Source organism: Acinonyx jubatus, chromosome C1 (assembly GCF_027475565.1).
Source record: "Acinonyx jubatus isolate Ajub_Pintada_27869175 chromosome C1, VMU_Ajub_asm_v1.0, whole genome shotgun sequence".
NCBI lineage: Eukaryota > Metazoa > Chordata > Mammalia > Carnivora > Felidae > Acinonyx > Acinonyx jubatus.
Window position 1 is genome coordinate 28,590,866 of NC_069381.1, and position 103,124 is coordinate 28,693,989.

General features: G+C 50.7%; 4 protein-coding genes across 8 annotated transcripts; 1 reads left to right on the top strand and 3 right to left on the bottom strand.

Moving 5' to 3' along the window:
* Positions 1-5,900: 5,900 nt before the first annotated feature.
* SNIP1 (Smad nuclear interacting protein 1) lies at positions 5,901-16,986 on the bottom strand. The gene is made up of 4 exons (XM_015070315.3): positions 16,675-16,986; positions 15,304-15,406; positions 8,326-8,924; positions 5,901-7,390 (listed from the first exon to the last, which is right to left on the bottom strand). The coding sequence occupies exons 1-4, from the start codon at positions 16,902-16,904 to the stop codon at positions 7,126-7,128; spliced, it is 1,197 nt and encodes a 398-aa protein (XP_014925801.3). The 5' UTR covers positions 16,905-16,986; the 3' UTR covers positions 5,901-7,125.
* A 1,269-nt stretch (positions 16,987-18,255) lies between these two features.
* Positions 18,256-25,222, top strand: DNALI1 (dynein axonemal light intermediate chain 1). Its single transcript, XM_015070317.3, has 6 exons — positions 18,256-18,445; positions 18,996-19,141; positions 21,206-21,375; positions 22,560-22,738; positions 23,077-23,241; positions 25,108-25,222. Exons 1-6 carry the CDS (start codon positions 18,365-18,367, stop codon positions 25,141-25,143), a joined length of 777 nt encoding a protein of 258 aa, XP_014925803.1. The 5' UTR covers positions 18,256-18,364; the 3' UTR covers positions 25,144-25,222.
* A 1,595-nt stretch (positions 25,223-26,817) lies between these two features.
* Positions 26,818-52,329, bottom strand: GNL2 (G protein nucleolar 2). The gene is made up of 16 exons (XM_015070316.3): positions 52,130-52,329; positions 50,212-50,296; positions 49,133-49,227; positions 47,242-47,381; positions 44,476-44,660; positions 40,650-40,716; positions 39,631-39,789; positions 38,747-38,860; positions 34,737-34,865; positions 33,885-33,989; positions 32,940-33,098; positions 32,613-32,726; positions 28,987-29,435; positions 28,583-28,659; positions 27,687-27,772; positions 26,818-27,008 (listed from the first exon to the last, which is right to left on the bottom strand). Exons 1-16 carry the CDS (start codon positions 52,191-52,193, stop codon positions 26,856-26,858), a joined length of 2,181 nt encoding a protein of 726 aa, XP_014925802.1. The 5' UTR covers positions 52,194-52,329; the 3' UTR covers positions 26,818-26,855.
* A 12,425-nt stretch (positions 52,330-64,754) lies between these two features.
* On the bottom strand, positions 64,755-87,719 carry RSPO1 (R-spondin 1). Of its 5 annotated transcripts, XM_053211628.1 has the most exons (9): positions 82,285-82,617; positions 79,479-79,635; positions 78,897-79,024; positions 78,162-78,249; positions 77,638-78,020; positions 70,111-70,302; positions 67,963-68,112; positions 67,493-67,681; positions 64,755-66,778 (listed from the first exon to the last, which is right to left on the bottom strand). In XM_053211628.1, the coding sequence occupies exons 5-9, from the start codon at positions 77,729-77,731 to the stop codon at positions 66,612-66,614; spliced, it is 792 nt and encodes a 263-aa protein (XP_053067603.1). In that variant the 5' UTR covers positions 77,732-78,020; positions 78,162-78,249; positions 78,897-79,024; positions 79,479-79,635; positions 82,285-82,617; the 3' UTR covers positions 64,755-66,611. The 5 variants fall into 5 exon arrangements, with proteins under 5 accessions (XP_053067603.1, XP_053067607.1, XP_053067618.1 ...); XM_053211632.1 differs by lacking the exon at positions 78,162-78,249; XM_053211643.1 differs by lacking the exons at positions 78,897-79,024; positions 79,479-79,635.
* Between the last annotated feature and the right edge of the window lie 15,405 nt (positions 87,720-103,124).

Genomic DNA, 103,124 nt, shown 5'->3' on the forward strand with positions numbered 1-103,124 from the left:
GGGATCAGCGTTGGGAAAGCAGGTGTGGTGTCACTCCCCTGGTTAGAATCTTTCAATGGCTTCCCGTTGCCCTTTAGAGAGACCAGTTTGTGTAGTGGTTAAGATCACAAGCCAAAGCCAGAACTACCTCGTTCAGAATCCTGCCTCTACCATTGACAAGCTGTGCCATTTGGGGCAAGTAACTACATTTCGCTAGTCAAAATCCCTCATCTGTAAAATGGAGGTAATAATAGTACGTACCCAGTACCCTGGCCGGGAGAAGTAAATCCCTTCACGTAGGGGCTTGGCAAGTAACAACGATTATGCAAATACCCGTTTTTATCATTAATTCCAGTATCGTTAACTTTGTTTTCCTTTGGCCCTTGCTTACTTCACCAGCCTCCACTCTCCCCATTTTTCAAGGTTCTGCAATTTCACTACCATGAATGGGATTTTTGGGGGGTGGGGGTGGGGGGAGTCTTTGGGTTTCTACAGTCTGTGTGGATTGGTATCTTCCACTAGTTCTGGGAAATTCTCAGCTCGTTTTCTTCAGATATTTCTCTGCCTCATTTTCCTCTCCTTCTGGAACTCGGATTAAACCTAATAATCCTTTATTTTTGTTAACCCACTGTGTTTTTCCCCATCTTTTTTCTCTGCTGCATTATGCATAATTTCTTTTGTGTGTTGATCTTGTAACCTGAAATCTTGCCAGACTCCCCTATTAATTCTAGGAGGGTTTTATTGTAGAATCCTTAGGATTTTTTACATAGACAATCATTTCATCAGCAAATAAGGGCTTTTATTTTTCCCTTCCCAATTTGTATGCTTTTTCTTTCTTTTTCTTGTCTTACTGTGCTAGGTAGGACTTCCAGTTTTAAGAATGGTCATAGTGGACATCCTTGACTCATTCCCTATTTTAGGAGGAAAGTATTCAGTCTTTCACCATTAAGTACATTAGCTGTAGGATTTTTGTAGAAGCTCTTTATTAAATTGAGACAGTTCCCCCTCTACTCCTGGTTTACTGATAGTTTTATCACGAACGGGTATTGAATTTTGTCAAATGCTTTTTTCTACGTCCAATTGACATGATCATGATTTTTTTTCCTCTAGCCTCTTGGGATAGTGGATTATATAGATTTATTTCTGTATGTTGAACCCATCTTGCATACGTGGAATAAACCTCACTTGGCCATGTTGTATAGTTCTTTTTATGTATGCTGGATTCAATTTGCTAATAGAATATCCAGGATTTTTATGGCTAAATTTATGGGATAATAGTCTGTAGGGTTTTTTTTTCTTTTTCTTTTTCTCTGCCTCTCTCTCTTCCTTTTTGGTATCTCCTATCTGGCTTCAATAGCAAAGTAATACTGTCCTCATTAAATGAGTTAAGAAGGTATTGCCTGATATTCTAATTTCTGGCAGAGATGGTATAGAATGGTGCTAATTCTTCTTAAAATTTGGTAGATGTCTTCAGTGAAACCATCACCATCTAGGCCTGGATTTTTCTTTGGAAACTTTTTAAATTATAAATTCAGTTTCTTAAATAGTTATAGGACTATTCAGATGTTCTATTTCTGAAATTTTTTTTTTAACGTTTATTTTTGAGACAGAGAGAGACAGAGCATGAGCAGGGGAGGGGCAGAGACAGAGGGAGACACAGAATCTGAAACAGGCTCCAGGCTCTGAGCCATCAGCACAGAGCCCGACGCGGGGCTTGAACTCACGGACCGCGAGATCATGACCTGAGCCGAAGTCGGCGGCTTAACCGACTGAGCCACCCAGGCGCCCCTCAGATGCTCTATTTCATATCAGGTGAATTTTGGTCATTTACAGTTTTTGAGATATTGGCCCATGTGATTTGTTAAATTTATATGCCTGGATAATTTCTATCTTCCAGTTCACTAATTCTCCCTGAAGCTTCTGTTAAAGCCATCCACTGATGGGTTTCCAGATTGTATTTCTCATTTCTAAAAGTTTTGGTTGGTCTTTCAAAAATTTTCCACTTCACTTTTTGCCATTTCTTATTCCCTGAATTTGCAAGTTACCATTTGTTTCTTTGAAAACAGTAACCATGAACATTTTATAGTATCTTAAATCAAGTATCTAACATCTTTTGAGAACCAGTTTGTTATTCCTGTTGGTTCTCACCTACAGTACCTTTTCTTTTATGCTTTAAAAAAGTAATTCTATCTCCGCAGGAAAAGAGTGTGGAAAGAACGGGAGGGGAGATAAAGAAAAAAGTCCCTTCCTCCAAAAAGTAATTTCATTTCTTCTATCATACACCGGAAGGCATCAATAGTACAGGGTCATCTTAAACCAAGTTCAAGGCTTGAATTTTTCTGAGCTCTCAGGCTGCAAGTCCCTGGGAGGATTTGATTTCTGATCACCTCTTTTACTGTGACAAGGATAGCCCTTTGGCATACCAGCTTTTTGGGGGAAACATCTTCTAACAGTCTATCCATTGTATGTGGGCTCTGGATTTTGATTCTGTCCCATTCAACCTAGGGTAAGGTCTGATTTGCTGAAATCAAATGTGGTTTGCCTTTAGATCAAATGTGGTTTCCAGGCACCTGTGCTCCATTTTTCCCTGGACTCTTGTTTTTCTTCACTTTCGGCCTGAAAACATTTTTACTAATTTGTCCGTTCCTGGATGCTTTCAGAAATTTTTTTGCTTATATTTTATCCAGAGGTTTCGGCTTCTTGCAGCAGGAGAGTTAAAAAACAAACAACTTAGTTCATCATGAACAGACACCAGAAATCTGTTTCCCCTATTGAACTTCGAATGCTTCCAAAACCTCATTAGTTTATCACCTCAGGCAGTTCTAAGTGCCAGTCTGTCTGCCTAGAAATATTCCTTTCTCTCCTCAACCCCACTGACCTCTTCTGGCTAACTGCTCATACCTCCCTGACTCCCAGGGCTTTGTTAAATCCCATTCCACTATGCTTCCACAATCCCCAATTTTCTCCTATCTAGTAGCCTGTAGCTGCTGGTTATGCTGCTCTGCAATGGCCAGACTTTATACATTTCACAACTATTCAAAAGGCAGTGTATCACAGTGGCTAAGAGTGTGGCACCTGGAACCAGATTGGGTTTGAATCCCAGTGCGACCTTAACCTCTTTGTGCTTCAGTTTTTGCATCTGCAAAATAGGATAACACAAGCCTGCATCACAGGGTTATAGGATGTCAGTGTATGTGTTAATGCTTATGAAAATGGTTAAAATTGTGCCTTGTACATAGAAAGTGCTCCTTATTGAAGTATCGGCTCATGGCACTTGTTAGGCACCTGATTATTGAATGTCTGTATATTTTTATGAATGAACATGATGATTTCTGAGCAGCTCTGACGTGGTGAGATTAAGATTTTCCTGAGCCACTCTCTACCCCTGAAAGGCTCATCCACTGTGGTATCTTTGAACCCACTACGAATCAAGCAGCCTAATAAACCAGTTATCTTTTCCAAATCCATCTACTAAGCACTGTTAGGGAGGCAGGAGGAACAGTCTAGAGAAAATGACCACTGAACCAGGACGGAGGTGATTTCTTATCCTAGCTCTACCCCTGCCTGCCTGGCTGTGGGACTTCAGGTAAACACGTTCATTTTACAGGACTCCTTCTACATACTCCGCTCCAGTCCTGCTGTCCCCTGGACTGCTCAGTCTGAAACAATGCCACCTCTACTACTGGGTTCCAAATCAACCTGTGCTCTAAGGCACACCTCAAATGCCAAGTCTCACACAAGGTACAGCCCACCTCCAAATGACTGCCGTTTCTAACACAATTGTAAACCAACTGTTAGCATAGTATGCTTATGCAATTGTTTGTTGGATTAACTCACTTCAACTTTGGAGTAAATGTGAGCAAATCAAGGGTCTTTTTCAATTGTTTCCCATTTGACAAATGGAAACTTTACCCGAGACCAGATGAAGCTTTACCTTGCAAAGCTTTAATTTAAGTCCAGCAGGCTTCTCACCCGTACAAACGCACAAACGCAGGAATGTTGTGGGCTCAGAACGCCATCACACAAGCAGGCACTGCTGGCGTGCTGTATGTGTGCCCCGCTTAGGCTTTCACTAACATGCCATCATCTCATCGCATTCCCCACATCCACACCACAACTAATTTCCACAAAGGGGAGGATGTTAAAAAATATAACCATCTGTGCACCGTATCAAATAATTATCAACCTGAAATCTGTATTTCAGTTGTAAGCCTTTTAAAATCAAGCTCTATTGTATACCGGCATACTCCATACAAGAATACAACTCCAGTTATCTGAATTGATTACTCTTTTACTTATCACCAGGTTACAATCAAAGTATTTGAAAGCTACATCACCAGGTGCACTCAACGAGCGAGGGGTCCTTTGTCCATGTACTAATAGGGAACTAGGGGCCTAGGGAGAGGCTTGATGGGGAAAATCTGCAGATTCTGTCCTACACCACAGCAGAACTGTAGATCATCAGAGAGGATTTAGGGGAGGGGCTCAGAAACAAAGGGCTGTTTTGCAGATGGCTTGATTTTGACAGCGATGATTTGCAGCCAAGGTGGAGACTAGGTGGAGAATAAAGAAGTTGCAAGAGGAAAGCTTTAGGATTATGTCAACTTCAAATGAGAAGTCTGCTGGTGATATCTGGTTTTAGAGATGGGCCGGGTCTCTTGAGAGAGACAGAGAGAGAGAGAGAGGGGGAGATAAAAAATATACATGTATATTTTTAGAGAGGGAAGAGAGCACGCTGGGGAGAGGGGCAGTGGGAGAGAGAGAGAGAGATTGAGAGAGAAAATCCCAGGCAGGCTCCACGCTGAGTGTGGAGCCTGACGTGGGGCTCAAGCCCATGACCCTGGGATCATGATCAGAGCCAAAATCAAGAGTCAGACAACCAACTAAGCCACCCAGGCTTAAAGGAATTAAAATTCAAAAGGATGCCCAGATATTTGGCATCAAGAATCTCTGAATGCAGAAAGTTATTCCTCTGCTAAAGCAAGTTTACTTCACAATTGGGACCCCTTCTTGAAGAACATAGGCAAAGTGGCCATCTATCATGTTGCCCAGCACGATGGTGTTTCCAGCGAAGCCCAAGGCTACCTAGAAGCAGTAGTAGGAGCACAAACTGAACAGGAGGCCCTGGAAGCCAGGTTATTGCCTAATCCCAGCAAGAGAAAGCCATCAGTTTGGATCCATCAAAACAAAACCTACCTTTGAGACGGGCACAGGTGCAATTAGGGGTCTATGGCAGATAGGAAAGTTGGGAAGGTAGCAGTTACCGTGGCCAGGGGCCAGGGTGGAGCACATGGCAGAGGGAATGCTAACTGCTCTTTGGTTGTTAGAGCTTCCCTACATCTAACTGACCTCCTTTCGTATTCACTCCTTAAAGGGAACATCTCCTTTCTTTTGCATAAATGTTAGTCAGCTGTCCCTCCTCCACACTAGTCAGCACTGAGCCCCAAGTCCACATGGGTAGGTGGGACCTCAACGGAAAAACAACGGTGAAGAAGACAATCTAACAACATCATACTTTTCAAAGAGGAAGGCAGACGGCAGCACCAAGTTGCATTGCCGCTCCTTTCTCCCGCCAGGTGACCACCTGAGGGCAACAGAGCAGGGACAGGGGTCAACTGGGGCAAGACCTGCTATGTATAACCTGCCCCGACAGACTGTTCTGGAAAGGAAAACCCCTTCACTGCCAATTCAGAAAACACTGCTGCTTCAACAGGACTAGCACTCACTCGCTGACATGTGAGGGTCTGGCTTGCAGAGCTGCTGCTGGTCCCAAGTTCACTCTTGCTGGTGTCACCCCTGCCCCTCCCAAGTCAGCCCCTGCAACTAGCTATTTTTACCTCACAAATACTAAGATTCCCGTAGCTGCAAATGGCCCTATAAACACAAGGCCCTCTATGCTAGGAAAGGATAACCTTTTGAAATGGGGCTGTATTTACAAATTTTATTATTATTATTTTTTTATCCCAAAAATACATATAAATGAAAACCTGCTCTTCAAATGCAGGGAGGCCTTTGCCTATAATGTAGTATTACATTTACGTCACAAAACATTCCCATATGAAAATCAATATGCAGCTCTTTCACACGCAATGTTATATATACACACATACGCACAAACACACGATATATGCAAGTAGTTAGGACTCTGCTACTTACACATATTCCTCTGGTGGAAAATTAGGAAACAGGGCAATTCCCTTGCTTTCTGGCCTTGGGAAGATAAATACAACCTCTCTGAACAGTTTTTGAAAAGATGAAATGTGTAAACTACACAACCTCCTTTAGACATATACGTATGTTGTTAGAATAAAGCAAGGACCCTGCTACAAAACTGACACTGTTTTGCAAAGAAGGAAGGAGATAACATTTGAATGAAAATGCAAAGTTGAACAGATGATCAAAATTGTTCTGTACATGCTCTATGGAGAAATCAGAACTCTTCACAAGAAACAGATCTATGCTCCAGTTCAGCTTCTTGTGACATTACATCCACACCCACTGGCAGAAGCCAGGACCTTCCTATACAGTCCATGCTGAAGCAGGTTCCATAAAGCATCTGTTCAAGTCCAATAATCAATAATGAGGTCATGTGGTACGTTCCCACCCCTCCCCCCCAAAATGAAGTGCAAAAATCAACCTCTGTGACTCAAGAGCTCAACCAGGTCAAAGCTTTGGTATATACTGGAGGCTGTTTTGGTGACAACCAAAGCTTAGTAAGATTCTCTGTTCAGGGGTTGCCCCAAAACAAAAACAAACCCAGTCCACGAAGCTTAACGGCTATATAAATAAAGTAACTGTACAAAGAGAACAAGCCACAGTTCCCCTTTATCCAAGGGTTTATAGTCTCCTAGGCAGCAGTTCTGGAAGCACCAACTAAAGCCACAATGCTTCTACTGAAACACGATGTGTTGGTGAGACTGTTCTGAAAACAAATGCCCACAGGCGAGTGGCTGATGTGCCACAGGAAAAAGTTCAACCAAACATAGGTCAGTTTTCTTATACTAGAACATACGCTGGTCAGCAACAAAGGAAAGACTTAAGGCAACAAGAGGCATTACAGAGAGCACCCTTGTACTCTCTGAGTCAATCCCAAAACCTTCAAAGAAAGAAGAGGTCTCTCCAGAGTTTGGGTTGGTTCTTAGTTTGCTAGCTGTCAGATACTTCCTCCTCCTCCTCGTCATCCTCATCTTCTTTCCTGTCTACTTCGGAGGTGTCAGAGGACTCGTGAAGCAGGACATACTCTCTGCTGCTGAACCCAAATTTAAGTACGTCCTTTTCCTTTAGTTCATAGTATCTCTGTGGCTCAATGCGCTTGTTATTCAAGAATGTTCCATTGCCTGAGCCAAGGTCAATGATGTAGGGCCTCACCCTTCGGCCAACTGTACCATCAGCACGGGTATATTCCACAAGCCTAGCAGAGATAAAAGAGAGAAACCTGTGAGCAAAATCCTGTCTCGAGGCCCTCCCGTTATTTTCCTAACACAGCCTACACACAGGATGTCAATTACCTGGCTTGAACACAGTTCGAGTCAACACCAGGAAATCAAGGGGATGGTATGGCCCTGGATTTTGAAATTACGAGCAAGTTAATAAATATACTTAGTAGAAAAGGTGGGAACTGGTTGCTGAGGGAGTGGACCGGGAAATTCATGGCAGATCAAAAGTTTAACATCAGAATCCAAGACCTCTTGTTGTGATTAAGAAAAAATACTTTTAGGGGCACCTGGGTGGCTCAGTCAGTTGGGCATCCGACTTTGGCTCCGGTCATGATCTCATGGTCCATGGGTTCAAGCCCTGTGTCAGGCTCTGTGCCAATAGCTCAGAGCCTGGAGCCTGCTTCGGTTTCTGTGTCTCCCTCTCTGCCCCTCCCCTGCTTGTTTTCTCTCTCTCTCAAAAATAAATAAATGTTAAAAAATTAAAAAAGAACAAGAAAAAGAAGAAACACTTTTGTGCTGTTTATAATCAACACGATGCTTCTTTCACTCATGTTTCAACCTATCTTATCTCCTGTCCCAACGGGAATAAAGCAGTGCATTTTGACTCCAGCGTCAAGGGCACTAACTCTGAAGCTGACCTTCAGTCTTCACACCTGTCAAATGGGGATATTGATGTGTGACCTGTCCTCCTCACAGGATTGTCACGAGCACCAAACGGTAACAGACGCACTCCACAAACTGCCAAATACAGACGCGGCTAACACAGATGCCACACACATTCTCATAATCTAAGACAAAGATCAGATCCGAGGAGTGTGGCATTCTGCCGCAAGCACGTGTACACAAATGTTAGTAATCCTCACACTGTCGGCGTCTACCCACACTCCTGGTTCTTCCTACAAACACTCACCGATACTGAAAGACCGCGTGCTGCTTTGAGCAGGAGGGATGATCGATTGGGATGTCCGCTATGCGGCGGTGCCGGCCCAGGAGGTAGGCGCTCTGCCGATGGATGTACATGACGGGAAGCACCTCATCATTTTTAAAGGGGTAGAGGCGCCACCGTTTTTTGGGGATCCGTGCTTCTGGGGGCTCACTGTATTTAATGACGACACCCCGGAAAGTGTTGGTATCCTCAAGAAGTGCCCCAGAAAGTTCAAAGCTTGGCTTTTCTTTAGCGGGCGCCTCTTTGTCCTTACTGTTGCCACCAGGTCGGGGAGCCAACTCCTGAGGCTCATTACCGCCGGCACTAACTTCGTTCTTCTGGCGATTCTCCCGTCGTCGGGCATTGTAAAACTCCCGCTCTGCGTCCTGAGCCTGGAGGTTCTGAATGTCTCGGTCCCGTCCCTGAGCCTGCCCACTCCCAGGCCTCTCATTAGAGCTTCTCCTCTGGTGGGAATGGCCCCTGTGTCTGTCACGGTCGCTATTCCTAGCTCGCCTGTGTTCCTGGCCTGATGGTTCCCTGTGCTGCCGATCTTCCCGTCCTCTCCGGGGATGATCCTCGCGTTCCTGAAATTCAAAAAGATCCAGTAAATTAAAGGCAGCCCACAACCTGTGAACAAGCTGCATTCAAAAAGCCATTTGTGATTTGGACTTTGGCACTCAGAGCAAAATGTCCCACAGAAATAAGGTGGGCAGCGGTGGTTATGTTCCCTTGCAAGGCTACACAGACTATTTCCATGCTGTCACCAACTACAGCTCTAACACTGCAAGCCCAAGTTCAGAGCCCTAGAAATAAATGGAGCTGTTGGCAAACTTGTAAGGAAGCACATACAGAAAATACAACTAACAGAGACAGTTAAGTAGTCACGTACAAGATAAACATGTGAAGAAAGAAAGCCAGTTTCCTCTTGTGTCAAAAATGAGAAAAAATTATAATTTTAAAAGATCTCATTTCAACAATAATAAAAAATATTCAATACTCAGGAATACATTTAAGAAATATGCAAGGCATGTAAAAAGAAACCTATAAAGATTTACTGATAGATGGTTTTTAAAAACCTGAAAAAATGAAGAAACATACCACGGTTTCTTGAAAAAGACTCAGTATTGAAAATCAGCCTGATATAAACTGTTTGAAACATATAACATCTATTAATATATCATTAAAAAAATAAATCAGTAACACAAATAATTCAACAGAACAAAATAGGCGAAAGATATTAACACGTAATTTTCATAACAAATAAGCATCTAATGAACACGTGAATATAACGAGCTTATCCTTACTAATAACCAAAGCATCAGAGTTCAAGACAGAGCCCCGCACACTATAAGCAAGGCTACCCCACCCGGAAAGGGTAAAAAGGTACACCTGAGCACTGAGTTCTCACTGCCTCCCGGGCTCCCAAGGCCTTCTCCTGGCCGCCCACTCTCAAGAGTGGGCCTGCTTACTCCGAGCAGGACTCTGGTTTTTGAGACTTTTTAGCCTCCAAGACAAGCATCAAGAGGGGGTTTCCAATGCCTATCCCTCCTACCTTAAGATATTCACAAGCTTGCCACCACCACTTACCTTGAGTACATTTGCCAGGACTAATCTCATTATGTCCTTTATCCCTGATTAAATGAGTCACAACAAGCAACAGACTCTGGGTCATCACCCCCACCTCCTGTGAATTCTAATTCCCATAAGGCTGTATACATGCACTATTCCAATGACTAATTCTCAGTCTTCATTTCAAATACGTGTGGACCAAGCAAAATTAGCAAAAACTAAAGAAAAAAGTATGACAAATTACATAACCAGATAATACAAAATAACTAAAATTTCAATTATTGATAAGCAGTATAGTATATATAATATGGTTCCATTTTTTAATTAAAAATTCTGCGGGGTGTCTGGGTGGCTCAGTCAGTTCATGATCCAACTTTGTCCCACTTGGGGTCAGGTCATGAACTTGCAGTCCATGGGTTTGAGCCCCGCACTGGGCTCTATGCTGAGAGCTCAGAGCTTGGAGCCTGCTTCGGGTTCTGTGTCTCCCTCTTTCTCTGCCCCTCTCCCGCTCAAACACACACACACACACACACACACACACACACACACACACACACACTCTCTCTCTCTCTCTCTCTCTCTCTCTCTCAAAAATAAACATTAAAACAAAAAACAAAAAAACTCTATGGGAGCACCTGGGTGGCTCAGTCAGCTGAGTGTCTGACTTCAGCTTAAGTCATGATCTCGTGGTTCATGAGTTCAAGCCCCCATGTCAGGTTCTCTGCTGTCTGTACAGAACCCACTTCGGATCCTCTATGCCCCTCCCTCTGCCCCTCCCCCAAACAACTGCATGTTAAGACACATACTAAAACATAAAAGAAAAAAGTAATGGAGTCTTGAAGACTAAATATCAAACTATTAAAACGGTTGCCTCTGGGGCACCTGGGTAGCTCAGTCAGTTAAGCATCCAACTTTGGCTCAGGTCATGATCTCACAGTTCGGGAGTTTGAGCCCCATGTCGGGCTCTGTGCTAACAGCTCACAGCCTTGAATCTGCTTCCAATTCTGTGTCTCCCCCCCCCCCCCCCACTCTCTGCCCCTCCCCAGCTGACACTCTGTCTCTCTCTCTCTCTCTCTCCCTCAAAACTAAATAAACATTTAAAAAGTTAAAAAATGAAAATAAAATAAGTAAGAAATAAAATGGTTGCCTCTGGGGACTCAGGTGATTTTTCTGTTGGGGGCTGCAATTGGGGATAACAGAAGTAACCACACATTACATATGCCATACTCTCACCTTTCATTTTACATACTTGGGTGTTCTTACAATGAGCATGCAATCGATAAATTTATTTATTAAATGGTCGTTCAGTGGTGGAGAAAAGAATACCTGCAAGCACAAGTCATGCCTAAGTCACAGGCCGTGTGCGTTCCTCCTTAGGATTAACCCATGTGAAAGTCACTTAGTTTCAACTGTCAAGCCCTTTTGCTTGAAAGTCACTTCCAAGTTTCCAGCTGATTAATACACAGAAATTAGCTTTTAAAGAGACAATTTAAGGTCAGGAGGGAAATTAGCACAGATAAGCAAATAAAGATACTTCAAAAACAATAAGCACAGAAAAGTTCCATTCTAAATGTTTTTATGTATTTTTGAGAGGGAGAGAGAGAGAGAATGAGCAGGGGAGGGGCAGAGAGAGATGGAGACACAGAATCAGAAGCAGGCTCCAGCTCTGAGCTGTCAGCACAGAGCCCTACACGGGCCCAAACTCATGAGCTGTGAGATCGTGACAGGAGCCAAAGTCGGACGCTTAACTGGCTGAGCCACCCAGGTGCCCCAGCAAAGTTCCATTCTAAAAGTCTCAGGATTTGGGGAACCTGGGTGGCTCAGTCGGTTGAGTGTCCTACTTCAGCTCAGGTCATGATCTCATGGTTCATGGGTTCAAGCCCCACGTCAGGATCTGTGCTGACAGCTCAGAGCCTGGAGCCTGCTTTGGATTCTGTCTCCCTCTCTCTCTCCAGCCCTTCCCCCCTCATGTTCTTTCTCTCAAAAATAAATAAAAAACATTAAAACAATAAAAAATAAATCAAAGTCTCAGGATTTATTGTAAAATGTTCATTTAGAAACCACAGGTAAAGGGCTGCCAGTTGTGCACTGAAAAAAAACAAAAACCTGAAAAAGTACAAGCGGTTTGACAGGCCTAGTATGGGTGGTGTGGTTCTCGTGGCTGTATCCTGAGACAGCTAGGGCAGGGCCTGATCAATTTATATGCAGACCATCAAGGCTGCCCGGCTTTATATCTTTAAGGTAGCAGAAAGCTGACCCATAGCCTGTCAAATTAACACGAAAATACATTTTCTTAATGCCTGTTTGCATGCTGTTAACAGAATTTCTTTAAAAAGACTGAATGCTTCTCTCTCAAGATTGAGGGCAAAGCAAGGGTGTCTGCTCTCACTACTCTCATTCGACATAGTGCTGGAAGTCCTAGCTAATGCAATAAGGCAAGACAAGGAAATAAAACACATACAGATTGTAAAGGAACAAATAAAACTGCCTCTATATGAAGATATGATGGTCTATATAAAAAAAAACCCCAAGAATCTACAAAAAAGTCCTTCTGGAATAAAGAAGTTGAGTTCAGTGAGGTCACAGGATATAACAAAAACACAAAAATCAATTATACATACATGTTTTTCAAGTTTATTTTGAGAAAGAGAGAGAATGCTAGAGCACAATGTGAGCAGGGGGCGGGGCAGAGAGAGAGAATCCCAAACAGGCACCCCAAAAACTCATTATATTTCTATATATTAGCAACGAACAGAACATGTGGACTGCAGTTTAAAGTATCACTCACCATCACTCCACCAAAAAAAAAAACTTTGCGTAATCTAACAAAATTTACGTAGAACTTGAATGCTGAAAATTATAAACGTGGAAGAAATAAATCAAAGATCTAAATAGGGGCACCTGGGTGGCTCAGTCCATTGAGCACATGACTCTTGGTTTCGGCCCAGGTCACGATCTCACAGTTTGTGAGATTGAGCCCTGAGTCGGGCTCCGTGCTGAGCGTGGGGCCTGCTTGGGATTCTCTCCCGTACCCTCTCTCCCCTACCCCCACTCGTGCATGTGCACGTGCATGCATGCGCTCTCTCTCAAAATAAATACATATATACATACTTTAAAAGAATTAAAAAAAAAATCCAAACAAAGGACACGTACAGTGTTCATGGATTGGAAGAGTCAATCTAGTAAAAAGCCAATTCTTCCCAAAATACAGCTTCATGTGATTTCTATCCAAATCCTAGCAAGATTTTTTTTTTAGACACAGACAAGATTGTTCTAAAATTTATACGGAAAGACAAAGGAACTAGTAAAGCTAAGCCATTTTTAAGAAGAAGAAACAAAGAGGAATCCATCTACCCAATTTCAAAACTTACTATATAGTGACAATAATCAAGACTGTGTGGTATTGGCAGAATGAGAGAGATCAGTGGAACAGAACACAGAATCAGAAATAAACCGATGCACATACCCCCAACTGATTAAGGAACAAAAGCAATTCAAGGAAGGCAAGACAAAAAATGAACCTCAACCCAGGCCTTGCACCTTATATCAAAACAAACTCAAATCATGAACTTAAATGTAAAACTTGTAGGGAAAAAAACACGTCTTCGGGATCCAGAGCGAGGCATAAAGTTCTTAGACATGACGCCAAAAGCACGATCCATAAAACATAAAAAGTAAAAGCTGACAAGCTGAACTTCATGACAATTTAACATTTTTGCTGAGAAAAACCCTGCTGTGTGAAGAAAAAGACAAGATACAAGACTGAAGGGAAGTATTTGCCAATCACATACCCAAAAAGGCCTAGTAACTAGAATATACAAAGAAGTCTACAAACTTACCAGTAAGGAAGCAAATATACCAACTAGAAAACAGGCAAAAGCCACGAAGGGACATTTCACCAGACAGGATATACAGATGACAAATGAACACATGAAACGATGTTCAGCATCGTTAGCCATCAAGGAAATGCAAATTAAAATCGCAATGAGATATCGTTATACGGCTGCTGGAATGGCTGAAACAAAAACACCGTCAACACCACGTGCTGAGAATGCAGCAGGGAGGATGCAGAGAAAGTGGGTCACGCACAGTACCGGTGGGACGTGAAGCAGCACGGCCACGGTCATGGACTGAATCGTGTACCCCCAAGATGCATCATGTCGAGTCCCAACCCCATCCTCTGAATGTAACCATTTTTGTGGAATTTCTTGTTTGTTTTCTTCCTTCCTTCCTTCCTTCCTTCCTTCCTTCCTTCCTTCCTTCCTTCCTTCCTTTCTTTCTTTCTCTCCTTCTCTCTCTCTCTCTCTCTTTTTTTGAGATAAGGTTTTTAAAGACATGGTTAAGTTAATGCCAGCAAAGCCCTAATCCAATATGACTGCTATGCTTACACGAAGAGAGACACCAGGGATGAGCCGACGGCGGAAAGCCCATGTGAGGACACAGCCAAGAAGGCAGCCATTTGCAAGCCAAGGAAAGAGGCCTCCGGAGAAAGCAAACCTGCTGACACCTTGAACTTGGACTTTTAGCCTCCAGAGCTATGAGAAAATTCACTTCTGTTGCTTCAAGCATCCAGTCTGCGGTGTTTTGTTATGGGAGCCCCAGCAAACTAATGCAGCCAGACACTCCGGAACACAGTCTGGCAACGACCTTACAATCTAACGACTGCACTCGTGGGCATTGATCCCAGAGAAATGAAGACATGTCCACACAAAAACCCGTACACAAACGTGCCATCACGACCTTCTATGTAATAGCCCCAAACTGCAAACAACCCCGATGTTCTTTAGTGGGCAAATGGTTAAACCCACACCACTGAGTGTCACTCAGCAATAAAGAGGAACGAACTACCGACAGATACAACAACCTGAACGGATCTCCGAAGAAGAACCGTGCTGAGTGAAAAGCGCCAATCCCTAAAGGTGATGCGTATGACTCCATTTACATAACGCTCTTGAGGTGACAACACTACAGAACTGGGGAACAGATGAGAAGTTGCCAGGACTTGAGGGCTAAGGGTGGGAGGGATGTGGGCGGGACTATAAAAGGACAACAGGATGGGTCGTTGTGGTGACGGAAATGTTTCGCGTCTGGACCACAGCGACGTCAACATTCTCCTTGAGATACTGTACCAGAATTCCGTAAGACGGTGCCAGCGGGAGTAACAAGGTAAAGAGAGCACCTCTGCGTTTCCTTTTTTACAACTGAATGTGAATCAACAAGGATCTTAAAACAAAAAAGTTTAGCTTAATAAACCAGCAGAAAACAAGCACAAAAACCCAGTTTCTAGAAAAGCCCATCACAGGTACAGGTAAAACACATACAAAGCACTCTGTAGTTATGATGGGAAGAGGCTCTAGATTTGCACCTAGTAGCAAAACATCTCAGCGCACTTACCTGCTTCACTTTGACTGTCGAGTGGTGAGGGCTTCGGCTTCTCTTACTTCGTGGAGACTTGCTTCTTCTCCCTGAGGACTTGTTTTTCTTTTTGGCTGGGGACCTTTTCAGAGCATGGCACACACAGGGTTTTATCTCAATTTCCCTTCCCCCATACAAATTCACTTCAAGTATCAAGCTTACCTACTAACACAAACAGCACATTTGTGAACGCCTCTGCTTTTCACACTAAAGGAGGCAGGGGCTCCACTCTCCAAGCCTTGACGTCTTCCTGGCGTTCCAGACCCACATACACAGCTGCCTGCTGAACGTCCTCACAGAGCATAATCCTTGCGTCCCAACCCCTCGACACCCTTTCCTCCCTCGGTCTCTGCCATCTCAGTAACTGGCACCACCATGCACCCTGCTCCTCAAGCCAAACACCCAGAAGACACCCTTGACTCTCTTTACTGTCACCACCAGCGGCTCCCTACCCACCCCCCCACCCCCAACCCCCAACAATCACCTCCACCCGTCAGCAAGTCCCTGGCTCTATCTCCTCCCCCTCCCACCTCACTCCTACCACACTCTCCTTGATCACTAGACGGTTTGTGCTCTTTTTTTCTATTTCTAGAACAGTCACGTTCATTCTGCTTCAGGTTCTTGGCACGTAGGGTCTCCTCAGCCTGGATCTTTACAAGGCTAGATTATTCTTATTTGGGTCTCAACTCAAATGTCACCTTTTCAGAGAGGCCTTCTCTCACTTGCCTTCAAGCTCTATCCCATTCCTGTTTTAACCTCTTCCTAACACTGGTTACTAACTGACACTATTGTCTGTTACTTTGTCTCAAGGCGACAGCACATCAATTTTGCGAGGGCAGACACGGCCCATCTCCTTCGCCTTTGAGGCCCCAGTACCCAGGGCAGTCTTTAGCAGGCAGTAAAAACTATGTTGAAGGAACAAATCAACGGGTCTATCAAGAGACCATTTTTCTTCTAAACCTCTACCAGGTAGGTCGCTTAGGCTCTCGACGGGAAACATCTGGAGGCAGATCAGTGGAAAGCCAACGACAGCACTCCATTTGTAGACAGATGGGGCAAATCTTTTATTTCAACTTGATCAATGCTATCTGCTGGGCCGTACTCGGACACGTGCTGGGCACAGGGATGAAGGACGGGGCGGGGATCCTGCCCATTAGGCATCAGGCGCTTAACGCAAGTGACACGTACCGGAGTAAACATTCTTTAGCACAAGCACGACCGGGTCACTTCCACCACTTTAGGATTAAATCCAAGCTGCTGCGCTCAGCATTCAAGGTGTGTTTCTCACGCTAGCCCTGTCCTTTCTCAATGAGCCCGACCCAAGTCCGTCCCGGGCGCTTTCCCACTTACCGGCTACCTCCTCGGGCTCGGTTCCCTCGGTGACCAGGGCGGCCCGGCTCGCCGGCCGGCGGGGACGCGCTACCGCCAGAGGAATCTGGGCGGCGGTGGGCGGGAGGCGCGGCTTCCGGGCTGAGGCGCTCCTGCTTCACCTTCACCACCACCGCCGCCGCCGCCACCATGTCCCCGTCGCGGTGCCTCCGTCGGCTCCCTCGCTCCCGCTCGCTCTTTACCTCCTTCATGCTGAGATATCAGCCGAGCGAAGGAAAAAGAGAGCCGTTGCGCTCCTCTCACTAAAGGAAATGACGGGTGACCCCTGGACTTCCGCTTCCGGGTCCGTGTTCTCCCAGAAACCCTCGCGGCGGAGAGCTAAGCACGTGATCGCGACTCTTCCGCGCAGGGCGGGGCTGTACAGGCCCGGTCCCGTTGGCGGGAGTTTTAAGGTGTCAAAAGCAAACTTCTGGAGAAAAACTACTCTCGAAGCTGTTTGTGGCGGCATTATTAGTAATTACTAAACACGGAGGCAATCTGAATGCCCACCAGGAGGAAACTGTTTAGCCAGCCGATCGGTGGTCTGTCGCCATTCGCAATGCTATTTACACACTGTGACAGAGGAATCCCTGACTTGTTCAACGAATGAAGCGGGATAAAAAATTGTGCGCAAACTGTGATTACGTTTATCTTTGGAAACACAAATTTAAAAAGAGACGGAAATATAGTCGCAGCTGGCAGCCAGTGGGCAAATCATTAGTATTTACCCCTCTGTTCTTGAACTTTCTGTTATGTTGTCATTTCTCTATTTAGTTAAAAACAAATACTTAAAAATTTTTTTCAAGTAATCTCTACACCCAATGGTGGGGCTCGAACTCAACCCCGCGATCAAAAGTCACACGCTCCACCCCACTCACTGAGCCATCCAGGGGTCCCCGCAAAACAAATACTTTTTTATTTATTTTTTTATTATATTTTTTTAGTTTTTTTAATATGAAATTTATTGTCAAATTGGTTTCCATACAACACCCAGAGCTCATCCCAAAAGATGCCCTCCTCAATACCCATCACCCACCCCCCATCAATCCTCTGTTCTGTTTTTAAGAGTCTCTTAAACTTGGCCCCACTAGGGGCGCCTGGGTGGCTCAGGTCATGATCTCACGGTTTGTGAGTTCGAGCCCTGCGTGGGGCTCTGTGCTGACAGCTCAGAGCCTGGAGCCTGCTTCGGATTCTGTGTCTCCCTCTCTCTCTGCCCCTTCCCCACTCATGCTCTGTGTCTCAGAAATAAATAAACATTAAAAAAAATAAGCTAAATAAATAAAACTTGGGCCCACTAGATGGCTTCCTCTGGAAATCTCCTGAACCCTTCACTCAGGAGTCACATGACTCCCATTTTGCAGGTGACAAAATTGGGGGGCTGAGAGGGTGACCTGCCACCTCATTCAACTTGCGAGCAAGATGAAGCGCAGGAACTTGAACTCCTGTTTTGCCTGCTTCCAAGAGTATCAAGGAGACTCGCTGAACAGGAGGCCTGACAAACTAAGCGCAAGAATTCTTCCTTAAGGCTGCTCGGAAACTCGCGCGCTGCTGGCCCCGCCCCACTCCGAGGCCCCGCCCAGGCCGTGAGGCCGGGAGAGGAGGTTTCCGTGGAGACGGCAAACAAGGCGCATATTTGAGGGGCTGCCGCTGGACTACTACCCCCGTCGCTGCCATGATCCCCCCTGCGGACTCTCTGCTCAAGTATGACACCCCGGTGTTGGTGAGCCGAAACACGGAGAAGCGGAGCCCCAAAGTAAGGAGGGGTCTCAGGGGGCGTCTCAGGGGGCGGGGGAGCCTGGAAGCTCGGATACAGAAAGGTCCCGGCGTTGAGGAGGGGGAATCCCGAGGGATAAGGTTTGCAGCAACTGGAAGAGAAGGGAATTGGGGTGGGGGAAGGAGGATGGGAGAGCGGAACAAGAAACCCAGATGGGGGACCCCAGAGGGCAGATTTAGGATGAGAAAGGAAGTCAAAGAGATGGATGGGGCTCACCCTTTTTCATAAGTAGCCTGGTCCAAGAACGGATCTGGTGGTGACTACTCCATCACTAGAGGCGTGAAAGCAGAGGGCTGAGCACCCTTGCCAGAAACGTCGTTCCAGGAGATACAAGCCTTGGGTCAGGGTGGGACCAAAGACTCTTCATGGCTTCCTTCAGCTAAGACACAACTTCTGACCAGAGGAGAGATGGGAGAAGTGAGCTGGGAAGAGGGGAGGGGTATTGAGTAGACCTGGAGCAACCCCAAGGGCTTGGATGTGTGGATTTCAGTGCCTGAATGACCTCCTGCCCTATCTTGTCTCTTCTCAGGCACGGCCGCTGAAAGTCAGCCCCCAGCAGCCTGGACCCTCGGGTCCGGTCCCACAGCCACCAAAGACCAAGCTTCCCTCAACATCCTGTGTCCCAGATCCTACGAAGCAGGCAGAAGAAATCTTGAATGCCATTCTGCCCCCAAGGTAAAAAACAAAAAAAGTGGGAGTGGTGGCTGACAGAAAGCCCAGGTTTTGCATTCCAGTGCTCCGCAACTTAGGAAGAGGCACCCTGTCTCTGTTCCTGGCCAGGATTTCCTCCCAGCATCCCAGAACTCCTAGAGCTTGCAGATGGCTGGATCCTGGGAGGATGGGGGGGACCTATTTGCCATCCTCATTTCTCAAGTGCTCTAACCCAAGCCTGCGGCTTTAAATACCATCTATATGCTGATGGCTCCCAAATGTGTTATCCCCAGCCCTGTCCTTTCCTCGAAACTCCAGACCCATATGTTCTACTGCTTTCTCATGATCTTCATGAAGGTGCCTCATAGACATCTCACCCTTCAGCATGTCCAAACGAAATCACAAGGCATCCCTCTCCCCACCTACTCATCCCCAGTCTTCTCCTTTCTACTAGTAGCTCAGGCCACCCTGCGTTCCTTTTGGTCCCTCACATCACGCGTCCTATCCTTCATCAACTTGTTTTGGTTCCGCCTTCAAACGGACATCCCCAATCCAACCACTTCCCACCGCCTCTGCTTCCACCATCTTGTTCCTCGTCACTGTTTGTCACCTACAGTGGCCTCCTGTCTGAAAACCTTGCTTCTGCTCTTTGCCCCTACGATGTATCCTCCGAACAGCCCCGAAATCACAAGCCAGATCATGCCAGTCTTCTACCAGGAACTCTTTACTGGTTTCCCATGTGACTCAGGCTAAAATCCAAAGTCTTTAGAATGACCCGGAAGCCCTGGCATGATCTCGTCCCTCACATATCCATGATCTCGTCCCCTGTTATTCTCCTTCTTGTTCAGTGTACGAATGCCATAGGGGTATCTGCTCACTGCTTCTGAAACACCTTCCATCACCCTCAGGGCCTTGACGGTTGCTGTTCTTACTGCTAAGGATACTCTTCCCCTGACGTCCACCTCATTCCCTTTGTCTCTTTCCTCGGGTCTTGCTCAAATGTGATTTCCTCAAGGGGGCCTTCCTTGCGGATCCTTGTAAAAGAGCACCTTCTGCCTTCTTCACCATCCCCTTACCCTGCTTCTTCCTCCTGCAGCCGCATTGATCACTATCTGACATGCTTTGTTGATGACTCTTATGGAATCGGTTGACAGTACGGTTTCGAAGGCTGTGATGTAAAGAGAGACTGCAGTCTCATCTGAGATGGAAGTCAAAGAAGGGAGGGGTGATTTTTCAGGTGGTTCTTTCCCATCAATAAAATGGAAATCCTCGGGGTGCCTGGGTGGCTCAGTCGGTTAAGTGTCCGACTTCAGCCAGGGTCATGGTCTCACGGTTCATGAGTTCGAGCCCCACTTCGGGCTCTGTGCCGCCAGCTCAGAGCCTGGAGCCTGCTTCGGATTCTGTGTCTCCCTCTCTCTCTGCCCCTCCCCCACGCGCGCGTGTGTGCGCTCGTGCGCTCTCTCTCTCTCTCTCTCTCTCTCAAAAATAAACATTTAAAAACATTTTTTAAATAAATAAGTAAATGGAAATCCTTCCCTCACAGTGATTCTACCCTCAGGCTCCCTCCTCGTGGTTCTGGAACCTGGCCATGCCTCTGACACGAGGTCTACTATAGTGGGGGCTGGGGGCGGGGGCCACATAGGCACACACCTTCAGGCACACACCTCCCCACTGCACACATCTGCCCCATTCTGGCTGGCAAGGTTCATGGCGCCCTGTGCCTCCCACCCCGCAAGTCAGTGGGGGAATTCTCACTGGGCCTTCTGTTCCAACCAAGCAACAATGCCCATGAATCTGTCCTCAACCCGCTAGATTAAGATCTGGAACACAGGTGATGTTTTCACGGGGACACGTAGGAAGGTAGAGTTGGCCCACAGCTAGGGGCCCCGTGGAGGTGGCTTAGTGGGTGTGGCTCTGGAGCCATAGGCTCCTCAAGGAAGAGAGGGGGGTAGAGGATTGCGGCCGGCTGGGGACCGAGCTGCCCCCTCGCTCCCGCTCAGCCAGAGAGCTCAAAGGGCCACCTCTGCTCGTGTCCCCAAGACCCTGTGGTCGATGGGCCTGCTCAGCCTCGCCGTGTCTGTGCCACAGGGAGTGGGTGGAAGACACGCAGCTATGGATCCAGCAGGTGTCCAGCGCTCCCAGCACCAGGATGGATGTAGTGCACCTGCAGGAGCAGCTGGACCGGAAGCTGCAGCAGCGACAGGCCAGGGAGACGGGCATCTGCCCCGTGCGCAGGGAGCTGTACTCGCAGTGCTTCGGTGAGTGGCGCGGCGTGCGCGGTGGAGGTCGGGGTGGGGGGGGATCCAACGCACATCTGCCGCCCCCTCCCCTTCCCTTCGAGCACAACCCCCAGCCCTGAGCGTCCCTGAGCTGCAAGCCCACCCCATCCCGGAGTCGTCTTGTGTCCCCCTACCTGCCCCACACCCAGGAACTGCCAAACGCGCCTCCTTCCCGCTCTTTGCCCGCCGACCTGACAACCCGGTTCCTAACCTCTCGGCAAATGTTCGGAGGTAAGATGAGAACTTCCGTTCTGAGTCTTTTTCTTTTCAAAGATTTTTATAATAAGCATATGCTGATTTTTTTAAATCGGAACAATTAACGTGCTAGATTCATATCCATCGACCAATATTCCAGCCCTTGGGCCGGGGAAATATTTCAGGGTAACTTACTGTTAACTGACAGTCACGAACGATTTAAGTGATCGTGTCAAATGGCTGTCCCCCAGCCAAACTCACTGGCCCCTGTGGACTCTGACGTTCAGACTGCCTTCAAACCCTGAGGCAGCTGCAGGGGCTGGCAGGCTCCCTTCAGTGTGAGTATGATTAGGGTCTGCTCTCCAGGTCGGCATTTACGGAAGAGATGGGTGGGCAGGCTCTAAATCCTACTGTTTCCAGCCCCACGCCCGTGCAGCTAGAGGGCACACAGGATTTCCCTGCTGCTTTAAAGCAGACGTCACGGGGCGCCTGGGTGATTCAGTCGTTTGAGTGCCCGAGTCTTGAGGTCCAACTCATGAGGTCATGATCTCACAGGTCGTGGGATCAAGCCCCATGGCAGGCTCCGCACGGTCAGTGTGGGATCCTCTCTGCCTCTCTCTGTCCCCCTCCCAAAATAAACTTTAAAAAAAATAAAAATAAAGCAGTCATCACCTTCAAACTGAAAAGTCCAATTTCCATGACTAGTACCCTGGAGGTTTTGCCTGAGGGTGGAAGAGAGGGGCCTCACGGCCGCAAACAAACCTGGGGGCACCTGTCTCCCTCTGTCCCGGGCCCCCAAGTGCCAAGTTCAGAGCAGTGGCTGTATGGCAGGGCTCCTGGGGCCTCTGTCTCCAGGTGAGGAGGACATACGCTAGCACCCTCCCCAGGAGGGAGGGTGGTTAGCCGGAGACGTGGTGTACTTCCCTCCTGCCTGCCCTCCTGACCTTGGTGTGTGTGTGCCTTGGAAGATGAGCTGATCCGGGAGGTGACCATCAACTGTGCGGAGAGGGGACTGCTGTTGCTACGAGTCCGGGACGAGATCCGCATGACCATCGCCGCCTACCAGACCTTGTACGAGAGCAGCGTGGCCTTTGGCATGAGGAAGGCGCTACAGGCTGAACAGGGGAAGTCAGACATGGAGAGGAAAGTGAGTGGGGTTGACCCTGGAGCTTCAGCCCTCTGTGACTCTTCTGTCAACCTCAGGGTCACATGCTTGTTGTTCCAGATGACATTCTGACGACCGAGGGTGCCATCCCCTCAGAGGGCACCACCCCCCCCTTCCCCCGGCGTTCAGCCTGGTCCTGGCAGAGCTGGCTCCTCTTGGCTGTGCCATGCCAGTCACTGACCTCCCACTGGGTGGCAGTACAGACCCGGGCCACGTCTCAGGTTGGACAGCTGTGTCCCAGGTCCCCTCTGAGGCCCAGGCACTCACACTGCCCCATCCTCTTGGCAACGTCCCAGGATGACGGGAGGTTCTGTCCTCAGATTGCAGAATTGGAAACGGAAAAGAAAGATCTGGAGAGGCAAGTGAACGAGCAGAAGGCCAAATGCGAGGCCACCGAGAAGCGGGAAAGCGAGAGGAGACAGGTGGAGGAGAAGAAGCACAATGAGGAGATTCAGTTCCTCAAGCGGACGAATCAGCAGCTGAAGGTGAGCCCCGTGCAGGCCCGGGTGGAGGGGCTCCTGCCCGCCCCCTCCCCCAAACTCCCCCCACCCTGGCCCCACGGCTCCGTTTCCTGCAGGGGACTCCGAATACTTGTCCACATGTACTGCCAAGGACTAAAGGAAGCTGGGGGGGGGGTGCGGGGGGATGCAGGGTGAGGGGTCATTACACAGATTCTCCACCCTTCTGTCTCTGGAGGGGGGCTCTGAATTTCCACGACCCCTCAGCCTGGCTCCTCAGCCCCTCCAAGTGGATGGTTTTGTTGCCCTTGGAAAAGTTGCCCAGCATCCAGGAGAGGTGGATATGGCAGAGTGGAACTTCTCTCCCGTTACGGCTGGCATTCTGGAGCCTTCCTGGAGTGGGCGGGATGTCTTCAGCAGGCTTTCGTGGGGGTGCCGTCCCGCCTGCAGCCCCCTCTGAGGCACAGCATTTGGGGCTGGCAGGGAAGGAGAAGAACCATTTGAAGTCAGAAACCCTGCCCGGGTGTGTGGTCAGAGGAACTCAACTGTGGGTATTTTTCCTCCAAGCCCCTTTGCCGGTGGTTTACTTTTATCCAGCTGAGCTGAGATGGGGGCCGGGCCTCCCAAACTCCAGGCTCTCCGTGGGATCTAAAGGTTCTCAAAGGCTGTGCCCCCAGAGCAGCGGCAGCATCACCCGGCAACTTGGAGAAATACCAATTATTGGGCCCATTCCGGATCTACTGAATGAGAGACTTTGGGGTTCGGGCCCAACAACCTAGCCAGGTCTGCAGGTGATTCTGGTGCTTGCCTAAGTTTGCGAACCACTGTTCTAGATAGGGGACCTGTTGTTGAGTGGCCGTCTCCCACGGCCCTGGCCACAGGGGCCCCTGGGTGGATCTCCCTCCCCTCCCTAGTCTCATGGAAAGCTTACATTCTTGGATTGGCAGGCCTCTTGGGGCTACACCAAGGACAGGCATCTGAGATAAAGAGGGCTTGTATTAACTGCTAGTGCAGGATGACAGATTCTCTCGTTGCTGAGTTTCACGAAGAAAAGCTAGACACTTCACAGCCGGCCACGAATCTGTTGACTTAGCAGCCTCTGAAGCTGCGTGCCTTATCTGCCATGTTCCTTGATCACCAGCCCGAGTTCTTCAGTTCCCCCTACGGTACCCGCAGCCAGAGCAGAGCAGAGCAGAATATCTTGGCATCTTTCTAACATTTACAAGCAACCTTGTCATCCCCTGGGTGAAGGACTCTTTAGAAGTGAGTTATTTTTATTGGCTCCAAGCTGCACTGCAAATAAAGCAGTGTTTGCAGTCCCCAGGATAGACCTACTTAAAGATCTGTCCACACACCATGATAGTAAATTATGTTACCGGCTGCTGGAGGAGCAGAGTATATAACTCCCAAGGGCCTTGAGCTTTACATACAAGATGGGCAGCTCCCTACTTACTGGTAGCAATTCTAATTGGGTGTCAAGTTGTCTCGGTGGCTGAAAAATTGCTGTTTCCCAAACCTCTTGTCCCAGCACAAGAGCTCCCAGGATCCCAAACCAGAGAGCCAAATGTTTAACTTAGCATTTCAGGCCTGAAATCTGAGCCACGAGAAGCCACTATTTCAACAACTTTTATTCAATTTCCTTTTCAATGCTTTATGTTCTACACTGAGCCATTATTGTATGGAAACCAGGACAGCTCCGGTTTCTCCTAATGTAGCAAGACCGTGTACCAAGCCAGACATCAGCTAATCTAGAAAATATGGAATTGGGAATGAAGGGAAAAACACTCGGAGGGGCCACGTCGGATTCTTCTTCCCAGAGCCTTTTATCACCTCTCAGCTATTTGTTAGGCTGCAAACTTCAAATAATTAACGGAGTTTGTTTTTGTTTTTCAGGCCCAACTGGAAGGCATTATCGCACCAAAGAAGTGATAATTTCCATATGGGTCTCAGCAAGCACTGGTACCCCGTCATAAGCCCGTTGTAATAAAAAAAAAAGCTAGTCTCCTGAGTGAACAAGCCATACCCTCCCCTGATCACCACCCACACGTTTGTCAGAAGTCACACGTGGCCCCAGTGTCATGAACACCTAGGTCTGGCAGCCAGGCTCTCGGCCGGGCAGCGGAAGGTGGCACAGTCTCTGTACGTGGCCAACCTTGGGATTCACCAACCCGAGCAGTCAGGCTTTCTGCCCCATCCCCCGCAGGTGAGGCAACGGCCCTCCCGCCACTGCTCCACGCTGGCACTTATTTCTAGCTAAATGAAGCTGCCTCCCTGCCCTGGTCCTGGTCCACGATTCATCTTAGACCTGAACTTGGGCTTCTGGGGCCTGTCTTTCCCTTACTTGGTGTCTTTCACCATCCCTACCCCAGTGCAGCTCTAGTGGCTCATTTTGGAGATTTGGGTTTATATGATGTTGTTTTATCCCTGCCCACCTAGCCCACCACGCCTACTTTCCCAGTTTGCCCAGTTGAGGAGGCGCCAAAGGTGGAGTCAAACCCGCCTTGAGAAAGTAAATGTTTGCTGGGAAGAAATACAAGTCACAAGGTCCCCGGTGAGCTGCCTGCACCTCGGCCCCTGCCCGCCGATTTGGTTTGTTCATCTTATTCTGCAGAAAACCAACCCCTGACCCTACACCCCTAACTGGCTGGGGTTTCACAACTGGAGAGGTACCCAGACCTCACATGCAGCTCTAATTATTAATGGTTAGGCTATGGCCTGTAGACTGCACTTTAGTATTCCTTGTAAGTTAAATCCAAAGTTTGGAGGCCCGTAAACCCAGAAGAGGAAGTTAGCGAAGCAAAGCTTTAATTTAGGGCAATCCGGGTGGGCCAGTGCAGCAAGATGACTCCATCATTCATTTAAATTTCACAAGGAACACACCTAAGGAGGCACTGATGTGTCCACTCGGTTGGAATGCCTCAAGCTGCATTCCCAAGGAGCCAAGGAGGACTCTCCTTAGTGGAGCTTTGACCCGACATCATCCCAGTGAAGGCTCCAAGGCTCCCTGGAAGAATCGCATTCCTACAGGAAGAGCTGTGTTCCCAAACATGCCCCACGCAGCTCTAATCTCAGATCTGAAGTCACAGCTTTCACCCTCCTCCGGGTGCCCTGAGGGGACTCTAAGACCCCACCATAAGAGCCTGGCTGGGCTGTCACCGTCACGAGACAGAACTCTGCTGAGGTGTGCTGGTTCCAGGACTCCTTGGATGTCAAGCACCTACGTCCTGTGGCCAGCTAACAGACACAGTGACAGACAACTGAAGATGCTGTCACTTCTTCGTATTTTAAAGCTTAGGCCGTGTACATTACATCCTTGAGATTTTCTCGTTTTTACGCTTCTGTTTCAAACTGCTAATTGCCAGTGTAAGAGAAATGCCGCTCTCCGTTCTGTAGACCTCATCTGTTTCCGTCAGACGCGCAGGACATGGCTACGCTCTGGAGGAACCAAGAAGTGCCAGCGGACCCCATCACGGAAAGCCCTGGGGGCGGACAGACTGTTTTCACCAGCACTGGTGAATGGTTTCAACTGTCAAACCTCAGAACAAAAGCATCATGGCCTTAGAAATGCCAACCGGGCATGAAGAAAATGAACACAGTTTCTAATTGCCTATTTCTGTATAATTTAATAAACTTTTAAAATGTTACTGCTTATGTTTGAATTTTTTGTGTCTGTGTTTCTGTCCCTCTGAGTCATTGGTCTTCTTTTTGTTCCTGTTCCTGTTTTTCACGTTGTGTGTTTCATAGTAGCGGACGCCAACTTTCCTGGATTGCTGCTGCCGCGCTGCTCGCCTCCGCTGTAAAAAAAAATGGCAAAGAAGACAAACCGATCAATCTCGGAAGTCACAGAACAGGCCCCTCTGTTCCTCTGTGCCCCATTCCTATGCTGCTCTCCCAACCAGTGGAAGCAGCACTCACAAGGGAGGGCTCCCCTCCCAGACCCAAGTGTGCCCTCCCACTGTAACCCGCGACAGCTCTACAGACTGTCGTCGGGTCATCCACGCTGGAATCTTTCCTACTGCGCTCCCGACCAGTGGCCCTCTGGTCTAAGGGTAAACACTTCCAGGAACAAGCTCTTCCCTTCCCAAGAAGGCCCACTCCAGCTCTGAAGAGCCAGTTACTACACTGAACTTCACAGAGGGCAGGGATCTGTCGGCCTGAACGGCTCTGCTCATCACAGAAAACCAAGGGGCCACATAAAACCAGAGGACTTTCTAGAGGACAGTCTACATGTTTGAGGGCAGCGATGAGAACTCCTAAAGCGTAAGACATGAACTCAAGGACCTTCATCCAGTGGGCCAACTCTTGATCCTGTCTAACTAACCTCAACTAGGTCACTTAGGACTGGGGTTCCTAGAATTCAGCTCCAGACCATCACTTTTAGAGAGCGTCGTCTCTTAGGAAATGGATTTCTCCTCTCTACTTTCTAGACCTGGGTGAAGTTTAAGACCAAAACCAAGACCAAAACCACGTACTTCCTTAGATGTAAGCATCCTGCGAGTTTTATCTGAACGGTCCTCTTCCCTCTGTGCCTTCCGCTTCCTTCCCTTTTTGGTAGGTGCTGGAAACAATACATGAGCACAAAGAAAACAAACAGGAATTCTCTATTCAAAATGTGTCTGTGAATCCTAGGGTGGGAATGAGCTTGACGTGCTGGAAGACCAGTGTGCATGGAGCGTGGGTGGGCACAGCACAAAGCGGGGTGAGACAGGGCGCCTGGGTGGTTCAGTCAGTTGAGCATCGACTTCGGCTCAGGTCATGATCTCGCGGCCCATGAGTTCGAGCCCCGCATTGGGCTCTGTGCTGACGGCTCAGAGCCTGGAGCCTGCTTTGGATTCTGTATCTCGCCCTCTCTCTCTCTGCCCCTAACCCACTCGCATTCTGTCTCTCTCTCAAAAATAAATAAATATTTAAAAAAAAAAAAAAAAAAAAAAAACTATTCTGGAAAAAAACATAAAAAGAACAAAGTGGGGTGAGGCCGGGAGGGTGCCAGGCTAGGAGGATCCTGGGGGGCCATGGCAGGATTGGCATTTATGTCATAGAAACGCACTCCTGATGTAGAAGCTGTGAGTCCCAACGGAGTAAAGAATAAATACCTGATCCACCCCCCTTCCCCCGAGAAAATCTGCTGACCCACCCCTAGATTATAAGGTTACTAAAGTACTCTTCTTACAGGAAGCTTCCTGAATTAATCCCAAGAAACATGCAGAATAAAAAGTGAATAATCCAGCCTGTATCATGAACAGTACATGCTGCCAGTTACGATAAATATCTGTGTGGATGACGGCACGAGAGAGGACAGAAAGATTAAAGTTCGATTCCCCATAGTTCTGAAGACGCAAATCGCATGCCAGTGGTTGCACTATTTTACCTGTATCTTCCACTTCTTCAGCTGCTCCTTGCTCTTCAGATTTTGCAAAAACCTTCTCACTTAGTCCCTTGGATATTCTGAAACAGAAAAGCCAGGTAACAAAGCTGCCCGCCAGCCCCCTCGACTGCCCAAATCACGTGCCCACCCGGGGGCTGTGACCACCTGGCGGACCACCTTCTGCGCACGGTTGCCACCCCCAGCCCGCCCAAAGCCGCTGGGCCTCTGCCGAAGACTGAACTAAAGCTTCTCACACTTCACGGAGCTGCACCTTAAAAACCTACAGATCACTTTTTAAAAATGGCAATAACTCCCTTTCATGCCCCATAGAGCCGTGGCTCCAGTACGCATGGCAAGTATTTGAGAAAAGAACGAGCAAACCGCAATTGGCGAGATGAGGCTGCTACCTGACTGCTGAAAACTTCTTAGCTTTGGCTTTGTTTAAAAATCTCTGATATTTAGCGATCTTCTCATCCAGGGCTTTAATAACCGCCTTGGTGTCATTCTCCGTGTGTTCTTCCTGGGACTCCGGGCAAGACTCCTCCTCTTCATCTCCTGGTAGCTCCTGTGCCTCCTCCTCCCCTTCGGAAAAGCTCTCAAGCTCTTCGTCAATATCCGACATCTCCAAAGGGACCAGGTCATCCCCCGAAAACTGAGGCACGACATTGATTTTGCCAAAGTTCTGCCGAACTCGTGCCAGGATCTGCTGCATTTCCGAGTCAGCGTCACAGCGACTGTTCTCTTTTTCCTTCTCAGTGACGGGCTCCGATGCTTCACCTACAGCTGCCGTGATTTCCTCTTCTGGGTTCTTCTGGCTTGTTTCTGTGGGGACTTCCAACGACGAGGAGGATGGGAGCTGCTGAGGCCAAACAACGGGGTGCAGGTGGGGGAGAGAGACGGGATCAGAAAATGCAAACCGTTTCTGGCCTCACACCTGGCTCTCAAACGAGGGAGTCCTCTCCCCGGGACTAAGGAAAGTACTGAAAACCCCACACTGGAGTCGTGTCGTTCATCTCCCGGGAGCCACGGTGCGTCAAGCCCAGAAGCCGGCACTAAAGGATCAGAGGGACTCGGCTGCAGGGCCCAAGGAAGAGCCAACTGTGGGTGTTTAACCAGTCACACTATCAGCCATTCCCCACAGTGTGCGACTCCCTCCGCCCCACCTGAGGAGGGCAAGGGACGGCAGTGCTGAGGTAAGCACGCACAAGAGGGGCGCACATAACCGCCCGAGAGCGAAAGCAGAGCACTGCTCGGGGCGCAGGGACAGGCCCCGGGAGGAAAGGTGTGACCAGGAGGGGCCGAGCCGGGGGACACGCCTGTCTGAGGTAATTAAAGGTGAAGGAGAAGCTCGTGCCAGGCTTTATCCCGGCGCTTCGTGCTTGTAGCATCGTTTTAACCTTGCGGCGGAGACTCCTGGAACTTTAGTGATTTTTCCGAAGGCAAGGGTGGCTACACAAAGCGCTAAATGAGTCAGGAATTCAGAAAATTCAGGAAGTTGCATACAAAATTCGCAGGTATGTTTTTATACCCTTTTCCTCGGCTAAGCGTATAGCGTTTGCGTTCTGAAGGAGTGTCAGCCACTACCAAGAAGAATAAAAGAAGAAAACTGCAGACTGGGGGAACTAATGATCCGACACACTCAACGACCAGACACGAAGAATCCAAGATCGCCCCACCGTGTGCACACAGGGCCACAGCAGACCCTGCCAACATCTTCCTCCCTCACGTCCAGCAGCTGGCGAACTCACGACCGTCCAGCGGCTTCCCACCACGTCGCCCTGCCCTCGCCCACGTGGGTCCGGGTCCGGGTCCAGCCCCACGACCTCTCCACACTGCGACCGCAGCACACTTGCTCCCACTCAGGTGCTCCGGGTGGGGGGCAGCCTCTGCCCGCACCCCTCTCCCCTCAAGATACCCGCAGGGCTTCTGCCTCCTACCATTAAGGGCTCCACCAAAACGCCACTTCCTCAGAGGCCACCCCCAGCCACCCCACGTATAAGAACACTCTCCCATCTCCCAAACCCACTTCCCTGGTCCTGTCCTCCTCACAGTCACTGGTACCTCCCGACGGAACATATTTATCTCTTTACTATCTGTCCCTGTAGCATAATAACGTATGTTTGGTCTTCGCACCAGAACTGTAAAACCCTCTGCATCTCCTGGGTAGAGAAGGGTGTCTTTTGTTATTCATAACGAGTCCCTCTCCACCACCCCAGAGTTTATCTGATGAGATGCTCATGGTGGGGCCTTGCTTCAGAATGGGGGCTGGTCACCAGACGGACCAAGCACTTGATGAGAGGACTACAGATGGAGTTTGATCACCGATGGCCACTACTTTAGTTAATCAGGCCTACGTAGGGGTGCCAGGGTGGTTCGGTCAGTTGAGCGTCCGACTTCGGCTCAGGTCACGATCTCACAGCTTGTGAGTTCGAGCCCCACGTCGGGCTCTGTGCTGAGAGCTCGGAGCCTGGAGCCTGCTTCGGATACTATGTCTCCCTCTCTCTCTGCCCCTCTCCTGCTCATGCTCTGTCTCAAAAATAAAACATTTAAAAAAAAAAAAAAATCAGGCCTACGTAATAGAACCTCCACAAAACACCCTGAAGGATGGGGTCTGGGGAGCTTCTGGGCTGAATGGATTGATATGCTGGGAGGGCACCATGCCCAGAAAGGCCACGGGAACTCCATGCCACCCACAACCCCACTCCTGGCCCTACACATCTCCTCCATTTGCCTGTTCCTGAGCTGTGTCCTCTACAATAAACTGGCTATCGTAAGCAAACCCTTTTCTGAGTTCTGTGAGTTGTTTCAGCACATTACCAAACCTGAGAACCCCTGAATTTGTAGCTGGCTGGACAGAAGTGTGGGTGGCTGGGGAAGCCCATCTGCAGCTGGCCTCTGAAGCGGGGACCATCCTGTGGGGCCGGACCCTAGACCTGTGGGCCTGTGCTAACTCTCGGAGATAGTGCCAGAACTGAATTACTGGACACCCAGCGGGTGTCAGAGCATTGCAGAATTGGTGCGGACAAACGAAATGCATCTGGTATCAGAAAAAAACACAAGCTCCTCTGCCGCCATCCGTATACACAGAAGTGCGATAGGCAGGGACTCCTCTAGTTTCACCGCAATACCGCCAGTGCCCAGCAGAGTGCCCAGCACACGGGAGATCCTCAGGATGCTTTTGCTGAATGAACCAATCAATGAGTGAACCAGGAACTGGGTATTTTTGGCTGTTTGGTGGCTTTAGGGGGAGAGGAAGAAAGAACACCAGTTTCAGGTATGGTGATGCTGAAATGCTGGAGAAAGTATTCAACTGGAAGTTTCTAGCTAATAACTGAAACGCGGAACGGATTTCAGGTAAGAGGGAACGAACCAAAGCTACACAAACCCGAAAGATCAGCATGGAAGTGGAACTTAAAGCCCCCTCTTCAAAAGACTCGGCAGAGCTCTGAAAAAGAGCCTAGAAACAGAAAAGCAAAGGGCCATGGTTGGAGCCTTGTGGTGGTCCACTGCCAGGGGGAGGGAAATCCAACAGGAAGGAAGCTTCTCAATTCAGCCCAGAGGGCCCCAAATCTAAGACTTCTTTCCCGGACTATAAACTGTACCACTCTCCTTTTCCCCCTAATTACCAGCTTCTTGAGGACAAAAAAGTTATTTATTCCTATATTCCCTGGGCCTGGCATATTGTTGGACCTCACAAATGTTGAGTCAATCTTGGAAATGTTCCTGTTCCTCAAGCATAAGGACAGACCCAGTATTGGAAAAGCACTTATAGTTACAGCCCTCTTTGTTCGAGGCCCCAAAGGCTGGTATTTAACCTCGGACTTCCACCACACATCTGCTTCCTGGTCTCCAAATGCCACCCCCACCCCCACCGCCACCCCCCACAAGGCCATAGCCACGGCTCTATGGAAGGGGAGACACTGGCATGGACAGACCACACAGGAAAAAGGCGCTCCACAAAGGGAGGCAATCAAGGCACCACGCCTAGGGCAGGAAGCGTGCTCTCCAAAAGGCAGGTCTGCCCCATTCTTACCTGGGAGGCTTCAGGGGGCTCTGCGTTGGGCGGCTTGACAAAGAAAGGAATCCGGCCCCTCTGCCAGTCATTGAGAACCATCTTACCCACAGTCTGCAAGTCTGGCTCTCCACCCTGAAATGCCACAGAAAGACTCCCCATTAAATTCACAGGGCTAAAGCACCTCCTAGTGTGGGGGCACGTCAGCCGCCCCAGGTGCTTGTCACCACCGGCCTGCCAAGTTTCGGACCGCTCCCACCACACATACCCACAAAAAAGGTCCTCGCCACATACACACGTCTGCCGTGTGACCTGCCCTGGTCTCAAGTCTCACAAACCCTCACTCACCTTCAGTAACTTCCCAGTCCGGAAAGCTAGCTTCTCGAGAAAGTCCTCAGCATTCTCCCAAGAATCAATCTTGTATGTCTTGCTAATATATTCTGGCTTTGCCCGTTCAAGTACAGCACCAATGTGGTCTTCGGGAGTCTTAATTTTTTCAACTTGAACCTAGATGTTCAGAGGAAATTTCTGGCTTACGAGCTTTATATAGAAGCAGTGAAGTTCACATCTGTAACAGTATCTGAAAATAGATTTCAACACCACGATGCAAGAGGAGCCTGGCAGGGGCCGGTCTCCGAGGTGGCCAGACGTGGTCAGGGGAAAGGAACACCACCACACAGCGTCCAGCCAGGGAGCCCGGCACTCAGCTGTAATCCCAGCTCACCACAAACTAACTGTGTGGTTCCTTCCGCAAGCAGCTCAAAGTTGGACTGTTTCATGCTAGTCGCGTACAGAAATGGTTAAAAGCCTGCCAATCCCAGGACACAAAGAGAATTCGATAGTTTAAGCAAAGAGGGGAGGAATGCGCGCAGGACGTATAGCCAGCAGCACTGGTTAAGGTCAAGTGGAACCATTTAAAGTTTTTGGTCATATTCAGAAACAAGTGAGGAAATGCCTGCCTGAGTTCCAAAATGACTCAACCCATAAACCCTCGAAGATGAATTATCACTAAACATAAACAGGCCCTGCTTCCCTTTGGATCCTGTGTGTAAACTACAAACTCTTTTGTGGGATGACATTGACCAGATATGCCCGTGGCTCCACCGACTCCTCAAACAGGCTTTAGCGGAATGGAGAGGCCACCCTGCGGAGCATCACGTTCCTCAAGTTTGGTCAGACAGGCTGACCCCAAACCGCCTTCCAAATGAGTGAAACGCGAAGGTATCCAGTGTTCCCCACAGAATGCTTCCCCCAAAAGGCAAACAAAGAGCCCGTCAGGACCAAAATACTCACCACTCCTTTTAGCACAATGTCTGTCTCTGAGTCTTCGGAGGGATAAACCACACCCGGACAGTCGATAAGGAATATCCGACGCATCAAGGTGATATACTGCCAGACCTGAAGTCGGTAAAAAGCCAGAGACTTCCCTGGGTCAAAACTTAAGAGCCCGATTTCACAAATCTCTGATGCTCACCAAGCTAGAAAGGGGTGGGGTCAGGGCTCAAAGAGAAGCAACCTGCTGAGTGATGAAGCAATAAAGCGTCTCCTCTACTTGGGCCACGCACAAGGTGCTTCCTCTAAGTACAGACTACAGCTTCCACCAGCCAAGAGTCTAAAATGAAGGCAGAGGCGGGAGCTCTGTGTGGTATCGCGTGATAATAATCCAGTAAACCTTCTCTGGTTTTTCAAGGTACTCTTGGGAGTCTAATACTGTCCGGCCCCTCCTCCTTTCGGGAGAACCACGTTGATCCTCACTCTGTATCTCAGGGTATGTCCCCCCAACTGCCAGAATCTACCATAACATCTGAGTTTTCTTTCATAACGCTTGCACCAAATATTCTTGGGTTAGTTTTGTTTATCAAAGAAAAAGGCTGGAGTGACCATTTAAAAGAGACTTAAATGTGAACGGCACTTCCCACATCGTGCCAAAGGCACACAGTGCCATACGAACCAGAAACTACTCTCACTCTTACCAAAATGGGCAGAGACAACTCTGGTAACACTCCAAACTATTATATGGAGACCAAACTCCCAATGGTAGCCTTTACTCAAGAGAAGTAGGTAGAAATCTCCATGCTCTAAACAATCACCCTCGAGGGAAATACAATATGGAGAAGTAAATAAGGCACTTAAAGCCAGACGTACCTTTGTTTCACCTGCAATGGGGGCCACACTGCAGACTTTCTTGGAGCGCAATGTGTTTATCACGGAGCTCTTGCCAACATTTGGGTAGCCAATGAACCCGACACTGATCTGCTTCTTGTCAGTGTGCAACTGTTCAAAAAGAGAATACACCACACACACACACACACACACACGGTCATGAACATCCCTTGAGAAAAACAAGTTGTGTTACTTTGCTAATATAAAGAAAATAAGGCAGAAGGGTTACTAGAACTTGATCTAAAACCTAGACACATGCCACCTACATTGCCTGAGTGGGCTGCACACATACACTTATTAATAAATCAGACATGACTCATTTCCTCAAGTTGTCCATGTGCAATTGTTCTTGAATGTTTTAAGGTTAAAAGTATGTAGGTCGAGAAGCAAAGGAAGAAAGAACTTGTTAGTCATCAATTTAGAACATCATCCACGGATAAAATGTCTTAAGGGAAGAGAACCTCGGCAGATGGCACCAACTGGCAATCCCATGACCCACCCCTCCTTTGCTCTGCACATTTTGCATTCGCATTGCCAAAAATAAATGACAGAAGTTAAAAAAAAAAACAAAAAAAACCAACCTCAGAAGTTAGACCACTGGGTGAAAGTCTCAAGGAGACAGAACTCAACAACTGCCTAAGGCTAGTTGAGGACTTCTAATTCAAGATGGCGGACCCAACGTCCACACTGGCCTCGCTCCTGCCACAACCTCCACTAGGATGACAGCAGTGGGAATGAGCACATACAGGAACTTACAGAACCAGGCATATAAAACAAAAGAATGAGCTGGAGATGAGACAATAAAAACAAACCTACAGGGGCACCCGGGTGGCTCAGTCAGTTGAGCGTCCGACTTCGGCTCAGGTCGTGATCTCGCAGTTCGTGAGTTCAAGCCCCGCATCAGGCTCTGTGCTGACTGCTCAGAGCCTGGAGCCTGCTTCAGATTCTGTCTCCCTCTCTCTGCCCCTTCCCCACTCATGTTATGTCTCTATCTCTCAAAAATGAATAAACTAAAAAAAAATAAAAAAATAAGTAAATAAATAAATAAAAACCTACAATGTTAATAAATCACTACCAGCTAAGTAGTACCCAACCTGGCTCACTACAAAGATGAAAGCTAAGTGACAAAGTTAGGAAAATTTACAACCCAGCAAAAATATTGCCAAAGAATCACAAAATGGGGAATGGGCAGGACAGCTACCACTGAGGGGGTCTGAAGTCAAGACTAGTGAGAAGTCTGCAGAGCAGTGACACCACCCCACCCCGGCCTCCCCCACCAGGGGCACCTAGGTTCTCTGCCCCAGAACTTTACCAGATACTAATTTTTTGGAAATCCTACATCTCTGAAAACATTGCATTCTTAGACCTAAAAGGGAACCTGGACTTGTGGATAACAGTAGCTGAAGGCAAGTGTTCCCAATGTGATTAAATGAAAGTCTAAATAAATAAATATATGTTTTTAATGTTTATTTTTGGGAGAGACAACACGAGCGAGGGAGGGGCACAGAGACAGGGGGGAACAGAGGCTCTGAAGCGGGCTCTGTGCTGACAGCACAAGCTTGGGGCTCAAACCCACAAACTGAGAGATCACAAATTGAGCTGAAGTCGACACTCAACTGACTGAGTCACCAAGGCACCCCATGAAAGTCTAAATATTGATGAGACCCCCAGGTCCCTACTCCCACTGAGCTCCCGAACCCTGCAGCCAAGGGATTATATACATCCCCGAGCTGGAGACTGGAAGATTCCTTTACGGGGAAACTTACACTGACATCTAGAGTGCCCTCTGACAAAATACTGGCTTTTAACCTAGTCACCTGACAGGGAAGTCCAGTATTCAATAGTCTACCCCCTGCATAAAACTTCTATTGGTTGTTTTTTGTTTTTGTTTTTTTTTTTGAGAGCGAGAGAGAGCAGGCGAGCAAGCAGGGGAGGGGCAGATGGAAAGGAAGAGAATCCCAAGCAGGCTCTGCGCTGTCAGCACAGAGTCCGACACAGGGCTAGACTGCACGAACCGTGAGATCATGACTTGAGCCGAGATCAAGAGTCAGATACTAACTAACTGAACCATCCAGGAACCCCTACGAGACTTTTCTTCAGTGGTTCACCCTTAGATATGAAGACAGGCGAAAATAACCAGACATTTGAAGTGTGACTCTAGTACTACAGACAGAAAAACACAAACTGGCAGGAAACAGAGTTAATATAGGGAGAGAGGAAAATTTCAAAATACCACCATCGTTACCATTCTCAGAAACAGAAAAGAGTTCATCTGTGAAACAAAAATGGGGCAGGGCATTCTTAAAAGTGAGAGGCAAAATAAATTTTGCGACAGAACAGCTAGATCATCAAGTCAAAGAAACTTCCCATAAAATAGAGCAAAACATCACAAAGGCACTGACATAAAGAAAAAGATTCAAGAATTAAACCAAGAGAGCACACCCAATTCCTGAACCAGAGAAGAGCTGATGGGGTAGAGGGCGGGAGAATTTCCAAGAAGTAATACCGGACAACATTAGGCAAAGTCCCATCCAACGCCTAACTCACTGAACAGTAGAAGACCCACCTTAAAACACATCAATGTGCAATTTTAAAACAGGAGTTTCTTTTTTAAGAGCTCCCAGCCACAAAGGACCAAGAGTTGGAATGGTCCCATTACTCAACAGCACAACAGAAGCCACCAGAAGACGATGCGCTGGTGCCCTCGGCATTCGGAGGAGAAACAGTGTGAGGACAGAATAAAGGTATTTCTGAAATGCAAGGTCTCAAAAAATGTTCCTTCTAAGCACTCCTTCTCCGGAAGCTTTTGGAAAATATGTTCTATTTAAAGGAAAGAGTAAACCAGGAAAGACGAAAAACCAAGAAAGAAGATCCTGTGTGGGATCCCTTGATCCCAACGAAATGCTCAGGGTGGCAGTGAAAGGGAACTCCAGGAAGAAGGCTCCGTAGCCGGTCCCGATGGGAAGGGAGGGGCCGAACACTCTCCAAGTTCCCACTCTAGCAGAGGATCTGGTGACACATTAGTGACAAATGACACAGAGCTAATTAATGCCAGAGAAAACAGAAGGTTCCATCAGAGAGGAATTACATTCAGAGTGCTGTGTGGATCAGTGGCGACTGACATCGTACAGTCACGACCACGTAAACGCTGAAGGAAAGAACAATCTGGCCAGATGATGTAGAGCGATGCAGGGAGAATGGAGAGAGGGGAGTACGTGTGGGGACAGAACAGCCATAAGAAACTTAGTCCTCATTTTCCACAGCAGAGACTTAACATATAAATATCTAAAACGGCAGGTGGAAGGGCAGGAGGAGATGAGAAACAGAATCATAATAAGCATGTATAAAAAATATGGAAGAACTACTAAAGGTAACTAACAGCCACGGGCCGGACATGTTCACTCCTGGGAAGCGGGGAAGGGTGGGACAAAGGACACATGTACTTTGTCAGAAGCCAAGGTAGAATGAACTAAACACACGAACATCAAATTGAAGGTACAGAACGTGAAGCTTTGAGAATACCTACTAGGGCGACCTGGCTGCGGGGCTTCCCAGAGAACAACACGGGAGCAGGGACGGGCAGGATGCCCCGCAGGCAGAGGGGACAGAAACTGCACAGGCCTGAGGGCAGAGGTGGCATGGTAGGCTCACAAACCCAGGATGGGGAACACAGCATGGGGAGGGGGTCTGTTCTCAAGCAGAAGACGGACCATCGGGTGCCAGGGACACGGCAGAAAGGGAGGCAATGCTGGTCAAAGACAGGGGCGATGGTTGAGCCAGAAAACATTTTCCAAAATCCCTTATAACCCCGAGGCTCTAGGAATTTTTACGTTGGAACACACACGTTAGGAACACATACGTCTAGGAACACACACTTCTCATGGGCATGATGGGGGAGGTGAGGTGGGTACCCCTCTGCCACATGCTGGCAAGACAAATGCTTTAATAGCCCCGCAGCTGCATGTTCCCAGAGATGGGTCAGGTCCCAGTACCTTTCCAAACTGCCGGAGAAGCTGAATGAATGCTCCTTTGCCGAAGGGGTTGGTAAGACTTGCATGGAAGGCAAGTGTCGGATAATCCTGGGAGAGGACAGCAACCCAACGTTTCTAAAGTGGGGAGAGAAGATGCTGGTGAGTTGTAACCTGTTTATTCACAATACAGGAAGAGTCGGAGCTTGAATAACAGGCTGCATTTCAAATACACAGCTGTCCTAGGAAATGGTAGCTGTAATTCTTTAAAATGTGTGTGTGTGTTTTTTAATGTTTATATTAGAGACAGACAGAGCGTGAGCAGAGGAGGGGCTGAGCGAGAGAGGGAGACACGGAATCAGAAGCAGGTTCCAGGCTCTGAGCTGTCAGTACAGAGCCCAATGCGGGGCTGGAACTCACGAACCACCAGATCATGACCGAGCCGAAATCGAAGGCTTAACCGACAGAGCCACCCAGGTGCCTCAAATGTTTTTTGGTTTTTTTTTAAATGAAAGTTAACACTTTGTCTTTTGTCTACGAACACGGACAGAACAATTACAAAAATGCCTTCGTTGCGACTAAATGCAATTGATGTGACAAAATATGGGACAGGCCAGTGGCTGTGGCAGCTGTCTCCATGCGAAGGGGCCTCATCATCCGTCCAGGGGATACTGGCAACTGTGCCTTCACCAACCATCAGGGGATAAGAGATAACTCTGCCCCCTGTCAGTGAAGCACATTTTACTTCTGTTTTCAGTGAAAACACTTCCGTGGCTACTATGCGAGAAGTGTGATACTTTACTGTCTCAAATCCTAAAAACCGTGAAACTGACTCATTTACAGAGAACTCAGCCTACGAGGAGCTGAGCGGCCTGGCAGTCCGGCAGTGGATAAGCAGCCGTACTTACTGTTGCCCAGGTTGGAACAAGGTCACATTTGTTAAGAACAAAAATAAGGTGCTTCCAGGGTTTTTCCTTCTTCAAGTAAGTCTCAATGTGAGGGGAACGGGTACCCATCGGATCTCTAGCATCAAGAACTTGAACTACAACATCTGAGGAATCTATCACCTGCAATTCAAAGAGGCAAAAGTGATTTGCTTTAGTGAAATGAGAAATGGGAGAGGGATGACATCTAAGGGAACCCAGGGAAAAGAAAGCAATAGTGAGGACTTCAAAACAGGAGTAGCCAATCCTGATGCCCAGTGATCAGAATTCAAAACTTTCTCCATCCTGTGAGTGTCAGAAACTTGTTGAATTTCAAACAGGAAAACGGACTTAGGTGAAACCCACCTTACTTCGTGACTACTTATCGATTATTGAATGGAACCATTCACTTCTTAGATTTCTAAAAGTTTCTGCTGCCACAGCTTTTGTGTATTGTACAAAAACCTAAAAAACTTAGTTTGCCTTCAGGGTGCTGCTTTCCGGTTATGTTACTGTTGGATTATGGGACTGTGCTTGAAAGCCTCTGTCACCAAGGTTGATCTCTAGCATGTGGACATAAAACTCAGCCAGCTGAAGAATGCTGGACCAGGACTCAGGACACAGAATCTCCCACTAACCAGCTGAGTGAGCTGGGTGAGGAATTCAATCTTTCTAGACCTGTGTTCTCGCCTGTAAACGAGACGGCTGGACTACGAACCTTAAAAATCCCCACACGGCTCCACCACATACGATAAATGTAAGGTCTGCGTATGGCAGCTGTTACTATTACGTGAGCAATAAAAAGAAATCGAATGCAGTTATAGAGAACAATGGCAGTACATACGTGGGCACACCTATCCCATCTTTGTGAGGGAATGAGGACAGAATGGGCAGCGGAGTTTGTGCTTTATTTGACAGATCTTTGATACGTCAAGGTTACTTCTCTCATAGAAAATCACGAAAGCCAAGGGGAACGCTCAACGAGAAAGAACTGCAAGTCTTACCTTATAGAGCTCACCCCATATTCTCTTGGACTGTCCCTTTTTATAGATCTCTTCTTGGGCTTCGTTTCTAAATAAGAAAACACTCAAAGTGAGCAAGTGAAGCCCTACAAAGGGTAAGAGGATGTTTAGGGAAGAGCCGGCCATGTGCCACGGGAAAGGGGCACTAAAACCACTTGGAGACGGACCAAGAGCAAATTTAATTTAAAAAGTGACTATATCCAATCCAAATGTCCATCAATGGATGAATGGACTTAAAAATGTGTGGCAAACATAACGGAATATTATTCAGGAACGAAAAAGAATAAAGTACTAACACAGGCTACAACATGAATGACCCTGGAGACATTCTGGTAATGAAACAAGCCAGACACGAAAGGACACACACCGTAGGACTGCACTTACTATCAAGTACCCCTCACAAGGGTAGTCAGACTCCTAAGAGACAGAGGTAGAATGGTGGCCACTAAGCACTGGGGAGAGCAGGGGAGGGGACGTTACTGTTTAATGGGTAAAGACTTTCAGTTTGGGATGATGTAAAGGATTCTGGCAGTAGACCCGGAGCAGGGACGGCTGCATAACCACGTGAACGTACTTAATGCCACTGACTTGCAGGCTTAAAAATGCCTGAAAAGATAAAATTGTATGTCCAGTTTACCACAGTAAAAAATGTAAAATTTAAAATAAAGTGACTCAAGAAATAACAGGTGTTGGCAGGGATGCGGATAAAAAGGAACCTTCACGTACTGCTGGAGGGAATGCAAACTGGTGCAGCCACTTTGGAAAACACTATGGAGGGCGCGCCCGGGTGGCTCAGTTGGTTAAGCATCTGACTCCTGATTTCAGCTCAGGTCACGTTCTCATGGTTCATGAGTCTGAGCCCTGGTCAGTCTCCATACCAACAGTGCAGAGTCTGCTTGGGATTCTCTCACTTTCCCTCTCTCTCTGCCCTCCCATAACTGCGCTCTCTTTGCTCTCAAAATAAACCTAAAACCAAAAAAACAGTATGGAGTTTCCTCAAAAAATTAAAAATGGAGCTAGAGAGTGTAATGCTAAGTGAAATGAGTCGGTCAGAGAAAGACAAATACCATGTGATCTCACTCATATGTGGAATTTAAAAAACAAAACAAACTAGCAAAAAAAAAAAAAGAGAGAGAGAAACCAACAAACAGACTTTTAACTAAAGAGAACCGATGGTTACCCAAAGGGGAGGTGAGGTGGGGGGGCGGGGGATGGGAAAAATAGGTGAAAGGGATTAAAGAGTACACTTACCATGATAAATAAATTTAAAACATTTAAAAATTTATGGGGCGCCTAGGTGGCTCAGTCAGTTGAGCATCTGATTTCAGCTCAGGTCATGATCTCACCACTCATGAGTTTGAGCCCCGCGTCAGGCTCTCTGTGCTGACAGCTCCGAGCCTGGAGCCTGCTTCAGATTTTGTGTCTCCCTCTCTCTCTGCCCCTCTCCCTCTCATGCTCTCTCAAAAATAAACATTAAAAAAATTTTTTAAAAGAGAATGGTATATCAATTAAAAACAAAATTAAAAAATTTTAAACCATACATCATACATAAAAAATATGGAAAAATTAAAACAAATATTTTAAAAAGCAACTGTAATTAGGCAACATGTCATAGAAGATTATGAAAAGGATTTGGCAAGACCTGAACCATAATCTACACTCCCATATGAAGTGAAATTTTTCTGATAAGGCTGAGAATCTGTTTATCCACTAGCCTCACAGATATTTACCCAGTGTCTTGGAAACAAAACCAGTTTTCTTCTCCCCTCCCCACCCCCCATTATATACTGCACCTTTGGGAGGGGGAAAAATTCACATCAGCAGAGGCACACAAAGTCCAAATACTTATTTTTATTTTAATGTTTATTTATTTTTGAGAGAGAGACAGCACCAGTGGGGGAGGGCAGGGAGAGGGGGGAGACACAGAATCCGAAGCAGGCTCCAGGCTCTGAGCTGTCAGCACAGAGCCTGACGTGGAGCTCGAACTCACGAACCGTGAGATCACGACCTGAGCCGAAGTTGGATGCTTAACCTAAGGAGCCACCTAGGCGCCCTCCAAATACGTCTAAGAAGAAATGAACTTGCTACCTCTTTTGCTTGGCCTCAGATGGCCTGACTTGCTCTCCAGGAGACGCACAGTTAGAAAACAGGCCGCCGACAGCATTGGGGCAGCCCTACTGCAGGTGAGCAACAGCACCTCTTTGCTGAGGCATCTGGGACACTCACGAGTGGTGAAGAGGGGACACGGCAACGCTTTCTGGAGGGCACCGGGCAGCTGCCTCTCAAAAACACGCATGCTCTCTGACACAGCCATTTCCCCCATAAGAATGTATCTTAGGGGAATAATTAAGGAGAAAGATTTAGTCACACGGATGCTTTACCCTGGCCTTATTTACCACAGGGCAAAACTACAAACGGCATAAATGTTCCATAGCGGGACTGTCAATGAGTACTACCACGGAAATCTATTTTTTTAATGGATATTTATTCTTAATAATTTAGAAAAATATATTAAAATAAAAAGTAAGATCAGGGCACCTGGGTGGCTCAGTCAGTTGAGTGTCTGACTTTGGCTCGGATCATGATCCCACGGTTCGTGAGTTCGAGCCTCGTGTCGGGCTCTGTGCTGACAGCTCAGAGCCTGGAGCCTGCTTCAGATTCTGTGTCTCCCTCTCTCTCTGCCCCTCCCCTGCTTGCACTCCGTCTCTCTCTCAGAAGTAAAAAAACATTTAAACATTAAGAAAAAAAAGGGGGGGTGGGCAAATTAAAATACACTCTTAAGGGGGTGCCTGGGTGGCTCAGTCGGTTAAGTGTCCAACGTCGGCTCAGGTCATGATCTCACGGTCCATGCGTTCGAGCCCCAAGTTGGGCTCTGTGTCGACGGCTCTGAGCCTGGAGCCCGCTTCAGATCTGTGTCTTCCTCTCTCTCTCTCTGCCCCTCCCCCGCTCACACTCTGTCTCCCCCCGCAAAAATAAACATTAAAAATTAAAAACAACAACAACACTCTTAAGGTATTATAAATGAAAACTGAGTGTAAAAAAGATCCAGAATAATACATCTAACAGTGACTAATTCTTGACACTTTTTGGGCATGAACTCTATGAGAATATGATATGACAAAAGGTGTCAATCCTTCTCTTCCCCCTCCGCAGCAAACATAAAAATGACAAAACACTGCAGGTGTTTATCTTCAGAAGGTCACAGGAAATTCAAAGACCATCCATGAGCCCCCAGTGGTCCAGAGTCTCTGATTAAGGAAGCCCTGATATTGATGATTTTAACAATTTAATAACATGGTCGGTGGGACTAGGAGTTCTTAGTTTTTGTTGCATTTCTAATTTAACTGTATATTCTAAATTGTCTACGACAGAATCTACTGCTATTATTATGAAGAAAAAAACAATCATGAAAAAAAGAGACCCAGAGAAAACAAGCCACCTCAGAAATTATTTTCCATCTGGCCCCAACGTCACAAATTTTTCTAGCGTAAGGGAAGAAGATCACTATCTAGGAGGTAAGCACCAAGCTTCATATAGGTAAAATAAAGGTACAAAAATATTTTGTTGCAGGGCACCTGGGTGGTCTGTTGAGTGTCCAACTCTTGATTTTGGCTCAGGCCAGATCTCAGTTTGTGAGTTGGAGCCCCAGTCCGCCTCTGCGCTGACAACGCGGAGCCTGCTAGGGATTCTCTCCCTCCCTCTCTCTCTCTGCCCCTCCCCTGGCGCATCTTCTGCCTCCAAATAAACTCAAAAAAAAGTTTTGTTGCACAAGAGCAAATGATGAGAGCAGATGACACCCAAACCGTACCTCACCCCAGGGTCTTCGGTGACCAGGTCACGATCCTTGCCCTGGTCGTAGCTCTCGCTGGACATTTCTGCATTTTCTAGAAGAGACTGCATATCACTCGCAAATAAGTTTGGTCGCTTCCTCTGTGACTTAGGGCCGAATGTAGTTTCAAAGCTTTCGGTGTCAAGAATGTGCACCTTGGAGTTCTAAAGAGAAAACAGAGTTTCACGTAAAGCTAAGGAAAGCACTGAGCAAAAACAGACAGTTTAAAACCTACCCAGGAAGGCTTTCCGCTTTTGTTTTTTCAAAGCTCAACCCGTACCAAAAACTACAACAAGGATGCAGCCTGGTTTCAAATTTGAAATGCTTAAATAGCAAAAGCACTTGTTCCCCAATCCTAAAGTTCTATAAGCCTCCTTGGAGAAATACAAAAGTAATACATAGAGTCAAAGCAAATATGAATAGTTGTGTAAGACTTGCCAAAAACTCTGCTTTATTTCATTTATCATAAACTTTAGTCATATGTAATTACGGCCACAATGATAAAAATTAACTTATCTTTTCTTTTCTGAGTTTTCAAACAAGTGCATAAAATTCACCAAATTCACAGATTTTGTCAAGGACAATTATACTCAAATTTGTGTTCTTTTTTAAACCAACTGTAAATGCCAACTTTTTCTTGGAAGTTCACTTCTTTCATGGCCAAAAGGAATTGCTTGTTTTGTAAGATGCATTTTAGTTTCAGATAACATTTTTCCTAATTTAGGTAACGTTTTTATTAAATGCACATGGAAAGCCTTCGGATGAAAAACATCTAGCAGAAGTCCAAAGTAATAGTTTAGATGTGATAAAAGGAACCTGATACTAACTAGAACTTGATGTGCCTGTAAAGGAGTTACGGGCATAGGAATTTTTGAAGTAGGATAAAAGTCGAAGTCTGAGTTAGGATCTAACACGTAACAGAACGTTAACAGACGGCAGAGTATGGCCTCAAAAAAAAAAATCACCCTCTGCCCCTCAGTACAAAGCTCCTCTGTGAGCACCAGCCACTAAACACGGATGATGGACCAGCCCCTATGGCTTCTGACCTTGATCGCCCCCTCCAATTCCTAAAGATCCTTAAGCTGTTGTCATTTTTTTTAGATTCTCTAACCCCTCTCTTAGTTCAGTTTTACAGGGGAACCAGGTACTGATGTCAGTGGGAAAACTGTGACCAAAGTTATTCTTGGAAAGCTCATAAATAACCTATCAAGTACAGTATACACACAGATGTGTGTGTGTGTGTGTGTGTGTGTGTGTGTGTGTGTGTGAGCCCATACGTTAATGAGCATCATGCAGCTATAGCAGTATTTAACAAAGCACACAAATAAGTGACAGTATTTTTGCTGGACTGCTACAGAATTATAGTAATTATAACGCACATGTAGCTGACGACAGTGTAAAAGTTAAAGCATATATGATTGGACTCCCCTGTGCAGGGATCTAGGATTAAACTTTATAAGGAGCAGTAGATACCACACTAAAATAAAACAGGGAAGGTTTTTCAAGGCCAAAGCAGTAAAGGCATCCCGTACTCTTGAGTATTATCTGCATCAAAATACCAGCTGACTGGTGCAGCTGTCCATCCTTCACTCTATAGATCAGATACTTGGCACTGAGTTTTAGAAGCACTGAACAACTGGAATGAGCAACAAAGCAATAAATCCATAATAAGCCCTCTCTGTTCTCCTCGTAAACAAGATTCAATAGTTTGTTAAAAGATGGCTTTAGGGAGAACAGACCAAGAGAACAAGGGAAATGAGCAACTTGTCTGTGGTTCGTGAATTACACTCATGTGTTTCCCTGAAAGAAAACAGTCATTCCACTAATAGGTGCCATTCTTCTAGTCCGTCATAAAACAAAGCATAATTGACAAAACCTGAGGCAATAACCAGGCCTTGGTTTTTATTTTGTTCTGCGAGTAAACAATTTGCTTTGAACTGTTTAATCCATGCATGCATGTCAATGTTTCCTTCCCCTCCTTACATTTGAACTGAGGCTTACGTACTGGCTACATTTCTGAGGATTAATATTCGATGCAAGTAAAAGTGTGCAAACATGAGGCCATTTCTTTGGTTCTGTGTGAAACTCATTCCACTCAAGCAGGATTCAGTCTTCACTGTCCTTCAACCACAGTGGTTAAGAACCAATCTGCCCAGCACCCTTTCCTTCACTAGAAAGAATTCCAAGGGTCTCACAGAAGCCCAAAGTACACAGCACCAAAGGCCTCCCTCCTACCCACCCAGTCCTAACTCTACATTTCCCCAAAGTTTGAAGGAGTTACCACTTAAACCAGTTTGCCTACCCAAAAAAACCCAAGATACAACTGGTATTAGTAACAGCCATGATCTAGTCAGCTCTAATTAACGGCAGTGGGCTATGACCTCACTGTATGCCAAATGCTTCATCTGGTCACCCAAGGAAGTCGGTTTTCTTGACTTTATAGCTGGGAAGTGAAAGCCCATGGAGATACCTAAGGCTCTAGGAAGGGGGAGAGCAAAGGCTAAGTGGGACCTGACTCCCAAGCCTGTGCTCTGATCCACTAGGTAATGCGCCCTCCTGACACAACGCAATTCATACTAGGGTAAGGCCCTAACACAGATGAAAGGAGAAGTCTCAGAAAGTTCATCAGTACTGCATTAAAGCCACTCTTCCCTATGGAAAAACACAAAAGACAAACATGTTAGAGCTGGATCGGTGTGGAGTGTGCCCACGAAATTCCATTGCCAGGGATATCCACCAACTTACGTGAGGCTGGATCCGATCATGGAGAAGAGACATGGGTAGCTTGCTTTGCTTCATGACAACTTTGTATGGATCCTTCATAACTGTGCCCATTTCCTCTTGAAATTTTTGTAACGACGACTGTTTAATCACACGTGTGTTTCCTGTTTTATGGAAGAATGCTGTCATTTATAAACAACTCCTTTTTGATTCTGTATCCTTCTTCCCAAAGACACAGGGAAAGGCAAGACTCTGTTACCCTGGCTTGCCCAAACATCCATCTGTCCCATGTAGCCATTTTCAAATTTAAAAGGGGGGGGGGGGGAATAAAACAAAAAAACTGCCTCTCCTGCACTCATACACTATGAACTAATCCACCAACCACACACACAAAGGGTTTCAAGAGTTTTCCAAGCCCAGTTTCCTGACTGGATGAAACTGAAAAAATCAACATCACTGAATGGAACTGAGATTTGACAACTATCCTATACTTCCTGCGAGATCTGGCAAAGAAATCTGGAGCCAATCACAGCTGATGTACTCATATACAAAGGGAATCTTGAAGCACAGAACCTGAGTCACAATTACTGCCTTTAGGGTTATGAGGGTTTGAAGAGACTATTGAGTTCACCAATAAATCCATGCAAGGGAACAAAATAAAGCTACATAACACTAGCTGGGGAACTCCTTGTAAGTGAGGGAGTCTGAAACACATATTCAACGAAACAGCATGTGCAGCACAAATACAGAACTCAAGATGGTGAGGGCTAAGGGGCCGCTGGCTGCTACACTGCCCATGTTTCCCCCCACCTAATCCCCACCGCAGCCCTAGGAAAATAGGGACTATTTTTATCCCCATTTTAGAGACAAGGAAGTCAACCAACAGAGAAGCCTAATAACTTGCCCACGGTCACAGAAATGGCAGAATTAGGATTCACACCCAGATGGCCTGGACCTAGAGTCACAGTCTCCAGAGAGGCTAAAACACCTCTCTAAAACGTTTTCTCGGACACCTTCTCGTGTTGCCGCTTCCTAGAGGGTATCCCCTCAAAAGATGTGAGAGACACTCAAAGGTAGTTGTCACCTGCCTCCACGCACAGAGGTCAAACACCAAGCAAACCATGGGGTGTGACCTGACGTGCCCACGCACCTAGCAGGGACTGAGAGAAAGCCCGGCCTCAACTGGAGGCCGACTTTCCAAAGCAAGAAGCCCTGACTCCGCTCTCTTCGCTCCTGGGAAAAGGCCAACAAGAGACCCTTTCACGGCCAGTGTAGGTGCCCATGAAGAACTGTTTCAAAGGAGCTTCCAGCCAATGCACTTGTGCTTCGAGTTAAAGGCACAGGCGTTACCTGCAAGGCACCCTCCAGGCCACCGGAAAGGACGAGATGACAGCTCTCAGGTTCTGTGAAAGCAGGTCACCAAGGACGGACTTATCTGTTTAAGAGGGTTCACTTACAATGAACAATGAGCTCTTTACACAAAGAACTTGTTGAGGGGCCGCCTGGGTGGCTAGGCCGGTGAAGCATCTGACTTCAGCTCAGGTCATGATCTCGTGGTTCGTGGGTTCAAGCCCCACAGTGGGCTCTGTGCTAGCAGGGCGGAGCCTGCTTGGGATTCTCTCTCCCTCTCTCTCTCTCTGGCCCTCCCCCACTGGCGCTTTCTCTCTCTCAAAAAAAAAAAAAAAAAAAAAAAAAAGAGGAAAAAAAAGAAGAACTTGTTTTTGGAATCCACCACCACCACTACTTTTCTTAGCACTTTTCCAACTACGGGTACTTCTCATCCCTTTCTCCTATAACCCCTGACAGTACTACTCGCCCAAAAGCTTCTGCCTTTTAGACCCCTTTTAGGACTACCTTTTTCCATACAGCGCACATTCGGTAGAACAAAGTGACAGGGGACCGTGACAGTACTCACCAAACCATTTAATATTTGGCTCCACTCTTGCCACCGTGCCAGAAGCCACGGTTGACTGATATTGCAGAGGCTTAATCACTTTACCACGACTGTTCCTAAATTGAGGAAATAACAGATTTTGGTTGATGACAGAAGAAAGGCAACAGAAAAGCTTGGTTTACAGAATACCCTTTCCATCAAAAGGACCTTTTTTTCTTTTTCTGGTTTTAAATGATCATGAAATACAGATTTCAGTAAACAAAAAGTACTTCTACATTTGAAACAGATTGTCCAAAAGCCATTTAAACCTCTTGCAACAGAGCACGTAATGATTTCTGCTGGATGAATAACAAATAACGCTGATGTCTGAAAATCTGTTTACTGTTTGTTTGCTTTTTTAAAAAAAGGAAAAAAAAACGCCACATACTTGAGTTTCTGCGGTAATTATTTGAAGGCCGGTTTAAACGAGTTTTAAGTAGAGGGTGATTTATGCTGGAACTCAAAATTTTAAAACAAACAGCAGAGTAGGTGACTAAGGAAGATTAAGTTCATTGACATTTGTGCTTTAAACACATCTTTCAGAATGGATGAAGAATCTAATTACCAAACAAATTAAGACCAGCTAGCAAAATGCCATGGTCAGCAAGTCCCTGTGGTAGAGGCTGCCTCAGCAGAACTCCCAGTTGTGATGAGTTTCCAAGTGCCACAATGTTGTGATCTAAAGTTTCGCATTAAAAAACAAGTTTTCTGGCTGCTTGCATAACTACAGTCCTATATGCTTTGTGAAAGAAAACCAGATTTCTAGCTGAGGGATATGTAACTTGAGATTTCATGTGCCATTCGTGGAGGGCGAGGCTGTGAGGAATAAAACCTCGATTTGTCCTACAGTCTTGTGACACAATCACTGTTTCACCACCCACTACCCACGCCTTTAACCGGAACCTTACAGTTTATCATAACAACATCCATATAAGATGACATTTGAAAATACACTACTGGTATTTGGGGAAAGCGGGTGTGGGAAGGTCATAGGTTATGAGGTCTCAGCTACAAGTCCGGGACACGAAGGGAAAGGGGGCATGGCAGTGTGCAATGCTCACCTGCGTTCCTTCTGCCTGTACATATTCAGGCGCCGGATTGTGGCCCGGTCCCTCATGTTCTGGCCTCCTGCTCCCTGTACTCGATCTAGGAAAGACAGAAGTCGACCACCAGCTATTTGATAACCAAGTTTAAATATGCTCATTGCCTCAAACACACCAACTAGCTCACTCAAAGTAGGCAAGCTGCTGCCCCGCCTCACTGCAAAATATCTACTCTCCCCTACGTCATCCCGACAAAATTATGATCACCGGAAGCAACATGGTATGACAAAGCTGACCTAACCTCTGACACTCAATATGACTGTGTTTGATAAGAGTTAATAATTGTGAGCATTAATCGTGGCACTGTGTGATCCACAGTACAGGCATCATCTCATGTAATCCATGCAATAACCCTATCAGGAGAGACATTATCCTCATTCTGCAAGCTGAGAAACTGAGGCACAGGTGGCCAGATGCCTTGCCGAAGATCACACAGCTACTAAACAGCAGAGCCAGAATTTAAACAAAAGCGTTCGACCACTGTCTGTGCTCTTACTAAGACACCTACCTCTGTGGAACTGATATGGAGTGCCTGCTGTATGCAAGGCACCACGGAGACTACATGTTTTGACACCTAAGTATTCCTTATGTACCAGTTTCTTAATTTCCTAATGTTTGAGTTTAGTTTCATCAACAGCAACATAGGTAGCAAATCTTGCCTTACATCTGAGAGAGAGAAGGACAAATAAGCATGTTAATACTGGCCTAGCTCTTCCCGTTGGGGATGTCTTCAAGTCACCTGCCTACTCCTGAAGTGATGCAGTAGAAAACAGGCTGAAATCCCAGTGCTGACGGCTCTACTCACCAACTTTGCCAACTGTGATGAGCCACTTCCCCAATTTTGGCTCTGGCTCCTCACCTACAACATTGTAACCCCTAAGGGCCTTTTTGGGTCCGACATTCTGAGATCCCAGGGTACAGAAATTGCATAATTTATCAGCAATCCAGGGAAAGCATTCAACATCAACTAAAGTCATCAAAAACTTTAAGCCACATTTCAAAAAAAGGATTATTACGGGCACCTGGGTGGCTCAGTCGGTTGGGTGTCCGACTTCGGCTCAGGTCATGATCTCACAGCTGGTGAGTTCGAGCCCCGTGTCCGGCTCTGTGCTGACAGCTCGGAGCCTGGAGCCTACCTTGGATTCTGTGTCTCCCTCTCTCTCTCTACCCCTCCTCTGCTCATGCTCTGTCTCTCTCCAATGGAAGGGACTCCCCCAAAGACTATCTTGTTCATCCCACAAGTGGAAGCTCAGCAAAGCGCACAAACATCTCCAAAAACATCTTTATTGAAATGATCATTATCCGTCTACCTGCAGGGTTTCCGTGCGCTTTACCAGATAGGATGACTCCAACAGCCAAATGTACAATCCCTTTCTCATTTAAATGGTCAAAGCTAGAGTGGCAGGCAAGTGTGGTCAAGTGTAAAATGCCAGATGGGTCGGCCTACACCACTTTTAATCTGACTATCCAATTAACTCCTAATCATACAAGTCTGAAACATATTGGGAGAGAGGCTGATCCACCTAGGAACACAAGAGGAGGTCGAGATAACTGCCCTTTCCAACTCAGAGCTTCCCAGTCTCTGCATTTCACAACTGGAGATGCCCCATGGCTGTCAGGCCCAAGGGTTCAATTTCCCCGACTTTAGAACTGGTGCGTGGCACCTGGCCCTGAGAGGCGTGCAAGATGTCAGCCCTCCTCAGTGCCTGCGAATGAAAAAACCACCTTCTGCCTTCTCGTCCCCAATAGCCACTCGGCTCGAGGCCACTCCAAGTTATTTGCCACCCGGGTATCCCTCCTCCCCCTCGATCCCCTCGGAGCCCTCCCTACCAAGCTTCCTCCAAGCTCCACCCTCCGCGAGCCCCGCCGCCCGTACCAGGGTTTGTGCTGGCCTTGGAGGGGTTGATGGTGCTCCGTCCTTTATACTTGGGCTTCACCATCTTGCCGACGGGACGGGCACCGGAGCGCTAGGCCCGGCCTCTGTCGAGTAAACGAGCTCGTTACTTTCCACGTCCGGCCGAAACGACCCGGGGGAACCACGCTGGACCACGTGGGCACGGGCGACGTCACTTCCGCTCGCGCCCTTCGCTTTCCCGGCACGACTTCCTGCGAACGCACGGCGCGCGCCGCCGCTCTCCTGGCTCCGCCCCCGTCCCGGCCGCTTAGCCTTCGCGGTGCGTGGAGCCCCGCCCCTCTCGCTCCCTAGCAACCGCAAAGCTACTCCTCCCTGGCGGCCTCTTAGGTACCCTCGCTTCCCAGGCCAATGGCACAAGCTTAAGGTCAATTATCTTCTGAGGTTGCCCTCTAACCCGTCCAAAGGTGGCTGACCAAACAGCAGCCAAATAGCAGTCAGACCTTGTCACCCTTCTTAAAATTCCAATAGCGCATCACACTTAAAGAGAGAAAGAAATTCAAGACTCCTTGCCATCCCTACAGAATTCTGCACGATCTGGCCCCCGCCTATTTATCTAGCCTCACTTGGTCCTCCCTCCCAGTGGTTATTCTGACATTCACTCTGGATCCCTCCGCCTGAATCACTCTTTCCTTTAAACTTTGAACAGCTAGTTCCTTCAGGTCATTCTGTTCTTAGCTCAGATGTCACCTACTGGTAAGCTTGCAAGATTTCCGCACATAAAAATACAGGATACCCAGTTAAATTAGGATTTCAGATAAACAATAATTCCTAGTGTATGTGCCATGCAATATTTGGGACATGCTTTTACTTAAAAAAAAAATTCATTGTCTATCTGAAATTCTAATTTAACTGGGCATCTGGGATTTTATCTGGCAATCCTTTCTACTGAGAGAAAACTTTCCTGTCCGATCTTTCCAAATCAGCTGCCTCCCTCCCTTCTGCAGTTATTCTGTGTTACTTGTTTCATGACATTTATCACTAGCTGAAATTATGATATTTACAGGTCTATCAGAGCTTCCCTAAAACTAGAATGTAATTTTCTCGAGAGCAGGGACTTTGTAGGTTTGTTCACTACTGTAATTCCAAGACTTTGAATAGCACTTGATACACAGTAAGGAGTCAATAAGTATTCACTGAGTGAAGGAATAGAGAGATGGTATTTTAGCTCAGCCTGTTGTAAACAAACAAACAAACAAACAAACAAACAAAAAACCCATGGACCGGGTGCCTTAAACAGCAAACATTTCTCACAGTTCTGGAGGCTGGGAAGTCCAAAGTCAGAGTGTCAGCAGAGTCGTATTCCTAGAACTCTCTCCCCAGCCTGCAGACAGCTAATTACCTCCCACAGGCCCCACCTCCAAACACCATCACGTTGGAAATTACAGCTTCGATGGATGAATTTTAGGGGGACACAAACATTTATTTAATAGCAGATGGGAATGCCTCTTGCCCTGAGGGTGAGTAAGGTAAAACCCAGCAGTTGCTGTTTCTACCGCCGAAATATGGAACCGTCTGTAGATGCCCTTGTTTCAACCAAGAAGCCCTCCCTCTGTTTTTGGCACCTCAAGTTGTCAGGAAGTGCCCATCTATCACTGTGCCTTGAGGAGAAGCCAGAGAAGAGGTGGCCAGGCAGGAGGAAGGTGGGTTCCCACCTGTGGTGTAGCTTACTTGGTAAAAACAACTTGGTACTAAGTGAATACTCTTTGGGTAGGATGATTGAGTCTTTATTTCTCTGAGTCTGAAACAAACAAGCCACAAAAAACATTCGTTCTAGAGCAAAAACAGCGCATGTCCTGGACTACAGCGGGGAAATACCTTCTCTTCCTTGACATTCACTTTTATTGCCCCAAGGACATGTATCATGAGATTAAACACAATTTTGCTACAAAGGCCCTGACCCGGACGTGGCGTCCCGGAGGAGTCTCTGAGAGCCAGTCAGAAACAACTTCATGCCCAGTGAGGACCCAAAGATGTCCCCTTCCTCCTCACACTGTCCCTTTGTTCCCCCAAATGCCGGTGCAATAGCCCACTCCTGGAGTACAGACTAGCATAATGTGTTTCTGATGCCTCAATTTGGTTCAAACCAGAATAAACACGAATGGCAAAAATCAGCCCATGAGCTCATTCAGGCTTTGATCAGAGACATAATTTCATTATGAAATTTTGAATCAGGCTGTTGTGAAGTCTTGCCAAGGAGTTTCATTTTCCCAGATGATATGGTGGGTTGTTTCTCTCTTGTTCCCATAGTCAGCTGCGTTTATCGTCGGAACTTTCCATCTATTTTTATAATCTGATCCATCAATCCTTTCACAAGTATTTGCCGGTCCCAACAACCAACCTCAGTTCGACCAGCTGATAAGACGTTTGATCTAGGAAGTTCAAGCCAAAGTTATTGGTCTGGTTTGCCCACCCTGCTCACTGCAAATTGTAGTACAGCGACTATTTTTCACCCCCCCTTCCTCGTGTCATGGTGACCAAAGGAGGCAAGATGCACCTCCAGGCCTATCATTCCTCAGCTTTTAAGCAGATGTATTTATTTAACGACTCTGAAAGGTTACAGTACGAGCATATGAATTACAGTGTAGGAGAGCATCGCAGACATCGTACAGAAGATGCACCTGGTTGCTTTCTCTTTTCCTCCAGACCCATGGTTAGCTCCTCACTCCCTGGAATCTTGCTCCCAGTGACCACAGGTTGGTCTGAATAAGAAGATCCCTACAGGAGCCTGCTGGAGACACGCCAGCTCTCTGAAACAGTCTTGTGCCACGTTCTGATAGGAAAGATTGGCTTGGTGTGTTCACAGGAGGCCGAGAATCTTGCTCGACCTCACGTCCTTCTTCATTCTGTGAAAACCTTCTCTTTGGAATCTAATGAGCCAGTAGCGGCAGCTTCTAAAGTAGCATTTTTCAGAGGGTGGTCGGAAGATCACCATGGGGGAAACTGATTGCAAATGCGGACTCCCGGGCTTCACCTGGGAGCTACTGCAACCAAACCCCCTGGGGGTGGGGATACCCCCCCCCCCCCCCCCAGGATATACATTTTAACGAGCTCGGCTGGTAATTCTGGTACACACAAAGGTTAGAGATCAAAAAAGCAAATTCTTTCCTAAAAGCTCCCCCCCACCCCGCCCCCGGGCTTTCTGACCAGCTGACCAGAAGGCAGCTCCAGTTCAACCCCACTCCTTTCCCACCTACCTTAAATCCTCTTTTTTTTTTTTTTTTTTCTTGCAGAGCCAGGGCAAGGAAGGCTGCAGCGGTGTCTAATGTACTCTGAAAATATATGTCTTGGCTCTGTCCCAAATGCCTTGATATTTATGCTGTAGCCTGAGGGTCGTTATCCTTTGGCAACGCTCCACTGTAAGGCCATTAGCTCTTAATTAGTGCCAGCTTGTTGGTTTATCCTTCCCAGTTGAACTGAGAGAGGAGGCTTCTCCGTTCAGTCTCCTGCGTCTCTCCTCTGGCAAGTCGGTGATGAATTGACCCCCCGCCCGCTGAGGCCAAAGGTTGGGCCCCTGGGTGGCGGCTGCTGGATGTGAGACAGTTAACTAACCCCCAGGCAGAGGCTCTGGGACCCTGGAAGAACAGAGAAGCACCCGGAAGAGAGTCTCAGACTTTGGTTATATTGTTTCTTTTGTAGGAAACAACAGGGGAGAGTCCTTGGTCACCTAAGCTCAACTGTTTATAAGGGAATAGTGGAAAACTAAGGTGTATTAACTGGGAGTTTGATGGGCCAAATTGCCCTCGGTTTTCAGTCGAAGATGCCTGGGAAGCTTGGAGACCAGGGTATGGCAAGCCGGTGGGCTGAATGGCTATGAAACGTGGCCAAGAAACTCAAGAAATTTCTCCACGTGAATGATGTATCTCATCACCACGTCTAAGTGGGAAAAACACGGTCTATATTGGTCTTGGCATTCATCTTATTGCCAGACAAGGAGCTCTTCAAAAAGATCCCTCGATTAGGCTTCAGAAAAATAACTAGCAGCAGTTTGCTCCTTCCTATCACGGAATCCTTGTGGCCCTCAGCGTATCCCACTTAGGAAAAATCTGAGACGCAATTTCGTGAAAGGCTATTAATGACTTGTAATTTTCAGCCTGGTTTAGATAACTCAAGATTGCTGGCTGCGTCCCGAAAAATGCATCCAGAACACACACCGATGTGGGAATTTAAAGCATAATTCCAAATCGTAGATAATTGTTTAAGCCCCAGAGAGACTGAAGGGCCCGTATTAAGTCATCTCCCCAGGATCAGTGTGTTTCCTATTACACTTGATATCTTATCTGTCCAGTGATCCTTTTGATTTTTAAGCCGTTAGACTAAATCTTTGTGTAATTCTTTACCTCCTCTCCTCCTGCCGGCCTCCCCCCTTTTCCTTAGGAAAACAGTTTTTAGAAATGTTAACCAGGTCCCTTGGATTGTTTGCAGAACAATGTCACGTTAAAGAATCCAAAAAGTCAACTCCTGAAACCAGTGGGGGGGGGGGGGGGGCTCTCTGTCAGAAGGTCAGTCTTGCCCAGAGGCAAGCATCTGCCCAGCAAGACACTAAGGTTTCCCTTGGTCTCCCGTATCCCTCTTGTCCCCTTGTCTGGTCTAGTCTAGACTGGAAACAAAATCTGACCCCCGACGTGGAGACTCAGGCTGAGGTGTAGAAGAAAGTTAGGATGAATACCGTTTCAAGTAGCAGAGGAAGAACAGATCAAAATCTTGATTTAGGTAACTTTGGGGTCTGGATGAAAAAATGACAAGTCTACCACCCCCTCATCTCAGGGGAAAAGCAATCCTTCTGACTACTCAGTGTGCAACCAGGTTGGAGGAATCTTCTAAATTCCTCTCATTGAGAGACTTTAGAGTTGTGTTTGGCTTCCAGCCAGAGCTGGGCAAGTCCCCAGGATGCCTGGACCCTGTGCCCAGGACCTGGGGATTCAGGTTTCTGCTGTGCCCTCCCTATCCTGTCCCACCTCATTGGCGCACCGGACATAAACCAAGTAGCCCTGGACACCTGGGTGGCTCAGCCGGTTGAGTGTCCCACTCTTGATTTTGGCTCAGGTCATGATCCCAGTCAAGGGATCCCACGGGTCATGAGATGGAACCTCCTGTGGGGTTCCATGCTGAGCGTGGAGTCTGCTTAAGAGTCTCTCTCTCTCTCTCTCTCTCTCTCTCTCTTTCTCCCTCTGCCCCTCTCCCCGCTCCTGCCCTCTCTCTCTCTTAAATGAAATAAAATAAAATAAACAACAACAGCAACAAACCCAAGCAGCTCATCTCCAAGGGCAGGGGTAGGCAAACTGTTAAAGCCTGCCCACCAAATCCTGCCAGCCGCCTGTTTTTCTATGGCCCGTGAGCTAGGAATTTGCATTTTTAAATGGTGGGAAAAAATCAAAGTAAGAATAATGTTTTGTGACATCTGAGGAATACATGAAATGTAAATTTCAGCTCCGGCCTTGGCTTACACGTGATCTACAACTGCATTTATTTATTTATTTATTTATTTATTTATTTATTTATTTGAGAGTGTAAGTGGGGGAGGAGCAGAGAGAGAGAGGAGGACAGAGGATCTGAAGCAGGCTCTGCGCTGACAGGCTGATGGCAGTGAGCCTGATGCGGAGCTTGAACTCACGAGGTGCGAGATCATGACCTGAGCTGAAGTCAGACGCACCGACGGAGCCACCCAGGTGCCCCTACGTCTGCTTTTGCACTGCAATGGCAGAGATGAGTAGCTATATGGATCTTTATAGAGAGAGCTCGCCCACACCCCGTCCTAGGGTTCTGGTGCGTGTTCTGTGCGTTGAATGAGCATGTAACTGACTACAACTGGCTATCAGTTGCCAGTGTCCTCTGAGAGTGAACGTTGCCTGTCCCAATATGGAGGTACATTTGGTTTTTTTCTGCCTGGGGGATTCAAATGAGGGGGTCAGATGCACACCTGAGTATAGCTGATGCTTTAGTGGACTAGGAGGGAGCTTCTATAGAGGTTTAACCTTCCTGGCGAGGGAGCAGAGGGAACCTTGCATAGGAGAAAGGAGATCTGAGGGGAGCAGCACTGGTCTGTCAGTCCCCTGGCAGAGTCCTGGGATTTTTTGTTTTTGTTTTTGTTTTTTTCTGGGTCCTGAGGAGAATGAAGCTTCCGGCAGAAATCCAAAGAGCCCCTCTGCCCAGGGTCTTTATGAGACTACCTTCGATGACCTTGAGACAAAGCACAGCACAGGTAGAGAAGTGACTCTCAGCTTTGCCCAAAGTGGTCCTGGTGCATTGGAATCTTCAGGAGCTGATCTCGGGGTGCACAGCTGTAGGAACAGAGCATCCCAAGGCAGTCCCCGCACCCGACGCTGGCACGCTTGGTGGCAGCCATGCGGTCATAAGGCAGTTGTGACCAGCTTCATGAGCAACGGACACCAGTGAGGGGCTGGAGTGGAGAGCCCGTGAGGACCCTCCGGCATTATTTGGGAGCTCATGTGATCTAGCCCCTGGATCCCATCCCTCTTCCTACTAAACAGATGAGACCTGGACAGGCTGGGCGTCCTGGCCCACAGGTGAGGAAGAGCATGTGCAAAAATGTGAGTTTTCACACAGCAGGGCCGCAGTGCAGCCAAACTTCCTGAGTTCCAATCCTGGTTCCACCATTTATTAACTGCATGCCTTGGGTCACACACATTCCCCAATTCCTGTCTCGGTGTCGTCGTCTGCAGGATGGGCATTATAACAGTGTCCACCTCCCAGGACTGCGTTGAGGATTAAGGGAGGCAATGCAAGTAAAGGCCTGAGAGTAGTGTCAGGGCTCCATTAATGTTTGCCACGGGCGATTATGAGTATGCTTCCAGCAGCATCCACACCTTAGTGGGAGGTGGGTGGGGACAGGGAATTGCAACAATGAATGCCGCAGCCCCTGCTCTCAGGGGCTGGTGTATGGCTGGGGGCATAGACACCAGTGTGATAAAGGCACACAGACGTAGACATACGGAGAGGGGAATAACTCGCAGTAAGGGGAAGCTTCTTCACACAATAATCTGGTCTCACCATGGAATGTAAGTAGAAGATCCACAGATGAGAGCATGGGGGAAGTGCATTTTGGGGGGGAAGAACGGCGCACACAAAGGCACCCCAATTGGAAAGATTGTTTCTATCAGGCATCACTGAGTAGATGAGTAGACAGGAGGGGGGCATGGGAGTGGCCAGAGATGACTGGAAAGCTGGGTTGTCCCAACCAGTCCTGGCCACATGACAAAAAGATCAAGGTCAGGTTGCTTTTGGTTCAGTGTCCTGGCGAACTTTGATGCTGGTCTCATTTTTCATCCCAGATGGAAAAAAGAGCGTAGTCACTATCAATAATTATGATCTCCAGGAATAATGTGAGAACAAACCCATTCAAGCGGGACCTTCGCATTCATTCACTTTTTTTGCATTCGTTCAACAAACGTCTAGGCTGTCATAACAAAACACAAATGCAATATAGAAATATATTGAAATATAGACCGGGCGAGCCACGGCTGGGAAGAAACTGTGGCTGCATAGCAAAAAAAAAAAAAAAGGAAAGAAAAGAAAGAAAGAAAAGGTAGGAAGGGCCCAAAAAGCTCTTGGGAGAGTCAAAATATCCAAATCGGCCAACGTGGAAAGGAATCAGTAGGACCAGAAGGATGAAGCAGGTTGGTTTTTGGTTTTGGGGTTTTTTAAGAAGGAAATAGGAGAAGGGCAAGCCACGGGAATGTTGATGAGAATGTGTTTGTGAGAAATCGAGATGCAGTGTCTGTGGACATTCTGTTGGTTTGGTGGCAGGAAAAGAATTATAAATATGCGTGATAGGCAAATACCTCGTACAATAAAGTACCTTGTAGAACAAATGTGAGGGCAGATGTCGAACAGTCTATCGCTGGCGATGGTCCTGCCCCCCGGGAGAAAGACCAAGTATATATTCGAGGCAGGTGTTGCTGGTCTCCCAGCCCCCAGGGCGGATTTGGAGTCTGAACCAGATGGGTTCTGTGTATCAGCAAGCAGCTGCTGGGCCGTCATCAGGCTTTTGGGAGCCCAGCCCTTGAGGTGGCCAGGGAGGCCGCAACTCCGCTCAGTGCCCAAAGGGAGGTGGCTCCGGCCTCAGCCCAGTCCCAGAGTGCGGCTCACTTCGGGCTTTACTCTGCCGCTGGCTCCCCAGTCCCACAGCGTGTTGGATCAAGTGAGTCCAGGGCAGCCGGATTGAGGGTGCGGTTTCAGCATGCCCCCCCCGGCGGTAAGGAACACAGAAGGGAGAGACTGGCTCAAATCAGGCACCACTGGCCCGATGCAAAGCCCTCAGAGATCAGTGTAGTGATTGAGATGCCCAGATGAAGCGGCCGGCTTCTGCGATCTGAGCCTGCTCTTTGCTTGGCCTTGACACCTACATCTTCCTGCTTGGATCCTCCAAGGCGAGACAGTGGAGTTCAACTGCCCAAGCGTCCATCCTCATGTGGCCGCAGGGCAGGCCCGAGGCCAGGAGAGCCAGAGCTCACGGATCCGCTCACCCCACCGCCACCAGCCTCCTTCCACGCCAGTGTCTTGCTCCAGCTCCCAATCCTTGAGAGGACGCTTCCCCTGGCCCCCGGGATTGTGACACCCTTATTGTGACCACCTTTTGCCAAGTGAGCTTTCCAGGGCTGGCCTGGGAAAGCACTTTTCTTTGTTCCTTGAGCTGCCAGCTTGTTTGACAGGCTTGGATCTGGCCTGGCTGTTCCAGCATCACGGAACCCCCTCCGCTGCCCCCAAATCCCTGTCCCCCCCCCTCCTCCTGCTCCCCTGCCCTGAAGGCTGCCGGCTTATTCCTTTTGGAGATGAACTCATTGTTGACTTTAACTCACTTCGATGTTTCCCAGGGAAGCATGCTGGCGGGAAGCCCACCCCAGCTCCTTGAAGAAGACAGCCGGGCTAGTGCCAAGACTGGGTGCCAGGGGCCTTGGAACTGCCAAAATGCCTCCCATTTTATGGATAGGCCTCGCTCAACCTGAAGACATTCCAAGTATTTAATCAGCAGCCCATGGTACGTATTGGGTTGCAGAGGGAGCCCTCAGAAGCCAGCCTTTTCGGCCAGAGCAAGGAGCCGGCCTTCTCCACAGGCCAGGCTGATGCTCCACAGATGGCAAAAGTACATCCCGATCACAATAATCAATAATCAAAGGCTGGCAGCTGGGGTGGCCTGGCCTGAGGGGCCCTTGGGGGCTTGGCTGTGCCCTCTTTCCCGCAGCCGGCTGCGTCTAGCCAGGAATCCATTTCACCCACCTCCCTGCACCAAGCTCCGGGAGAGCAAACAGGCGAGGGAGGAACCATATTTCACATACTTTCTCTTTCAAAATGTAGCTCTGTTTCGCAATTTCCTACTTAAGTTCTGGAAGGGCTCTAGGGTAGGACCCAAGCCACCTTCTCTAGCCACAGGCCTGGGTCTCTTATCCTCACCACCAACCTGGCAGGCTCGAGGTGCCGGAGAAACGGGGGCACCAGAGTTTTGTAGCTCTGCCCCCAGCCCCTTCAGTGGCTGCTCACCCGGGGTCTATGCGATGCTGAAGGAGCCTCAAGCAAGCCTCCAGCCAAAACCTGTTTATTCTTCACCCTGTGTCGGTTCTTTCCCTCGGGAGAGCCAGGAGGCACACCACACCAAAGCAGGTGCACCCAGCTCTGGTATGCTCGGCCTCAGCAACCCTGGAGGCATCTCACCTTCAGATCTTCCCTACTCCCCTATAACGAGGCTTTTGTTCTGGCTTTTACCAGCCAGACTGTACTCCAACCCCCCTCGCAACGAATCTCTTTAATCCTCCAAAATGGAAGCTGTCCTTGCTGGCTGTTTTCTCCTTCCTTTGACACCTTTCGCTGGGGTTTCCACCTGTCGTCCATTTAAGTCGGGTCTGGACTACAGCTATGGGAAGCCAGGGAACAAGATCAAGCACCTAAATGCCTGGGCCCGGGTCAAGGGCTTGAATCAAGGCCCAGGAAATTGACCCTTTTCCTAAATTCCTTCACCGCCCTTCTAAACCAAACAAAACCAACCAGAGAGGGGGAAAAACCACTTTAAAAAAATCCAGAAAACAACTCCATCACTCAACATCCTGAAGTGGAAAACAAATCCATTCTCTAGAGACCTGGTCTGAAACATACCCACGCTGGCACTGGGTAAGGTGACAGAGATGTATTAGTCTGGGCAGATCTGCGACCTTGTGGAGGAAAAAACTAACCTTTCCCAAATGACAATGTGGGCACATAATGGCCACATAAAAATCATGTGCTGTGTTTGCCTGAATGGGGGGGCGGTGGGGGGGTAGGGTTAGGAATCTCAACCACACTCCCTCTTTCCAGTGTGCCTGAAAATCACCAGGTGTGCCTTTTGGTCAAGCCTTGTGGTCCACAGCCTCAGGTGGGCTCCATCTAGGGCCATGCACAGGTCACTGCCCCCCCCCAACCGTGTGGAACCCACACCCCGCCACCAGCTCAAAACCACATTCTTAGTCTTTAAAGGGTAGAGTGAGACAGACAGGGGTAGGTCCAGGCGGGGCTAACTTTTCAAGAAGAGGTCATATCTAGAAGCACCCAGCATATTGGTATCAGGAGAATTCCCTCCCACCCGTAATTCTGCAGGTGTGGAAACTCAGGCCCCACTGAAGCCCACGTCACGGTCCTTTCCCCATTGGCCTAGAGCTTCAGGAGCAGCCTAAGGAGTGGGTGCGGAGAAGCTGAAGGTCTCAGAGTAACACCAAGGTGACACAGGAGTTGCAGGAGGATTCAGATCGTTCCATCTTGCTAAGATTCTGATTTTTTTGCTTGGGTGTTTAGAGGAGCGCTGCAGGCAACGCACATGCCCGTGAGTTAACATGCACGTGAATTACTCGGGGCTCTAAGGCAGATTCAGGGTCTCTAGGTGTGGGAGGGGCGTGAGATTCTGCGTTTCTAACAAGCTCCGAGGCTGCTGATCCATGGCTACGCTTTGCATATTGGGGACCCAGGGGATCTGGGAGATCAGGACCAATCAGAGCCAGAGGCAGCCAAGACGTGGCGGGGCTGAGGGTTGGTGCCCCGAAGGGAGACAGAAGAACAGAGAGAAACAACGGCGTGCACAACTAGAATCGGGGGCTGAGGTGGGAACAGAGAAAGGGGGCCAAAAAGAGGGAAAGAGGAGGACTGTCAGAGAAACAGGGAGGGGCAGGGGCAGAGGCAGAGAGACGATCCCACAGGGTGTCAGGTGCACGCACCTGAGATTCCCCCACCTTCCAGACCTCTAGCCTTCCCTCCCCTGCACACACCTCTCCTGGCTGTTGAGCTGGCTCTCCGCCAGGGGTCTCCCACTACTCGTTTCCCCTTTGCTCTCCTGTGGATTCGACCTCTTTCTCAACTGGACACTTCCCAGTGGGTTTTAAACATGTTCAAGTCTTTCCCACCTTTAAAAAAAAAAAAAGGACTCTCTCCACCCCCATCTCTCCTTCCAGCCCCTGTCCTGCTTCTCCCCTCTTCTGGGCTAAACTTCCTGGAGGAACCGTCTCTACCGATTTCTGCCCCCATGACCCCTCCAAATGGCTCTCGCTGAGGTGACTATTGGCACACGTGTTGATTTCCAGTCCTCCTTTACGTGGTCCCTGAGCACTTTAGGTCCCCGTGATCTCTCTCCTGCTCGCTGGCTCCCTGGGTCCTTCTCATCTGTTTCTGCTGTGCATCCTCCGAGATTGATTCCCCACTATCTGATCTTTGTGAGGGCCACACAGCTGAGTCCTGAGCGCGCTCCTCCCCCGGCTCTCTTTCTATTCGACCTCTTCCAAACCCACAGCCTCAATTATCTGCTCTATACTAGTTTATGCTCCAGCTCAGACTTGCCCCGGACACGCTAGACCTGCATCTGCATTTACACACCATCTACTCGCCATGGTCACCGGGATGTCTCAGAGGCACCTGACATTCACCACGGTCCAAACCCTCTCCTCCCAAACTGGTCTTCCTCATGGGTTCCCGTCTCACCTGTGAGTGTTCCAGACAGAAATGGGAACTTCGTCCTTGAAGCCTCCTCTCCCTTTCGTCTCTCTTCCACATCCAGTTCATCACCAAACTCTGCCAACTTTATTCTCCAAATGCCTTTTGACTTCATCCACATGTCTCCCTTTCCTCTAGTCCGTGTCTCCAACACCTCTCACCTGGATGACGGCAACAGCCCCCTAGGCAGCTTCCCTCCAATCTGTCTTGTACACGACAGCCTCCAGGATCTTTGCAAAATGCAAATCTGGGCATGTTGGCCTGCTGCTTAAAATCCTTTAGCAGCTTCCCCTGGCTCTCAGAATAAAGACCCAACTCTGGGAGATCTTTCTGGAATCCTCTCACCTCACTTGCCCTCCAGGCCTTCCAGCTACATTGGCTTTTTTTTTTTAGTCCCTTGAACACCACGCTCCTTTCTGCCACAGGACATTTGCATGTACAGTGCCCCCTATACATAATTCTGCTGTCCAACACAGTAGCATGTAGCTAGTGAGCCCTCGAAACATGGCTGGTACAACTGAAGACCTGAATCGTTACTGTTATCTAATTTTAATTATTCAATTTAAAATTTAAAACATATTCAATTCAATAGTTGGAAAACCATTAACTATTCCTGAACCAGGAATTCAGTAGGCGAATCTACTTGTCAATTTTTCTGAAATCTAAATACAAATCAAGTATTTCCGGTGAGAATTCCGTGTCCAAATTAAGATATGCTGTGCAGTGTAAATATACACAGAGTGGTGAAGACTTAGTTTGAAAAAGAAAATGTAAAAGATGTTGTTAATCATTTTTATGCTGATTACATGTTAAAGAGGTAACATTTTAGCATCTATTTGGTTAAATAAAAGACATCATTAAAATTAACTTCGCCTGTTTCTTTTTACTCGTTAAGCGTGGTCACTAGAAAACTTTTTAATGACATCAGTGGCTCATATGATATTTCTATCGTACAGCACTGGTCTAGAACGCCATTCCTTCTCTGTCTTAACTCCTACTCACCCTTCAGAGCTTGACTCAAATACCACCTTCTCTGAAAAGCTTCCCTGAGATAAAGTCTTATTTCGATTCACCTTAATTCACTTTCATAGCTATGTGTACGTGCCAGGGGTTGCCTGGCCTCAACTCCACCCATTTGTGATTACACACTTATCGGAAGGATCCCTTGGTCCATGACTGTCACCCCTACCAACCTCTACTTCTGTGAGGGCAAGGTCCCTGCCTGGCTCCCCCTGGAAACCAAACACTGAGTCCGGGGCCCGGGGCCCATTAGGCTACCAGTGGACACTTGGGGATGCCACAAGAGGTCATTCTACCCACCGTTCTGTCTTTGGGATCCAAGGGTTTCCAACCATCCCAGACAACCTGGGCATCCCTGGCCCCTAGGGTGCCACTAACCCCCCCAGGACGCAGATTCTACCTCTCCCAGATGGCAAGTCTTCCTGCACGGCCGACCAGAACCCTTCCCGCGGCCAGGACCTTGGTTCCGTCCGCAGAGGTAATCCGAGCAGTACTTCTTAAACTTGAATGTGCACGTCAGGGACCTGGAACCTTGTTACACCGCAGATTCTGGTTCGTCAGGTCTGGGATGTGACCCGAGACTCCCACTTCTAACGGGCCGTCCGGTGACGACATTGATGCCGGTCTGCAGACCACACTCTGAGTAATAAGGATGTAGAGAAGCTGGTTATCACCCTCAGAGTATCCCCAAAGTTTTCTTCCTGCTCTGGACCCTCCGTCCAGAAGGCCATTAGGGGATCTCTTCAAAACTCAGCCCTGTTCCTTCCTGCTCCCGTGTACCCCACCAACCCCTGGACCCTGAAAAGGAACGTGCTGCCTGTGGCTACTGTTGTCATTTGGTTTTGTTTTTAATTTGAAATAAACTTTTAAGCAGTTTTCAGAGTCGGGGCAGCCCTGACACGGATCATGGGTGTGTAACAATACTCTCCAATGATAAAGTCACACAGCTGGAGATGCTGAACAGGCCTTGAGCTTTGGTTCCTGTCTGCCACCCTGGACTGATCCTATCAGCTCCTCCAGAAGGCTCCACTCTGTTTGGGCTTGCACGCGGGGAAATGGTCTCTCTGACATGTCCCTTGGGAGCATCGCAAACCAAGTCTGTGACGCTGGGCCCTCTGCCAGGCAGAGGTGACCCCTCCACCTCCCCACCCTATTCACACGGTGACGTCCGGGAGATAAAAGTGTCATCCGGTGGCCTCGATTGTGTGTGTGTGTGTGTGTGTGCGCGCGCGCGCGCACGTGCACGGATGCACACATGTACGCTGGTTGCATGTTTGGCCATGGACCCTTGTGTGTGTGTGTGTGTGTGTGTGTGTGTGTGTGTGTTTGTGTGTCCGTATACGTATGGAGAGCGTGTGAACGCTGTGCCCCCAGCGCTCCAGTTCAGTAAAGCTTTCATCACACAGAGCAGCGCTGGACTCTTTCTGCACGGGCCTGGAGGCTGAAGAATGTCCCTAGGCCCCTAGGTGAGCCCTGCAGGCGTGACCGGCCCCGCTGTCCCCTGGTGCTGCGGCTGCTGCTGGCCCTTGCGTCTCCGGGAGCCGGCGCCCGCCTCCTTGCTCTCCTTCCTGCTCAGGTTCCTGTTGGCGTTCTCCCGCCGGCCCTGGCCACCTTTCCTCCTCTTCTGCCCTGCAACCCCAACAGCAGGAAGAGTCAACAAAGGATGTCCCACAGCAAGCGAGGTGGCCCTGGGCATGGCCGAGGGCTCTTGGGGGGGTGGTGGTGAGGAAGCGGGGCGGGGGAAGCAGGGGGGCTGGAGTCGCTGCCTTTAGGCAGCTGGGGACCCCTCAAGGCTTCCTCTGACTGGCGGCTACTTCAGAGGACCCTGCAACATGGGCACAGAGACGGGGGTCTGGGAGCCTCTCACCCTCCACCCCTCGACGAACCAGACGCCCTCCTCATCCTTGTGATCTCCTCAGACCTCGGGACCCAGTGGGCCAAGATGTTCGGTGCAGCTCTCAGGACAAGCAGGACAGCCCCCGACTCCCCTGCCCCCAGGGCCAGCTGCCCCATCATTGCCGCCTACTGCCTGTGTGACCTTGGTCACATCACCGCACCTCTCTGGGTCTTAGCATCCCCTTCTGTGCCCCCATCTGACCTCCGAGGGTCCTTCCGGTGCCAAACCTCTGCTGGCTCCCGAGAGATGGGGAAACTGGAGGGATGTGGACACTGAGGGTCCCAGCTCCCACCACACAGAGTCCTGGGGACTGCCCTCTGCCGGGACCTGGCACCCGGAGTTGGGGTTCCCATCTGGCCCTGGGCGACAGGCAGGAGGCGGAAGCGGCCGCACCTCCGTGGCGGTCCCTGACTCCCAGCCCTGGGGAGGCCGAGGCCGCAGCTCACCCTCAGGACAGGGTGTCCTCCGCACTGTGCACCTGCGGGTCTCCTTGGTGTCGGAGCAGGCAGCGTGGTCTCCCCCGGGGGCGTGGAGCACCCTCCGTGTCCGCTCCTCAGAGCCCCTCCGGAAGCCGCACAGCCTCTTCTTCTTGGAGCACGGCCCCCACAGGGACCACTCACTCATTTCACATTGTGCTGGCAGGAAGCGAGGGAAGAGGGAGAGAAAGGGGGGGTAGGGTCACACCTCCTCCCCCGAGCCAGAATTCTCCACGGAAGTCTCCCCCACCTGCTCTGTGCCTGGAGGCATCTTCAGTGCAGAGGGCAGAGAAACCCCACAGGGTCGTGGGGGTGCGTGTGGGGGGGTAAGCTTTGCTGCACGGCCCCCCAGGCCCAGGCTCGCCCTGCCCTCCACACCACCCTGCCCGCCCCTCCCCTGGGGTCCCGCACCCTCTGCCCGCAGCTCCCAGCAAACTCACCAGGACTACTGCACTCCATGGTGCTGTTGGCAGCCGCCGAGCCCTCAGGACAGGCTGGATAGCAGCGGCCCTTGTGCAGGTATAAGCTCTCCTTACACTTGGTGCAGAAGTTGTGGCTGAAGCAGGCCTCGCAGTGCTCAATCTTGCACTCTGAGGAGAGGGCCAGATGGGGGGCCTCTGATTCATCTCCCATCCCCAAAGCCCCCCCTCCAGGGCAGACCTCCCCCCCCCCCCACTTCCCCGAGGGCAGAACTCTGGCCTGGAGCTGCCATGACTGTGGGAGGGAAGGCAAGGACGGGGTGGGGAGAGGAGGCCGAAGTGGCCACTCTTCGGGTCTGCCAGGGACAGTCAACTAACTCCACCCCAAACCCCACACCAGGCCCTGGAACCAAGGTGAGGCCCAAGACAGCTGTTTTCAGAGGAGGAGGGCAGGACACCTCGTGGGATCAGTGGGGACGAGAGAGAAGGGTCCCAGCGTGTCGTGGCACCCTAGAGGGCCACCCAGTCAGAGGGTCAGAGTCGAACGGAGGGATACAACGGTTTCCTCTCTCCATTGCACCCACGACATCCCATGCTCTGGTTCCCCTCCTGCCCTGCGAAAGGAGTCTGCTTGGAGGGGGGCGGGGAAAGGAGAGATCCCAGGGCAAATTCCTCTCCCCCTGTAAGGCCTGGTTCCAAGAACCACCCCAGCTGGACTCCTGGGTCCCTCCCCATCCCCTCCTGCCAGCTCTCCCTCCTCTGGGGAAGTGGGGGGTAGGGGTTAGAGTAGGCAGGGCCTTTCACAATCTCTCCCTTCCCAGATCGTGGGCAGGACTAACTTCCTCCCAGTCTCTGGCACCTGAAGCTGGGGCTGCCAGTTTCCCAGGAGCTGGCACAGCCAGGAACTCCTACCCCAAATACCCCAAGGACCAAGAGGGCAGCCCCAGGGCCCCACCTCTAGCCTCACAAGCTCCCCACCCCACCCCACCCCACCCCACCCCACCCTTCCTCTGTGCCTCCTGGGCTCTTGGCTTTATCTCTGTTTCTTCCGCTAGCCTCCCTCCTCTCTTGCTGATTCCTGGGTTTGGTCACAGGTGAAATACAGTAAAGACAACAGCAGGTACCACTTGCAGAGCGCCAGACATCTAGGGCTTTCTATATGCCTCTGATGACAACCCTAGGGGGGTAAAAACTACCACTCCCATTTTAAAGATGAGGATTTGAGAGGCTGCAAAATCCCGATGTTGCACAACAAGTGAGAAGCACAGTTGAGATTAGAACCCAGGGCCGATCTCGGGGCCGTCATTTCCCCCTCCAGGCCTCACCGCTGTCATCCAAAAGAAGGACCCCTGTCACTTAGGTCCCACCTCCCTCCGAAGGCTGTTGTGAGGCTCCACTGATAGGAGGTCTGGAAATGCGTTCTAAACTCCGAGGCACTGACCAACTGGGAGGCGCACTGGCATTGGTCACCAGAGTGTGTTCCCTGCCTGTCCCCCAGGGTGCCACCGTGAGTCTGAACAGAGGTGGGACGGGCCGTGCCTTAGAGCACGGGGAGCTGCAGCTGATAGAGCGGACCCCAGCCAGAGAGAAGACCTGGGCGGAGGCAGGGGAGGCTTGAATTTCCCCGCAGTCAGGGGAGCCCGGGGTGGGGGTACAAGCAGAAGTGTCCTGGGAAAGGACACACGTCTCAGAAGCACCTGGCTTTCTGGCTGTGGTGTGGAGGGAGGGTGGGGTTAGAGGACAGATAAACAAGCTCCTGCAATATTCCAGAGGAGACGTGCCAGGAGCCTGGGTGAGACCATGGCAGTGAGGATGGAGGGAGAGGGGAGGCGGAGGGCACCATGTGATTATGGGATGGACCAGAGGCGTCACAACGAGAGGCCGAGAGGCCGGCTCTCCAGTCGGCGGTGTGAGTGGCTCAGGACCCTGCGGGAGTGCAGGTGGGTGCACGTCCGGAGGCAGGAGATGTGGTTCTGAGGTGGACCCGCTGAGCCGGAGAGGAGAATGGACCCTCTGAGATGCCTGGCTGGCAGCTGGATTACTTGAATCAGGAGCCTCATCCCTGCCCCCCACCCCTCGGTGTCCCCTCTACTCCTCCTGCCGGCCACCAATGGTCCGAAGCACCCTCCCCCAGGGGCCAGAGCCTTCTCCAGCCCTCCCCACACTCACTGATGCACTTGTTCATGTCGGGGTTGCGGGCGTCGAAGTAGCCAGGAGGGCAGGAGGGCAAGCACACGCCCACCTGGCGGATGTCGTTCCTCTCCAGCAGGATGAACAGCTTGGGCGAGCACTTGAGGCAGCCGTTGACTTCCGAGCAGAGCTCACAACCTTTGGCACAGGCCTGGCTCCCCTCGGCACTGACTGCAAGGGTGGGACAGGGGGAAGGAGGGGCTGTAGGCGAGGCCACCGTCTTTCCCAGGCCCCCACACGGTCGGGAAGTGAGTAGATTGGGGTTTCTTCCCGCGCAATGACTGTGCTTCTCAGGAGGCACATGCCAGGATGGCACCTCTTTAAGACGGTTTCATGGGGCGCCTGGGTGGCTCAGTCGGGTAAGCATCCGACTTCGGCTCAGGTCATGAGCTCACGGGTCGTGGGTTCGAGCCCCACGTCGGGCTCTGTGCTGACAGCTCAGGGCTTCCGATTCTGTGTCTCCCCCTCTCTCCGCCCCTCCCCCACTCACGCTCTGTCTCTCTTTCTCGAAAATGAATAAACATTTTAAGACTGCTTTGTAAACCTCCCCAGCATCATCTCTCAAGGGAACTAGCACAGATGCCTGAAGCAAGCGCCCTCGTCCACCCTAAGTGTCTCTCTAGCTCCAGGCACAACACAGGCTCGCTCTCCGGGCTTGCTCTACCCTTCCGGGAGAAGCTGCTGAAGCCGCACGCTTCCCAGAACCTACCCCTGCCCTCCCCAGAGGATGCAAGGTTCAGCCTCAGGTACGAAGGCTCAGGTATGGAAGGCGGGTATTTTTTAGCCTTGAGAAAGGTTTAAGGTCAAGAAGGACAATGGGTTAAGCTATCTGAGCAAAGGATCATCTGGTCAGAGACAGGAAAACAACTAGAATAACTATGTCCAGAACAGTGGCCTCAACCAGAGACGATGTTGCTCCCCAGGGGATATGTAGCAACGTCTAGGGACCTGTCACTCCGGGGAGGGGCGTTGTTACCGGTATGGAGAGAGGCCAGGGATGCCACGAAACATCCTATAATGCACGGGGTGGCCCCCGCAAGAAATTGTCTGGTTCAAAATGGCACTGATGCTGAGGTTGAGAAACCCTGGCCATCCTTCGAGGCGGTGTGATCTCCAGCCCCCACACGGGGTCTCAAACCTTCGATGTCATTCCTTTATGGACTTGTTTAACCAACACTCCCCGAGCCCCTCCCAAGTACCCTGTGCAGTGTGAGCACCAGGGGCCTGGACACGAGGTCGCCTGACCCTCCAAACTGATCTTTCGGTGGTGCCGACAGACCTGCAGACGGGCAAATGCTGACAGCCGCAGGCCTGGCGATAGTGAACCCAAAAAGAAGAGAGGGAAGGAGTCACAAAGGAGGCGCCATTTGGGCCGACTCTTGAAGAATCCGTAGAGATTTGTCCATTGGGAAGTAGAGATCACGGCCCTCTAGGAACAGGACCACAGAGGTGTAAAACAGCCAGGGGAATTGCAGATAATTTGGGGTGCAGGAGGGGTAGGGAGGGGGATGGTGAAAGATAAGAGCTTTCGATATCACGGTAAGGAATTTGAACTTGATCCTGCCAGGCAGTGTTTCCCAAAGAGCATTCCTGGGACCATGTTCTCCCCTAGATGTTCATCAAAGGCTGTGGAAAAGGCCACTACGTCAGGTAAGACTGAGAACCGCTGGGTCCCACAGGTCTAAACAGGATTCTTTACTGTAGGGCGTCTTCAACCCTTTTATTATGCTCCTGTGCAGTGGCTCCCTAAGAGGGGGACAGAGGAAGCTTTGTTTCCCAAACATTTTGGCCACAGAACCCTTGTTTTGCAGAGCTTTTCCTGGGACATTTCTCCGAGCTGATTAGACAGGAGGAAGCTATTGGCAAGGTGCAGGACCCGGGCTGATTTGTACGTTGGAAGGTTCCTCCGGCAGCGTGGGTGGAGACCAGAGACTGAAGGACCATTTGGAAGGAAGTGGACCAGCTCATCCAGATGAGGAAGATGAGAATGTCTGAAAGAAAATTCTGCTCAGTTGGAGATGGACAGAAACAGATTTGAGAGAAGCTTAGGGACTATAACCCGTAGGCGGAAGTGACCAACAGGGGGGAGGAGTCTGGGGTGAGCGCTAGGGTAGGTGGCAGAACAGTGTGGCTGGTCACCAAAGGAGGCTCACTCCATGGGAAGACAAGCAGGTGGAGAAGGGGACAGGGAGAGAGGTTATGAGCCACTTAGGACCCAGCCTGCAGCGAGGGGCTGGAGACACGGGCTGCAGACGGAGGGCCGGGAGGATCAGAACAGACGGCGGGACCACTGCCACTACACGCAGCATAGTGGACCCCCAGCTCAGGCTTCTGAGTCAACTAGAGCTGGAGCCAAGTCCCCAGCCTGTGACCCGGGGTGCAACACAGTGTCTAGTGTGCCTCCCTTGCCACCACCGGAGAGGGACGTGAAGATGTCCACTCTGGAGGGCTGCTGGGAGGAGTGATCCCTGATTTCAGAACAGGAGAATGAGTTGGAGTTAAGAAGGCGAGCAGAAGGGAAAAAGACCCTGACGAACACAACCATGTAACAACGCGGTAACCACGGCAACGGCCGCTAACTACCAAGCGTCCAGAACTGAATCTGTCCTCAGAGGTCATCGAGTGTTCACTCACTTAACTCGCACAATCCATGAAGCAGGTGCTGTTATTATGTTATCATCCTCATTTTTACGGGGAGGACCTGGAGAAGTGACGGGACTTGGCCAAGGCTGGGGGGGCGGGGGGGGGGGTGGACCACGGAGGGAGGAGTAAGACAGAAAGCTGGAGAGGGAAGCAGGCCCAGATGAGGAAGGGTCTTAAACCTGTATGCAGGAGTTTGGACACTGCCCTACAGGCAGTGAGGAATTACTGGGGGCTTTAAAATTGGAGACGTGGTCAGGATCACTGTGTGGTATGGAGAAAGGGTTGCGGGGACGGCAATCTGGAGGCAGGAAGACTCCTCAGCTCGAAGAGACACAGCTGAACCAAGAAGATGCAAAGGAGCAGACATAGGTAAGATATTCAGGTGGGAGAAGCAACCAGACCAGGTGATGGGCTGGACGTGGGGCCGAGAGGCTGGGGAAAGTGCAAGCTGAGGGTGACTCCCAGGTGTTGGGCTTGCGTGACAGGGTGGCTGTTGGCCCTTCACCGAGAGAGGGACCGCAGGAAGAGGAGCAGGTTTGGGTGGGGGGAATGATGCATAGTCGGGTTTTGGATGGGTTGAGGTTGTGGTTCCTGTGGGGCATCCGGGGGAAGGTGTCTATGAGGGAGTCGAGCCCGTAGCTCTGGAGCTCAAGAGAAAAAACACCTTGGCTGGAGACCTCGATGTGGAGTCCTTGGCACGAAAACAGTCCCGAAGGCATGGACAGTGGGCACAGAGGGTGAGAGGAGGAATTAGGAAGTTAAGGGAGGGACAGAAGAAAGAAGGGCGGCTAGGAGGCTGCAAGGGGGCAACCGGACAGGTAGGGACCTAACTCAGTGGAAGCCAAGAGGAGAGCACCCTGGGCAGGACCCTGGCTGCTGAGGTGTCAGATAACGAGGCAGCAGAGGACAGGGGTTGGCGCCCCTGGTGGGGGCGAGGGCAGAGGGCAGTGGTCGAGGAGCAGAGGAAGAAGAGCCATCTCCTTCAAGAAATCAGCTGCGGAGTGGGGAAGAGAACCCGGGGATCTGTCCGTGGAAGCCGTGGGCATCCGTGGTTCCACCGTGGAAGGAGAGGCATTCCCGGGCAGAGGCTGAGCAGCCTGGCCACGCTTGCTTCACAGGCCAGCAGAGGAGGAGGGGCTCAGAGAGAAGCTGGGAAGTTCAATGAGGAAAGGGATGCTGGTCAAGAAGGATAGGAACCCAACGCTGTTCTCGGCTTAGTGAGACAAATGCACGGGCAGTGGGGCAATGGACAGTCATAGGGAGGGGGGTCTGTGTGTGGGAGGGGGGGGTCCAAGGAAGACGGTGGGTGTTGAGGGGCGCGTAATGATTCAAAGGGAAAAACCGAGGGTCGTTCATTCCACAGACGTTTATGGCACACCTAACACGTGCCCAAAAGTGCTAGGAGCTTGGGGACCTGGAGATATAAACAAAGGCCCACCCAGGGATGCGGCAGGCAGGGCTGGCTAGCACCGTGTAAGTGGATGAGTAATGAAAGGCACTCCCTTACCCAGCCGGCTAGGTGAAGAGGGTGTGCCAGACAGGAGGAACGGCCTGTGCAAAGGCTCTGAGGCACCGAACATCCTAGTGCATTCACAGAATGGAACATAGGGCTTTTTCCTATTGGCAGGGAAGGTGACCGCAGAAGGGCATGGCCAGATTCACCATACGAAAGGACCCTTTGCCTACGATGGAGGGAGGCATACGGGGGAGGCAGCCTTGGAGGGCCGCAGTCTGGCTGAGGAGGCTGGGTGGGCTGGATGAAGTGGAGGACACTCGGAGTAGGGATGGAGCCTGCTTCCCAACCTCTTCACAAAACCCTCTCCCACGGCTCTGCCTGCCCTCCCCCAAGTCCTCAGTGAAGCCCACTTCCCCAGGCCAGGAAGGCAAGGCTGTGCCCTCCCCCCGCCATTCCCCTGCGGCCTGTGTGGCTCTTTCATCCTTGTGCAAAACCCCTGCAAGTTGATATTCCTAAAGCCAAAACACCCCTGCCCAACATCCCTCAATGGCTCCCTATTACCAGCAGAATTGAGACCCATCTGGCCTTATTGATTTCTCCACCTGGCCTGGAAAGCTTCCCTGAGCTGATCCTACCCTCCTCATTTCTCAACACTACCCCTCAGCCATCCACAACTATTTTTTTTGGCGGGGGGGGGGGGTCTGGCCACATCACACTATTTCACACCTGCGTGTCTTTGCTCAAATCGGTCCTTCTTCCTGGAACATTCTCTGCCACTTCCTGAGCCTGAGTAACTCTTTCAAGCCTCAGAACGAAAGTCATCTCCTCCGGGAAGTCTCCCCTGATCTCACTTCCCCACAAAGTCTGGATGGGGTTGGATGGGGGAGTCAGGGTTCAGTGAAGGAATGGGGGGCTTCATGGGAGCAGGACTAAGCAAGGGGCCCAGGAATCAGTTAGGAGAAGGGTCTCAGTAAGGGGAAGGAGCCCTCAATGCCAGGAGTAGTGAGAACATGAGGGCAGGGTGAGGGGCACAAAATCCAGGTGGGAAGGCATTCCGGAGAGGGCGAGAAGACAAGAGGCAGAGTGAGTGAAGACGGGGTTCAGGGAGGGGATGCGTCCTCAGCGAACAGGAGAGGAGGAAGTCGATCTGCCAGGGTTCGTAACTCACAACTGAAGAGCACTTCGCTCAGTCTCTCCCCCTCCAGGCAGGGAGACCATCACACACGCGACCAGCCATTTCTGGACTCAAAACTGGTGTGTGCCTCCAGATCAGAGCCGCATGGGGTGGCTTCTAACAGCCCTACTGACACGCAGTTACAGATGATGGCAGAGTCGACAGACCAGAGGCTCACAGCACAGCCAGCCAGCCTCCTCTGCCGTCCAGTGGTTAGGAGGCCAGGGTAGCCACACACCACATCTTGGGCCTCTTTCTTCCCTCCCCTCAACCCTGAAAACCCGAGCGCAAGATGGCCCACACGTTGTTTATATAACAGTGACGTGCATCCCAAAGTCTATACAGAGCTTGGTGTTTTACAAAGAGCTCACGACACATAAATACATGTGGATAAAATCTCACGTACACTAGGGGCGCCTGGGTGGCTCAGTCAGTTGAGCGTCTGACCTCGGCTCAGGTCACGATCTCACAGTTTGTGAGTTCAAGCCCCGCGTCGGGCTGTGTGCTGACAGCTCGGAGCCTGGAACCTGCTTCGGATTCCGTGTCTCCGTCTCTCTCTGCCCTGCCCCCACTCACGCTTTCTCTCTCTCTCAAAAATAAATAAACGTTAAAAAAAAAAAAAAGTAGACCCATCCAAATTGCTGCATTTGATGGCCCTTTGCAGGGACCGAGCCCTTGCTGCAGGCTCAGGCCAGTGCTTTTTATTCACTTATTTTTTTTCTGTACAAAAGTCTTGAACCCAGCTCTTCGACCCCTGGCTTAGGGAGGTGGGGGATGCGTGGCTCTGCTTGTGAGCGGGAAGCGTGACCGCCAGTGTGCGTCGCGGGAGCACGAGTCGTCCCTCCCTCCCGTTTGCTCTCTCTCTCTCTCTCTCCCATCTTGGAAACAGAGGAGACTGGTTATGAACCGCTAAACCGCATCTGGCCCATGGAGTCCAAAACGCTGGCCGCAACAGAGAGGAAGGGAGGGAAATCAAGGCCTCGCTGCTGATTAAACCTAACCGTCTCTAATTGTTTGTTAAGCTGGGGATTTTCAGCTTCACCAATTCTCTGAGCTTCTCTCCCTGGGCTGGGTTCTGGCCTTGGCCGCTCCCGCAGAGGCCCGACAAAACTCCACTGCCTTTCCACCTTTACTCGTGGGCCTCCGTCTGGTTGTGCCACACTTCTGTGGAGCCTCCGGCCTGGGGGCGTGGCATCTTTTATGGTTACAGACCCCAGGGCCTGTAACATCGGCCTCCTCCTTCTCCCTGGCACGGTCCCATACACACAGTGGCCACTCCCACTACATACCGGGCGGGTACGGGTCCCCCATTGCTGGAGCCAGGCTGAGGCCCGAGGGCTCTCAGGGCTGCCCAGTCAGTCGCGATTTCCATCAAGCTCTGTTTTTAGGAAGACTGGGCTCACGGGAACTAATTACGTTCCAATACCGACCCTGTGTCTTTAGGCCTATTATCTCCTCCCGTGTCCTAGCCTCGGTTTCCCCATCTGTACAATAATAGAATTTAGTTCGGTTTAGTTTTTAAACGGGGAGGACCCTTCTTTCCAGTGACATCTTACGTGGAATCTTACCGAAAGCAGGGAAGAGTGAGGCACTCTGGTTGGGTGGGCAGTGGGGCCAGACGCCTTCCCACTGCCTCCCTTTCAGCCCCCCGTGCGGCTCCCTGAATCCCACCGGGCAGAGTTAAAAACCACGGGAGTGGATAGTCTCACGAGCCTCCCTGCTCCACTGTCTCTGCCCGGTGATCTGGGCAGGGAAAGCCGTTGCCCAAGCTGAGCAGAGTTCCTGGCCCCAAGGGGTTGAGGGCTGCACTCCAGCCAAGACTCAAAGAAAAGAGCCCTGAACTCCTGTCGGTGAGGAGAGGACCATGAACCCCAGGCCACAGCGGTAGGGGACACATCTCCATGGATACCACACAAAGCTGGTGTTATGTCAAAGGGGCATAATCCACAAACTGGATCCTCACAAGAGAGAGGTTAACCTAGAAAGCAGAGTCTACAAAGGGGAAAACAGACAACGTGGGTAATCTGCAGAGTGGGTAATCTCCCCCAAATCAATCCACAAGCTGGATAATCCACAAGCAGGATAATCTACTGAGGAAAGTACGAAGTGGCGCTAGACAAGTAGAATCTGCAATGGTCATCAGAGAAGGAAACCACCGATGGCCCTCTAGTCCCCAGGCGGCCCCCGCCCGCTCCCAAGGCCAGCCGTGGTCCGGCCCCGCTCCATTACTCACTCCGCCTCTGCCTCTTCCCCTTGATCCCCCGGCTGCCGGCAGCGAGATGCATCCAGCTCAGAAACAGGGCCACCACACACAGCCCAAGCCGCATAGTCACTCGCCAACTCCAGGCCCCTGGTAGGAGGGGTGGTCTCTGGGGAGGGGGGGCGGACAGTGCAGGGCTCTTGCTAACGCCTGCGGGGTTGGGTCAGCAGCAGGAGGCCCAGGCCTGGGCCGTATCCCAAATCCACCATAATCTCAGCTGGGGACAGAGAGGGCGTGGGGAGGCAACTTCTTCATCAGCCCATAGGGAGGTCCAGAGAGCGTTCCTCAAAGGCACCTTGGGGTGTCACGTGGGAGAACTCTTTGTCACTTCAGCAGGGACGCCTCCAAAAACCAACCTGGTAGGGGAGGAGAAAGAAAGGTGAATTCTGGGGAACCACGCGGTCCCCCCCAGTTTATACCTCCTACCCTCCCCTGTGGCTCTCCTTAGCCAGGAGACTGTGAGAACTCAGAATGGTTGAATGTTACAAGCTCCCCACCTGGCACCCCTGTAGAAGGAATCTGCCCCTTCTCCCAGGAAGTTTGCAGAGTCCCCTAACCGGGGACTGGAGCCGGCTACCCAAGCAGCTGGAATATGGTAGACAGATCAAATCTGTGGATCACTGGGAACTAGCTGGCCCCACCCCTGCCCAATGTTGGCCGGGCTCTAACTGGAAGTCCTTCTTTAGGTCTATCCTACGGACGTCATGCTGCAGCAATCGCCTCTCTCTAGAAGAGGAGCTCTCTCTGTCCTTCTGTAAGGGACCCCTCAGCCCTCTCTTCCCAGTGCTGAGTCACCCCTGTGCCTTTCACCTGTGGGGCTAGAGCAGTGGCCCCCGACAAGCTGGCAGACTCTGCGTGGCCCTCTGGGCTTGGCGGGAGAAAAGGAAGTAAGGCTTCCCCCGGCCACAGAAACTCTGACACAGCAGGCCCTGCGGGCCTGGCCTTTGTGAGAGGATAAAAGAGGCAGCGATGCCCGCCCTGGCCAGAGACACAGAGAATGGGGATAATCCCCCAGCCCAGCGAGAGCCAGGTCTCTGGACCCGCTGGCCGGGTGATGGGGGCAGGGGGAGCTGGTCCCTCCCCAGTGAAATGTGTCTGGAGCCCGACCGGGCAGTCCGAGGCCGAAAACCCCGCTTCACGCTCAGGATCGCGCGCTCCCACACATTCTCCCAGCAGAGGGGTCTGCCCGAGCACTGCCCTGAACACTTTGGTGCGGACCCACCCACGCTCACCCAGGGATAGAAGGAAACAGCGAGCCTTCAGGAAGCTTTGGAGATGCCAGGGAAGCACTGCCCTCCCGTCTGCTGGTTAGATGCCTCTGAACGAGTCACTGAGCCTCCCTGAACCTCAGTTTCCTCATCTATAGAATGGGGACAAAGATGCCTATTTCACAGGCTTGCTCTGAGAGTTGGCTGAGTTTTTGGCTTACGAATGAGAAATCTGAAATGCTAGAGTGGCAGTGCCCCGCCCACCCCATCCCAGTCCCTTTCCCCTTCGCCTCTCAGGGAGGCCCCAGTGAGCCCACCTGCATGGGAGATAAATCATTATCCCACGAGGGAGTTCAGCACCTCCCTCCTCGGCCTCTCCCGCCCGGCTTTGAAGGCCAGTCACACTCAAGTGGTTAAGCTGCCCGTAGAAGTGTTTACACGAGGCTGACGGGTCCCACCTGGCGCTGCAGCCAGAGCCAGGGGAGACGCCCCCAGCCACCCCCAAATGCCAGCCCCTACATGCCCCTCCAGTACTCCCTGCGTGAACTGCCAGAGCCTCCCATGCTCCCCAGCCCCCACCACACACTTCCATCGCCTACAAATCACCGTCATCCGGCTGAGCTTATCGAACTGGGGTCTTCAGCCAGAGGTTGGCCCGTAGAACATACGATGGTTAAGGGCGGAAGTCAGATCACCGTATTGGCCACGCTATGTGTTAGCGGTTACCACAGGTGGGACTGGGCGGTCGCCTCAGTGTCCTTATCTGCAAGAGGGTGGTTGTTTTTCATGGCTTAAACGAGTTAATGCACGCCGCTGCTCAGAACGGCTCGCTCAGAGCTGTTGTATTTTCTGTGACCAAGAAGACACAATTTTGTGTCGACACGCCAATGGTCATCTAAAGAGCGAGACGGGCGTTTCATTTTGTTTTGGTATCATCTGGATCCCAACCACGATGCTGAGCACTGTTACGCAATCTCCATTTTTGGATCTTTATGGTCAGTTGCCTTGGCCCCAATGCGATCACTCAGCATGGCAGGGTTAACTTTTAATTGAGGCATGTGTGGAAGTGAGGTCCTGGGACCCCTGGCAGATACATGCTCGGGGTGCCGTGGGTCCTTACACCGGACAAACACTGCAGGAGAAGGCCACGCAGATCAACTGGTGTTAAATCCTGGGTCTCACTCTGCGATCAGTATCGATGGGGTCCTACGAGCAGGAAAGGTCTCCTATGCATCTCCTGTGTCTGCCTGGCTCAGTGCCTGGCACATCGGGCTTGGTGCTCGGCAAAGGTCAGCTCCCTTCCTTGCCCTGCCTCTATTTTCCTTCTATTCCCTTCAATCCTCCCCGCCCCCACCCCCACCCCCACTCTGGCTTAGCTTTCAGCCTGGCTCTTGCCATGCTCACCCTGGCCCTCTCCCACCTGAATCACTATGGAACCACGATCTCAGCTGGAAAACGGGCAGGACGATCCACATAGGAATTTCACTGGAGCAAATGACACTGGCCTCCCTCACCTATCACTGGATGGGGAAAAGTTCAAGCACTTTCAGTTGATTGATTGTCGATGGGCAGAAATAATGGTTTCATATGGTCAGACCTTGTGATGTTTTTAAAAAGAGAAGCTGAAAATTCAGAATCGTATGTGAAATGCAATTTTTAAAGCTGGACAGGTCTCAGACTGAAAACACGGTAGAACCCAGCCCCAGAAGATCACAGGTGGGTGCATCCAGCTAGCTCCAGCCGGCCCCTGCCCGTCCTACCCCCCGACCCCCAAGGGCAGTGGACACACACAGACTACCCTGGATGGGCAGAGCCAGCGATGGGAACTGCTGGCAGTAATCAAGGTTTCAGGCACCCCGGGGGGGGGGGGGGAAGGAAGGGCATTTTGTCTCAGCCAGGGTCAGGGTGAAAGGCTCACATTCATCAGGTACCTGCACCACCTGCCATGCGCTAGGCCCTCATTCACTGAGCACAACTCTAGGAAGGAAGTAGAATTACTCCCATTTTTTTTCTGGTCCAGACAGGTTACGGGTCTCAGGGCTACCAACCTTAGGACTGAGTGTCTGGAGGGCGAGGCAAGGGACAGGGAGCTGACCCCGGAGGTGGGGAAGGAACTGGCGGCAGAGGCAGAGCTGGGGCGGGAGACCCAGGAGAGAGGCGGTGCCCTCCCTGTTAGGTGGTCTCGCCAGAGAAGGGCACAGGCTGCGGAGGGGAACACAGCCGGGGGTGGAGCTGAGGGCGGGGACTCGGTGCCCCCATAAGGTTGGAGTCACTTTCACCTTCTTGCCTGTAACACTATCAGGATAAATTGGTACTCCGTCCGGGGCCGGATACAGACCCAAAAATGTAAACCATCCCGATAATTTCTCATTAACCCTCCCCGGGACCGGCTACGGGTGGAGAGTTTCGCGGCTGGCGGGCGGGGGCAGAAGCATTGCTTGGCGGGGGGCGGGACCAAGTACTTGCCTGCCCGACCTGTCGGGATTAGCGTGTCGGCAGGAGCCAAGCCAGGTGCTGGGGCCGCCCCCCACCCCCCAACACCGAGGGCATTGGGGAAAGGCTCCTTCACGTCCCTCCATCTGCGCCCCACGCGCGCAAATTCTTCTTCCCTCCCCACTATCCGGGAGAGGCCCAGCAGGTGCAGGGGGAGGGGAGGCGGACCTCTGGCTGTCCCCCCAAATCCAAGAGGACTCTCCAAGTCTAAGAGGCCAGTTTCACAAGAAAAGCCCTGCCCCCAAGCGCCCGCACCCAGAACCCGTCGTTGCCCTCCTTTGAACCCCGGGCGAACACAGCCCCCACCTCTCCCCGACCAAGCAGCACCCCCGTCCCTCAGCGCCCGACCCGCGTGGGTCAGGGAGTCGCGCCACCTCGCAGGGCACTGGGGGAGGCCGTGCTAGCTGCCTGCCACGTCGGACCCGGACCCGGGCTGCGGGACTGGGGTGGGGGGAGCCAGGGGCCATGGGATTCAGGGGGATCCGAGGCGATGACACCAGGGGATCAAGAACTGCTGGCCTGGGGAGGAGGGGTGAATAGGGCGGATGGGTTCGGGGAATCCAGAACGATCAGCTTCGGTCAGTTTCAGAGTCAGAGTCAGATGGGATGAGATTGAGAGTGAAGACGGTCACCGGGGGCTGCGGGGTTGAGGGGAACCGTGGGCAGCAACCGGGAGGGGGCTGCGCGTTGGCTTGAGGGATGACGGAGGTGGCGGGACAAGCAGGAGCGGCTCCGGGAGGTGCCCTCCCCCGCCCTCCGACCCGACAGCAGTCAGAAGTCCTCTTCCCTTCGCTGTCGCCCCCCGCCCCCACCCCCCGCACTCAGCTCGGCGGAGCCCCGACGGCACGGCCCGCGGCGCCCCGGGTCCCGGGAAAGGGGGCGCCAGGGAGAAGGACGGGGCAGCTCCGGGGGCACTCACCTCCGCGCTGCCAGCCGCGGCGGGGGCAGGCCCGGGAGGGGCGAGGGCGCGGCCGGCTCACCCGCCCGCCCGCCGCAGGACTGTCCTGGGCGCCCGGCTCGCCCGCGCTCCGCCCGCGCGTTCCCAAGTTGCTCAATCTGCGGGCGGCTCACGCCCTCCGGGGCCAGCGCCCCACCCGGCGCATCGGTCCTTTGGGGCGGCTCGGTCCGGCCCTCGCTCTCCGCAAAGCCCCACTCTGGCGGTCCGCTCCCCGCTCTCCGCCCGGCGCTGGTGCTCTCCGTCGCGCCTCCGCTCGGCCGGAGCTCCCAGCCCGGAGAGGGGCCAGTCCTCCGCTCGCACGAGGGAGGGAATCCCCCCCCCTTTGCAGTCCCACCCCCCGAGCCGGCCCCCCTTGCCGGGATCCGCAGCAAAAAACGGACTGGAGTGCCAGGCCCGGGAGTCCGTAGCCCCCTCCCGCAAGCGCTTGCCCGCAGCTGGGGCGCTGCGCTGGAGCGCGGGGCTGGCCGCGGCACATGTCCTCTGGGGCCTGGCGCAGACCCTCTGCCCTTGCCTCCTCTCCTCCCCACGCCCCGCACCCTGGGGATTCCACGCAGCCGCAGCACCCGCCGCAGCTCCAGGCATCGTGGGGGTCAGAACTGGGTCTGAGAGCCTCTCGAAACCTCAGTTTCCCTATCAGGAATCTAGAAAGTGACAAGGAACAGGCTCGACAGGGCCCGTGGTCCTGGCCACGCCCTCCTCCTCTCAGGGTAGAGTCTTCAGAGCATCTTCCCAGTTCAGAGGAAATGTGAGGCTGTGAGATTCTGGTAAATCCGGGCGAGGACGCCTCCACACGGACATGCTGCCGAAGAGTGAGGGGGAATTCTGAAATAAAACCCAGAGACAACCCCCTGCTCCATCACTTACCAGCTGTGTGGCCCTACCTAAGTGACTTAACCTCTCTGAGCCTCATCTGTTTTGAGGGTTCAGTGAAATGAAAGCTACAACAGCCTGGTAAGTGGCGGGGGAGCTGTGAATGCCTGTGGAGTGTCTTGAAGGGCTGCGGACACCCGCAGGGACCCACATGATGTTGAAGTCAAGCCTGATGAAGGGAGGGAGGGAGACTCACGTCTTGGGGTGGCAAACAGCTGTTCTCCAGCTTCATTTCAGACTGGTTAAAGGGAAATGGGCTAAAACTGTAGTTAGCAGGAGTTAAGTTAGAGCAGAAAAGCTATACTGATGGCGGGGGGGGGGGGGGCGGGGGGGGGTTGGGGACACGGATAGGGGTGGTGAGTAATCAAGACAGGCTGTGGGATCTCCTCAGGACGGGAGGCGGGAGCCCTAACTATTGAGACAAGGGTGCAGGGTCTTTTACAGTGACAGGGGAATAGATGGAATGACCCCTGGAGTGTCCTGGTGGCCAGGGAACAGGGATGGTGAATGGCCAAAGAATGTGGAGCAGTTGGGTCCCAAATGCCCAGTGGCTGGGCTCATTCAGCCACAGCCTTGCCAAGTTTGCAAGAGGCAAACAGCCATTTCCAAGTTCCTCCTGCCCCCACCCCCAGCTCCCTCTCAAAGCCGCTGCCCTGTCCACTCTGCCCTGAGCTTTCCCTATGTCTCACCGGCCCTTGGCTCTGCTCCGTGCCTAATCAAACAGCCCCAAATGCCGAAAACGCAGTGTTTATTTTATTTTATTTTTTTACACACTTGCATAACTCCCTGACAAGCCACGCCAGGCGTTGGGCTTTTTGTTTGGTTTTATTTTGTTGCATTTAGGGGAAAAAAGAGAGAGAAGAGAAGGAATCACACAAACCATCCAGCCCTAGAAGATGTCTTAGGCCAGGCCGTGGGCTCGGGTTTCCTGCCTGAGGAAAAGTCTGCGGGAGTTGGGGGGCCTCACTACTAGGCTCAGGAATGAGTGAGAAAGGGAAGAAAACCACCTGGGTCAGGGAAGATAATGAATTAGAACCATGTGACGAAAATAAAGAGCATTTCTTGTGCACCTAATATATGCCAAGCCCTGTGCTTTGCATGTATATTCTGTTGCCTAATTTTGCAGCCATTTGCTTTTCCTTTTTTTTTTCTTTTTCTCGTATAAATGTGAGTTCTGAGCCTCAGAAACATCAAGTAATTTGCCCAGAGACATATGACCTGTAGGTGGCCAACCCGGTTGCCATTACGCTAAATGACTTGTAATTTTCCCCGAGGGAGCCAGGTTGTCCCGAATTTGCATATGTTGTCCATTCTTCCAAGAAATGCTTTTTTTCTCTCTGACCCTTTCTCTTGTTGTCTTTCAAAATGCCCTCATGAAGTTTTACCCAGCCACCTTGCACGTCAGGCTCTGGACCTTGTGTAGACCTATACATCACTCATCACTGGCCTGTGATTGTCTCTCCCACTGCACTGTGAGCCTCTTATGGGCAAAACCTGTGTCTGATTCATCCTGAGGACCCCAGCACCATGAACATACCTAACTGATGTTTGGTGAACTGAACCTCCGGACAGCTAGGATTGTGCCTTTTGTAGATCCTGCCAGCTGATTCAGATGACATCTCAGGTCATTATCATTCCTTACCCAAACCAAGATCACCCTTCTCATTAGAAGACCAAAGGTCAGTGGATCCAGGCCTGGGCTGTAGCTCCTAGAGATCAGCAAAGTTCCTTATAGTTTACGTCATCCTTTACCAGGTGAGAACTGTTCTCCCAGCGGGGTTGTCACCTTACCAGTATACCTTCAGCTACAAGTAACAGAAGACCAGCTCAAAAAGGCTTAGACAGCAGGGTGGTTTATTATCTCATCTATCAAGAAGGGCAGAGGTAGGAATGATCCAGCAGCTCAGCAACCACATCGAGAATCAGATTCTTTCCTATATTCTCATTCTGTCATCCTCAGCACCACAGCTACTGCCCTCCTGATCACAAGATGGCTGCAAGAGCTCCAGGCACCATATCTTTCCCCACTAAGTCCAGCAACAAGTCCAGCAGTCTGTTTTTAAAGAGTTAACTGGCATTTTAAAATGCTTAAAATGGTATATTCTGTGTTACATATATTGACCACAATTTTCTTTAATTAAGCTAACCGGATCACATGTCCACCAGTGAACCAATTGCAGACAAGAAGGATGATGCTATCAGCTTAGACCAATCAGGATTATGTGGGGAAGAGTGTTCATGGACAAAAGCAGAACTTTGTTGCACTGAAGAAGGGACAATGGGCTTCTGGGCAGGCAACCAACAGTGACCGTGGCCATCCGTGTTACCCACACACACAAAACTGACTTTGTTAATATCAATTTATCACAGACTCCCCCACAAACCTTAGTCTCCCCGACCCTGTTAATCTCTGCGATCTTGTTATTCTCTCTTTCATGGGGGCAATATAGGATAATGCTTAATTGCATTAGCGATTAGCTCGGTTAGCCCTGAGTTCAAAGCCCATTTCTACCACCAACTAGCTCAACGTCCTTGGCGCAAGTCACTTCGCCTCCCTGAGGCTCAGTCGCTTCATCTGTAAAATGGGTATAAGGACAGTATCTACACTACCCTTCTCGTGGGGCTAATATAAAGTGATGGATTTATTTTATTTTGTTTTTAACATTTATTCATTTTTGAGAGACAGAGTGTGAGCGGGGAGAGGGGCAGAGAGAGAGGGAGACACAGAACTCGAAGGAGGCTCCAGGCTCTGAGCTATCAGCACAGAGCCCATCGTGGGGCTCGAACTCCCGAATCCCGAGATCATGACCTGAGCTGAAGTCAGATGCTCAACCGACTGAGCCACCCAGGCGCCCCAAAAGTGATGGATTTAAAGAGCTTAGCACAGTGCTAGGAATTATAGCAAGTACTTAGTACGCGCTGGCTCTTGTAATTAGCTATGAGTTTGTCCTCTAGTGCATTAAATATTAACTGAGTGTGACTGTATCCCAGGCACCAGGCTGGTGATGGAGGGTGGAGACACGAGCGTCACACTGTCTGTCTTCCCGAGGGGCTCCGGGACTAGTGGGACAGACCGATTTATAAGACAAGGAAGACTGGGAAAAGTGACAGCACAAAATAAGGGGTGATCACCACTCCTGGAGGGAGTCAGAGAAGCTTCTCCAGAGAAGCTTGAAAGACTTGTTGGCATTTTCTAGGCACATGAGATGGAAAAGGTGTTCCGGGCAGAGGGCACGGTGCGTGTGGGGGTCCAGAGGCCTGATGCACGGTGGCGCCCTCGGAGACCTAAGGAGTTCTGCTGTGCGGAGATTTAGGACGAGAGTGAGGTGGGGGGAGGGTGGTAGACGATAATTTTCCAAGGGGGGCTTGGGTACCAGGCTAAAGAGCAGGGACTTTACCTTGAGAGCAGTGGGCCACCCCCAGCATTGACGAGGTGGGTGAGAGGCAGGTTGGGGGAGACATGGCAGGGGGTGAGGAGCCCCCGCGAGAGAAGATAAGGGGGTCATCCCAAAGAGCACAGCTCTGTTTTTCCCCTTCCCCCCTCCACATCCCTTCCAGAGGGCCGGCTGTGTCCGGGACACCAGAAACACAGCCTCCCAGGTTCTCCATCTTGTCGTAACGGAGACAGGGTTCCCCTAACGCACACCTGGGACACGCAGCTCTCACCCTGCGGGGTCCGGAAAACCATTGGCTCTCCCTCACGAGGAGTGAGGAGCCAGCCTGTGCCAGCGGCCTCCTCTCCCCCTGACCCTCCCTTCATGGCCCTCCCTCCACCATCCTTCGAATGCCCCCAATCCTTTCGATTCCTGCTGCTCTCCCTCCCCACCCCTCCTCACCCACGTTACCTGCCACAGGCCCCGTGGTGCCTTCTTTGCTCACACAGGACTTTGACAACGGTCTCAAGGTCCTCTTCTCCACAGCAGCCTCAAGCATCACCCTGGGGACCTTCTCCACGCCAGCGCCACTGTCACCTCCTGGAACTCCCAGACGGTGCTGATATTCTCGTCCACTTCACTGCAGGCTCCTGCTCACGTGGCCGTGCCCTCTTGGCCCCCAAACTGTTCCATCCCTGACATCACAGGCTCTAAGACCCACCTCCCAGAGCCCCCAGGCCCCCCACCATAACCTCCTTCTGCTCCAGACCCTTGCTCCCTTCCTCCTAACTCAGGTTCTTGACATATTGACGACTCAGTGATGATTTCGGTGCTGGCCTTCCTTGGGCAAACCCTCTGCCTCTTCCTGCTGAGCTCCGCAGGACAATCCCCCAGCTACCTGGGACGGGGGCTGCTGCAAATCCACAGCCAGGCTCAACTGGGCCCTCGGCCACCAGCGTTGACCCCTCAAGCCACCCGGGCCCCACCCTCGTCAAGACAGCTGAGACAGCCAGGGGACGCCTTCAATTTCCTTCTGCTAACACTAAACTCGTGATCCCTACCCAGAACCTCTTTCTCCCCAGATGCCCCCTTCTTGGTAAACAGCAGTGAACCTGATAAACAGGAAACTGGGAGTTGTTTTCATTCTCACCCCTCTCCCCTCCCACATCCACTCCATCTGCAAATCCTGTTGGGTCTACCTCCAGACCCGGCCCAAACCCACGGACTCCTCACCTACTGCTGCTGCTTACCTGGCCGATTGTGAGCGTCCCCTACTATCCCCTCTGCTTCCGCTCTATCCCCCCACCGGCAGAGGCTTCGCACGGTAGCCGGAGAAAAACCTGAAAAATTATAAGGCAGATCCCATCACTCACTACCCTGTTTAAACCTCCCAGTGATTTTCCATTGTACTTGGAATCAAATCCAAACACCATCCCTTATAAGGCCGCATCCCTCTGGCTTCAGCTGTCTGCTCTCTCAGCCTCTGCCTCGCTGGGCTTCTTCGACCACTGCAAACCCTTCCTCGCCTCAGGGCCTTTGCACAGTCCTTCAGATGGACAGCTTCCTTGCTTCCTTCCACTCTCAGCTTCCCACCCGTGTGTCAGAAGGGCCACCCTGACCTCTCTGTCTCAGTAGCTCCCCCATCACCCCTTACCATGGCCTCCTTTCTATTGGACGTTGTGTTTGCTCATCATTTCCCTGTTTGCTCCCCTTCCAGCCTCCACTTCTCGGTGCCTGTGTGTGAAAGAGCCCTTCTCTCTTTCACAGCCCTCTCATGCCCTGCAAGGTCCATTGCCAAGGTCACGGACAACCTCCAAATCGTCCTATTCTGCAACTCCTTTGTCTTCCTCCTTCTCTCGCTCTCTGCAACTCTTGACGCCCCCTCCTTCTTGGAATGCTTCCCTCCACCCTCCTGGTCCCAGTTCCTTGTCCTTCTGCCTACTCTCCTCCAAGCCCTAACTGTAGGCAGGCCCAAGGTTATTGCTGGCTCTCTGCCCTTCCCTTCAACCATGAACTAATCATACAGATAAAAAACACAATATCCAATAGTAAGGAAAGAAAATGTGATGGTTAATTTTATATGTCAACTTGGCCAGGCCATGGTACAAACATTAGTCTAGATGTTTTTACATGGGATTAACATTTAAGCCAGTGGAGTCTGAGGAAAGCAGATCACCCTTCATGGTGTGGGTGGGCCACATCCAATCAGTTGAAGGCCTTAATAGAACCAAGACTGACATCCACTGAGCAAGAAAGAATCCTGCCAACAGTCAGCCTTGGCACTCAAACTGCAACACCAACTCTTCCCCAGGTCGCCAGCCTCCTGGCTTACCCTGCAGATTTTGGACTTGCTGAGCCTCCACAATTGTGTGAGACAATTCCTTAAAATACACACGCGCACACACACACACACACACACACACATTATCGGTTCTGTTCCCCTGGAGAACTCTAATACACTAAGTGATAACTGAAAGTTAACCAAAAGAATCCGAAACTCTTTTCCTTTTTTTTTAAAGTTTATTTATTTGTGAGAGAGAGAGAGAGAAAGAGCATGCACGTGCCCGAGTAGGCAGAGAGAGAGGGGAGAGAGAGAATCCCAAGCAGGATTTGCACTGTGGGCGTGCGGGGGCCAACGTGGGGCTCGAGTTCATGAACCTGTGAGATCATGACCTGAGCCGAAATCAAGAACAGGACGCTTAACTGTGCCATCCAGCGCCCCCCGCCGCCCGGCCCCAAACTCCTTTCCTTAATAAGATTATTCTCACAGATCCAAGTCTGTTGGGCCTGAGAGTCTGGATATCTAGGCGTCAGTCCCAAGTCTGCCACAGGCTGGATGGATGATCTCATCTAAGCTCCAGTCTTGCTCATATCAATAAAAAGCACCTCCAGTCACCTGACCGCTCGAGGTAAAACCTGAGAGATTTGGTTGGCAGCTTTCCTCCGATCCCCAGGTCTGGTCCACCAGCAAGTTGTCTCCCTTCCACCTCCAGAGGGTCTCCTGGCTCCAAACACTGGCTTCCATCGGCTCTGCCGTCATCCTGGTCCCCGCAACGCCGGCACCTGCCTGCCGGAGCTGTCTGCCCCCTTCCCTCCTGCTTTACAGTCCACGGCAGCCAGAGCGAGTTTTAAAATCGCTCTGATTTCTAAAAAACATAAATCCTACCGTAGTGCTTGTATTAGTTTCCTGTGGCCGCCGTAACAAATCACCCCAAACTCAGTGGCTTAAGACACCCAAATGTATCATCTTACAGTTCTAGAAGTCAGAAGTCTGAGATGGGTTACTGGGGCTGCGTGCCTTTTCCACCTTCCAGAGGCTGCCCACACCCTTAGCTCATGCCCCCTCCTTGGATCACTTTGACCTTTGCTCCTCTGACTCTGACCCTCCCCACGTCCTTTTAATAAGGATGCTGTGATTAGACGGGCCCACCTGGATGACCCAGGATAATGTCCCCATCTCAAGATCCTTAACATAGGCACAGGTTTTGGGGATTCAGATACAGACATCTTTGGGGGGTGTCTAGCTCAGCTCTTTAATCCTCCCAACGGGTCCCCACTGCACTTAGAATTAAAAGCAAACATTTCCCCTGCTTTACAACACCCGCCCCCTCCCTGGGAGCCAGCCCGTATTCACCTACTCTGCCCATGGAGGCAATGTTGGTGTCCCCTGCATGCACCAAACACAGTCCTGCCATAAAGCCTTTCTCTTGCTTTCCTTTCTGACTCCAAAGTTCTTCGGCTCCGTCTTGTCTTTTAGGCCTCAGCCCTCCTCAGAGAGGCTTTCTCTGGTCCAAAGTGCCTCTCATGGGCCATTTGAAATTGTTTTCTTCGTTGGACTTAATCTGTGCCTGATGTTTTCTTGCTGATTATTTATTTGTTGGTTGTTCATCTCCCCCATTAGAACGCAGATGTCTTCAAAGCTAGGACCCTGTCGCTCCAGTATGCCGGCAGTGGAACTCAAGCAGTATTTGTTGGATACATCAGTGAGCCTTGGTTTCCTCATTTTTCTTTTCTTCTTCTTCTTCTTCTTCTTCTTCTTCTTCTTCTTCTTCTTTTTAATGTTTATTTTTGAGAAAGACAGAGTGTGAACAGGGGAGGAGCAGAGAGAGAGGAAGACACAGAATCCCAAGCAGGCTCCAGGCTCTGAGCTGTCAGCACAGAGCCTGACGCGGGGCTTGAACCCACAAACTGTGAGATCATGACCTGAACCGAAGTTGGATGCTCAATCGACTGAGCCACCAAGGTGCCCCTCCTCATCTTCCCAATAATCTTACTTTCTGTCTTATCAGCTTCTTTTGAGGAGTAAATGAGGTAATGATAGCTACCACTTTTTGTTGCCAATAATGAGTCAAGCAATGCACTAGGAACTTTACATTTAACATAGAATGCTCATGTCTTACGGGCACCTGGGTGCCCCTTAGGGTGCCCCTAAGACAATGTTCATGTCTTAGGAGCCTGCTTCGGATGCTGTGTCTCCCGCTCGCTCTCTGCCCCTCCCCCACTCATGCTCTGTCTCTCAAAAATAAATAAATGTTAAAAAAAAAAAGAATGTTCACGTCTTAGTTCAAGGTCATCAGTGACAAGAGAGAGAGAGAAAGAAAGAAAGAAAGAAAGAAAGAAAGAAAGAAAGAAAGAAAGAAAGAAAGAAAGAAAGAAAAGAAGCCCTCTCAAGCCAGCTCAAGGAAGAGGGGGTTTATTGGAAGGCTGTAACCCATGATCTTCAAGCATCCAAGGAGAAGAAACAAAAACGAGAGATGGGCTGCTTCCTGAGGACCCAGAGGTGATAGCTGTCACCCTCCATCCCTCCCACTATGAGGCTGCCTGCTCCTTCATCACCACTTCTGTCTGCACTCACTGGGCCTTCTCTCTGAAGACCAGCTTCTTCTGCGTACACATGGCCACCCATGGCTCATCACAGCCTCAACTCTCTACTACCTCACGGCGTAGCTGCCCAGGATGAATTTCTGTCTCCCGGGGTCCCCAGCCTCTTCCAGAAAAAGAGCATCCAATTGCCCTGAATAGAGTCCGCGGTACAATCACCTGTAGGCGGGATGTGGAGGTCATGAGGCACATGTGGCTGCCTGGGCACGTGCCTTCAGGAGGGGTTGTGGATGGGGGCCGATTCCAAAGAAAGGAGCGTGACCAGGTAGTGACCCCCCAAACACATCTGCTATAATGCAGAGCACTTGGCACAGCCCGGCACATAGTGTGTCCTCATCAAACATTCTCCCCTTCCCACCTCCCTTCCGTTTTACTGGCCCATAGTTCTCTGGCTTCCCAATACCTCTGTCTCCATCATGGCTCTCTTATCTTTACACCTGTCAATACTACAGGCTGCCCTCCATGACTTCAAATTCAGCTCAGAAAAAGCCAGATTCTTCTTCCCCCCCAAATTGGCTCGTGTCCCTAGTTCTCCTGGCTCTGCCCCAGCCCAGCTCCAAACCCTGCATCTCCCTTCACCCATCCGAGAGCCTCGGACAGAGTGTCTGCTTTCCTGTCCCCACCCAGCCTGCATGGTTGTCTCCTCCTGACCCCTGCCCGGTCCCCATCCCCAGAGAATGAGTGTGCACATGCACGTGGGGCAGAGTGGTGAAGCCCCACGCTTTGGAGCCAGACAAACCCGGGTCCAAATGCCAGCGCTGCTCATTGTGTCTCTTGAACTTGACAAGTTCGGTCTCCTTGTGAGTGAAATAATAATAATATGACATAGGGGCGCCTGGGTGGCTCGGTTGGTTGGGCGTCTGACTTCGGCTCAGGTCACAATCTCACTGTTCGTGAGTTCGAGCCCCGCGTCGGGCTCTGTGCTGACAGCTCGGAGCCTGGAGCCTGCTTCGGGTTCTGTGTCTCCCTCTCTCTCTGTTCCCCCCTGCTTGCGCTCTGTCTCTCAAAAATAAATGAAGATTAAAAAAAACATTTAAAATAATATAATACTATAATAATAATAATAATATAATACTTATTATTATAGTTCCTGCCTTACAGGGTCCTTGTGAGAACTGATGTCATTCATGTGAAGCAGGCCTATGTATATTTTCTCAGCGACTGATTAGTTTCCTCGCAATGCGCCAGGAAAACAAAGATAAGTGAGAAATAGTCCCTTTAAGAAACCTGAAGTTTCCTGATAGGTCTGCGTCACTCACTTGCAATAGCTTTTTGACTTCCTGCCTGGCAAGGCCCTCCTGGCAATACATGAACCATTAATTATAGTATATAGCTTTAATTATATATAACTAGCTCCCAGTTATGAGAGCAATTATAATGATTTAGAAAACATACAGGAGGATTAGAATGACCCTTAATCCCCCCTTTGCGGTAGAATCCACTCCTTCCAGGTACGCTGTGTTGCAACCATTATATCGCTCGTCGTGTGCAGCGTGTATCAATGATCATTTTACAAGCATTGGGCTATGTCACGAAAGGGCTTTGAAGGGCCCCTGTAAGCAGCTTCTGTAGGTGAAGTGGCGAATGTAACAACACATATTTACCCCCTTTGGTTGTCGGGACGCGTGGGCGGGCTTCTCCCCCACCACCAGTAATGCCCAATGGGTAGCAGGTCTTCACAGTCTCTGCCACTTGAGGCCTGGCGTTTTATGCCTGCGGTTCGTTTCGTGCTCAGGACAATGCTGTGAGCGGATATCATTATCCTCATCTTACAGGATGAGGAAATAGGCCTTGACCATTCGGGCAGCTCCCCTGCGGTGCCGCGGCCACGAATGACACACTCCGGGTTTGGATCCACATCCGTGTGAACCACCGCCAGGCTCAGTCGTGTCAGTCAGTGTCATAGGCACGACTCCTTTTTGCATGGCTGGTGTGAGTCCTTTCCAGGCCCTTCGTCCATATTGCCAATGTGCTTACCAGAACCCAGATGGTGCCGGGCACGCGGTAGAGGCCTGAGAAGTACTGAATTGACACGTGAAAAGGGGGACAGTGTTTGTCTTTCTCATTATGGCTTCACTACACTGGGTATTCTCTTTAAAGGAAAAAAGGGGCGCCTGAGTGGCTCAGTCAGCGAAGCATCTGACTTCGGTTCAGGTCATAATGTCATGGTTCGTGAGATCAAGCCCCACGTTGGGCTCTGTGCTGGCAGCTCAGAGCCTGGAGCCTGCTTCCGATTCTGTGTCTCCCTCTCTCTCTCTGCCCCTCTCCTGTTCACTCGCTGTCTCTTTCTCTCTCAAAAATAAACATTAAAAAAATTTTTTTAAACAAAATAAAGAAAAAATGCTTTGCTAATTTGACGGGCAGAAATGTTATCATTGCTTTCCCTTGCCTTTCTTCGATGCTTGAGAAGACATTTTACAAATGTCTATGATTTCTCTCCTCTGAATTTTGTATCTGTATCGTTCGCCTGTTAATCTTCTCGGGACTTTGTGGGGCTGTTTTCCCCCTTAAGTTGTATAAGATTGTCATATGGTCAGAATATTAGTTATCTGCTTATCATGTTCATTGCAACTGTATCCGTCAGCCTCTCATGGGCCCTTCGCCTCAGATTACATTATTTTGTCTCCCAGGGCTCCCATCAGTTTCAAAAAGCAGGCAGCACGTGCACCTCAGACCTTTCCCGTATCTCTCAAATCCTTGTCAGGAGCCTGAGCACAAAGCAGATTTCTAATAAATCGTTCTTCTGGGTCACATGACATTTCGTGTGCTTTGTGGACACTCTCCCTCCTTTTGATCAAAGGCTCCCCCACAGGGAAGGGATTACCATTTCCATTTTGCTGACGGGGCACAGAGAGGCTGAGCGACCCACCTGTGGGCAGCACTGATTGTCGGTGGCCAAGCCTGGATCTGAATTCATACCGCCTGACCCTCCGTCCGTGCTCCCTCCGTCACTTGGAGATGCTGGGGAAAGCCCAAATCAACAACGGGCAGCTGGCGTAGGCCCCCAACCCCTTCTTCTTGCAAGCTGGACTCACGGTCTCAGGTTGAGCTGTGGTTTTGCCCACTGTCCATGACCGTGTGTGTGTGTGTGTGTGTGTGTGTGTGTGTGTTGCATGAGATGAGTGGAGGGAATGAAAAAAAGAAGAGAACGGGGCTGAGAACGGATTGTGGAAGGCCCCGAATGCCAAACCAGAGTCAGACTTTATGGAGTGAAGGATGCTCAGATTGACCACTCACATCCTCGCCCCTCCCAGAAAACAAGACCCAGCCCCGCCCAGACCGCAGGGCCCACAGTAGGGAAGCCCGAGACCTTGGGGGCACGTGAAGTGGCACGGCTAGAAGGAACTTAGGAAGCACGTGGCATGGCCATCGGCGTCCCTCCACCTCACAGAGAGGGAGCCAGGTCCAGCAAGGGGAGGTGCCTTGCCCAAGGTCACACGGCAACTTAGAGACTGGGAAGCCAGGTGTCCCCACTCTTCGCTGAAGCCCCCATCTCCTAATCCCCCAGCCGCTCCAAGCAAAACCAGGGACGCAGACATTTCATTTACTCAGTTCATATGTGTGAAGCGTCTGCTGTATACCAACTTCTCAGCTAAGACCAAACAGAACTAGAAATAAAATGGCAACATGACAGTCTTCATCTCTGCCCGTGAGGGCAGCCCAGAGGAGGAGAGGGACAAGGAAGGTAGCTATTACAATTCAGAGGGGTGGTGCTTCCTTTGGGATGAATTGGAGGTAGTGGGACCACTGAGCAGAGGTGGACAAGCCATAAAGATTCCTGAAGACAGTGACTCTCAAGCTGGCACCAGAGAGAGAGCGCACGTTGGTTAGGCCAAGAGTGGGGAGGAGAGGTCTCTCTCTCTATTTTTAGTGTTTGATTTACTTTTGAGAGAGAGAGAGCATAAGAGGAGGAGGGGCAGAGAAAGAGGGAGACAGAGAATCCGAAGCGGGCTCTGCACGGACAGCAGCGAGCCCGAGCGGGGCTCGAACCCACGAACCGGGAGATCATGAGCTGAGCCGAAGCCAGACGCCTACACGACTGGGCTACCTACCCAGGTGCCCCAGGAAAGGTCTATGAGGGCAAGAGCACATGGGAAGTCCTGGAGGCTGAAGGTAGATTATCATCAGAGACCCAGGAAGTAGGAGATGGCCGAGTGCACACTGTGAAGTTGGAGTGACAAGAGATGATGCTACGCGAGCAGGGCTGGTGGGGGCTGCCTGAGTCTGGGTGCACAAAGGCTGTGCCTGCCCCTTCTCCAGCCAGCCTGCCCCAGACAGGAGTGACCCAGAGTGGCCACGCAGCCTGTTAGGTTCAGGCGCCGTGGCCCCTGGACTCTGGGGAGGGGACAGCAGATGGCCCCTCACCCATCCTTTAGAACGAACCCTCCGTTCCGTTCGGTCTAGCCTCCAATGCAGTTCAGGGCCTGGGCGAGCTCGGGTTTGGGGAAAAAGCGTATCGGTGGAGGGGCAGGGTGGATGGGGCAGGTGCAGGGGCAGGAGCTCCTCCCAGGAGTATGAATCTGTCTGAGGACCTGCATATGTGTGGCCGCCTGCTATGTGCAACATGAACCTGCGTCCCTGGGGATGGGAGCCCGTGTCCGTGTGTGCGTCCATGCACGTTTGCACACGCGAACACGTGTGTGTGTTTGTATGTGTGGGAATCAATGGTCATAGACACGTGCTTGCACCCGTGTGCTTGTGCGACCGTGTGTACTTGCGTGCGTATGTGTTCTCACTTAACTCTAGATCTGATGCGCCCCTCTTTTTCTGGGAGTGGGGAGGAGGGTCAGCATTTGCCAACCCCGGCCCAAGCATTACTCTGCACCCCCGGTGTCCACCCCCGGCTGCCTGCTCTCTGATACACTCCTACCCGGTGGCACCAGGCCAAAAGCTGACTTCTTCTGCCTTCTTCGTGCAGCCTTCCCAGGACCCTGTTTTGTCTGTGAAGAGTTGAACCCCCGGGGCGAGGTGGGCCAGGGTCCCCGAGGCAGAGAAGCAACTCACGGCCACATGCACACGCGTGCCTACCCAACACGCCCACACATGCAGACATGTGTACACGCGCGTGCACACCATGTATGAGGACAAAGATGCACACACATTCACACTCTTTGGGCACTGGTTCAAGAGACGGAAAGAACCGACCAGGTCGCGGTGTGCCCCAAGTGGCCCGGGTGCCCTGTCCTTGTCCTGTGTCCTACATCCCACGTCCAGTCCATAGTCAGTGGGTGCCCAGGTCACATGAAGCTGGGGTTGGTGCATGCCCAGGTTTCTGGAAGCCCTCATGGGCATGCTGAGACACAAGAACGTGTAAGGACTTCTGTGCGTGTCTATGAGACTGTGGGGGACAATGTACCCCTTCACAGGACACTCTCATGCCAGGGCACCTACCCACACAGAAGAGCTGTGGTCCTCTGGGCCTGTTTAACAGTGAAGGGGACAGAGCAAGGGCTTTATAGCCAGACAGGCCCAGCTCTGCTGTTGTTTTTTTTTTTAAGTTTACTTATTCATTTTGAGAGAGAGGGCATGAGCAGGGCAGGGCAGAGAGAGAGAATACCAAGCAGGCTCCGCACTGTCAGCGTGGAGCCCCACGCTGCGCTCAAACCACAAGATCACGACCTGAGCCAAAACCAAGAGTCAGACGCTCAACCGACTAAGCCACCCAGGTGTCCCCCCGCCCCCCGAGCTCTGCTATTCACTTGGCTGTGTGACCTTGAGAGATTCACTTAACCTCTCTGAGCTTCAGGTGAAGATAATAACAGCACCTACCTCACAGAGTTATGAGAGCATGATGGGTACAAATTCCTTTGTTCAACACGTATTTACATGCCAGTCACTGTGCTTTAGGCACTGCGCTTACAACACTGACCAAAACGGAGAAAAATCTCAGCCGTCCTGGAGCTACATTCTGGTAAGTGCATACTAACACGCGCATTGTCCTGAAGCAATGCCTGGCGCACAGTAGGTACTCAGTAAACGTTTACTTGTTACCCTTTCCTCCCATCTGGTATCATTTCCCCGGCAAGGAGCCCCTCTCACTCCCCCTCCTCCCTCAGCAATCTTGACTCCAGCCCAGATTCCTGCAGAAGCCTTCTTCAAGGGCAGGAATGGGGTGGGTAGAGCTGTGAACCCTTCAGGAGTGCAACAGTGAAAAGCACAGCAGTAGCCAGTGCTGCCCTTGGCCTTGGGGCAGGGAGGGGAAGAAGGGCTTCTGTCCTGACTGCCCTCCTTGCGCCTGCAAGGAGAGGTCCCCATCGGGGGTCACTAGGCAGCTCCAAACATCACCAGCACCACCTGCCACCCAGCACGCACCCCTCCCTTCCCAATGGCGTATGGCTCCTTAGGATTCCGGGGACCAACAGGAGACCGTAAGAGCCAGAAGAGTCTCCTTGAGGGACACGCTGCCCCTGCTCATCCAGGCAGGATGCTCTCTGACCGAGGTGAACGCCCACATGGGGGTGCTTGCCAAAGGATGGGATTCCCGAGGGTACAGCCTGCCCTGGACTGGAGACAGGTCTCGCTTCAGGATTGAGTCAACAAGCTTTTACTGAGCACCTACTCAGGGCCAGGTGCTTTGGTGACCTCAGAGGGTCCTCGCTTGCAGGGAAGTAAACCAAAGCTCGGAGGGGTGAAATGCTTTGCCCCAGATCACAGAGCAAGTCGATGGCAGAGAGGATCTGAACTTGAGTCTGTTCTGACTCTAAGAACAGAAGGAGGAGGCCCTGGTTTGCCTCAGAGCCCAGAGTGTGAGCAGGGAGGGGAGGGGCACCAGGGCACGGGTGGGGGCTGGGGGGGGGGGGTCTCTGGCAGCGGGGCTCACACGTGTGCCGAGTTCTGCTGGGGAAGGGGCTGCTCTGGGCTCACCGAGATCTAACGAAGAAAATCCTCCCACCTGCTTTGGCGATCTGGGCTGGGGGAGCAGGGGCTGTGACTCATAGGAGGGTGAGCTTGGGGGAAGCGGAGGGAGGAAGGGTGGGCCCTGGGGGCCTCAGCTCCTTGCTCTCCGGTTCTCAGAGCTCCTCAGTCCCACAGCAGCCCAATACTGTGCCCGCCCTCTTAGGGGTTCAGAGAGTCTGCCTGGAGTGCCCCAGGCAGGAGCTATCTGATTTGGTCTTACTGAGCCATGATGGAAGCCACCTGTGGTTGGCGGGAATGCGGAGGGGGGTGGAAACTCTTGTTTCCAAGTTCATGGCTCAGATCTGGGAACTAGTGTTGGTGGACAGGAGGTGCCAACCCATGGACTATTTGGGCAGGGGAATCATCACCTTGACCCTTCACCCTCCTGATTTGCCCCTCCTCCCACAGAGCCTCCCTTTCACCTGGAGCTTCTGGAGAGTTCTCCTGGGGTGTGTGTGACTGGGGTGAGGCCTGCCACTCCGGGTGCTTATCATCTCCCACCCTACCCACCCCGGGCCCCCAGAGTCAGGGGGGCTGGTCCCCCTGTCGTAATGTCCCCAGCCTGCCCAAGAAGCAGGAGAGCGGTTGACTCCCTCCCTCAGCCCAGTAACCACCCCCCTCATCTAATCCCCAGCCCCTCCCACCCCCCCAAACCTCCCAACTGGGTAGGAATGTGTGAATGGGCTGAGAGGAGAGTGTGAATGTGCACTATGGTGTGGGTGAGTGTGTAGGTAAGTGCGGGTGTGTTAAGGAGTGTGGATGTGGGAGGTTTCACTTCTGAGTACAGGTCCACTCATTCACGTGCGTGTGTATGCGTTGGGGAGAATCTGGGCTGCCGAGCACGTGCGTATGCACAGCTGTGCTCCTCTGGGGTTCCGGAATCACGGAACCCCAGTGTTCCCAGGGACCCTAGAAACCTTTCAGTCCCACCCTGTGCCCTTGCATTTAGTGGAGGAGCCAATATGCATGTGGGGTGCATGTGCGCAGGAGAAGATAGAACGAGGAACAGTTACAATAACCAGGGTTCTCTTCTAGGAGCAGCAGCTGGCCTGCTAGGCACCAGGCCAGGTGCTTGCACACAAGATTTTAAACAGCACAATAGTCCCATGAGGTAAAGAAGGTGATGACCACATTTAAAAAAAAACTTCTTTCTTATTTATTTTGAGAGAGAGAGAGAGAGAGAGCGAGCAGGGGAGGGGCAGGGAGAGAGGGAGAGAATCCCAAGCAGGCTCCACACTGTCAGCACAGAGCCCGATTCAGGGCTCAATCTCATGAACCATGAGATCATGACCTGAGCCCAAACCAAGAGTCAGACACTTAACCAACTGAGCCACCCAGGTACCCGGGTGACAACCCCCCTTTAAAAAAAATTTTTTTTTAAGTTTATTCATTATTGAGAGACAGAGGGAGACAGAGCATGAGTGGGGGAGGGGCAGAGAGAGAGGGAGACACAGAATCCGAGGCAGTCTCCAGGCTCCTAGCTGTCAGCACAGAGCCCGACGCGGGGCTCGAACTCAAGAGCTGTGAGATCACGACCTGAGCCGAAGTCGGACGCTTAACTGGCTGAGCCACCCAGGCACCCAGGTGACAACCCCCATTTTATAAACCGGGGAACTGAGAGGCTCAGAGGGCTAGAGCAAGGTCACAGGACTCAGAGGGTCAGCGTCCAGACTGGAGCCTAAGGCTTGATCCCGGCCACCCTCTGGCGTGCGAGGCTCACCTGGGACTCGTGAGTATTCAGATGGTGGAGGACCTGGGGGGGCGGTGCGTGCGAGGCCCCAAGAGGGGACAAGTGCCCAAGATGTGTAGGCGTGAGGCGGTGTGCACGCTGGGCGGTGTGTGTCGACTTGTGCACATCTGCGGAAGCTGGGGCTCAAGGGTGGTGTGCGTACCCACGTGAGGTGGGGGTGGAAGTGAAGGAGACCTGAGAGTGGACAGGGCAAGGGAGCGGACCCTGAAGGTCTAGGGTGGTGGGGAGGGGGAGGGGGCTGGGGAGGGGGGTGCTAATGCATGTGCTTTTGAGTGAGGGTGTGTGAAGCGTGAGTTTTCCTTTCTTCTCTCACTTCTCTGACTTCAACCAGGAACAGATGTCTGAGAGGCTAACGAATTGGAAACATCTGAAACAACTGTCCGAGCCGAAGTATAATAAATAGACCTTTCATCGCATTCCCTGCAAGGGGGTTGCTGGGGACGGGCTCCAGGGAGGATCCAGAGGGGCTGGGAATTGCCAGTGGCCTGAGGATGTGTGGGTGGAAGGACAGACAGACTGGCCTCCCCTCTCCCGGGAAGGAATGGCTGCCCCAGAAGGACAGGAAGGCCGACCTGCCCCCAGCTGCCCTCTTAGCAACCACAGGGCTTGGTACTTCTATCTGGGTAGTGGGCTTGGCGTTAGTTCTGGGGTCTGAAACATGGCACCCTAAGGGAGAAGCATTTTGAACTTGGAGACAGGGTAGCAGTTGACCAGACATGGTGCTGAAGGCTATAAGCCAGGACTGAGCAACCCAGCAGACAGATCGATGTCCTCACCACCCACCCCCTCCACCCCCCCCCCCAACCCCCCAGCCCTGAGCTCCTTGGGCCTGGCTTCTGCACCCTCCTCAATGCACACCAATGCCTCCTCCTGGACTTCAGCTTTCCAAAGGAAGATGCATCCCTGGATATATTAGTTTGAAGGGTCTGGTAAGAAAAGCACAGAGGCTGGGGCTGGTGAGGGAAGGCAGGGGGCCTGGAGGCCAGCATCAAACAGGGGGTATCCTGGCAGGCCTCACCCCAGGCTCACATCTGCCACAGCAGATACACGCTCCTGAGAACTGCCCAGAGGCCTCAACCTGACAGGGGCCAGATGCGGCACCCAACAACTGCAGGGAAGGAGACATGGGCAGAGGCGGGCCCAGTAAGCGGGAGAGTCCGGTCCAGGCCATCGAGAGGCTGGGTGTGGGAAGAGGTCAGACCACAGGCTTAAGGATGGACAAAGGTCCCCTAGAAATTGGGGCTCTGGGGATTTGGGCCAGGTTCTGGGCTAGACTGTGGAATTTGTAGCCATGACCTATTGGGTCTCTGGGCCTCTGCACATGCTGTTCCTTCTGCCTGGAACACCCTTCTTCCCACTCTTCAGCCGGCTGCTCCTACCCACGCTTCGGGTTTCACCTTGAAAGTCCCTGCCCCAGGAGGCCCTTCCCCCAATCCAATACCCAGGTTAGGATCCTCTGCTTTGCGTTCCCTAAAGTCCTGCCTTCACCCACTACAACACTCCTTGCACATTATTGTGACTACTTGATCAAGGATGGCACCCCATTCTGTTCTCTAGCCTCCAAAACTTTGAGCTCATTGAGGGCAGGCACTATGTTCACTTTACTCATTGCTGTATCCCCGGCACCTATCAGTGTTTGGCATACAGTTGTAAATTTTTTTAATGTTTCTTCATTTTTTAGAGAGAGACACAGAGACAGAGACAGAGTATGAATGGGGGAGGGCCAGAGAGAGAGGGGACACAGAACTCAAAGCAGGCTCCAGGCTCCACGCTGTCAGCACAGAGCCCAACACAGGGGCTCGAACTCACCAACCGTGGGATCATGACCTGAGCTGAAGTCAGATGCTTAACCGACTGAGCCACCCAGGCGATCCCAGTTATAAGTTTCTTTTTTAAGTTTATTTATTTATTTTTAGAGAGGAGGGATGGGGGATGGGGGAAGGGGGAAGGGTAGAGAGAGAGGGAGAGAGAGAATCCCAAGCAGGTTCTGTGCTGTCAGTGCAGAGCCCAACGTGTGGCTCAATTTCAAGAACCCTGAGATCATGAACTGAGCAGATATCAAGAGTTGGATGGGACGCCTAACCTAACCAACTGAGCCACCCAGGCTCCCCCGAAGTTGTAAATTTCTTTAAGCTAACATTTACCCAGCACTTACTTTGTGCCAGTTGGTGTGCTGTGAGTTTACAAGCCACAACTCATTCAATCTGAACAATCCTTGAGGAGGATACTGTTACCACCTATCTTTTAGAGAAGATAGTCAATGGCTGCAGGTGGGGCAGCTGGTAAGAGAGGCTGAGTAAATAAATGAATGAGCCCCAGAAGCCACGCCCTGGGTTAGAGGAAGGCTCTAACCCAGGAATGAATGAGTGGAATAAATTAGTGGAGCCAGGGTCACCTGGAGCTCGGGCCTTAGGCCCAATGGAGGCGAGTTTTGTTCTAGCTCATTCTCGAAGTGTTCATTCTGATCTCTTTAGCCCCAGACGGGGCGGGGAGGGTGTCTCCTCCTTCAAATGACCCTCATCCCCTTCCTCTCCCCCACCTCAGAGCCCAGGATCCTGTCCCTCCCTGCTAAGTCCCTGCCCAGACGAGGGGGTCCAAATCAGCTATCTTGCCCAGGTTTCCTGACCTTCCCAGCCTTGTCCCCACCCCCACATTTTCCTTGTCAGCCAAGGGCATCATAGGGACAGGGGCCTGAGCTTCTTACTTCTCCTCCTTTGTTTAAGCAAACAAACAAGCCAAACGTTCTCAGCTTGGACCGGACAAGGTGTCCTCCCTAATCCAAACCAATGCTTCCCTTTGGCAAGGGCTCCCTGTGAATCCTCCTCCCCACCCTCCCCTCCCCAGAGCTCCATCTCTTTGAAAGCCAGCCTCGGGCTCTAGCACCTGAGGCTTTGAGTCACTGGAGGTGGATCCCAAAGGACCAGAACAGTAAGATCCATCTGACCAAAATCGGATGTCATGAGAGCTCCTTGACCTTGGAGCCAGGACCAAGAGCTGGTCTCCCCCCGGGGTGATATTGCAGCAGCTGG

What these genes read in the sequence shown, in the direction of transcription:
- SNIP1 (XM_015070315.3), bottom strand. Translation starts at nt 16,904, where the DNA reads ATGAAGGAGGTAAAGAGCGAGCGGGAGCGAGGGAGCCGACGGAGGCAC. An exon ending in CGACAGTCAAAGTGAAGCAG is followed by an intron (nt 8,925 to 15,303) that starts GTAAGTGCGCTG and finishes TTTGAATTTCAG; the next exon opens with GAACGCGAGGATCATCCCCG. An exon ending in CACGCGGTCTTTCAGTATCG is followed by an intron (nt 7,391 to 8,325) that starts GTGAGTGTTTGT and finishes TATCTCTGCTAG; the next exon opens with GCTTGTGGAATATACCCGTG.
- DNALI1 (XM_015070317.3), top strand. Translation starts at nt 18,365, where the DNA reads ATGATCCCCCCTGCGGACTCTCTGCTCAAGTATGACACCCCGGTGTTG. An exon ending in CGGAGAAGCGGAGCCCCAAA is followed by an intron (nt 18,446 to 18,995) that starts GTAAGGAGGGGT and finishes GTCTCTTCTCAG; the next exon opens with GCACGGCCGCTGAAAGTCAG. An exon ending in GGACGAATCAGCAGCTGAAG is followed by an intron (nt 23,242 to 25,107) that starts GTGAGCCCCGTG and finishes TTTGTTTTTCAG; the next exon opens with GCCCAACTGGAAGGCATTAT.
- GNL2 (XM_015070316.3), bottom strand. Translation starts at nt 52,193, where the DNA reads ATGGTGAAGCCCAAGTATAAAGGACGGAGCACCATCAACCCCTCCAAG. An exon ending in ATGATCGGATCCAGCCTCAC is followed by an intron (nt 44,661 to 47,241) that starts GTAAGTTGGTGG and finishes TTTTCTCTTTAG; the next exon opens with AACTCCAAGGTGCACATTCT. An exon ending in ACCGAAGACCCTGGGGTGAG is followed by an intron (nt 40,717 to 44,475) that starts GTACGGTTTGGG and finishes TTTCTTATTTAG; the next exon opens with AAACGAAGCCCAAGAAGAGA.
- RSPO1 (XM_027059623.2), bottom strand. Translation starts at nt 77,731, where the DNA reads ATGCGGCTTGGGCTGTGTGTGGTGGCCCTGTTTCTGAGCTGGATGCAT. An exon ending in GGGGAAGAGGCAGAGGCGGA is followed by an intron (nt 70,303 to 77,637) that starts GTGAGTAATGGA and finishes CCACCCTTGCAG; the next exon opens with TCAGTGCCGAGGGGAGCCAG. An exon ending in CATGGAGTGCAGTAGTCCTG is followed by an intron (nt 67,682 to 67,962) that starts GTGAGTTTGCTG and finishes GCTTCCTGCCAG; the next exon opens with CACAATGTGAAATGAGTGAG.